At 38.0% G+C, this 131530-nt stretch overlaps 5 protein-coding genes across 7 annotated transcripts; 1 reads left to right on the forward strand and 4 right to left on the reverse strand.

Moving 5' to 3' along the window:
• Positions 1–2074: 2074 nt before the first annotated feature.
• LOC136250620 (1-phosphatidylinositol 4,5-bisphosphate phosphodiesterase delta-4-like) lies at positions 2075–32189 on the reverse strand. Its single transcript, XM_066042848.1, has 29 exons — positions 31549–32189; positions 29517–29679; positions 29319–29456; positions 29098–29273; positions 28400–28439; positions 28225–28346; positions 28123–28174; positions 27952–28074; positions 26261–26358; positions 26139–26209; positions 25546–25669; positions 20088–20204; positions 19939–20031; positions 18850–19001; positions 18738–18795; positions 18462–18612; positions 12160–12242; positions 12038–12109; positions 11512–11664; positions 10434–10499; positions 10214–10381; positions 10019–10157; positions 9781–9915; positions 9584–9679; positions 9443–9504; positions 9273–9389; positions 2859–2933; positions 2698–2803; positions 2075–2611 (listed from the first exon to the last, which is right to left on the reverse strand). Exons 1-29 carry the CDS (start codon positions 32002–32004, stop codon positions 2241–2243), a joined length of 3777 nt encoding a protein of 1258 aa, XP_065898920.1. The 5' UTR covers positions 32005–32189; the 3' UTR covers positions 2075–2240.
• An 11612-nt stretch (positions 32190–43801) lies between these two features.
• On the reverse strand, positions 43802–53834 carry LOC136250622 (elongator complex protein 3). The gene is made up of 21 exons (XM_066042850.1): positions 53691–53834; positions 53521–53623; positions 53211–53301; positions 53111–53158; positions 52918–52988; positions 51121–51184; positions 51004–51072; positions 50796–50950; positions 49788–49868; positions 49653–49733; positions 49491–49551; positions 49374–49439; positions 49251–49323; positions 48227–48347; positions 46176–46266; positions 46055–46120; positions 45928–46003; positions 45626–45722; positions 44376–44430; positions 44208–44289; positions 43802–43984 (listed from the first exon to the last, which is right to left on the reverse strand). Exons 1-21 carry the CDS (start codon positions 53719–53721, stop codon positions 43902–43904), a joined length of 1665 nt encoding a protein of 554 aa, XP_065898922.1. The 5' UTR covers positions 53722–53834; the 3' UTR covers positions 43802–43901.
• Positions 53751–87882, forward strand: LOC136250621 (ubiquitin conjugation factor E4 A-like). The gene is made up of 9 exons (XM_066042849.1): positions 53751–53935; positions 59729–59835; positions 64047–64874; positions 65928–66183; positions 75498–76429; positions 77363–77641; positions 83629–83792; positions 84865–85083; positions 87635–87882. The coding sequence occupies exons 1-9, from the start codon at positions 53785–53787 to the stop codon at positions 87741–87743; spliced, it is 3045 nt and encodes a 1014-aa protein (XP_065898921.1). The 5' UTR covers positions 53751–53784; the 3' UTR covers positions 87744–87882.
• A 3465-nt stretch (positions 87883–91347) lies between these two features.
• On the reverse strand, positions 91348–110449 carry LOC136251890 (uncharacterized). 3 transcript variants are annotated; one of them, XM_066044289.1, is made up of 7 exons: positions 110192–110449; positions 96749–96819; positions 96587–96703; positions 96396–96540; positions 96267–96349; positions 95855–95935; positions 91348–91853 (listed from the first exon to the last, which is right to left on the reverse strand). In XM_066044289.1, the coding sequence occupies exons 1-7, from the start codon at positions 110376–110378 to the stop codon at positions 91482–91484; spliced, it is 1056 nt and encodes a 351-aa protein (XP_065900361.1). In that variant the 5' UTR covers positions 110379–110449; the 3' UTR covers positions 91348–91481. The 3 variants fall into 3 exon arrangements, with proteins under 3 accessions (XP_065900361.1, XP_065900362.1, XP_065900363.1); XM_066044290.1 differs by lacking the exon at positions 110192–110449 and adding an exon at positions 100263–100599; XM_066044291.1 differs by lacking the exon at positions 110192–110449 and adding an exon at positions 100307–100344.
• Positions 110450–110801: 352 nt separating this feature from the next.
• LOC136250623 (tripartite motif-containing protein 2-like) lies at positions 110802–120233 on the reverse strand. The gene is made up of 2 exons (XM_066042851.1): positions 120088–120233; positions 110802–113638 (listed from the first exon to the last, which is right to left on the reverse strand). Exon 2 carries the CDS (start codon positions 113628–113630, stop codon positions 111441–111443), a length of 2190 nt encoding a protein of 729 aa, XP_065898923.1. The 5' UTR covers positions 113631–113638; positions 120088–120233; the 3' UTR covers positions 110802–111440.
• Positions 120234–131530: the final 11297 nt, after the last annotated feature.

The following is a 131530-nucleotide window of genomic DNA, read 5'->3' on the forward strand; positions in this document are numbered from 1 at the left end:
AATAAGCAGTAAAACAAAAACTCAAGTTTGTTTTATTTCCGTACACTAAGAACACGTCAGGGCTTGCTTGTGATATGGTAGAAATAAGTTTACCTTTGCTACTTTATTCAATTTTTCGAATTTTGTGTCCGAATGCATAAAAAAGATTTCTCAATTTGTGGTGAACACATAGCCAAGTGACACACTGCACAAGCTACATCTGAACACTGTGAGCAAATAGTGCCATCATGTTCAGCTCTAAAAATTGACAAGTTAAGTCAAGTCGTAAACATCTAGCACCTCCGTTATTTAAGCCATTTGTTCTGCCGGCATATACTAATTGAGCTCCAGTGTCTGGGAAAGTTTCATTACCACACTATACTCCATTAGGGCCAGGAGGTCCTGTATCTCAACTTTACTAAACACACTATGGCCAGCAAGCTAAAAATAAGACCCACTGTTAGTTGTAGCAGTCGCTTCTATTTACTAAAACAAAGTACCAACAACCCCCACTCCCATGTAGACTGAGTGGGCATACAGCACAACATTTTATAATTATGTCGTGTGTGCTACCTCTGTGATGTAATTAAACAAGCTACTATACAATCAAACTTTAAACAAGTGTTTGGGTCAGTTTATTCATCACATATGGTGCATATGAAATATGCATTAGAGCAAAGATATAAGTCTTCAGTTCAATGGTATGCATGGTAGTATAGTACAGGTTCAACAACTCACAAGTTATAGTATGATGAGTCGATGACAAAAATTGATACACACACACCTGTGCTTGAAATTTTGATGTTTAGTGGTTATTGTTTAAATTTATTATAATTATGTTCTTTTTGCATGTTGCTTCGATGTGCAAGTGCTGCAAGGAAAGCACGATGGTACCAGCATCCCTATCCTAAACCTGGTATATATAATATATGATTTCTTGTACAATTTACAAATATAACACTATACTATCCCCTATTGTATCTACTGAACTACATGGATGTGAGTAATGTGTAAACTATATGTGTAGATCTGATTGATGGCAGTGCATATGCAATTACAGCATCTATGTAAAGGAGGTATAAATTATTGCTGCAATACAGATTATCTTGTAACAATAAATGTTAGTTTTTGAACTCCTGGAGGCTATGCATATTGTTCCAGCCAGTTGGACTTGCTGGCTGCATAGTATATAATTATGAAAACAGTGTTTCTTGTAGGCTGTAGTCTACAGCTGGGCTTACAGCACATACAATGATTACTGTTCTCCACATTTGAATTTTGCTCCTAATATATTCAGTCACTGTTCTTCAAGACAAGTGGTGGATCACTGTATAGCATGCACCTCTTCATTGAACAAAGTGTGGTCTATTTGATGATACTGTGTTGTGATAGTTATACTAATGGTGCTCCAACGTTTTATTGCTCCAAAGTGCATACTTGTAGGAGGTTTTTGTAAGTATGGATTTTAGTGCATCAATCACTGGATTTTGGAAAAACATTCCAAATTGCACATTAGAAGTTTCGAGATAAATGGTTTTAAAGAATTCAAGTCAGCATAATTCACCAAGGATAGTAAACACGCTTAGTGGCTAGATATGTAGCAAAATCCACAGAATAAAACATCTGGTCAACATTACCAGGCCATCCACCAGTAAACCACTGATTCTTGCAAAGCCAGACCCTTCACAAGGCCAGATAGATACTGCCATTCGAGCTACGGAGGGTCAAAACTAGTAGTACAATAGTGTAGCTATCTACTGGTGGTGTTAGTTTGATTATGTCTGATGTATGTGCAATATGGATCGGTTGTGTAAAATCTGGTGTACATTCTGCACTGTATTCTGGTATGTAGAACATTGTGGCTACCAGATTGTAGCCAATTAAGTTGATTCCCTCATAGCACCTGGAATGGACATAAACTTTATTAGTTTGTCATCCTCATAACTATTTTCACTGCTGCATCAATAAATTTTGGGGCCATTGGTGGATGAATGCAGCTATTAAGCAATAACAATGTACGCAGTTGGTATAAAGAAAAAAATTACAGTAAATATTTACTACAATTTATGTCTGCCATTACTTTTATAAACAAGAATTATAAGTTATTTTTGTAGCTGACTATATTTCAATATATGTACATTTTCCTCTTACATAGAGGTTATGCATTAATAAAATACAATATAATCCATACAATTAGCTTTTAACATGCATGCCTTTAATGTATGTACAATAATTATAAGCATGTAACAAATCTACTATGACTACATTTCAGTGTTTTCACCAACATCATCATCAACAGCAGGGTCAACATGTATTTCAACTACAGCAGTCTGATGCATCAATCTTCTACCATGTGGGGTATGCTCTGTATTAGTAGGATTTGGTTGACTTGTTGTGTTTTCTTCAGCACACTGTGGCAACTCATCACCGTCACTAAATGCATCTTCAAATGGACAGATTTCAGGAATAGCTGGAGCACTGAGTTTCCTTGGGGTTGAGTCAAAATCCTGTGGACATATTCCACTAGAAGAAGCAATTCTGTGGCTAAGTCTCTTCATGTCAATCTTGACATATATTCCAATGTGAGACATTGATTTTCCACCAGGAGTACGTAAAGGAATAAATCTTACACCTACATGGTCATCATATGTATAAAACCAACAACATTCTCCGCAGCTAAATACTATCCTATACATCACTACCTGGAATGTTGCTCACCTGGTTTAATACTGGTTATTGGAAACGCATTTTGTCCTAACAATACTGTTTTACTTCCCATAAACTTACGACGGACATTGATGTTCACAGTAAACAGCACCAAACACTAAATGTGCGTTGATACAAACACAATGCAATGTTGAAGCAATTGAGTTACTCACTAATTCTGGCATCAAAATAGTCTTCTCAATTTGTGCGGCGTTTTTAAATTGTGGCCATAGTGGATTTGTCTTATTCTGTAAAAAAAATCGGACAACAAATTTTACCTGGTGAATGACAGCATTACAAGTGTATATCTATACAAAACAGCTAGCCAAGTGTGCATGCAACATTAAATAAGCCAGGATGGAAACATTGTGGAACCAATGGTGGTTGGCCAATAAATGGCTGCAATGGTGTTAATGTTCAATAATGACACTAAATGGTGTTATTGAATTTAACATCTTTGCAGCCATTTCTTAACTACCATTTCCAACCCCTGTATCTTTCAGTGTAGCTTCTTTATGGGCTTACTCTTGTTCACCTTCTCTGATATCAGTTCTTTTGTAATTGCAAGCAATAAAACCAGCCTAGAGCTTGTTGTTAAACGAGCACTGTAGTAAGCTGTTATCAGATGAACAAAGTCAACCTAGAAGTTTGAGATTGTGAACAAAGTGGCATAGATATTCATAGTGAAAAATTTTCCATTTTAGAAGAGATAGAATACTGCCCAACAAAGATATCGGTTTTATTCATGCTTAAGGAATAATCATACAGTACGGTGGGATGTGGGCTTTTCTGGCCAAACATACCACCCAAAAACCAGCTTCAGAATACCTTCATGGCACCTTGACAGCATTGGTTAGAAGTCCAAAAGTGTTTCAGTACCATCCTAATTGCCTCCATTAGATTGTCATGATTTTTTTAATGGAATTTTTTACTGCCTACCTGCCTGCCTGTGTTCCTGCCTAACAATGTTGAACAGTGAAAAGATCACCAAGCTCATAGCCTTAGCTGTTATCGAGTTACGCTTGCCTGAAGACATCTGTCCAGAGACGTGTCTTTTGGCATACCGCAGAACGTACAATGCACACATCATGGACTTACCTCTGTCCTCCTTTGTGTTCCATTTCTTTTTGCTGGCCAAAGGTGTCGATTCACAGTAGTGCGACAAGAGGTGGTCACTACCGATAGTCCCGCAGAACCATCTGTGATCAGGATCAGATTTTTGATCAATGAAAATATACCTTGATTACTCAATTTCGCCTTAAAAACAGCCTTGATTGCTTAATACTTTAGCACATATTTTTGTAAATTCTTGTTTAGTTTGCGAGCTAGCTTAATCACCACTTTCTATCGCTTGATTCAGTGCTAATTTACCTCTTGATTGCTTGATTTGATTTTTATCCCAGTCACAGATGGTTCTACAGGACTATTGGTAGTGACTACCTCTTGTGCGATGCATGGCTTCCCCGGATTGATTGCAGAGGTGCTTCTTCATTCATAACAATAGGCTAAAAAATAGATGAAAGCGAAGCATATTGACCATTTTACGTGTGAGGCAATAATTGATAGTTGGGGTGCACAAGTCATCCGTATCATTCGTGGTGATTGGATTGATTGCAGTGGCTGTATTATGCTGTTACGCTATTACGCTATTACGCTGTATTTACGGGCTGTACATAGCTGTAAGTGAAGTGTAATGGACACTCCACTTTCGAAGCCAGTAATTGATAACTGGGGCGCATGTTTAGATGAAAACTCTATCTCTGGCACCATACTTTCTTTTGAAGCAGCATATGCGGGTGCACCAGTTATAATAAGTTCGATTAAGGATCTAGAAAAAAAAGTTGGGAAAAAAAGGGAGGTCACCTACACCTGCAGATATACTAGTGAACATTTAATCCCTATTCGGTCATGGGTATAGACTGAGGAGTAAAGTTCACTAGTATATCTGCAGGTGTAGATGACCTCTCTTGTTTCCCAGCTTTTTTTTTTCAATGATCCCTAATCAAACTTAATTTTTCCTTATACGTACTTGTCAAATAATTGGTCATTTGTTCACAACTATTCGAATAGTAAAAATTGCTATTTGTTTCAGCGCGAATACACACCCACATGAGCAAATCCATAAAAGCAGCCAGTATATGTAACTGAAGCCTGTATCAAATGTAAGCTTTGCACTATGGTGGTTTCTTTTCACCAGTTTAAAATTATGGGTGTAGTGACTCACAAACTTAGTGAACAGCCAAACATTGGGCTCTTCAGGTATTTAGCAACCAAAAAACACCATGGCAGGCCCTGTAGACCACCAGAAAAAGCATATTTCTTCAACTTGAAAGGTCATACACGAAAGGAAATGAAGGGCAGCCTTGAGGATTTGTAGAGAAAATTTGTAAGACATAATTAGAGAATCTCCATTTGTACAAAATTGCAATACTCATTAATTTGATAATTCTGTATGCATATTACAAACAAAAACTTATTAGTAATATAGGATATAATATTTATTAGAAAATGGTATGCATAATATGCTTTGATCTTTGGAGGATAATGAGGTCTTTAAAATCTACTAAGAGACCTACTAGCAGGTTCTTTAAATGGTTAAAAACCTGCTAGCAGAAAAGACCTCAAGCATCACAAATCTCATTTTCGATCATTGATTAGCAATGCTCTCTCCAAGCATAATCAGGCTGATAGCCTGCAGTGGGTGACCAGTCACCTAGGCCAACATGTGTTTAACCACTCTATTCATTTTATAGGGGAACCTGTATTCCGCGGAATACGGAATAGCGGAATTACGGAATAAGCGAAAATCACATTCTAAACTTTTTGTTATTGTAATTATAGCCTCTATAATGTCTATACATTCCTCACCTCATAGAGAACGTAATCACGATGGCACTGATCCTTGGGGCAATCTTTAAATAGGATTCGCACAAAGCTATTCACTCCGGAACAATCTAATCTATACTGTTAAATAACCTTCACTACATAATCGCTAGAAAAGTAGAAATTATATACTTGCTCATACCAGCTGTCACACACGAGCAGCTAGTTATCTGACTGGCCGAATAGCTTAGGACAAAACAATCCACCCCCTAGGTAGCTACCCTGCAAGAATGGAATAATCTGACCTTTCTTATAACTCTGTTACCATTGCCTAAAGTGTTTGAAATAAATTCGGAAGATAAATACTACTTTCAGCTCCAACCTTGGCCCTAACACTTTGTATATAACTCTAATAAATTTGGGCAGTTACTCGTGTGTGACAGCTGGTATGAGCAAGTATAGCATAAAGAACTTCTAGTTTTCTAGCGATTGTGTAGTGAAGTGTATTTGATGGTAGTTTAGCTTAGTTAGATTGTTCTAGAGTGAATAGCTTTGTACATATCATATTTAAAGATCGCCCTGAGGATCGGTGCCATCGTGATTGTGTTCTCTACGAGGTGAGGAATGTATATTAAAACATTATAGAGGTTATAAACAATAGCAAAAAGTTTAGAATGTGATTTTCGCTTATTCCGTAATTCCGCTATTTCGTATTCCGCGGAATACAGGTTCCCATTTTATAGGCATACCTAAAAGAATTCGATTATGGGAGGTATAACCTAACGTTGTACATACATTTGTCATGATAAATGGAGAAGTCCAAATATATCACGGAAAATTCTGTTTAGCGCCCATCTGTTTCTAGAGTGTTTTATGGCTGTTTTCATCGTTTATTAAACTATGGATGAACTTTGCCAAGACCTAACTAGGTAAGCTTCCTTGTAGAACGTTACTTTTTGCTACGTGTAATGTGAGTGTGGTTCATATTAGAAACCGTGCCTGTTCTTCATGCTACTGTGGCACCACTGAAGGCACAACTTGTGACAACTCGTTCCCATCATATAAATCTACACAAGCTGCTTCTTCGACACACATGTTCTTTACACTGCTGTGATGCCATAGGCACTGGCTACCGCTAACCCGGCTTGACATTATCAATCACTGCTGTTTCCCAGCTGTGCCAGATCCAATTAGTCTAACTTGCAAAAGGAAGTGGTGTGAGCTTCGATTTTTTCAACACTTCAATAAAAACATGTTCAGTCTTCCGTAATTATTTTAACATTGCACGACGATTTCAGTACGACATATAACCCAATTCCACAATGACTCCACCTATATGCCCATATAAAATGTATACATTTTCTAAGTCGGTTAGGGACCATGCCCTCAGATCTTTGTGTATTTTAAAAACCTCGCTTCACTCAGTTTTTGAAATCCACGAAGACCCTTGTGCTAGGTCTCTAACCTATACTACATTCAATGGCGGATCCAGGATGGGACATTTGGGGCAAATGCCCCCCCCCCCCCCCCCCCCCACCCACTTCCACCTCAGGGGCGGATTCAGAGTTTGGAAAGAGGGGGGGGGGGCACCTTGCTGAAAAAAGTTGAAGAGCAAAAAAAAAAAAAAGGTCACAACAATGATAGCTAGTTATCCTTTACCAAACATATTCTATCACGTATATTTATAGCTTCATAGGTAAGCTACACTGCCTCATGACCATTGTGACTGCTTTATTAGAGTAATTGACTGCTATATTAGAGTATCTCGATCTTGTATGCAATTTCTTGAGGGGGGGGGGGGCGTTTGCCCCAAATGCCCCATCCTGGATCCGCCATTGCACCTTGTGGAGGAGCCAGCCATACTTCTGATTAAAATACTAAACTTTGTCAGGCCAAGATCAGTTTATAAAACTCATGAAAATATGCACATTTTAGTAGCATTTATTACAAATTCACCTGAAAACAAAGCGATTCAAAGTCAAACTAGCTGCGAAATTGTCACCCAGCACCTTCATGCGTACTAAGCACCTCTAAAAATAATTATCCTGTTGCTATTGTTTAAGACATTCAGAGCCTTTACACAGCTTTTAAGACTTCACAACCATCTACAAAGGCCAAAATGGCAAAAATCAACAGTGTGACACTGCTAAGAGGTGGTTATTTGCTGCTTCAAAAATGCAGCAACTAACAAGAGAATCTGGCTCTCCCAAACCACCTACAACTTAGCCTGTTTGTACCCCTCCCCTTGCCAGCTCCTGGATCCGCCCCTGACATTGCCAATAATTAGCTGCATGGCACCTGGTTTTACAACTTCAACTTGTTACCTGTACTATATCTTTTTCTTTTCTAAAGGTACAACATAGATGCATTTTTTTTGTACATTGTACAGTACAAATTAATCCATTGTCTTGATGCTAAATTCTTTTCTACCAATCAAAAGCTGCATTAGAAAGTGGCTACTCTATCAATATCCAGATAGCACATTTTCACACATGTTTGGTTTTCGCACTAATTCATTCCCAACTACAATGGTTTGAGTTAACACAGGTAGAATAGCTACAGTAGGTTTCTACTAGAAATACAACAATATACCGATATATCACATATTATTCATACGTTGAGGCCATGATACGTATCAATACAAAATTAGGTTATATAGAGTGCATCATGATATATCAGTGTATCAAGGTGTATGGACAAAAATGGCTGACATTCTCATGAATCAAATTATTGGATGCCGGTTTTTACACTTAAATGATCATCTCCAAAAAGGATATCTAGTTACAGGGTAGATGTGTTTTTGTTAGATTGGTTAGATGCATATACGTTAGATACTCTTATAAACACCTCGGCATTGGCTTCGTCTCGGCCTCAGGTTGATAACTATGATATTCTACTCACAGTGGCAGAGGAAGTAGTTGATATGAGGGGGGGCTGACCGGAGTATAGGCTTCCCAGAAGCTGTAGCCATTTTAGCTTTCACAATGTCTCAAATTTCACCAAAATTATTTCATAGCAATTTTATAGGTACAATTTCAAGCATTTTAACTAAAACACCAATTTTTAGTCAAAATTATCTAGCTATTTGAACTTTTTGGCAAAGCTTTTACTGTTGACTACAGGATTAATGAATATATAGCATTAATAAACAGTACAAAACAGCCTATAGCCACCTGGAAACACTTGATACAGTGGTAAGATGCCAACTGTTAAAGTAAGAGCTACCTGGTTTGATCCCTGCTGTAGGCAACTTTCTTCATTTTTTTGTAAAGCTACTTTTAGGAACACGTTTTTATGAGGCCTTGACTGCTCTATTAGGGTATTTGAGCGTATTAGAGTATATTGATCTTTATCACGGTTTTCAGCCCCACTCCAAGAAGGATAATTTTGGCGTGATATCATGGGGGGGGGGGGGGACTTCAGCCCCTTGCCCCCCCCCCCCCCCCCTCCCCTTCCACCGTCTATGCCTACTCATGGTGGGGTTTAACTATAACATATAAATCTTGATTAAACACTTGCTTACACAAGTCATTACTCTAAGTTCCCAAAAGTTTGAGCTATGATAATCACAGATTAATTTTCCACCTAGCAGTTTACCTTGCAGGTGTGACAACAATCAACAATTAATAATTTTTAGTAACTCTGCCCACAAGTGTTGATATTGAGATCAGCCTTTGGGCACTCTTCAAGCATGCCAAATTTCAAGGTAATTAGATAATGTGTTTGTATTAAATTTCAACCCCCAGTGAATACATCACACTCACCTTAGTAATGGTAAAACTTTTCTTCTCACAGTCATGTGGAATACCACAGGTCTCATATCTTATTACCATAGTGGTAGTCTTCTTGTAAGGAACTACCAAGTGTTGGCCAGACAATAACTATCAATTATTCAATGATATATCTGCCAAAGTTATGTTGTATTGTAACTAACAGTGATCTCCAAATTGATAGGTGTGACTGTGGCAAGTGGTTCCTCAGTACAAGGAGTATAACCTGTGACAATTTTGAAAAGTTAATACAATGAGTCTTGAAAATGTCTGAGTTTCAAAGCATTATACTGTAACATACATACCACTCTTAGTAGGATTTCTCATAACTTCAGGTTTCAAGATATAACCACATCCTCCATTTTGTCGGAATTTTCCCTGGTTTAGAAACATGTGATCATCTAAAAGAACAAGTGAAGGATATTTTTCATGTGTATGTAAATGCATGCTAACAGTCACATATTTATGTAATTGTGTAAGAAATTTTGCTATAAAAACTTACCAGGTGTTTGTATGTTAAGAGCTACCATTTGAATACCAGCATTCCACAATGGAACAGGATCATAGTTAGATGAATCTATTTTCATACCACTTGGGTATGTTCTAACAAACTGCCTCTTGGTACAAGCTAGTAATTCTGTTACAAATACAAAAGATGAAACTGGTGATCCAAACATGTAAAATAAGAACAATGCTCTAACATTGATGCTAACTATGTAGTCATTACACAATTAATTTACCAGTGGGACATTCACATCGTTTAAGAGCAGTCGAGTCATTGAAAGAAAACATCTGACAAACACTAGTGTTCTGTTGCTCCTCCCATTTCCATGGGCTAATACGTTTGCTACGACAGTATACTATCAACCTATTCAAGTCCTATGTGAAGATTCAACTAATACAACATTAAATGTGTATGTGAAGTTATGACTTACCTCATTCACAACTTCTTCCCCAACCTCTTCCTCTTTATCATAATTGTTCAAACTTTCCAAGTAATCTTGTGCAATTCTCCATCTATTACTTGAAAGAACTAAATGTCTGTCTTGAAATGTCAGAGGAAATATGAACTGGTTATCTGTGCAAGCTGCCAGCTCTGAACTCTGTTAAAGAAATCATTGACACAGTAGCTAAGTGTATATAATACATACGTACTCGTCTTGGCTGTTGTTCATTTTCAACTGATCCTTTACTTCTAGTTGATTGTGCTGAAGATGATCCCTACAGTATTACATGCATTATTCAGTTCACTTCAACATCTCCATACATGCACTTTTACATACTGCAAGTATCTCTACCAACAATGCTATGTATGTGTTTAAATTCAATTCCATACACACAGGATATCTTCTATAGTAGTAGTAGTAAGTATTCTATGGCTATGATACAATGTAGTCTTTGATTATTAATAGTAGTTGTGTAGTATTGTTACTGTTATGACTGTTCTATTAGAGTATATTGATTATTCCCTACTTGATAATGAAGGGGTAGTTTGCCTCCTAGCCCTATTTGTTCCACTTTCATTGCACATATATTTTAAATAAGAGGTGTTGATGGCCAAACAAAGTCTGCACCACATGAAACATGCACAGCCTTAGTGAATAACAAAATTGACACTTAGATATGAAATAAGTAATAATCCTGACAGACCAGGTTAATGAATTTGTCAGTTCATGCATGTGGTGAACAAGTCCTGACTCCATAGACTGTTGTATTCATGACTTATGGTTGGTTAACAAGCACCGGTAGGAACTATAACACCCAGACCAGACAACAAAGTCATAAAAAAACAAACGCAATCTAGTCAGGGGTTTCGCTTAGGTATAATTTTTGCCTTATAATTATCCTCTCCATGCTCATAAGCAAGAAGGCTGTTTAAATGAGCATATGTACGTCAATTGATGACTATTTCTATGATTAGGACCACAACTGTACATACACACATGGTATAGTACACATCATCTCTATTTGTAACTTGCTGAGCAAAAAGCTCAACTATTTTGCATAATTTTGTATTTGCAATAAGCGTATTGAAATGCATTTAGTAAGTTACGCATGCTACAGAAGTTACACCTATTTTAATTGTTGTAGTAAAACAATATTCAAATTATATACCATCGTATTTGCCTACTCGTGGAGAGTAAAAATATGTTGTTTTCTTTCTGAACCATTAAGAACATGTGAGTTACATGTGTTTATACTGTAATAGAATATGTCATCATTTCTAGCTCACCCTACTATCAGATGATTTCACTTTTCCTTTGAGAATAATTTTTCCTTGTAGCTCATGTGGTGATGGCAGTTCACCCAGTTGTTCTCCCTCAGTCAATGTCTCTTTTACAAGCTTTTCACCAAATACTTCATTGAAAATTTGTGCCATTCTCCTCTATCATCAATAGGCAAATACAAAAGTATATATACAGCAATTATGATCATTTAGATAAAAGCACTTTATAGACCAAGGGCATGACTTCTACCATCATGATCAAGGTGGAGTGTAGTTAAAATACTTTGATTCTGTCAAATTCACCAAAAACCCAATAATGGAAATCCTATATATCAATAGCTTGTTTAGATACCATATAAGTGGGAGTCAACCTGTGTACCATTTCATGATGCATCACAACTTGTATTATTAGTTTGTTAATATAAACCATGGTTTGCAATATAGCAAAACTGACCTACCTCACTAGACAATACAGAGTTAGAACAGTTTACTACTTAATAACAATATATGCTGTGATCTATCAGTATTGTACCTGTTGTTCTTTAGAACAATGATTCTCCAATGATAGAATAAGAGGATAAATTGACATGTTGAAGGCATATTTCTGTAACGAACACACATAAATGTCGTTCTTTCTATGTAATCAAATCTCACATCAATAGTTTTGGCCACTTCTCTAAGTGATAGATCAGACACTAGTGTGTGACCATGAGTGATCTTTGGTTCTCCATTAGGACCTATTGACAATGATATTGTAAGCCTTATGAAAGAATGTGGCCCACATAGGCTAGTTTGAAAAAGACATAACATTGAAGAGTGGCAGCCAATAATGATTGCAGCAGACAAATTTATATCAATAACATTAATATTACTGCAGCCATTTTTAACTGACATGCTTTGATATTTTTTACGTTTTTTTTGGGTTTTTTTTGTAAACCTCAAAGCTGACCACAGGCCAGCTTTAGGTTGTTTATCTTATTTGTGACCGTTTCAGCAAAAACCCATCTAGTTCGCACAAGCATGCGTATTGAGAAATCGTAATTTAAAAATAATTAAAGAAAAAATATGCAAATTTTTACTGGCCAGTACTCAAAGAAGGAAGACTCAAATCGATTAAAACTATATACCACCTTATTCACCTGCTCATGGAGAGTTCGAAAATCTTTTTTGTTTTTGTAGCTTCACTGGTATAGGTGTCATGTGCATTTTTTTATGATGCGGTAAACATAAACAAGATCATCATCATTTCTTCTACCAAACCACCTTCATACGCCTATGCGCAAGTGACTGCAAGGATAAAACTATACCTTGGTTGATCTGCCAATCCATGGTGAACATTGCAAGCCAAATTCCCACTTTGTAGACTAATCCAAATGGAAGTTATGGCTGCGAATGCAAGTGCCTGTAGTTTATTTTTAGTATAGTCACTGTACAAATCGATTTCCTTGTTCTTCCTACTTTCTAGCACTGTAATTTCAAAACTACACACCACAGAAGGCTGAAACTTTGGTGATCCATTCCTTGGACACTGCAGATAATGGTGAGTGAATAATTTTTTTTTTTTAATTGTGCAAACTAGCCGGATTTTTGCTGAGCCGGTCACATCTTATGATAGATAGGTAAAGCTATCAAGTGTTTATGTATTGTGATTTGGCAATTTCATAAATATAGCAATCAGTACCAAAACAGCTAAGCTGTGAAAGCCTTCCAAAAAAGGCCAGGGTGAAAAAAGTTGTCAAATCAAAGGTGGTGGCCAAGAAATGGCTGCAATGATGCCAATGCCAATCACTTTTAATGATGACATTAAAATGATTAATATCACAACCATTTCTTTTCTTGGCCACTACCTTTTGATTTCACAACTTTTCACCCTGGCCTTGTTTGGAGGGCTGCACTATCTTTTCACAGCTTGGTTATTTTGGTACAGATATCACTTCTTTCTGTATTCACAAGTTCCAAAGCCAGCCTATAGTTGGCTTTGAGGCTTCCTCTTATATAACCTTTTCTACAGAAATCATCAAAGACTGCATGGTTATTTATGTAAATCTATGTATTTATGAAGAAAATAAGATGAACTTTGAAGGCATGTACCCCAATGATGCCTAAGCAGATCAGACTCAAATTTGGAATGAGCATATTTCCACAGCAACAAGTTGATGTTGTGCTACTTCTAAAAATTAGACACCCAAGCAGCAAACTAACTCATATGGAGTATTTTATTATTTTAGCCAATAGGTTTTTGGTTTTACAATAATGTATAATGATTAATTTATTGTAATTTCGAATTTCATAATTCGTGAAATTTTTGTAATTCTTCAATTATGTTGCTATGCACTGCTAATTATAAGGAAGCGCTTGTTAAACAAGCCAGTTTAAACACACAGAAGTATCTTCTAAATTGTTTTATAGTTTGACTATTGTGTTTTCTTTCCAACAAATTCTCTTGACAAAGCCTCAAAGCTGCTCTTAATTTTTATTCACGTATGTAAGAGCCACCCCCCTTCCAACTCGAAGGAATAGGCTATTTCTGGTAGTCTACGAGGCCTGCACTGTTGTTTTTCCGTTGTTAAACGTCTGTAGAACCCAAAGGGAAGGTAATTTACAAAGTCTAAGGAGAGTCGCCACACTGGTATTTCAGACTGCCAGAAAGAAACCACAAAATTCACCTGTTCAGAAATTTAATACAGATTTCATTTCGCTTTTACTTTTACATGCGAGCTGCTTATACCATTAATGATTTTGTTCACGTGGGTGTGTATGGACGAACATAGATAGGTAGATAGGCACATAAGTAGATAGGTAGGTACACACACACACACACGCACATGCACACACACTTTTACGACAACAATTTCAGTAAACCAGGTGCACGCCCACAGCCAGCCTTTGGCCAGCTGTGGGCACATGCCTGGTTTTAAATGGTTAATTACCGTTCAAGCACTCTCTAGCTATGGATAAATGAAAATTCGGTTCTGTAAAATGAGTCTGTTGTGTGCATGCACCGACTGTACTTGGCTGCACAACACACTACTGTGTGTCTTTGATATAGGCTATTTTAATATTTTTATAGTACTCTAATAGAGCACACATTTTTTTTCTGAACACTTCTAATACAACACACATAGAATCAGCTAATACTCTCTGTACAATGGTTACTTCATGTACAGAGTCATTCCATCAAGCTGATTACCCTGTAGGCATGACAACAAATCGATTTTGTAATTTTCAAAATTGTAGATAATTCCTAATTCGATCTGAACAGAAATTGGACTGTAAATGTGCTCTTACTGGCCTCCAAATTTGAAGTCAATCATCTAAAGTATGTGCAAGTTATTACACTGTTAAAAGAAAAAGAATACATAAAAAGAAGAAAATATGAAAAAAAAAAGAAAATCTATATCTCAGTGATGGTTAAGCAGATTTGCCTCAAATTTTGGAATAGGAGATGCCCTACCCCGAGGGAGTTTCCACAGCAAAACTGGTCAATTTCCGTTCAGGCACTATCAAGCTATGGATGCATGAAAAACAGCATTTTCTTGGTACCTGTAAAATACATACCTGTCTGTCGTATGTCTGCACTAGCTGCACTTGGCCGCACAGTGTAGGCATACACTATCGTATGTCGTGATGACAAACCTGATAGAGTACACGTGTGCATTACATATAGTCAGTTTTTACATCATACAGTGAAACCTCACTTAGCGGCCACCTGATTACAAGTTGCAAGTGTATATGTATGTATTTCCACACTGTCTTAATTGATTTGTATAGCTACCTTGGTCAGTGGTCACATTCCACAGGACCAACCCAATAATACTACTGCAACATTCCCTCAATAAAGTAACCAGTTGTTGAGTAGGCAGTAATTTACTGTGTAGTATGTGTGACGAGGGATATAAAAAAAAATCAAACATGTGAAATGTGATCGAGATACTCTAATAGGACAGTCACTGAGAAGTAAAAACCTGTGCAAAAATGGGTGGAAAAATATTCCAGGGTTCGATACTGCTGTCAGTTGCTCAAATCACTTACTTTTACCTTATAAATGAAATTTCTGGTTTAGTATTCTAAAATGATAAAGTTTTATAATCTCGTAGATCAATCAGTGGAAATTCTAGGTCTTTCTAGACCAGAAAACTACAAAGAAAGTAAGAAAATTTAAATGGCTCATATCTTGATGGCCATACTGGGTAATTCAGTAATGGAAGTTTCCCCAGCAGGGATACTAGCAAAAGTGGTCTGTTTTCCTCTAGACATTGACTGAGCTATAGACCAACAAATGTCACATTATCTTATATAAAATGAGTAGTCAAGCACAAGTAAAAATTAGGAATCCCTATAGCTACTACCCATGACTGAATTAGGGATTACATGTCCACTAGTATATATATATATATATATATATATATATATATATATGTAATATATAAACCATGGCTACGAGGTGTATTGCACTTATATACACCCCTCCTCCTCAGTCATCGGAAGTTTACTGTTGATAAACTCCTCAGTCATCGGAAGTTTACTGTTGATAAACTCCTCAGTCATCGGAAGTTTACTGTTGATAAACTCCTCAGTCATCGGAAGTTTACTGTTGATAAACTCCTCAGTCATCGGAAGTTTACTGTTGATAAACTCCTCAGTCATCGGAAGTTTACTGTTGATAAACTTCCGATGACTGAGGTGTATATAAGTGCAATACACCAAAGTGAGCCATGGTTCATATGATATATACCATGTTTCTAAATTAATCAGGACTACATTACTTACTAACAAGCCATACGCACACAAACCAACTTAAAGTATACTTACACTTAATTTGCCATAGTTTGGCATGGTAGACACGCTGGAAACGTCCCTCTCACAATTCAGCTCTCACAATGAAGAATCAAATTGATTGTGGGACTTAGTAAACATATCTCCATATATCGCCAGGACTTGTCCGTTCATATCAACAAACGTAGGAGCAACGTTACTTGCTGCCACCCATCATTGAAGTCACTAGGTATGGGTATAAAATGAGTCCAGTGGGTGGACTCGTACTGGCTGGGGTGACTGATCACCTAGCGTGACAAAGGCTATTAGCCCGAGTCATCTGGGTGATTAGTCATGCTAGTGTGGGCGTAATTCGCCCGCCCAAATTGGGCTATCAGCCCGTAATCGTGACACAGTAATGTGTCATGTGACATCCCAGGTGAGTATATATATACTCACCTCAGATATACTCACCTCAGGTAGGTATATATATACTCACCTGTGTGTTGGGATGCATATACCCTATATGCAACCAGCGGCGCCTTTGAAGTTTCACGTGATCATGGTATATTTTATAGTTATAACACACTTACGAGGGATATGACTAAAATATACGCACGATTCACGAGAGCGTGCAGCGCTCGAGTGAGAGTGCGTATATTTAGTCATATCCCGAGTAATCATGTTATAACTGTTATATTCTACACCCTAGTAGATGAAAACGATTATAGATAGTAAGTTATAGTGAAACAGCACCTCCTGGAGATGGAAATCAATAGAAATTCTTGATGGATCAGACGTTTTACACTTTTAACGGTGCCACGCCCACATAGTCATGATTAGTGAGTTATCCACGAAGGAGACAAGAGTTCATCGAAACTTGTTCCAGTTCCTGAGGTGAATAATTGTTGGTTGATTTAGGCGCTTGTTATTAGAGACTTGTTTACCGTTTAGATAAGGATTTCGCGAAATGTGTGAAGTTACACCATATATGGTAAGCATAGCCACAAAGCGTGGTATATCAGTTATATACCACAGTTTGCCGTGATATATCAGTTATATACCACAGTTTGCCGTGGTATATCAGTTATATACCACAGCGCGGCGCTTTTGATCTCAACTACAGGTGTGGTATATATATCTTTGGGTGTAGGCGACCTCCTTTGTTTCACTACTTCACTACTTTTTATTTCTTTGATGCATAAACGAACTTAAGTTCCTAATTCTACTTGTATTTGTTTACTTTTTGTAAAATTATTATGACTGGTGAACCCACACATACTACATGAAAAGAAAGAATGGTGCCAGGCTTATTGTTATCGTTTGAGCACACATCCCAACTATCAATTACTGAAACAGCAAAGTGGACATTATGCTTTGTTTTCAGCTACATATGATCAGCCCGTTACAGACCAAGAACACTATGAGAAGAACGTCTGCAATCAATTCAGTCACAATTGAAAACTCCGACAATTCCCATTAAAAATGTATAGGGAAGCCATCACATGGTGTTACCACAAATCAACATCATGCGCTGTCAGCAAAGATAAATGGGACACAAAGGAGGACACAGGTAAGTCCATGAAGCATACATTGTACGTACTGCAGGATGCCAAAAAGTACCTGTTGGACTGAAACAATGTTGAACAGTGAAAATAATCAAGCCCATAGCCTTAGCCATTATCGAGTTCTGCTTGTCTGAAGGCATCAGTCAGTCAGGCAGTCAATCAGTAGAAAATTCCACTGAATAAATCTTTTTAAAATTAAATTTGTAGCGACCTATTGGAAGCGTTTCAGGTCGTACTGAAACACTTTTGGACTTGGTTATACCTAACCAATACTGCCAAGGTGCCATGAAGGTATTGTGAGGCTGGTATTGGGGTGATATTTTTGGCCAGGAAAGTCCAAACTTTCACGATTCCTAATATACAATACTATTGTACTGTGTGATACACTTCAGTATCTATCGAGTGCCTACTTCACTTGGCCACGCAACACACTACTGTGTGTCTTACTCATACACTACATTGTGCATATATATCTAATGCAGCAATACCTGCATATAATCACAAACATGTACATTGTATCGCACATACACACTATACAACTCCAAACATGAAAAATGTAAACAGATGTGTTGTAAATTTATAAGAGTTTAATATAAGCAGATACAATCCATCAAAGACATGATACATACATACCATCCCAGCAGTCCAACTCCAAACATCGATATCCTTGTAGTAATGCTCTAACATAAGCATCAGTAGTGGACTTTCCTACAATTTGATGTCCCTCCAGGTAAGTGTTGTGAGAGGAATTGATGAAATAGTGACTGAGTGGATGATCCATGTCCTTAAGGTAGAAACAAGTGAACATAAACTCCTAATAACTATATAATGGCAATGTAGTAAAAGCCATAGATTTTAAATATTGGCAGGTCACATATGTATGTAACAATGTAATGTACAACATCACACCTGGTAAACTCCCTCGTGCTCTTTATTGATGACTGAATTTTCAGGACTTCGCAAGAAACTATAATGACAGTAGCAATTTTAATAACTAAAATATGCAGGACTAATCTAGTACCTTATAAAACCACTGAAAGACAGAAGATGACGACTCATGTGATATTCAAACGGTTTTGCTTTAGCTTGATACTTCTTAAATGCCTTGTGGTCATAGTCATAATGTGCTATGATCTGAACACACCTTTCATTAGTTGTAGTTTCAGGAGACCACTACAACAACAAAATTATGCACTAAATCTACATTACATAAATATCAAATTCAGACTCCTTTGACCAAAGATTTTCAGCAGCTATGTACACTCACTGTATAATGCATTATATATGCAATCCAAAATGTGTAAAAAGAGCATAGCCGTAAAAAGACAAGTTTGAAAATATCAAATAGTGGTAGTCAAAAATGGCTGTAAGGATGTTAACATTAATGCATTTGTTTTTTGATATCAATAGAATGTATGACTACTAAATAAGTGTATCTAGGTTTATCTATACAGACATGAGTTGTACAGTGAAAGTACATGTTGTATCATGTTCTAAAATGTATACTACAGAAAAAAATATTCTAATCACTTCACAATGAAAGAAAGCTCAAATCAATAAATCTAGCATCAGATTTGCCTACTCATGAAGATAAGGAATACGTTAGTATCAATTCTGAATACAAAACAGCTAGCTTGTGAGTTATGGTTGCTTGTTAACAATGCAGTACTACAAGTAATAAGCTTAACAGCTAAATTGTCTATTTGTTTGTATAAATGGGTGGATATATGAAGACTTGATGGATTTGCCAGAGCCAAGTTCCAACTATTTAGTCTGGTATATTCATGATATATACAATTTACTTCCTACAGTACCCATGGTTGCTATACAAACCAATATTTTCTGCTGTTCCAACTTTGTAGAGCTATAAGCCCAAGATAATTACACATGATTGTCAGATCTTTTCTTGCTGCTCTAAAAACAAAATCAACAATTTTTTTTTGCAAAATTGGTAGTTTCTTTTGCTCATGATCAGCCAGTAAGAATGTTTGTGCTTTATAGACATGTACTATATAATATAATATATACAATTGACTTTATATGACTCTTACAGACAAACAATATGAGAACAATTAAACTGTATTGGAAACACAACATACGTACTAGGTACCTGTTGCTGTTCAATTAAAAATTTTCTGAATTCTTCCACTGTCATTCCCAACAAAGGATACTGTTTGGTATATTCTCTAAATATTTTCAGTAGCTACACAATTATAAAGTATAAAGGCACTAGTAGTATGTACCTGGCTTAACCCTAACCTGACAATCTGAATGGTCAACTTCACATAGCAAATTGAAGAAGAGTACAAAGCCATCCCAGCAGAGTGAATTAGCATGTTGTTGTTCTGTTTCTTCAATCTGATACTGATATGCTTTCTAATCAACAATAACAGAAACATGCTACTGTGTTTATATAGTAACTATGTACATAGAATAATAGCATTAAGCAAAGCCTTTATTTCAAAAATAGGATAACTTAAAATTATACAATATTAATCAAAAGTCAATCTTAGTCATTTGATTAGAAAAAAATTATCTAACTGGTGAATTCATTCAGGGACTGTGCTGTGAAAAAGAGTGCAGTCTTTCAAAACTAGGCTAGTGTGAAAAAGATGTGATATCAAAGGTGGTGGCCAAGAAATGGCTGGTAATGATGTGACATCTTTTTTAAGTTTCAAAAGGATACACCCTTTTTATAGCATTTATAAGGTAGAAAGTAAGTCAGATGAGCGACCAATTGTAGTGGTGGAGTGCTAAAGTGTTTGAGCATGTAGTGTGAAAGTTCCTAGCTCAAGACCTGGACAAAATTTTCCAATGTTTTTACTCCTTGGTGACTGTTCTATTAGAGCATCTTGATTGTGCTTTTTCATATCTTTGGTTTCTTGCTTTATATCTAGAACTTTGTGTGGGCAAGATAAAAGGAAACAGTGTACTTTAAATTTCATAAGTACACTTTAGGGCAAATAGTGCTTTACTGCCCAAAGAGTGCTTATTGTACGATTTAAGCACTCTTTGCGGTGCAATAAAGCACAGTTTCCCACATGTTCTAGTGCAGGCTAATAGCTTACAGCACTCACAACAGTATGACTAATCACACAGGCCAGTGAAGGCTGATAGCCCGTGCCACGCTGAGTGGTCAATCACCCCAGCCAACACGAATGTTATCACTGGATTGCTTTTATAGACATACCTAAATGCTTCGATGATGAGAGGGAGAAGGTAACGTCGCTGTTACATTTGTTAATGTAAATGGACAAGTCCTGAAGATATCATGGAAATACTTCACCATGTGTCACAATAGAATCGAATGTGGGTTGTGACAACATCTACCATGCCAAACTATGGTGAACTACGCATGAGTTACTTTGTACCAGTTTGCATGCATTCAGGCTGCTAATAATTCGTGCAACATGTGTTAATTATGAGTCCTAGTGTATGGTGAAGCTACATGACTAGAAAGTTCCATAAATCATTTACATTGCCTTGTTCATGCTATATGAAAAATAAAGCACTCAGCACTTGGCTTCGATGCTAATAAAGCACTCAGCTTTGCCTCGTGCTTTATTAACATCTCAGCCGCATGCCTCATGCCTTATTTTTCATATGTACCACTCTGCGTGGGCAGTTCAAAGGCACCGCCAGTGCCATAATTTGTATATTGCACTGCTGCACTGCGAGTGCATTATAACTTATAATGCACTGGTTGCGGTTTTGTAGACTGCAACAAGTGCATTATAAGTTATAATGCACCGACCGCAGTGCAATATACAGATATTGCACTGGCTGCAGTTTTGCGCAGCATAGCACAAGTGCCGGTGGCCAAGACCACTACGACACCTCACCTAATAGGTGGAAAGACACTTCACAGATCACTCAAATTCTTTTATAGCCTGACATGTAAAGGTCGATTGTGGGCCATAACGTCACTAATACGTATACTGTTTACCAAGCAGCCAATGGCAATCGAAAAAGCCAACGCGGTGGCCACAACTCTAGTCTACATATATATAAATGTACTTATACACCTTACTAGTCTGGTGCCATCCTAGCCCAGATTAAACTGTAGTCCACTTCGACAATGACTCAATAAAACTAATATATTCTAAATAATACTCACCTTTACGTTCGATTGTGGTAACCAGTTTTGTCATGCCACCAGATTCGAGTTTAGCCAGTGTGAATAGTAAGAATTAGACTAGTATCGTTTAGTAGTTAGGTTTTGTTTACTTAAACCGTCTATTTAGCTGCTTTTTTTTGCTCGAGAGAATCACTATGGCGATTAATCTGGCGCTTAGTCTATATGGTGATTGGGTGATCACGCTGGCATGCTGAGCATTACATGATGAGAGTTGAACAGCGAATGCAGGTTAGTGATATAACCCATAGCGTACTAGCTTTCAATATCTCAGGTGGCTGCAGAAGGAACGTCATCACAACGTTCGGCTTGGTTACCCACAATCGATGTTAGAAACCTGGCCTTTATAAGTGTTACAACTGTCTTATGAGATTCTCCCACCTATTAGACTACAACAAGTTTGATACTGAAATTTGATTGGCTGAAAATGTGGTCTCTAAATCTCGTAGAGCCACGGTCATGTCCAATAGAGACCACGCTCTGAGGCGATACGAAACACGATAATTACGCGCCTGTAACATTGGCAACGCATGGGCATTTAAATGGCTAGTAACAGCCGTACTGAATTAGAGGGAGGTGTAATGGGCTTGTTTGTACTAATCAACACTACATTACTTGCTTACAAGCAGCTGTCGAGGCACAACAACAGCAACAATGAGTTGTAGTCCAGTCGCTGAGTCCAGTACTTCGATACATAGCACGCGCCTGTAACATTGGCAACGCATGGGCGTTTAAACGGGTAGCAACAGCCACGCTGAGGTCCCGCCATGTCGGGAGGTGTAGAGGGCTTGTTTCTAGTAATTAGCCATACATTTCCTATTTACAAGCAGCTGTCAACTCAAGGTACAATAACGAGTTGTAGTCTAAATAAGTTAGACGTCAAGAACCACTGGGTTCTACGGGATTTAGAAAACCCTCAGGCCCTTAGTAGCGCCCTCGCTGCGCTCAGGCGCTACAGCCCAGGGCCTTCGAGTTTTCTAAATCCCGTAGAACCCTGGTTCTTGACGTCTAACTATTATTTAGGTGAGTGGTACATAACAGTTATACAACGTGCACTCGTGCTCTGCCTGACTTGCCTTCGGGCCTGACGGCCCTCAGGCTCGTGCGTTTATATCAGGCAGAGCACTCGTGGCCGTTGTATAACTATATAATACGTAGCACTCGCGGCAATCCTTTAACATAAACTTAGACTACAACAAGTTTGATACTGAAATTTGATTGGCTGAAAACGTGGTCTCTAAATCTCGTAGAGCCACGGTCATGTCCAATAGAGACCACGCTCTGAGGCGATACGAAACACGATAATTACGCGCCTGTAACATTGGCAACGCATGGGCGTTTAAATGGCTAGTAACAGCCGTACTGAATTAAAGGGAGGTGTAATGGGCTTGTTTGTACTAATCAACACTACATTACTTGCTTACAAGCAGCTGTCGGGGCACAACAACAGCAACAATGAGTTGTAGTCCAGTCGCTGAGTCCAGTACTTCGATACATAGCACGCGCCTGTAACATTGGCAACGCATGGGCGTTTAAACGGGTAGCAACAGCCACGCTGAGGTTCCGCCATGTAGGGAGGTGTAGAGGGCTTGTTTCTAGTAATTACCCATACATTTCCCATTTACAAGCAGCTGTCAACTCAAGGTACAATAACGAGTTGTAGTCTAAATAAGTTAGACGTCAAGAACCACCGGGTTCTACGGGATTTAGAAAACCCTCAGGCCCTTAGTAGCGCCCTCGCTGCACTCGGGCGCTACAGCCCAGGGCCTTCGAGTTTTCTAAATCCCGTAGAACCCTGGTTCTTGACGTCTAACTATTATTTAGTTAATACCTTCAAACCAGAAAAGGTTTACACTGCAACAGTTACTACAGTACATGTACAGACCAATTTTCAAGTTAATCCATCAAACTGATTACCCTGTAAGCATGTCAACAAATTGCTTTAGAATTTTCTAAATTGTGTATAACTCCACTCTCATATGCACAAAAATTGGACTGTAAATGTGCTGCATTATGCTCTTACTGTGCCCCAAATTTGAAGTAAATTGACTAAAACATGTGTGAGGTATTGTGATTTTTCTAAAGTGTGTGAAAAGAAAAATACGTAAGAAGATTAAAAAGAAAAATACACAGAAAATAAGATGAACTTTGAAGATACATATCTCAATGATGGCTACGTGTATTCAACTCAAATTTGAAATAGGAGGTGTCCTACCCCAGTTTCCACAGCAAAAATGGTTAATTTATATTCAGGCACTATTGAGCTAAGGATGCGTGAAAATGGCATTTTCTCAGTTCCTGTAAAATACACACTTGTCTGTGGTGTGCTTGCAGTTGATCACATGACAAACTATCATGTGTCTTGATAGTCTAGTAAACTGTTCCAACAATACACAGCGAAAAATTAACATCTTGATCTGATGACAGCATGCATGTATTGAATAGTTTGTACATGTAGCAATGAAATTAAAACGACATTAATGAATTATAGTATCTACTTTTCACAGGTTTAAAGTATTGACACAGATGTATTACTCTCACCAGCTCAATACAAGTATACAAGACAGACATTAATGGGTACTAGAAATCAAGCAACCATACAAAGCAATGAAAAAGTTCAAAACATATTTAGCTAAAACACAAACCAAATAAAATGTACTAGTATTTTAAAAATTGTTAATTTAAAAATGAAGTAGGGATCTATGCAATAAAAGTAGTAAAACAAAAGATGAATGATGGTATTATAGCATAGCTCAGTGGGAAGTCCCTACTTTGGCATTGAACAAAATAATAGTTATAGGTAATGAGCCAAAGTAGGGACTTTCCCACAGAGCTATGCTATAATACCATCATTCATCTCTTGTTTCACTACTTTTTATTGCATAGATCCCTACTTTATTTTAAATTAACATACTAGTTTGGTTAGTTTTTGTTGTTGTAGCACAGCTAGCTACAGTGTAACTTGTGACTGTTCCAATTGTGAAGTTGCAGATATCTAGCTAGTATATATCTTATAGTAGCGCCAGGACTGAAGTGCTTCTGAAATCCAGCTCTGAAATAATCCTGTGGCATCTAAATATGCTGCTGAAAGAAAGTGTTGATACGGAGAACTGACGTCTTGATATGTTGGATGAAGAAGACAAGCAGTCTGACTGAAGATAAAACAAAAGACAAGGCGCAGAGGGCCTACACTCGTTGGAACCTCAAAAGGCACATCCCACTGGTGAGCTTGTTATTGTGGTGCAAAATGGTGGCTGTGTGCTGCTTCATTTGGAGTGAGGCAGGCAGTGAGGGAGTGAGGCAGGCAGTGAGGCAGTGAGACTAAAATTCAAGTTTTGGCAATTTTTAAAAATTCTATATATGGTCACCTGTAAGTGTTTTGTGATATTTAATGTATTATATGGACTAGTACTATACCGTAAAGGTGATTTTCGTCACGTAAAATGTCTCTAGGATGATTTTTAAAGGCGGAATTTTTGGCAGTGCATGGAATTTCCGGGGCAATCCTTACTTAAACAGTACTACTGTACCATTTGATAATCGAATACAAACATCATTTATTAAGAGTTTAACATTACTCACCCTAAGACAGTCCAGAATTTTGGGGTAGAACATTTGTGGCACTATGCTGCGAGCAAATGACAGTGATGAACTCTCCTTGACAACATCATCATCATTCAGTATTGTCCACCAAGTCATCAACCATCCAACAATTGTTAAGAAATGTTCTTAGTAACTAACAACTATGAATTAAATTGACTTAAAATGAAGTTGGTGTTTAATATTTGGAGCATCAAGAACAAAGTAAAACTATAAGCTGATGTCCAGCTTGTTAATTCCTTTGAAGTTAAACATTGTGACTGATAGTTTTAATCTGAAACAATGTATCTAACCAATTTCCCTGTTGGATGGCACACCATGTTAACTTTATTTTTGTCATGTGTTTCTCTGTAGAGATTAGTGCTACATATATGCTACGTATAGTACTAATCAAGTGGTTTTCAGTAATTTTTCCAGGATATTCAGATGTTAATACAGTAATGTATACCAATGCCATCAACCTAGAATGCTGAGGTGTGTCTCACTAAGAGACCTTTGGTGTTTATGGTTGTTGGTCCGAGGTACCAACAGACTTTTGGTATACACCAAAAATAACAACACAGACTTCAGGATACAATATTGTTGGATCAGTAGACTTGTAGCGACTACAGAACAACTGACTGTTGGGTGTAATGAATGTTGACAACTATCAAAAGGTAAAGAACATACGTATACCACCGTAGAATGAATTTCATACTTTGTCAAGCCAAAGTTTCTGCTCTTCTTCACTTTCACAAATAAGATCAAGAGATTGCAACATTGCATAAGTCTTTTTTTGTCCTGGTAGAGTGGACACTAGATTGTTAAAAATATGTACAAGATTTACACTGACCATTATAGAAATTGTACATACCTACTTATAAACTACAATACTATATACACTGTATAATAATTTCAAGAACTTTGGAGTGAAAGATCTAAGTGTAAAATAGTGCTATACAGGGGCATATAGGGGGGTTTCCTGGGGTTCCAGAAACTCCTTTGAAATTTGAACTTCTGGGCTTGCAGTAAGAACACTGAAGTGAAACCATCATAGTTTGGCTGCACAAATATACAGAAAGATGAGAATAGAGAAGGCTACAATGCATGGTATATAGGAAACTTGCTTAAAAGGTTTTAGAGAAAACAATGAAGAGTATGAATTTTAACTATACAAGGAAAAACACTAATAAAGATTGAGATACGGCAGTCAGATGTCAAAAATACTCTAATAGAACACTCATAACTGATTGCAGGTATAGTTTTATTAATAACGCAAGACTAGTATAGCTTGAGACATTATATTTCAAGTTTTTAACTGCAGGATACTACTGTAACATACTCCTGACCAGCCATACTAGGGAGCTAAGCAACTAATTAAGCATAATTACATTGAAGATAGCTATTGATAGAGCATGAACTAGTAAAATTTGAAATATTTGCTGTTGTTCAAAATCTGTTAGTGGTGCCCCAGATCCCTCACCACCAACTCTGGAAACCGCCTTGGAAAATCCTGAATACGCCCCTGCTATATTTGCCATACAGAACAGTTACACGGCCAGTGTTGTATGCGCAACCACAATGCTATCTACGCAACCACAGTGCTATATTGGCGACCGCCATGCTATTAGTCTTGTACCCAGGGTCCCAGATCACTTTTGTATTTGGGTGGGGTGCCCCCCCCCCCACCTAAACACAAAAGGGAAAAAGCAGTCTGGCTCTTTCTCCAACCCAAATACAACAGGGAAAAAGCAGTCTGGGTATGAGACTACCATAGTAGTTATAGCACTGTGCGTGGGCAGAAGACAATTAGTTATGCAGCACCCAACCCTAAAATTTAGAAGACAAGGATGATTAGCTGGAGAAGAAGGCAGAGGAAAAGCACTCCAGAGGGTCTTCAAGGTATATTCATATCCAGAGCAAAGTCGATTGTTTCACTGAAGTCTTGCTTGGTGAGTCTTGAATGGTTTTGCACATGCAAAACTTGGAAGTTCTTTAAATCAGTTAAAGCTCGTGCTATATGAAAAATATAGCCCTCAAAGAGTTGTCTCGAGACAAAATATAGCACTCAGCTTTGCCTCGTACTATGTTTGTCTCTCACACACTCTTTTTCGTGGTATATTTTTCGTATAGCACTTGTAGCAATGCTTTAACTAATACATATAATAGAAACATGTAATGATAAACATAAACAAACTTCAATTCAACAGTTTCTATTCCAAACAATGTTTAATAGAGAACTTAATTACTGCCTCATGTCATGCCATTGACCGGCATTTTGCGGCAACTAATATATAATTATACACTCACAGAAGATCTTTATTGGATGCATGCTTACATAATAACTCACCACTGCTCATGAGTACACACACATGTTGACATATACAAAATTAATGTATAATAACTTACTTTGCTTCTCCTCCTCAACAAATATTGAAAATGATTGATCTTTCTTATCAGTATTAAAAGAGTACCTATGAAACCCATTGGATTGCTGTCCTTCTCTCACATCAACAATATGCTCTGTAAGCACTAAAACTTATCTAATAATTTTGTACTATATAAAACAGTATCTCTCACAAGCTTGTGATTGATCAAGTTTGGAAGTTTCTGTTTTTTGCCATGTGATCATCTACATTCATAAACACACATATATTCAGTAAACCATCACTTAAGTTTTACCAAGTCTTGACTGTCTATCTTGAATATTCTCTGGTGTGGCCGTGATCGTCCATTTCGTGTATACTTCATCATAACATAGTTGTTCTTGTGTAGCAGTGTAAAGTCATATTTACCATCAGCAACTACGTATATAAGATGATGATTATATTTCCTTAAGTTATGTATAGCCACTGACCATGCTTCTGTGATGACCTTTGATGTCTTCGGGCAAGTCCCTACAAAGACAATACACACTGATTACTGGTGAATAGGTTAGTAGAGAACGGTGGCGGAGGAAGTAGTTGATGTGAGGGGGGCTGACCAGAGTATAGAATCTCTGGCAGCAGGGGTTGTGTGTAGCTTTCACGATGTCTCAAAGTTCACCAAAATTAATTTATAGCAATTTTATATTTGAAGCATTTAACTAAAACACCAACTTTTAATCAAAACAGGTAATATAAACCTCTTTTGAGCAACTACAGGGTTAATGAACATATAGCATTATGTACAGAACAGCCTTTAGCCACCTGGTATAAAGTGGTAAGACACCAACTTTCAAAGTAAGAGGTAGATGGTTCGATTTCTGCTGTAGACAACATTTTTCTCCTTTTATTATTATTTTTTTACTACTTTCAGGAACATATTTTTATGAAGCCCTTCACTGCTCTATTAGGGTATTTGAGTGTTCTATTAGAGTACATCAATTTTTATCACGGTTTTCAGTCCCACTCCAAGAAAGATAATTTCGGGAAGATATTATTCTGAGGGGGCTAAGCCCCCCCCAGCAGACGAAGGGGTCCCCTTCCTGCCACCTATGGCAGATAACATGTCATATTCTACAAACTATTTTGTGCAAATATTTCTGGAGAGGAAACCCATGCATGTTGTGCTTACATTTCTTCCATGAAGTCTTCGTAAAATATTGTGTGTTCTTTGCTTTACAGAGCTACCCACTTCAGAGCTTGGACGTCTAAATGATTGATACTGATTCTCATTATAATGCTCTTCAGAAGACTTTGCTGGAGCAAATGCCATTGACTCTTCTAAATTTCTGGCTCTCCTGAACTGATCTACAAACATAAATTATATCATATACCAACAACAATAACACGTACCTTGATTCTCCTTCAGATATGTCAAGCATGTGTCAACATCTCCAACTGGTGTAGTAACATCATCCAAAATCTTTGATAAGTTTAGAGTGAAGTGTTTTCGGGGTACTGTGAAGTTTAAGTCCTGCCATTTCTGCCATTCTATAAGAAGTTACCAACCAAATACATACCTTACCACATATTCAATATAGATACACATACCTTCTGTAATTTTGTCTACCCATCGTTTGCAGCTTTCTTGATGAGGAGCTTCCAACAACATTTCAGATTTCTTAAATACTAGTTTGAATCCAATAAGGTTTGTATTTTCATCATAATCTATTCTCTGTATGCTTGTCAGTGGAATTTGTTTGTGTACATTCACCTATATCAAAATGGTATATTATAATACATTTTTTTCAAATATTTGTATAGCTAAATCATACAGTATAGTAGTACTGTATATTAGGGATCATGTTGTTATGGGCTTTCTTGCCCAAAAATATCACCTTAAAACCAGCCTCAAATTTCCTTCATAACAGCTTGGCAGTATTGGTTAGGCATAGCCAAGCCCAAAAATGCCTTCAGAGTGACCCCAAACCCTTCCAACAAGTTTCTATGGAATTTAAAAAATTTCCTATTTAACCTAACTGACTAACTAACTAACTGATGCCTTCACCAAAGTATAACTCAACAATGGATAAGGCTACGGGCTTGATTTTTTCAGTGTTCGATGTCGCTTCAACCCGAAATGTGCCTTTTCACCAACCGCAGTACATACAATGCACATATCATGGATTTACCTGTTTCCTCCTTTGTGTTCCAGTTCTTTTCGCTGACAATGCAAGGTGTCAATTTGCAATAGCACAATACGGCTTCCCTCTAGAGAGCTCTGTCATGCTTTTCACCCGCATTTTCCATAGTGACTGGATTCATTGCAGAGAAGTTTCTTGTACTGCTCTTCGTTTGTAACGCTGTGCAATGAGCGGAGTATAGCTACAAACGAAGCATAATGGCCACCTCACTTTTCAGTGCGTAATTGATTAATGGGGTGCACGTTCAGGCGCAAAATTATTTTATGGAATGCCTGGCATCATTCTTTCTTTTAATGTGGTACACGTGGATTCAGTAGTCATAATTGTGGTATTAAAAAAGTAAATAAACAAGTAGAAGGAAATTTTGGAATTTCAGCTGGATTAGGGATCAAAAAACAAAAAAGCAGGGAAACAAGGGAACAGCTAAAAAGCTGTGAAACAAGGGAGTTGCCTATACCTGCAGATATACAGGGGTGTACTAGTGGACATCTAATCCCTAATTCAGTCATGGTTATAGACTAAAGAGTAGGGATTAGATGTCCACTAGTATATCTACAGGTATAGGCAACCTCCCTTGTTTCACAACTTTTTAGCTGTTCCCTTGTTTCCTTGCTTTTTTGTTCCTTGATCCCTAATCCAGCTGAAAATTCCAATTTTTTCTTTCTACTTGTAGAATTTAAAGGCCATGCATGGTCTCATTCAAGTGTCTGTTATACTATTCAGCCTCCACAAAACATTTTGTTGTGACATTACAAATACAGAGCTGATATTTAGCCTTCTCACAGGTCTCTATAGTGGGATAGCATTCACAGATAATACCATTGCTGGCAAGAAGTCGGTGTTTAAGTACAGGTTGAATGCAGAAAAAATCACAGATCCCAGTTGTTGTGGCTCCTTTGGTGCATGCCTAGACTGCATGTTGCTGAGGATGAAATCACCACTGGGTCTGGGATTTTTTTTCTGCGTTCTTCACGTTTTAGTCACATGTTTATGACTCCCTATATTCACAGGCTTTAGCCTTCTCACAGGTCCCAAGTGGGGTAGCATTCACAGATATTTGAAAGGGACTTTGTGGTAATGATGTGCCATATTTGAAACTAGACACTTCCTGTAATTATATCCCCAAGCAAATGGGACTGGCTTGTGGTGTAAAGGTAGTTTCCCTGATCTACCTTAACTGCGATGGTGCCATGAAGGCATTGTGAGGTTGATTTCTGTGTTAGAAAGTGCATACCTCTATGAACCCTAATATAGAGGGATCATAGAGGTATGCACTATGATCCCTCTATGCCTGGTATGCTCAATACTTTATATGACAATTTCTACTATCATACAAATTTGACCCACCAAAAGTTGAGCTAGAATACCAAAGCAACAATGATGATATATTACATTATTCTTCTATTGCTACAAATGTACAGTGACATAGACTATCATACCCTTTGCAGCAAATGATTATACTCCAGGGAGTGTTCTGTTAACTTGAACTTTCGATGTTGTCTGTGTTCATGTGGCATTCTTGTGAATACTTTAGTCTGCTTTCGAATGGTTTTGTACAACCATCCACTTAACATTACACCAGCATTCTTTTGTGCTGCTGGTGACTGTCGGTCTGCAATACCATCAACTGATTCATAATCTGACATTGGATGTAAGGAAGCATATGGAGTATAACTCGTCAGAGAACTGGAACTTTGACTTTGCGCGGTCTTAGACTTTCTCTTTTTTAAAAGACTCGAGGTATCTATGGTATGTCTTCGCCAACTTGCAGTACTACTTTGTGACCCTCTCATGATATTACAGCTAGCATCATCTAGTTCATCCTGTTGGCTACTAAGCTGGCGGCAAGTTTTGATCTGTTCAAGAACAGCGTTGTGTACTGTTAACTCCGACATCCTGCGTGTTTACTGTTTAGTTTTAACACATCCTTTACAGTTCGCTCAATTTATCTTTCATCTGAGGGAAACCCCTGGAGACTCCCTTAGAAGATAAGGAAACGGAAACGTTACTCTGGTCGCGCCGATGTGGTCTTACAAGGGGTAGTCACCTCCATACCAGCAATTGATCCGCTCGCGACCGGGATCAAGATTTAATCAAGTGATCAAGGGGTATTTTCGCAGTGAATCAAGCGATCAAGGCGTCCGCAAAAGTGGCGATCAAGCACCCTTGGAAAGCTAAGCTTTTACGGTGGACGATCAAGAATAAAGACTCTTGGAAAGATGAAATCAAGTGATCAAGGCAATATTTTGGCGATCAAACTTTTTGATCCCGGTCGCGAGCGCATCAATTGGCGGTATGGAAGTGACTATATACATATATGTTCGCGTTGAGCTGAATCCTCAAAAACATTTAATAACTCATGGATGCAATTACACACGATCTTGAAATTTGGCTCATTTGTAGTACTGCTTGACCCGCTAAAATATTTCAAAATCTTGTTCAAATGTTTGACATAATATTTACGGCCAATCAAAATTTTCACAATATATTTCCTATGGAGAAGCCATATAAGTACAGTGTCCATTAGAGCCCTTTCCCGAACTAATTCTTGTAATGGAGCCAAACCGTACATGTCTGTTGTTGACACCTTTGCTGTTACTAATAATCATCTGGTTGGCAGAAATGTTAACTCTGTTGAGAAAAAATCCACTTTTAATTTTTAGCTGTTTTTCAGGATTCAGCTCAACGTGAACATACTTATACCCCTTGTCTTAGACGAGTTTCGTTATGTACAGACATCCTACGGATCACGTGATCAACACTTTAAGCACAAAATGACGTTATACCGGAAACTACTTTATGCGTACTTGCGCTATGTGCACGAAACCATAGATAATATATACCTTACCCACGAAACTATTCATGCTCGATGGAGTCAGCGGTGTTAGTTAGTAGGATTGTTGTAGCTACTTAGCCTGTCCAGTTCAGACATAAACACGTGGCTGTAATTGGTGATTAATAACCAAAGTCATCAAGGTGAGATTTCACACACACAAACAGTACCTGAATCAATGCACCAGTCTAGACACCTGAGCCCTGACAATACACTATAATCATACTGGTAGGCTGCTGTATAGATTTATAGCAGCACACCTATACAAAGGGGTGTTACTCAGGTACTTGCTGTAGGATCACGGTCAAAGTATTGCTTAATTGACCAGACAAAATCTTGCAAAATTTCACCTTCAGACCTGTGACTTGAAGACTTTTTCAGTGTTTGACCTGTGACTTTGAAATATTTCTTAAGTTTCAACTGCCCCAGCCCTATTTTCCAATGTACGTCTGTGCTTATAACATAGTATGAAAAATAATAATTTCTCAGTGTGTGCTACCAGCAGCTGTGAAAGAAGCACAATTATAATAATGGTGAAATGTCTACTGGAGCTTTGTTAGAGATCCCTTGTGAGTTACGTATATTTCCATAAACTTTAATGAATAATTGTAAGTTTCAACCCTTTGTCTCATCTTCACCCTTGACCTACTGTAGGACAATTTTGTGAGTTTATAATTAGCTGCATCAAAATTTGACCTACAGTAACTTTCTGTAAACACCTTATACTACCTCTAGCATTGTTTTAAGAGTCCGATGTAATAGTCACTGGTGCACTGTAAATTTGGAAATATATAGAGCAGTTGCAATTGCATGTGACATCACAGCTGTGGTGTTCAATTGAAACATGTGGCAAAAACTTGTGGCATTTGTACAGCCAGATGTTGGAAAAATTACATGTTTCAATTACCTGCAGTTGTGGAGTGACCTACTAGAATAGTGAAACCATACTTTCTGGTGAAAATGTCATCTATTCGTTCACAAATTTTTGAAACAGGTCCTCTTGTGAGTTGGTATAGCGAGGGACTTAACTGCTTGAATTTTAGTAGGTATGAAAATTTTACAAATGCTAGTATATATACTTCACATAATTTTTGTAGCCTGGTGGCCCCTTCTGTAGTCTACTTGAACCACTGCCTTGTTCACCTCACCATTTAGTACCATGGCTTTGTTATGGCTGGGAATTGCTACTAGTTTGATGGTACCGTACGTCCATTAGATGGCCCATTTTTCACATGTGTTGTATTGTCACTTGTGTGTTATTACTTCAGGTGTTATTGCTTGTCCCTAAAATTCTTTTAAATATACTGTACAGCACTAGCAAAAGAGTGCTTGTTTGATTTATACTAGGGACAGTAGCATGTGATCATGTAGTATTGCACAAGTACTAAAAATATTTCACATGAGCTGACTAGTGTCTGTACAAAAGGAAGGGGCCCGACACATTTTAGTTCTACACGTACTTCGTGTGTTGTTTGTAGTGGTGTGAATCATGATTGGAAAAATGATAAAGTAATCAGACTTACTATGTGTGGCAGTCACGACTTTCACATAAACAGTAACAGTGATCATCAGTGATTACAATACAATCATTGTTGTATGATCTATTACTTCAACAGGTATTACTACTACATTAATTTTAATTTAAAAAAAAATTTTGTTAGCACTTCATAGTGCATGTGGTCTTGTCCTACTCTCCTGGACTTATACATTCAACCTATCCCTGATTTATTAAGAAAGCAAGTATGTCACCGTTTACCAGCTGGCACAGTGACGATGTATTGAATACAGTAAAACCTGTTCTATTTCGGTTGCTATTGGGCCAAAAAGTTTCCTGACCTTATTAAGCAGGTGGTTGCATTAACAGGTCACTTAGTATACTGACGCATTTGGGGATTATTACAATGGTCAGTTTAGACAGGTGATCCAGTGACCTTACTAAACAAGTGGCTGCATTAGGGTTCACAGCAGGCTTAATTATTTGATGGCCAGTTTAGACAGGTGCATGACCTTAACATACAGTGACCTTATTAAGCAGGTTTCACTGTATTGCAATGCCCATTACAAATTCTTGAACATACAAATTGCTTAAATAGTGCAGATAAATTAATGCCAAACTTTGCCATGGCCTCATTTTACCTTGTAAACATTTTGTACAACTTGACTTACAAATGTAAGTACTCATATTAGTATTGAAACTATAGGGCTGATGGTTTTTCAGTGTCCGAGTACTCTCTAGAGTTAACGATCGAGTACTCACGAATACTACGTAGCTATTTGTAGTCATACCCATTTGACATGTTTTGTACCAACCTTAAACAGTTTACAGCTTTTCAAGTAACAACAATAATACTGTATTAAAGTACTGATATTAGTGTCCCTGACAAAAAAAAAGTATGCTAATCAAAACTCTACAGCCTTGATTGTGTCACTCCCTGATGACAAATACATCATGTGAGCTGGGTCATGTGATCTTAACGAGTACTTGAGTACCAATTTTATTATCCGAGTACCAAATCCTTAGCGAGTACTCTCCGAGTATTAGTATTTGTTTCAGCCCTAATTGAAACACATCAATACCAAGGCACAAGTTATATTGTTAGGTATTACCCACTCCTAAGAGATACACACACAACTTTTGTCAGCAGTAGATAAGCTAAATTGGGAGAGTATAATAAATGTGTGATGTAATCAAAAATTTCCTTGTACTTGATTTAGTGTTGCAGTAATGGTTAGATATTAGTGTACAGGTGAAATGGAGAGATCGTGACTTGTCACACATGAACCTGTATAAAATGAATGGCTAACAGCAACTACAGAAGAACACTATGAAGTATTAACTTAACACAAATTAAAATGCTTTAAATTATTATTACTTTGTGTCATATTAAAAGGGTTTATGAGATTATGACAATTCTGTGTGGTACAGTGTTTATACAACCAAGAGGTTATGGCATAAAAATGAGAGTGTCAAACTGCAAAATCGCACAGAGACCCCTCCAGTTTAGGTAATGAAGGGTGAAATGGTATCTCAAAACTTCATGGTGGTGGCGTCTTGTCTTCTGAGCTGGGAACTTTCTATAATTGTGTACATAAACCTACTGTTACAATGAGTAGTGGAAGAAACCACATTTGGGACCAAACCTCCACAATAAAATGTGACCAGATGAGCAAAAAAATCTATCAATCCTCAAATTCCATTTTCTTGCTTCTCTATTATTGATAGTAAAAAGGAGTGGACAGCCTAAGTTTTAGCCATAGTCTTGGAGTTAGTTGGAACAGCAAGAAGGTATATACAGGCGCTTAATTAATAGATCATAACTCACGACTGAAACAAGCTATAAGATGGAACTTGGCTCAATCTGTTCACCGTTAACTGGCAAATCCATCAAGGTATAGTGCCTTTTCTATATTTTTGTATGCACAAAGAATAAGGCCATTCTAACAAAAGACAATGGTAATTGTATTCTAAATAATTGCCTATTATCACGTACCTTTAACTGAATGAACATGACACAAAGATTTTCTTACACTTCCTGAACAGGCAAGTCCAATGGTATACAGACTTTATTGATTTCAGCTACATATCAATGCAATTAAATCATGCACAAAATTTTTATGAGACACGCATACTTTTTACCCAATAGTAATAAATAACATTTGCCAATCCCCCCCTCCTGGTTTTGTTCAGCTGGTCACAAATTATCTTTAAGATAGCTGTTCACAACTACATACATTGCACATGTGCAGCAATAGCCAATAAAGTTGACTCTTTGTAGAATTCAAGTTTGCTGCTCAAATTCCATTGGCAACGTAGTCACAAACAATCAAACCTCTGTATGTTGACATGATCAGCGCAACGAGGTGGTCTTATTAATGAGGTCATGAAGTATATGTTTAGTTATGTGTAGGCGTGCATGGCCATATAATGAGGTGGTTTCATTAAAAAGCACCCATTAATTATAAAGATAGCATACCTTGGCAGTGACATGCCTAGGTGGTTCCATTTCTGAACCTCGTCACACATTCTCATCTAGTGTTGCATGATACTTCAATTACAATGAATTCCTTTAGCACTAGGAAGAGTTCTCATAAGTAAAAGGTACGTAAGACAAAGTATAGTGCACTCATGGTTTACAACAATTCTGACAGTGTATAAGTGAAAAAACCTCCTTAAATTACAATGTGCTGACAAGGACATGACAGCACTACAGTGGAACTGAAATAATATACATGCCTTGAGATTAAACAATAGTATTGTCAAAGTGTCCGTGTTCTGATTTCACAGGTCTATATACACTTATATATACAAATAGAACCATGGACAAGTTTCCTGATTATCAAGGTGGATCCATGTGTGCTACCTAGTTCATAAACTCCTTAGATGCCTATATCAAAATTATACAACTAAGTAGCTTGATGGTCACTTCTCTCATATAGACTTTAATTAGCTTCCACTAAATCTTTACACAGAAATATACATTGAAATACACAAAAAAAAATTGAACACTCAGTTCATACACACACACAAACACATACCCACACATGCATGCACGCACGCACACACACACACACACGTACCAATTAATGGAAAAGAGAATTAGCAGAAACAGTGAATTGGTAAATTAAAGTTCAATTCGCGTTAGTCTAAGAGTACAGTATGGAACAGTGATTTGACCAACCTGTGTTTAGAAGGAAATTAAATTAGTTTTTCAAATATTGCATAGTCTCCACATTTTTGTAGGGAAGTATAATATCTATGACACGCTACAAAGCATTCAATTTCCTTGTGACACCACTGCACTCCGTAATCCAACACAAAATTTAATCCCTAGACTTAAAACTTTAATGTGAAGGAATGGTACTGAAAGCAGAGATTATAGAGGAGAGCGCCCCTCTATATGCATATGGTTGTTTATTATCTCTGCTGAAAGATAGAGTATTGTTACTATGAAATATTACTAAGTTACTAGGTAAAAGTATAATGCACAACAAATGGCGAGGTATTCTGCTTAAGGACAGCTTTTGTATTAGAATACTCGTCGATCAATACTTTAGCCCGTTGCCTTCATTTTTTTCTTGTAAAACAGCATTAAATCTGAAGGCGTAGCAACTTTTCACTAGACTACATTCAACATCACACATGGTCTATATGAAAACACCTTCAAATTTGGCAAACACTAAGTTCAAGAAATTTTAAAAAGCAACAAGGAATTATATATATATATATATAGTAGATGTCTGTGGATGATGGTGCATGTCAGTGCAATGGAAATAGAACAAGTAGCATTATAGTGCACCATTTACTATTTTGGTGTCCTTCATTAGTTGGACTCTTACACAAAAGGGGTGGCATTAGTTTAAACCTTGCACTACAACTGAGCATGCCAAAATATAGCAGCCTACCAGCAACAGAGATCATGATAGTGTGTTGTCAATGTTTCCAGGGGCTCAGGTGTCTAGACTGGTGCATTGATTCAGGTATTATGTGTGTGTGTGAAATCTCACCTTGATGATTTTGGTCATTAACCACCAGTTACAGCCACGTGTTTACGTCTGAGGTGGACAGGCTAAGTAGCTACTGTAGTACAGCAGTCCTAGTGACACCGCTGACTCCATAGAACATGAATGGTTTCATGCGCACGCATAAAGTAGTTTCCGGTATAACGTCATTTTGTGGTTAAATACTGATCACGTGATCCGTAGGATGTCTGTACATAACGAAACCCGTAAATAACTGCCATATTTACGTCGGTATTGGATAGAGAAATTCAAGGGCTTTCTATGGTGTGCTGTAGAGATTTTGTGAGTTAAAGGTTGTAAATTAGTGTTTTGTATGTAGTGTAAAATACATGTATTTTGCATTGGACAACAAATGACAAGGAACGATGAGATTTTATGATCAACCTGTTTTACCAAGCTGAGGTTTCAAAAAAGATATTAAACAGATGTTAGATTTATTTAATGCATAATTATATTTCAGGGGGCTCAGTCTCACATATCAATGGTGTATGGCCAGTTTTCATTCTCAACAGCTATGTTCACAGCTTTGTGCACCTCCGGTGCAAGGTAAGAAACCCACAATCGAACCCCAAATCGGTCTTTTTCATAGCTCGAACACGTGTCACAGCTCCAAAAATGGCAAATTTGGTAAACCTCGCTCAGGAGATGTCTCAGAAGTTTGATAAACTAGAGAAGGAAGTTTGTGCCCTGAGAAAACAGGCTGACAAATCCCACGCCCATTCTTGCAGAATAGCTCACCGTTGTTCTCAGAGTAGAACAACCCACCATCGTTCTCAGGACAGAACAACTCACCACCATCATTCCCAGAGCGGAAGCACTCACCGTCCCCCTAGCAGGATGACCCATCATCGTTCTCGGAGTAGAACAACTCATCATCATTCTTGGAGTAGAACAACAATTCAATGGTCGCAGAATATTTACTGTCACCATGCTTACCACAAGAGAAGGATCCACTTATGTTTTGGAAACTAAATGTTCCCTATTGGCTAAACTAGCAACCCAAATTTTGTGTGTGCCAGCTTTGTAGGCTGGGTGTCCCACTTTTCAGTATTGCACAGAAAATATTTTAATCCGAGAGATGCAGGCTAACAGATAAAAGATTGATGTTTATTAGATGCAATTAATAGCTCACAATACACATACACCCCCTGTACATACGTAGAGCTAGCATGTTGCCTTACAGTTTAATAACAGCAGTTATAGTAACAACAATATTATGTGTATGGATTAGAAGATAACATGTGTACAGTTTAGATAGACAATTAAGTGATTGAGTCACTAAGTATTTGAAATTGTAATTAAATACTTTATTGTATTTGTATTTAAATACTGTCCTGACAAAAATATTTGCAATCGTTTTTGTATTTGAAAATTTTCTAGTATTTGTATTTGTAATTAAATACTATGCACTGTATTTGACCCCAAGTCTGGTGAACTTGTAGCAGGAACACCAGATTATCTTAATTTGGCAGCATGGAGAATCAATGGAAACAGTGAAGGGTAGTATACTGCTGAAATAGCTACGGTGTGATTACATTGATTCCTCAAAAGTGAATTATAAGTGTGAGAACAATCAGTATGCCTTGATGAAGATCAAAATACTCTAAAAGAGCAGTCAAAGTATTTTAGTAGAGCGGTAAAGACTACTCTAATAAAACATTCATAATGCATAATGGGGAATGTAATGTATATGACTAACTTGAAATTTGGTTATCAACTAAATCTTGACAAGTTTGTCATCTCAACTGAAGAATTTGGACATAATTTAGATCACTATATTGCCCCTGTCTGACCAGCCATAAATTATGATTTATACTTTCCGTGGATCTAATGAATTTTGTATGTTCAAAATCCGTCAGTGGCTGGGAGCTACATTCCAGACTGCTGTACTAGTAACACACAATCAAATCTGGAAACTAGCTCTGGATATGCCCCTAGTTATGACCAGCATTTATTGGCTCATTTACCCAAGTATATAAATATGTAGCTTATTTACACTTGTGGTTGATACAATGAGTGCTTCACTAGATGTGAATCATCTGCTGCTGCAAAGCAACTTTGTGACATACATTTTATGTGATGACACTTACTAACTATCACTTCAATCAGAGTGAAATAATATGAACATACAAGATAACTAAACAGCAGAGCTGTGTCTCACATGGCCAGACTGCTTTTTCTCCCATGGCACTTATCGATTAAAGATAATTTCTAATCAATAAGTGCCACCTTTTCTCCCAAGGCGCTTATCAATTAGAAATAAGCTTAGAGTTCTAATTATTGATAAGAACTGTGGGAGAAAAAGCAGTCTGGAATCAATAAACGCCATAGGAGAAAAGCAACCTGGCCACGTGTGATTAGTGCAAACTACATGGTACTACCTGTCCTTTTACATGCATGGCTTCAGTTTCTGGTACCAAAAAGAAATGAAATTGTGCATTAAGCACTTAAGGACAGCACTATTCACAGTAGCTAGCAAGTAAAGGTTTGAGCAAAGCTAACTTGACACGCAGGTACATGCTTTCTTGTACCCAGGTGTTACAATGTAGGCAAGTAGTTGACATCAAGAAGATAATAAGCACTCTAAAAAATTCCCAGCATGTACACCTGTACAAACAAACATGCATCCAATTGGACTTACCAATTCCTACCCTATGTCTATCAAATTTGTTATATACTTTCCCAAAAGTCCCATATGCTGTGAAGCAATACCAGAATACTATGAACTTACTATGAGCAAAAAAATAAATTCAAAAGTATATATCAAAAAAGTGTGCTAAAGCAAAAAAAAAAGGTATTCGAACCAGTGACTTACGTAAAACTACCAATGTCACTATGCAGGCTTTAGGACATGAATGGTGCTGATGTTTATAATGTTAGCTTCCCAATGTATCAGTTTATACTGTTGTGGTTAGGTGGAATCTAACTCCATGTGTAGGATACATGGTCAACAATATATGTAGCCAATTTATGAATACTGTAATTATGTAATGATATTTAAACTTCCTTACTAATACATAATCATCCTCATATTTGTTTACACAATATAGTTTATTCTTTGGAGATGAACTTTGATCAAAGGACCATGCATATAAAATAATGGTGCATGCTAACTGAGAGAAGGCCGGCGTTTGCACAAAAGCCTTATTCATACACTTGCATTGCTTTGAAGATAATATGTTGACTATAGTTGGAATGTTATAGTTTAAGCAGCTAGACATGTAGCAATATTTCCTTACATAATAAACCATTAAGTACAATATACTATGTAAGGTTATAAACCGCTCCCATGTTTTACTCCCTTCTTCTTTTAAATTGATATATGCTCACTAGTAATGATCCATTTTAGAGAATTTACACTTCCATTGTTACTGTCAAACAAGATAATCAAAGCACATGATATAGTACAATACACAATCCAGGTCAGATCCGGATATTTATAATCCAGGTTGGAGAAGGTTGACCTGTGACTCGGGTGACATGACCCAGTTTCAACTCTGTTTCACATCCAATGAAGTCAACATAAGCACAAATAAGCTCCTTTTTTCATTCTCAAACATTACCAGTAGAGTACAAATCAAAGAAAATGCTGTTGTTAATACCAATATCATGCACCTTTATGGAATAGTCTTAGTGCACCTAGCATTAAAGGGGCAATGTGCTGTTTACATTATTAAATTTTTGGGGCCCAATAAAATCATGTGATGCTTGTACTTTACCACCTGCAACATGAACTTGACAAGACACACAATGCAACCAGCTGGTCTTGGACAAGAATTGAGTGGCTTCCATATATCAAAACATAATACAGCAATGCATGTAATATATACAGCGCATTGTCCCTTTAAATCTAACATTGAAAACAAGAAAATGCTTATAGAATATGGATGGTATAAAATTGCCAGAACCTAACTTTTGGGGTTGAACAGAGCAAAGCAGCTCACAGCTACTATTTCACAACACAACAACAAACTCACATGTGGGATGTGCTTTTTCTGGTTTTGATGAGTGTCTGCCTTCTGCATTTTGTCTTTCCTTTTATCAATTGTATGGTTCTCCTTCATGCATGGAAACCATACCAAGACATTAATTTTCCATACTGACACTTTCCTGAGAGAAGCATATTCAGATGACACAACTGAAACTATTTGAAGTGTTTGCATGCTACTATTACAGGTAGTGGATACCTGTAGCCAAATTTATAAAGCAATCGGATCACTACTGAAAAAAGAACATCACACAATCAAACATAAACAATCAGAATACAGTGACCATGCTTCTTAGTGATCCAACTGTAGTTGTAGAAAACAAGACATAACAGCTACACCCTTTAATCTATTGTGTAGCTTACAAAGAGGTTAGAGGATTTAGTGGCTAACAGTGCTGCCATGAGCTGAGGTAAAAATATGTCATATATACACAAAATTATTTTGCCACAGATACTTCCAGTCAAATGTGTTGTAGTTTCATACAAAGTTCATAAAATATGTTCATAGCTGCAACTAGTGCAATTAATTTGTTAACATTTTATAGACTATGACACACATAGTATGCTTTGAAATTTAGTTGTTAATGAGGTATTTAAAAGCGGGTAGGTATCTATAGTGCAATTAAAAATAATTGAAGTAGGGTTTCAACAATAAAAGGTACGTATAGTGAAATGAGATATGAATGACAGCACTACAACATAGCTGTATGTGGGAAAACCCCTACATTGGTATGTACAGTACAAACATCTGTTCAATGCCAAATTAGGGATTTTCCCACATAGCTATGTTGTAATAGCTACCATCATTCATATTTCACGGTTCACTACTTTTTATCACTGGAACCTACTTCACTTTATATAATTACACTAGTTTGTTAGTTATGATATACACGTGTGGCTGTGAATGCTTTATTAGACTATCTCGATCTCACTGCTTATCTCATTACAAGTGAGCTTTGCAATTCTTAAGAGATGCAGTTACCATATCTTTGTTTTCTGTGTGGTAGCAATGCAATCATTATACAAGTGTAGCTACAGGTATCTACTTCATTGTACAGTAAAGCACTAATAGTTTTGCGGCATCTCTAAGGAAAGTGTTAATGTGGTTTCCAGAAGACAACCATGTATAGAAGGAAAGGCAATCGTTGGAACCACAAAAGGAATGTGCCATGCGTGAGTTTGTTACTGTGATGTGAAATGGTGGCTGTTCACCACAGGCAGGCAGGCTGATGCTAGATGCACTACGACTATTCCTTTTTGTCGTGTGTGATATTTCTATGATGCTTTGCAGCATTTATGGCGGGCATCATTCATTTTAGGAGGAACCCTACTAAATAGTACCACTGAACTGTTTGATAATACATGGTATATGAAAGATATTGTATGGTATATTAAATAGTAAACCACATGATCATGTGTACATAGCTTATATATGGTGCTATCAAAAGGTATCACTTGTTGTATAGTAACTTTGACATGTACGGACCATCCAATTCATAACCAATTTTCCTGTAGTAATTTCTTGTTCCTACACCTGCACAGATAAAATAGGAAAACGTTACTCTAGCTCCACATGTATATGTGTGTACACAGTAAAAGTTAATTAATAATGACAGCATTGCCATTTCATGATTAGAAACGCTGGAATTTTGCAGTGAAGGCGGAGAGCATTTCATAAAAACTGTTACAAGGAGCACTGAGTCATATAACACACTACTAGTGTGTCTTGATGTACACTGACTGATCACATGATTAACCTGATATTACAGAGATTTTAGAAGATCCATGTTCTTCTTTGGCAATTCTTTCAGCTTCTTCCATCAATAACATACCAAAACCCTGAAAATGTACAAACATAACCAGACACGAGAATGTAACACTGTATATGTAGTAGAGTTATAAAAATAAGATAAAGATGTACAAACCTGATGTTGAAATTTAGAGGGGTCCCTTCCACTTACAGGAACCACACTACCATAGCTAGTAATCAGTTAAGTGAAAACTTATACTTGCAGAACACTCTCTTCATGTACCATGTTAATAGTCCACATGTTACAAATGCACCAAACACATTTGTGAATGGGCCTGGGAAAACCGATTTTATCGCCTATGAAAGCAGATTTGATTTTTCGCCAAGAGCACAAGGCTACACAAATGTATTATCACATTTCAAAATCAAAATCCATTAGTTCCACATGGGGTACTTAGAGAAAATAAGTCACTCTCTAGAGTTCCTATGATGAAATCGACAAGGAGAAAACATCCTGACCACCTGGCAGACTCCTGTAAGCATTCGAGTGTTAATCGGATGGCTGCAGGTTCGAGGCTGCCTCGGTCAAGTCATGGATTTTTCTCTCCTTTCTCCACCTTTTCAAACACACTTTCTATAACAACTCTAAAACAGGCTGTAGGACCAGGTATCCTACACCTTCAGCACTTGTGCTGTAAAGCCTTAATAAATAAATAAAACCAGTTAGATTTGAATGGTCTACTTTTCCCAAGCACAGTGGTGATTTGTAGGAGCGGTATGGTGCCCTAAAGGGACTCTGGCCAGCCTGGGGATGGCTGTATATGGCTGTTCAGCTCCATGGTGCAGAATAAAGAGTTGTGCTATAAACATTCTTTCATTTTAGCCAGTTTAGAGACCTGAATTGCACTCGTCCCTATGCTTTTAATTTTGTAAACAGCTTCTTGCTCTCCTTCCAGCCCCTGCCACCCACCCCTTTTGGAGCATGCCTGATACAGTCAAAAACTATCTAAAACCGAGGGAAACTCGGCTGTTGGCTACTTGACAGTGGATGCTCTGGAAGGTATAGAATTGATGCAAAACATGTGAAAATATGGTACATGTAGCTTTGAGCTACAACACACTGAATACTTAAAACCGGCATTTCTCAATACTTTAAAATACATGATAAGACCGTTTTCCCAGACTAGGTCACACTTTATATATGCATGTACATGTGTATCATATCTTATCCACTAGGAGTGTTGTACTGTACATACATGGTGAAGGGGTAATGATTAACAATCAAGCAACTGCCTCTATGGTTTCTTGCAGTACACTTACAATGAAAGTAGGTGATTCAGTTCCTGTTCGTTCAGTGTACATATTTGTTGATATTTATATAACTATCCATGCAAGCACAACACTTAACAATGAATTGAAGGATACACATGTAATTCACGAACAACAGATACTCCTCCCTTAAGTTCAGATCGATATGTTTCTGGTGAGCATTTTCTCAGCCGTAATAATCCAACAAGAATATCTGTCCACAGAGCAATACACACAACAGATGCTATTATACTAGCATCTACAGTATGTGCATTATGTAGCTACCCAAATATCTTTTGTTATGTGTATATTGTGTACAGTATGCTAGACAAATTACAGGACAGGAATGAACGTTCTGTACAACACAGATCATAATATATTTCATAGTTATATGCATACATGCAACTCATCAGTACTACCTTGCTCTGGGTCTTCATAGGATAGAAACGTTTCCCACCCTCCATTAGCAACATAATCTCTTCTGATCAATTCAACCTAGTGTACACCACTAATAGTACATCGTACCAATGTACAATTTACACAAACCTCATAAGGTCTAACTTTATGATGAATTTCTTGAATACCAACTTCTCTTGTACGTACATCTCGGCACTGTTGGGAACAAATTTTACGAATTACATGTAACAATAGAATAAAAAGTGAGTACTTTTGTTCCAAGATCATTCATCCGGGCTAGAGCTAGTTCTCGTAGGTTTCCATGCTCAACACCAGATGTAACCAGCGGCATAGGAATGTCTCTAATTGAATCCACCAACACATGAAATATTGTACTTGGTACATACCCGTACATACATCACACTTGTCAACACTAGACTTGTGGGAATTATGCCAAAATGTTTTAATTATTATATTTCAAATAAGCATTATGCTGCCCAAAATGTTATACATTATTATCAATTATAATTTTCTCTTCACTATTTTCAACAACTAACTAGCCAAGAATGCTATTTTAGCTGGCAAAGTGCTTAACGTGACTAATGATAGAATAATAAATCATTCCGCCAATTATTCTATTAGAGTACAGTTGTATGTGACTGCTCTATTAGAGTATTGTGACCTCAAGATGTTTTCATATTGCCCTAAGTGTCAACTATTTAATCCAATCATTATCCCCAACATTATTCAAACATAATTCCCACATCCCTAATCAACACACATGAACACACAAGCACATGTCAGGACCAGAAATTATGTTTGGAAAATGATCTGAAAAGTCCTGTTGTGTGGGGAACCTGTATTCCGCAGAATACGGAATAGCGGAATACGGAATAGCAGAATTACGGAATAAGCGAAAATTACATTCTAAATATTTTGTTATTGTTTATAGCCTCTATAACATTTTAATATACATTCCTCATCTCGTAGAGAACACAATCACGATGGCACCGATCCTCGGGGCGATCTTTAAATAGGATATGTACAAAGATATTCACTCTAGAACAATCTAACTAAGCTAAACTACTGTTAAATACACTTCACTACATAATCGCTAGAAAACTAGAAGCTATTTGTGCTATACTTGCTCATACCAGCTGTCACACATGAGCAGCTAGCTAGCTAACTGGCCGAATAGTTTAGGACAAAACAATCCACCCCCTGGGTAGCTACCCTGCATGCATGGAATATATAACTCTGTTACCATTTCCTAAAGTGTTTCAAATAAATTTGGGGGATGATACTGTTTTCAGCTCCCAACATCAGAGCTCCAACCTCGGTTCTAACACTTCGTATATAACTCTAATAAATTCGGGCAGCTACTCGTGTGTGACAGCTGGTATGAGCAAGTATAGTACAAAGAACTTCTAGTTTTCTAGCGATTGTGTAGTGAAGTGTATTTGATGGTAGTTTAGCTTAGTTAGATTGTTCTAGAGTAAATATCTTTGTGCATATCCTATTTAAAGATCGCCCCGAGGATCGATGCCATCGTGATTGTGTTCTCTATGAGGTGAGGAATGTATATTAAAATGTTATAGAGGCTATAGACAATAACAAAATATTTAGAATGTGATTTTCGCTTGTTCCGTTATTCTGCTATTCCGTTATTCCACTATTCCACATAGAATACAGGCTCCCTGTTGTGTGGTCAGACATAGTGTTGCACCAATAATCAGTTCAATAATTAGTATCAGGCCAATTTTGGCTAATTGGTTTTGCTAAGCCAATGTTGAGTGTGTCTACAAGCCATGCCCATAATAAACAGTCAGGTTTTAGGCCATGCCCTAAGTAAACTAAGGTTTAAGGTTTCTGCATAGTACTAGCCAGGCAGCCATTTGTCTCAACTGTATAGCAGTAGCAAATGAACTTAAAACCTGTTTACCATGAGTAACTTTTACTTGTGGAATACACTTTACAGTTTAGCCTAGAATGAGCTGTATATCAATGCTTATGTCACTAATATGAGTCATTTAAAAATGAGGATGAGTATTAGCATATATCAGATCGGTTATCAGCATCAGCTAATTCTGTTGCTCAATATTGGTTAACGGAATGATCGGCTAATTTGGATATTGGTGCAACACTAGTCAGACATACTCAATAGTTCTATACAAAAACCTTCTGAATGTGTTCAGACAATAGTCAGAAAAAGGCAAATGTCTGACCATAATTTCAGGCTCTGCATGTGTATATGCACAGTATACCATAGCACTTTCACACATACGTAACACATGCTTACACATTGTTAATATATCCTCTTACCTCTGTACACGATAGACCCTCGTCCATGGAGGGACTAATGCAAGAATACGAGCAATCAAATCTACTAATGTTGTGGGTGGATAACTCTTGTATCTACCAGTCTTCCATAGTTCATACAACCCTAACAGTAGCATATACATAGATGAATGTACATACTGGATGTGGACATATACACATTTAAATGAATACAGTGGTTTGTCTCACAGCAGTAAAGTTACAGGCAAAGCTTTAGTGCTGCACAAAAACAAAACTGCAAGAATTCCATAAGTACTACAAGGTGCTCGAGGTACTAGGGATGGCTGGAAGTGCAGTGAGAAGGTTAAAGCCTGTACATCATGTAGTCAGAATCTTGACACTAAAACAACAGAAACAGAACTCCTGACTCAGTGGTGACTTGGTCCTCTAACAAGGCAAAACCTATAAACACACTGACTTCTAGCCAGCTAAAGGCTAGAAGTCATATGTCAATTATGTCACAATCTATCATTTGTCATGACAACATGTGTTAACAAAATCCTAGTGAAACATGATTACCTCAACAAAAGTTTGCAGCATAACATGTGCAATGAAATGAGCACATGTTTCTTTAGACATATGTGACCGGGCCTGCGAAAACAGGGCATGTGGGCACAAACTACACCCCATCACTCTACAGATCATATCTCAGTTCTGGAATAGTATATTTGCATTCTGTAACTTTCATCATGATACCAAGTAAATGCTTACTAAGAGCTGAAAAGTGTAATGCCATAGCAGAATGGTACAAAAAGGTATGAGTGATGAAAGTGTGAAAAAGTAGGCAAAAATCATGTGCCCACATGCCCTATTATCGCAGGCCCAGTCACATATTTGTTCCCAATATTTCAATTTGTAAATAATCTCTATGGCATGACATAGACTGGGCTGTCACATTGTATCATGTCACAGTATATCGTATGTCATGACTATCAGGGCATGTTGAATAAATACTGGCTAGGATACCTACTAGTAAGTGCTTTGAAACAGTAATTAGTACTTTTCTTACCCGTTCCTCTAATAACCAAGGTTGGATATATTTTCAGTCCATCAGCTCTAAACATTGGATTTTCAAAAAACTCCTAAGTATTCACAACTATCATATTACATAATAATTCAATCAGTTACTCACAATAAACTGTTCAATATCTCTCTCTAGCCCAACATTAGGAAGATCAGGCATCATGTGAGCAACAACCTGGAAGTTGTGGAGACATACATATACATACATGCCATTCTGTCTCTTCACCTTAAAACCAGCATCTTTAGCACCTTGAAATGACTCACATACAGCATTTACAGTATGTCCCCTGATGAAGTACGTATGAAAATGAAATATGTACATGTTTAATTGGTAAATCATAGAGACATTTACACATGTACGTACAGTATGTCGCATGTTCATACGTACCTGTTAGTGTCTCTAGCCACATCTTCATATACACTCTGTACGCCAATCTCAAGTCTGGTACATCCATAATTGAGCATGTTACTGTAAAAGGAATTATTGCAGTTACATACGTAGTGAGTGCTTTTCTCAAATAACCTTAGGTGTTTCTTCAAGCAGTAATCTGGTCTAGTCTCTATTGTAATTCCAATACATTTTATTTTGCCCCTCTCAGAATACCTAACACATGTCAACAACAAATGTATGAATGTAAATTAGGAAATAAACTACATACTGTTATATTGCAATACATTATGGTGATTATACAGTATGAATCTGCACAAAATGAACAGATAGTTTAGAGTCACCGGATTTCTAAACAAAGTATATGGTTTCCTCCTTTGCCTGATACTCCATGTCAGGTACAATTATTGCATCCATAACAATCAACAGATGGGACCAATAAATGCATATGCCTTATAGCGTATGAAGACTCAGAGATACATAGCAAATGCTGCCAAATCTGGCAATGTGAAAAAAGGCCACCTGTTCAACTAGCCTGTAAATTTCTACTATTTCATTGCACAGAACATAAGTGTGACCATCACTCTATTATAGCAATATATACTAGTTAAACGAGAGTGCAATATAGGAAAATAGCATGAGGGCGTGGGCGAGAGACTAATACAGCACGAGGCGAAGCCGGTGCTGTATTCGGCTTGAGGAAGGCAGAGCTATTATTCCTATATTGCATGAACGTTGAGGAAGGCAGAGTGCTATTATTCCTATATTGCATGAGCGTGGCAGTGCTTTAACTGGTTTAAAGTACTTTCCGTTTGTCTTTGTTTGAAGTGTTCATTTTGTGAGAGTCGAACTGCGTCAGTTGTCAGCCATCAGACATTGGTAAGTGTCTATATAGTACAACTCTGGTCATAAAAAAACAAATAGCATCGCTTTGGGTACTTCTGGCGATTTAAGATGTTACATATGTGATCAACAGTGCTGTATTTTCCATATGCAGTGCTGCATTTTTCTTTCAGTGCTGTATGGAAATAATAGCACTGTTGTTCGTTTAATCTTTGCCCACACAAGTGCTTTAACCATAAATAAGGCTTCATTGCAGTAATTTGAAGACTGACATTATACTTATGTATATACACTTCTCACTTGACTGCTTCCTCCACAGAACTGCTGGTATGGCCTGAGAGGGCATCATGAAGGTTACGTATGAAGTAGTCTCTGTAGCTCTCATCTAATGCCATAAATGTTCCACCCATTACAATGTACTCCACTTTATCCACTGAATGGCCTAACTGCTTCAACTGGACATAGCTCAATCATGTGACTATCTAGTTTAAATAAACCAATTTCTTACTTGTTCAATTCTATGTTTGGCTTGGAGATATGGATTGTATCTTGCTCTAATAGCTCTCATTGAAGTAGGCTAAATCAACATCATATTGAATACCTCACATGTGTAATTTTAATGTACCTCATATCCAGTGTATGACTGAGTTGAATATTCAAAATCAGAGTCTGGTCCACCAGGACAGTAGCTGTATGTAAAGTGTGATCAGTTATACACCATACAATTAAACTGATACAATACATATAGCAATACCACATGGTCAAATGGCAAAAAAAAACAACAACAAAAAAACATATGCACGTACTAGACAAGAGTATTGTGTAAAGGAAGATACAGGAAAATTTTGGTATAGAAAATTTTCATACATTAAAATTTCATATTGGCATATAATTGGCAAAACTTTTTGACAGAATAATTATTTGTATGCGCAAATTATTCGTGTAGTTAAAGATAATTAGTTGTTTTAATTTTCGTCAATACAGCCAGTGACAGAAAACCACTCATATGGAGAGTGTTTTGTTATCCTCGCCATCCTACGAGTTGAAAAATGTTGGGCTAAGGTGAAAACTAGTGCTACAACTTATTCATCGATCGTTTCCACACGTTTTCGAATATGGACATGCCCCCATCATGAAGCTACCACTCTGCACGGAGTAACCACTCTACAAGCAAGCTTACCTGTCTAGGCCTTTAGTGAACTGCATAGTTTTTCCCTAAACGACTCAATAGCACTGATTAAAACATTAAACTTGCATAACTGAAATTCTCCGTGATATCTCTAGGATATGTCCGTTTATCATAACTGAACGTAACCAGAACGTACTAGTTGCTGACCCATAATCAAAAAAATTTAGGTATGCATATATAATGCATCCAGTGGCTGCACTCATATTGGCTTGGGTGATTGATCACCCTATCAGCCTAATAAGTGTTACATATTAGCTGTAATACGGGGCATTCGGACTTTGCCTGATATGTATGCCCTCTGCCCATCGGGTATACATATCAGGCAAAGCCCTCATGCCCGTGTTACAACTATTACATGTACCATAGTGAAGTCTATACGTAATATAAAGAATGTTGGTCTCATAGTCTCCTAATATGAGCTACAATTTACATTACTGGTGCTTTTAATAGCTGTCAAATTCAGTGCAAGGATTGTTGTTATACACTTGAGTGTGGTATTAGAGTATTTACATGACTGCTCTATTAGAGTATTTAATCTGGATAACCCGCCCATGTACAATAATCATGGAGCAAAAAAAACACCTTTAGCACAGATTAAGCTTCCTGGCCTATACTGAGTTTAAGACTCTATTAGCCACAAGCAGAGTACACTTAAAAACCTAACTATGAGTGCAATATTGTATGGCCTCTCGTGCGTAATGGCATTTGGGCAAGAAACGTCCTGGTTTGGGCTGTTTCCATCCGAAAACGAAATCAAAAATAGGTCATGTACATGCGGAAGAACTCAGTAAGCATGGCAATATAGTTTTTAGCACGAAAAAGTGGATAACTTTTGCTGTACATGAGCGAAAACAATATGAATAATAATAATAATAATATGAAGATGAACAAAACGGCAAATTTCAGTTTTGTCCCAAATACACATACTGTTTCCTTTTCACTTGATACTTACTAGTGGACCAATACTCATTGCAAATAACCACCAGAGGGTGGTTTTGAGTTGGAGGATGCTTTCCAAGGTGGTTTTTAGGCATGTGTTCTATTATAGTTTTTGCAAAAAACATATGTGATCCCTACTATGAACCCACTATCATGGTTCATGATATGCAGCAAGCTTTGAACCACATTTTTGTTCTTACTACCTAGAGGTTTCCTACAACTGCAATTGTGTAGCACACATGAATGTACCTATGATCAATGCATGTTTACAGTATATGTAGCACACATACTTACACACAAATGTTTCCGGTAAAAGTGATATGAGGACATCTGTGAGGTTTACACATCACTGCCACTACTGCAATCTACATATAAGAAACATAAAACATCTATAGAGACTATATACTCTTACATGTACTGATAATGTGTGGATAATACACTTGTGCTATATCATATATGCATGTGCACACATGTATCATGTTCTTACCCCTGAAGCTGTTCTTATTGGCTTTGCCTTTAATTTTGGAAGGAGAACCTGTGTGTACCATTTAGCATAATTATATAGATGAGTTAACAATATGAAGCACCTTTTTGTATTCCTGAGGTACAGCAGCTATAATATCCACCAGTCTTGGCTGACTAGAGATGCTATATTTACTAGCTACCTGGCTCTTCAACCTTGAATAAGATGTATATGTGACGTGTGTACATACATTCATTTACAAGTTAAAGCACCATATGATCTAAAGATAGAACTCATATACGTAGATTGCTTAAGATATGTGAGTGGGAGCAAGCACAGACAGACATCAAGGTGATAACAACATTGATCATGATACACATAACTAATGTACACACCATGTTAAATGGATTACAGCATATTTATTGTCACTTTACTTGTTTAAATTGACATCTCTCTTTTCCTTGTGTGCTACAATGAGTTGTTTCACTATCTCAGATACGGTCATCATCACTAACTCCGCATTAGAAGCATCTTGTGCTACAGTCAAACAAGCAGTTAACACTATACCATATGACCGAGCTAAAAGTTTTAAGTATAATCCTACCTTTCTTGCTTTTCTTTTTCTTCGTCTCCATTATATCGAAATCCCACAATCGAAACGCGTATTATTTCAAGAGAAAGTACCGGTATCCGGTAAAATGGCGTCGGAGGAAAACGCTGATAGTAACCCGTTTGAAGGACTTCTTAAATCTGAGGAGGCGAGAAAACAGCTAAGAGATATTTATGAACGCGAGCATGCCTTTTCAAGTGGCCTCCTTCAACGAGTATTTTTAACATCCATTGTTTCTGGTAAGTGTGTACATTTGATAAATGACAGAGCAGCTGCCTTCAGAATTGCACTGTACAATATTATGTGTTTGTCAAGCTTTTTTTCTTGGCTCTTACATACTGTTGCAAAATCTACCAGAACTAGAAGCTAGAAGTCTCATTCTCAGGGGTATTCCCCAATTTGGTTTTGGAAGCCTACATATGTGCACAACAATGCAGTGTACAGCGGTAGAAAGTGTGTAGTCTGACATTATCATGTAGATAAGTTGTATGCACACACAGTTGGTTGACAACACACTTGCACCCCCGTTCACACCATCCCAGGTTAGCCAGAGTGTTCAACTCAAGTTATTGAACTCGGGTTGGCACTTGTTCACACTACTGCATCTGACATGAGCTCAACAGTGTGAGCACCGAATAATAATTAGCTCAACAAACGCACAAGCTTTTGATTATTTAGTTGTTTAATAAAAGGGTACTATATATCTAATCAAAAACAGCCAAGCTGTAAAAAAGGTGCGGCCCCCAAAAAGGCCATGGTGAAAAAAGATGTGAAATCCAAGGTGGCGGCCAAGAAATGGCTGTGATGGTAGGTTAATGGTTACATTTTAATAACAACAATTCAGGTGAATTTGTTGCCAAGACCAAGCGGCACAAAATTCACCTGAATTGTCGTTATTAAAATGTAACCATTAACCTACCATCACAGCCATTTCTTGGCCGCCACCTTGGATTTCACATCTTTTTTCACCATGGCCTTTTTGGGGGCCACACCTTTTTTACAGCTTGGCTGTTTTTGATTAGATATCACTTCTTTTTGTATTTGTATACTGCAAAGCCGGCCTATGGCTGGCTTTGGGGCTTTTTTAACCCATGTGTTTTTTTCTTTACTACAGGAAGAAGACAAAGAACTTAAAGAAGAATTTTAGTACTTCAATTATTTTTAGTAATTATACAAATTATATACATATATTTATTACATGCCCATTATGCCCACAGGATATTTTTTTGCAGCTGATCTCTCTACTGAGTGACTTGAAATGTAGCTGAACTATATACAGGATGGTTTCTTTGTAGCTGAACTCTCTACAAGGTAACCTCTTCTAGCTGGTCTCTCTACAGGGTATTTTGTTTCTAGCTGAACTCTCTACAGGTGATTTGTTTGCAGCTAAACTCTCTACATGGTGGTGTCTTTGTAGCCGAACTCTCTACATGATGGTTTCTTTGTAGCTGAACTCTCTATAAGGTGACTTCGTCTAGCTGAACTCTCTACAGGGTGATTTTTTTGTAGCTGAACTCTCTGCAGGGTGATTTGTTTGCAGCTGAACTGTCTACATGATGGTTTCTTTGTAGCTGAACTCCTTACATTGTGTCTAGTTTCTAGCTGATCTCTCTACAGGGTGATTTGTTTGTAGCTGATCTCTCTACAAGTTGATTTGTGTGTAGCTGATCATTCTACAGGTTGATTTGTTTGTAGCCGATCTCTCTACTGGGTAATTTGTTTGTAGCTGAACTCTGTACAAGGTGCTTTTTTGTAGGTGATCTCACTGCAAGTTGATTTGTTTGTAGCTGAACTCACTAAAGGGTGATTTGCTTGTAGCTGAACTCCTTAGATTGTGTCTAGTTTCTAGCTGATCTTTCTACAGGGTGATTTGTTTGTAGCTGAACTCTCTATAAGGTGATTTGTTTGCAGCTGAACTCTCTACATGGTGGTTTCTTTGTTGCTGAACTCTCTACAGGGTGTTTTGCTTGTAGCTGAACTCTCTACAGGGTGATTTGTTTCTAGTTTATCTCTCTACAGGTTGATTTGTGTGTAACTGATCTCTTTACAAGCTGATTTGTTTGTAGCTGAATTCTCTGCAAAGTGTTTTGTTTGTAGCTGACCTCTCTTCAGGGTGATTTGTTTCTAGCTGATCTCTCTACAGAGTGATTTTTTTGTAGCTGACCTCTCTTCAGGGTGATTTGTTTCTAGCTGATCTCTCTACAGGGTGATGTTTTGTAGCTGACCTCTCTTCAGGGTGATTTGTTTCTAGCTGATTGCTCTGTAGGTTGATTTGCTTGTAGATGAACTCTCTACAGGGTAACTTGCTTGTAGCTGAACTCCTTACTTTGTGTCTAGTTTGTAGCTGATCTCTCTACAGGGTGATTTGTTTGTAGCTGAACTCCTTACATTGTGTGTAGTTTCCAGCTGATCTCTCTACAGGGTGATTTGTTTGTAGCTGATCTCTATACAAGTTGATTTGTGTGTAGCTGATCTCTCTGCAGGGTGATTTGTTTGTAGCTGATCTCTCTACAAGGTAATTTGTTTGTAGCTGAACTATCTATAAGATGATTTGTATGTAGCTAATCTCTCTGCAGATTGATTTGTTTTAGCTGAACTCTGATTTGTTTTTAGCTTATCTCTGTACAGGTTGATTTGTGTGTAACTGATCTCTCTACAAGCTGATTTGTTTGTAGCTGATAACTCTGCAGGTTGATTTGTTTCTCTACAGGTTGATTTGTTTGTTGCTGATCGCTCTAAAGGTTGATTTGTTTGTAGCTGAACTCTCTGCAGAATGTTTTGTTTGTAGTTGATCTCTCTACAAGGTGATTTTTTGTAGCTGACCTCTCTTCAGGGTGATTTGTTTCTAGCTGATATCTCTACAGGGTGATTTTTTGTAGCTGACCTCTCTTCAGGGTGATTTGTTTCTAGCTGATCGCTCTACAGGTTGGTTTGTTTGTAGCTGAACTCTCTACACGGTGATTTGCTTGTAGCTGAACTCCTTACATTGTGTCTAGTTTCTAGCTGATCTCTCTACAGGGTGATTTGTATGTAGCTGATCTCTCTACAAGTTGAATTGTGTGTAGCTGATCTCTCTGCAGGTTGATTTGTTTGTGGCCGATCTCTCTACAAGGTAATTTGTTTGTAGCTGAACTATCTATAAGGTGATTTGTTTGTAGCTGATCTCTCTGCAGGTTGATTTGTTTTAGCTGAACTCTCTACAGGGTGATTTGTTTTTAGCTGAACTCCTTACATTGTGTGTAGTTTCTAGCTGATCTCCCTACAGGGTGATTTGTTTGTAGCTGATCTCTCTACAAGTTGATTTGTGTGTAGCTGATCTCTCTGCAGGTTGATATGTTTGTAGCCGATCTCTCTACATGTAATCTGTTTGTAGCGGAACTCTCTATAAGGTGATTTGTCTGTAGCTGATCTCTCTATAGGGTAATTTGTTTGTAGCTGATCTCTCTGCAGATTGATTTGTTTTAGCTGAACTCTCTACAGGGTGATTTGTTTCTAGCTTATCTCTCTACAGGTTGATTTGTTTGTTGCTGATCGCTCTAAAGGTTGATTTGTTTGTAGCTGAACTCTCTGCAAAATGTTTTTTTTTGTAGTTGATTTCTCTACAAGGTTTTATTTTATAGCTGACCTCTCTTCAGGGTGATTTGTTTCTAGCTGATATCTCTACAGGGTGATTTTTTGTAGCTGACCTCTCTTCAGGGTGATTTGTTTTTAGCTGAACTCCTTACATTGTGTGTAGTTTCTAGCTGATCTCCCTACAGGGTGATTTGTTTGTAGCTGATCTCTCTACAAGTTGATTTGTGTGTAGCTGATCTCTCTGCAGGTTGATTTGTTTGTAGCCGATCTCTCTACATGTAATCTGTTTGTAGCGGAACTGTCTATAAGGTGATTTGTCTGTAGCTGATTTCTCTGCAGGTTGATTTGTTTTAGCTGAACTCTCTACAGGGTGATTGCTTGTAGCTGAACTCCTTACATTGTGTCTAGTTTCTAGCTGATGTCTCTACAGGGTGATTTTTTGTAGCTGAACTCTCAACAGGGTGATTTGTTTCTAGCTTATCTCTCTACAGGTAGATTTGTGTTGATTTGTTCATTGCTGATCGCTCTAAAGGTTGATTTGTTGCAGCTGAACACCCTGCAAAGTGTTTTGTTTGTAGCTGATCACTCTAAAGGGTAATTTGTTTGTAGCTGAACTCTCTCCACAGTGACTTGTGTGTAGCTGAATTCTGTGTAACTGAATTCTCTAGAGAGTGACTTAATTGTAGCTGAATTCTCTACACAGTGCATGACTTGTTTATAGCTGAACTTTCTTCAGTATGACTTGTAATGTTCTGAATCTCTATAGTGATATATTTGCTTAACTCTCCACATGGTGACTGTCTTCTTGCTGAACTGTCTATAAGATTAACTGTTTGCAGCTGAACTCCCTACAGAATAACTTGTGATGTAATAAAATTCTATAATGGAATAAATAAATTATCCTAATGCTCTATTAGGGTGACTGTTCTATTAGAGTATCTCGATCTCGCATTTGCTACACGGAGTTGGCTTTCGAATCATAACTCAGTGGTTTGTAATCCGATTCTTCTGTACTACTGCAAGGACTTTCAATGAAGATTATTCCAGCTATACACCGATTTTCAGCTCATTGCTGTAAGCGGTTTGCCTAGTAGGCGTGAAAACTAATACTTTTTTATTCATAAAAATCGATCGCGTAATTGTGACACAGGTTGGGTTTTGTGTCATATCTCCGTGGTCTTTATCTCGATTCCTTTCAAACCACCAAAAGGCACTCCTACGATGGTTACTCCATCTACATAGCAATTTTCAACTGATTCCATGAAGCGGTTTACCCTGTAGGCGTGACAACAAATCGATCTTGTTTTACGTGAATAATCGGTCATAACTCCTGAACCATTCATCGGATTTGTACCAAATTTGATGCTAGGATTCGCCTTTGGACTCCCTTTCTGTGTGCCAAATTTCAAGGCGATCGGAGTACGCGTTTGCTTGTTACAACAATTTTTGCAAGTGTGCGAAAAGACGAAGAAGAAAAAAAAAAACGAAGAAAAAAAAAACGAAACTTTGGCAGCTCGTATCTCGGAAATGGCTGGAGCGATTTCCTTCAAATTTGGAATGTAGACTCCCTTGGCTGGCGGGCAACTGTGTAGCAAATTTGGTTCCAATCAGATAAGTGATCACCGAGATACAAAGGTGTGAAAATGACGTTTTCGTTCTTCCTGTCAATATACTCACGGTGTGGCGCACCGGCTTCTTGGGCCGCACGACACACTACCGTGTGTCTTGATATATATATATATATATTTTAAAAATATTTAACCGGCCCTAATGGCACTCCCTTCCACCCACACGTCTCTGAGCTAGAAGAAAAACATTAAAAGGAAAAAAGCAAGAATTGTTACGAGGAAGCATAGAACCAGCTGAAATATGTCGTACAATGTTATAGCTACCATGTTTAAGCTAGTGGGTGCTCCTTTTGCCAGTAATATTAATGCGTCATTCGAGCGTAACTGTTGCAAAATCTACAGTACGTTGTAGCCATTTTTGAAGAAAAGTTTTAGACCTTGGTTTTAGGGGAGTATACTCTCTATGTGGCCAACAGAAGCAAGTCATGTTGTTGGCCAGCTTAGAATGCATTCACACTGTATCCAATCCCATGCCAGCCCTCCTCTCCTTGTCGTGCTGTGCTCTACCCTGGTTAGAAGGTAGTGTGTGAACGGGGTGTTGGACCCAAGTTTCGTGATGGACGTACGAAAATAATTGGTTATATACTAAAAGTCTTTTTACTGTAGCTAGTGCTATGGTAAACAACTTTAATAGCATGTAACCAAAGACTACCGTGAAAGACACATACAATTTTTGATAACAATGTGCTCAACATGGTGTATACGTCAACCATGTGACCTAGCTGCTATGCCCTGCTTTTACTAAAATACTAAACTTGAATCTGTTTTAGGAAATTTTGTAATAATTACATGTACATTAAAAAATGTGCTTGTATTCTAATGTATTCACAGATGATATGGTACCTGCTACCAACCATCTTGTTCAACTACCACAACTGACAGTTGACATGCAGTCAAGTAGAAAGTTTAAGTGTTTGTCAGTTGAAAACATGGAACAAGTAAGTAGCTTGTTATGATTTACAAGTGATAGTTGTATCATGTACCAAGTGTATCATGTACCAAGTGATTTTCCTGAAATCTGTATACCCAAGCTTGAGGGTCATAGGCCCGAGGGTGTGGTTGTATAGCCTTTGTTAGGTGACAATCACCCAGCCAGTGTCACCCAGTCACTGGATTTATTACAATGTGGGGTCAGCAGCCATTTGTTGAGTAACTTTGCAAGTGTTTTAAAATTGTTGTTACATGGTCTGGATTTGAATGAATGCAACAAAATGCTTGTAAATTAGCTAATTTATAGCACTAGTACTGTATATTGGGAATCATTCATGGAAGAAAAGTTTGCAAATTTCTCAGTTTCAGATGCATTTGCTAATATTTTCTTTCATATTTTCTTATATATCTACTGTACTTGCTTAGAATCTCCAACCTGTAGTTCTGCGCTCATATGGTTAAAATTTTAAGTGGGAATAATTTTACTCAGGTTTATAGTTAGTCTCACGTAGCCAGACCCTATTTCTCCGCACGGCGCTTATCGATTGGAAATTATAAGCGCCTGCTCCGAAGACTCTACAATAGAAAAGTTCTGCCAGCAAATCACCTGGATGGGTGAGCGTTGATTGGCCCTAGACCACTTTCAATAGAGGTGTGGATGACCACAGTTGGCTTCATCCTCAGCTAAAGGCAAGGCTTCAGCCTGTTCAGACTCTACAACCAAGGAATAAGAGCTATTAAATTTGTTGTAACGAGCGTGATCGTATCTGAGATGCGAGGTGAAATATACAGTTTTGCCTCCAGACTGGCATGCAACTCGCAGAGAAAACAACAGATGTAGTCGGTAAGCCGGAAAGGTAAAAGTTATTATAGCTATGCATACTGCCATTTTCTTTGCTCAAGCTGTCTGCATGGAGGTGAGATTGTGCATATCAGACACTCGTCAGCTCTTTTACCTTTGTTGTAGAGTCTGAACAGGCTGAAGCCTTGCCTTTAGCTGATGATGAAGCCAACTGTGGTCATCCACACCTCTTTTGAAAGTGGTTTAGGGCCAATCAACGCTCACCCATCCAGAGGTGATTTGCTGGCAGAACTTTTCTATTGTAGAGTCCCCAGACCCTTTCGGAGCAGGCGCTTATAATTTCCAATCGATAAGCGCCGTGCGGAGAAATAGGGTCTGGCTACGCGAGACTAGTTTATAGTAGTGTTATATCACAATTATCATGTAAGGCATGAGTGTATGATCATACTAGCACTGGCTTTGATCATTACCACGTGCACAAGATGCTAAGTTTTTGCATCATGCTAAATGTACACAATACTATACAGTTACGCATGACACGCAATTTGAAAAGAGATGCAAATATCAGTATTTACGTGACAGTGAAAGTAAACCAGTATTACTCAAGAGAAGTAGGGCAAATACTTTAGTAGCTGATTCACTATGGTGTGTCTATTCACTGCTTAGTATCGTGAACATTACCTGCTAATTCCTTGCCACAAATCAGCCATCCATGCGACACATCACAGTCATTTACAATCAATACAATTTAATGATCAATTGTATGCTCAGGACTGACATACAATTGATCACATGCATACATTAATGATCAATTGTATGCATGTGCCTAATTCCTAAAACAATAAATTGCAAACATTTTCTCATGAATGAGAAAAGGATAGACCATTCATGAATATTTTCTGCCATGAATTATTCCCAATGTATGGCACTTACTAACCTTTTAGCAACTGCAGTAAGCAAATAAACTCCTGGAATATGAGATACCCTACACTGGAGAGATTAGGGCTTTTGCATGTCTTGTTCTTCATGTTGACAAATTATGAAATGGTAGTCGTACTTGACTATGTCATTGTTGTACATGAAGTATGAGAAAGTAAAGCACTTTAAACACAAGTTGAAATTATGGTTCTAATTATTTTGAACTAGTAAATTTAGAAAAAAAAATTGCTACTTAATCTATATAATAATTCTCCAACTGTTTTCGGGCGCTGTTCCTTTGTATTCGTTTCGGATTGGTACCATTCTAATCTTCAACAGGAGGCGAATCTTTTGAACTGGGTTTGATGGCGATTCGTTTGACTACGGAAATTCACCTAAAAACTGCCATTGCTACCAGAAGAATATATGAATTCATCCAAAACTCTCTGGGGAGTTCTACTGTGTAGCCCTTTCCCCACCTTGTCCCAGTGTTAGGTGTTACTCTGCCCTGTCATTGCCAGATGGGAAAATGAAGAAATTGAGGTTCTTCCAAAGGTTTTTTTAAAGCTCCTCCCAGTTTTTTCCTCCGATTTGCTTCAAACTCACTAGACCAACTACCCGCCCAAATCAGTGTGTCATAAGGTGGTTTTCATGTCTATCATTACGTGCTAACCTTGGTTTTGAGATACTTATCACTGTTAATGGCCATTACAAGTTTACGATACGTGTATACAGCGTTCCAGTATACACGCGTTGCTAATAGAAATCATATGACGTCATGGTTTAACTATCTAAAAGCTTACAATAAGATAGGATCAATTACACTGTACTTTTTCATGATTTAACCAATCACATTGAAGAATACATCATGTGATCTGGTGTGTATGGTGTCATCTGGCAAACACACCCACAAGTATAAAAGGAGAGTTCCATAGTGATGTGGCAAGTCTACAAGCAATGATCACTCCCAACAGGCAGCGATAGAGACTACACAAGAAAGACTTGCCGGCAATATACACTCTGCACCCTGCTGCGCTGTCCAGCCCACTACAAGGATAGATATTCATGTCCTTAGCCCTACACTGCTGTGCGCGGCTAGACGAAGTAGCTACTGTGACATGAAGACAAGCAGGTCAGGGATTTAATATAGACAGACCGAAAATGGAAGATTACCAGTCTCTGTCTACACTAGTGCAAGGGAGACGGAAACAGTCCAGATCACACGTATTTGCTTGAGCAATACACCCACACTTTCACAATCACATTTTGCTGAGAGGAAGATTACTCTAATAGAACACACATCAATCTTGCCAGGTGACCAAATACTCTAATTGAACAACCACTCTACATAATTATGAAGGATACTCTTGGGCTATGCTGATACCCTTTCAACTCAAAGCAAGACACATCTTACTTGAGGAGCATTGTGTCACTTGAACACCCTATCAGTGCTGATAAGTATACCTTCTTGCTTACAGCCAATTAAGTTGAATACAACATTATATACACACTTTGCTATGCAATAAATAAACAGCAAAGAATTTAAGTAGTACACACAAATAAGAATTACAATTCCAGTTCCAAAGTGTGGGAAAAGGCCAAGTCAATGGCAGAATCTTGCAAATTGCATCGGTAATGGCTTAATCTTCATTCTCTTATACACATCACCGCAGAACAAAAGTAATGAATACAACACAACAACACAGCAGTCCCATACACACAGTACCTTGACTAGGATGAAGAAATGGAACTCAATTCAGTTGCTCTAATAGAACACACACTGACAACACCATCCCAATTGTGACTTTTGTTTGTCACTCAAAAAGAGCAACACACCACTGTAGAATCATGCATGCACATCAAATATTGTATACTGAATCATGTCTTTGTCGATATGTGATGATGGTGATTACTAATTAGTATATTCACACAATAGTAGGTCTTAGCAACAAGCGTATTTTGTGCGGGTACAACTAGTTGCTAAATAATATCTGTTTATTTAAATAATTACATGTTAAACACACAACTACCTCTAGTTCTTTAGCCGATGCTTGGAACTACATTTTCAGTATGGAACAGTTCATAACCAACTGTGTTGAAGTGCTTCATTGTACATACATGATAGCACATGCACTAAAATGATTTTTCACTTATAAAACACTGTATGACATTTTGGAAACTTTCATGTACAATAGTGTATTCAGAGACATGTTGCAAGTGGACATGATAAATGCATTGAAAGAAAACTTACATTGTTATTCCGTTATATCCTTCATTTAGCCTGAAATTTTATTGTCCATACACAGACACATGATTTTCCCAATTCGATTTCAGGAAGCATTCACAGTAGGCTTGAGGCTATGTTACTGTGGGTGATGCATGCCTGGTTTATAAAGATGGTGACACACAAATCTGAGGTGAAGGTTGGAGGGGGGTGGCCATGAACATTTGTGTGCACGTGTGCATTTTTACTTTGTGACTCGCTATTGTTTGCTGTAGGCATTGCTGGAGAGATTACAAATAGCAGACCCAAGACAATGTTTACACAGTAGTTCAAAGAAGGATTTACATCCATTATATAGTGTACAGCAAGCCACTGAGAAATCTGTTATCAGGTACTTGGCTTTCTGCTATGCCAGGTCCATGTTAGAACAAGGAGATCCAAAGAAAGTTGCTCTAGCTGACTGGAGTAGAAAATTGATCATCAACTATGCTGTTATTTGTCTGAGCACATCAGAGATGTTCTCCATAGCTAACCCATTGTCAGATTTTATGATGGCCTTCCACAGTGCATTCACTAATGATAAAACCCAAGTGCCAACTGAATTCTTCTCACAAATTATACTTCAGTTAGATGAGGCCGTTTTACAGGGTTTGTTTGTTCCAGTATTTCAACAGCTGTATCAGGCAATGAGTGACCCGAACTTTTCACTGTCAGGAAATCAAACCTTCACTATCATCAAAACTGTTGAGTTTCTTGCTGGCGAGCCTCGTGTAGCCTCAATATTAGTGAACATGCCATTTTGGTTTCCACCACATCCAGTGTCTGGAAAATCATTTGAGTCAGCTTCATTTATTGGAAGAATGTTCTCAATTTCTTGTTGCCCATCTAATCCACTCAAGCAGCCAATGACATTTGATAATCCTGTCCTGTTGTCCAAAGAGTCAATAGGCATTATAGTGTCAAGTCTACAAGACAAGATGAGAGTGTACATTGACAGTCTTGTAAAGATAGTACGTGGGATGTTCAAGGCTGGACAAATGACAAAGTTGAAAATGATTGAATGGATCGTTGAGTGCTGTAGCCATAATGTTGATCGAACAAAGGTACGTACACTAGTATTTTATAAACTTTGTATACATACCATTTAGATAGCCATGTAGGCTGTGATACCATGTACTGGCTATTGGTTAACTGTGATACCATGGTACCATGGCTACCATGTAGATTGCTGTAATGGTACTGTAGCCTTGTAATACTGTAGGATAACCATCTAGTTAATTTCATGTCATTTTCTGATCCAAAGACAGCACAAAGTACTACTTAGCCATGAAAACCCTTTGGCTTTTGCTATATTCAAAGTTTAAGCGCTCTACCTCAAGTATATAATCTATTCATGATTGCTCTCACACGCACACACACACGCACGCACGCACACACGCACACACACACACACACACACACACACACACACACACACATGCACATGCACACAAAGCTTATGTCAGTCATGCAAAACACAGCCATTGCCGCCCAGGGAACTAGCACTGGGATTCCTGTGCATCACTCAGGCACTTGAGCCTTGTGTAGGCAAATCGTCATGGGGTAGGGCTAGTAACCTGTAGGAGGACTGTCCAGATCTCACAAAGAGAGGTCGTGGAGCCTAAAGTCCACAATGACCCCAACACTGCGAAGTGAGATAAGGACAGTTGGGTATTTGCTTTCCCAGTAAGCACTAGGTACCCATTGATGTTACAACTGGGTAGGCTGCTTTCTCAGATGACACCAGGTCCCCAATTATGAATATACAGCTGGGTAGACTGGAGCAGTGTAAGTAAAGTTTCTTGCTCAAGAAAACAACAGCAGCATCAAATTGGCATAATCGGGCATCAAACCTGGAACCTTTCAATTACCAGGCCATTACTCTAGCCACTTGGCTATGCTGCCTCATGCACCTTGGAACCTCATGCACGTACGCACACACACACACACACACACACACACACACACACACACACACACACACACACACACACACACACACACACACACACACACACACACACACACACACACATCGCATGTCTGTATCTTTATACTAGCATGTGCATATTGTTATTGTTATCATCCAAGTTTTTGGTGCATGTGATTTACTGTAGATGGCAGAATTTGTAGATCCTGTGACTTCAATTGTAACAAATTTTGGTAATTTGGCTAGCGATGGTTTCTTTCTCAACTTGACCTGGGTGATATCACGACTCGCAGCTCCATTTTGTGGTAGTGATAGTCCTCAACTAAGTGGTGTAGACCTGAAGTATTGTCTGCCTTCACAGTCACACAGTGATGAGGAGTGTGGAGGAAAAGTGATCAAATTTATTGGACATGTCAAAATGAGCAGACCACCAGACTGTGCAGGTAATAACTAATAGTATACTCTGTGCCTGTTTGAAATAGTACTTACAAGGTTTGTCCAAATGAGAGGGAACCATGATGCATAAAATTGCATGTACATCTAGTTGGTTGGGGGTACTTTTCTTTGCATACCATCTATAGATGAGCTATGCAGTACACTTTGAAATTTTTGGATTATTGGGGCGAGCCTGAGCGAGCCCCACACTAGGGAGTCAGCGGTGTAATGGACACGTTTACAATAAATTACGATATAAAGCGGATACCTTACGCGTGCTTCCAGACCATTCTCCTTATACGGTGTGCGTAGTCCATACAAATGCGTGTAATCGTCCATTCCACGGAGGATTTAACGCGTAGATTACTGCTTAGCCATATTTGTTAAGGTAAATGCGGGTATTTCCAGACAGCGCACAATTCCGGACACTTCGTGTATAGCACCCAAGAATGAATCAACTAGAACACACTTTTCGATTTTTATAATCCCTATAAGAATAGCTATTCACAGCAGAAATTTCAAGGCAATCCGTTGTTTCGTTCCTCGGCTAGCTTGATAAAGGTACCAAAGTGTCCGGAATTGTACGCTGTCCGGAAATACCCGCATTTACCTTATGTGTAATGATTCATTTCACGGAGAAGTTAACGGGATTTAATGCGTAGATTTCTGGTTAGCCATATTTGGTATGTGTAATGGTTCATTTCACGGAGGAGTTAACGTCGTAGATTACTGCTTAGCCATATTTGGTATGTGTAATGGTTCATTTCACGGAAGTTAACGGCGTAGACCACTGCTTAGCCATATTTGGTATGTGTAATGGTTCATATCACGAGAGTTATCGGTGTAGATTACTGTTATGCCATGTGAGTGGTGTCTGGCCACGTGTAACTATTGAATGGATACAGAGGAATGTCTTAGATGTAGGAGGGAGCAGTACAGGCTCAGAAGGGATGCAGAAACTCCTGAAGAGAGAAAGGAGAAGGCATAGAAACCGTGAATAGCTATATGCAATGACATGAAAAGAAGTGGTTAAAGTAGCAGATCAAAGACTTGACCTTATCAACACCTATCATACCATCAATAAAAGCTTTGCAGATGTATACCTAGTGATTTTGCACATGCTATATTGATTCTTAGATACTCTCCTCCATAATGTTTCAGTAGTTTTCATTGCCATCAATACTTCAAAAATATACACTCAGGCTCACCCCACGATGCTGTTAGCATCTGTCTAGTATAAGTTGTTAAGAGTGACTGTAATATAGACTACAGCTACTCAATGCCTAGTTTTCAGCCCACAATGACTATAGCTTAGCGTGCATGACTACACTGCTGCTCCTATCTGCTCAATGGTTTACCTTATTAGCAATGTATAACAGCATTTGAGTGCCCCTGAAGAGAAGAGGCATTTATTACCATCCATGCTACATGTACTTAATGAACTTTATAGACTTGTGGCTGAGCATAAGCCAAATAATAGTATTTTTTGTATCAATTCTAGTACTGTCAATTAACATTCCATGGCTTCTAGTATTCCTTTGGCCACAAAGTTAATTAAATAAAGTGTTTTGTTAAACACGAATGCCACTATAGTGGCTCTTACAACATGCATGTATTCAAATGCATATATCTCGTAAACGGAATATCCAATGAATAAAAGGCTTGGACTGCATTACTCTGTGGTGAACAGCCATTTTCTTTATCCAAACGTTGTAGCATGATCAATTGTGATTTAAGGCAAATCTCCATTGGAAAGAAATTTTGGTTGTTCCAAAGATGGTAATTACAATGATACTACCTGTCACAGTAGATAGAAGAAATAAAAGTCATATAATATTGTGGATCTATTCATTGTGAGTAGTTTAGTGCTATCCATAGACGAATAGGTGGTCCGTACACGGATTAACAGGAGTCCAAGTGTTATATGTCAGATTGGTATTTTATGTAAAATGTTTTGTTTTTAAGAACAAAGCCACTATAGCGGCATTCAGGGCCAAAGATTAAGTGTTCTGTTATCAACTGTTACATTTAGTTCTGGATATTTGATATTTTAATTATCCATCTAGTACAATTAATTTAAAGATGAAATAGGGTTCCAGTGACAAAATGTAATGAAACAAGGTACCTGAATGATGGTAGCTATCACAAGGTAACTATAATTATGGGAAAATCCCTACATTGACCATCTGTTCAATGCCTATAACTGCTCTATTAGATTATTGTCGTGAGTGAGTATGCAGTATATAAAGGGGTGTGGCTAGCCATTTCTAATTTTTTACACCAAAATTACAGTTTGTTGCAACTAGATAATTAAGAGGTATGGTCATGACTTGGTCTCTGATTGTTAAGAGCATGGCAGCGTGTTCTGATTGTTTAGGGGTTGTGGTCGGTCAATGCGATTGTGCGGCTACATTTATCTGCTCCACCAGCAGCCTGGGTGAGACACCTACTAAACAGTACCATTGTACTGTTTTATATGGTCACAGCTACGACCCCCTCACTGCCAAATTTGTAGGGGCTCCATTCTATTGCTTTTAAACTGTTGTAACTTACACACCATACCTATTTCAGCAAGTGCGCATGCGTATTCAGGCATGAGGTCATTGTTTCAAGGTGTACAAAGTAACAATATGCCACTCCAACCTATCTAATCCCTGTCCTTACTGTTTCTCTTCATTGGTAATGTCATTATCACTTCTAAGAATCATCTACAACGCTTGTTATCAACATTCCAAAAGTAGGTGATTGCATCATCTAACCGTGTGAGAGACCAGTTATCCCTGTTCCCATTCACTTAAGGATGTGTCCGCTACAAGATAAGTGCAGGGGCTACTAAAACACTTGACTGAAGTTACAGAGTATATAGAATGTGATGCTATGGGTTTGAAACTGCCGTATGGCGGTTGTGGCAGTGAGAGGGTTAACACTGGAAGGATGATAATTATCCACGTTTGTACTGTACATATACAATAGACTTTCTTATGATATAATTACATTGTATAATTTGGGCAAGTTTGAGCAAGCCCCATATTTGGTGTAAATGTTCATTACACTGGTTAGTTCATGATTAAACATGAGAAACAAACCTTACAAGTCTTTATTGTCACACAACAACATGATAATGTCCTGAAATTAACTATAATTGTCAATTCCACGGGAGCCTGTATTCCGCGGAATAGCAGAATTACGGAATAAGCGAAAATCACACTCTAAATATTTTGTTATTGTTTATAGCCTCTATAACGTTTTAATATACATTCCTCACCTCGTAGAGAACACAATCACGATGGCACCGATCCTCGGGGCGATCTTTAAATAGGATATGTACAAATATATTCACTCTAGAACAATGTAACTACCATCAAATACACTTCACTACACAATCGCTAGAAAACTAGAAGTTCTTTGTGCTATACTTACTCATACCAGCTGTCACACACGAGTAACTGCCCGAATTTATTAGAGCTATATACGAAGTGTTGGAGCTCTGATGTTAGTCTCGTGTGGCCAGACCGCTTTTTTCTGTGTATTGGGTGGGGAAAAAAAGGGTCTGGTGCAACTCCAATAGCTGTTTACTTCTGAGCCGTCCCCAGACGCTGGTGACGCTAATTGAATAACATTGGTCACAAAGGAGGTGCCATGACGTCAGTAAAACAGTGAAGTATTCCTACACTCCTGCTCCGGTTGTGAGTCTTGTTATACGATGAGGATGAACTTTCAAGACGCTACAAAAGAGACATCGGAGCAAATTAAGATTCGTTTAAAGGATAAACAGATCCCGAGTTTACTTACTGACGTCATCGGCTCCTCCTATGCGGCCAATGTTATTCAATTAGCGTCCCCAGTGTCTGGGGACGGCTCAGAAGTAAACAGCTATTGGAGTTGCACCAGACCCTTTTTTCCCCACCCAATACACGGAAAAAAGCGGTCTGGCCACGCAAGACTACTCTGATGTTGGGAGCTGAAAGCAGTATTATTCTCCAAATTTATATTTGAAACACTTTAGGAAACGGTAACAGAGTTATAAGAAAGGTCAGATTATTCCATGCATGCAGGGTAGCTACCCAGGGGGTGGATTGTTTTGTCCTAAATTATCCGGCCAGTTAGCTAGCTAGCTGCTCGTGTGTGACAGCTGGTATGAGCAAGTATAGCACAAAGAACTTCTAGTTTTCTAGCGATTATGTAGTGAAGTGTATTTAACAATAGTTTAGCTTAGTTAGATTGTTCTACTGTAGAGTGAATATCTTTGTACATATCCTATTTAAAGATCACCCCAAGGATCGGTGCCATCGTGATTGTACTCTCTACGAGGTGAGGAATGTATATTAAAACGTTATAGAGGCTATAAACAATAACAAAATATTTAGAATGTGATTTTCGCTTATTCCATAATTCCGTTATTCCATATTCCGCGCTCCCCAATTCCACAGATGAAGTTAACGGCGTAGATTACTGGACTTCCTTATTTGTACTTGTCATCATCAATGCCACCAAGAGTTCATAATAATATAAAGGGAGGGAGAGCATCCAACACTCAATTGCCCCTATTGCGGTTAAAGATGTGACACAATTAATTTTATTCAGTACATTAGAAAAGATGTGGAGGACTTTGGAAGATGCTGCTATTCTCTTGATGAAGAACAGGACAGTGAAGACAGTTTTAGCACAGACACCAGCAAGAAAGTGAAGAATTCTACCAATGACCCAGTCTGTGAAGGAGACACCAACATTTCCCACCAGGACTCATAAGATATCACGATCCACAAGTTCATCCGCAGTTAAAGTTAACAGCGTAGATTACTGTACTTCCTTATTTGTACTAGTCATCGTCAATGCCGTAGATTACTGGACTCCCTTATTTGCACTTTTCATCGTCAATGTCACGGATGAAGTTAACAGCGTAGATCACTGCTCTGCACGTGCTATGTTGCATGTGCGTTCACTGAATTAGTCTCGACTTGAATGATCATGGATGATAGTAAAGCTAGAGAACATAGGCTTGTGCGAAGGAGGGAACTGTATTGAATACATAGGGAAGCTGAAACACCAGATCAGATGAAAGAAAGAAGACACAGACACTGTGAGTATATGAGAAGGAGACGTACTGAACAACGCCAACATATGTTTCAACAAGCAAGGGAGACTGAAAGCACTCCTCATTCAACTCCAGCAAGTGAAACCAATTGTTATTGTTATTATTGTTAGCTGTGAAAACACTTCTCATCATTCATGTAATGAACCACTGCCACCTGCTTTTGAAATTCATGATCATTCCCTACGTCAAAGACACATTCACTACAATGCAAATCAATAATGATCTTTACACCATTCATATTAATTTATTACATAATTCACAAACTCAGGCTTGCCCCATGATGTTGATAACATTTGTCTAGTAATAACGAAGTAGATAAATATTTACACTGTGTTATGTATAAATATGCTTCTGTAAATACAAGTGTATGTATGCATGTGTTGTACAGTAGCAACTTTGTAAAGCACACTCATGTTTTATGGATTACATATTCTGCCTTTGTGGATTTAAGACAACCACTTGGCTGTATCGATTAAAGGTATAAGTTGAAATCACACATCTTCTTGCGAATGGAAGTCATTTAGAACTCATAGACTAGTGGGTGAGATATCAACTGACACCATTGAAGTGGTATTATCACGAATTCCACCAGGTACATTCTTGCGATGGAGTCATTTCCCAGGATGATACGTGACAGTACGTACATGAGTGGAAATAGAAGATTGAATGCACCATCTAATCCACCGAGGAGCAAAACAGATACTGTTCGTTTGATCTGTTCTCTTAGCCTCTTCCTTAATTCTGTTAGTTTACTGGTGGTTCTTGTGTTGCCATGTAGCTGCAGGTTCTGTCTTTGTGTCTTGTTCACCTGTAGTATCTTGTAGTACAGGTAAGCATTGATGGCTATGACTAGCACTACTAAGCATAGCAATGAAAATGTCCTCATCACGTAGGCAATTGCAACTTTATTGGTTGCCTCACATTGCGCAAAGTATGGAATATATCTAAAGGACGTTGCTGAGATGAGAATTTCATACATGACCACTGTAATCATTCAGACTGCAATGACAAGACCAGAAGCCAGCTTAGTTGTCATCATCTTCCGATGCCGAAATGGATACTTTATGGCTATGTAACGGTCGATGGCTAATACAGCAAACATCAATTGGCTAGCTAAGCTTGGTGCTTCCAGTATCTTCAGTGCTGTACAGCTGATTGGGATGTTTATATCAGCCACGTGTATGTATAGTGCAATAAACAGCGCTGAGTTTTCGAGGGTAACTCCCATCACATCATTCACCAATAGGAAGAAAAGAAAGAAATAGTATTTGGTATGTAGTTGGTTCTCTTTAACTATCACACGAATGACTGCAAACAGTGCTATCAACAATAACACCATTTTAAGGTAGATGGCAGACAATGGTACCTGTAAAGTCTCACTGATTGTTCCATTCTTGGTGTAATCCTCCATTGTTTAGTACTTGGTGCTGTTTGGTAATGCTACTCAATGCAAAGTACTTATTCCACTAAATACACGAACACCGCTCTTCTCTCTCTGTTTACTATCTACACTTTTGTAATATTGCAATAATGTCATCAAATTGTGGAATTTGCTTGATCAGTTGATAAGTGTCAATGCAGTGACGTAGTTAGCACAATGTACAGTGCATGGTTTCAGATGGAGCAAATAGCACTACAGTAAAAGTGCTATGAAACACTATGCATCATCATTGTACAAGATAGTCAAACCAGTACTTTAATACAGTTCTGGTAATAAGTTTAATAAACTAATTGTACAAAACTGGTAAAGATGAATACATGTAAAAACAAATTCCTATATCTGTGGGTGGGTGTTTGTCTGCGCTGACTCATACAATAATGCCTGAATAGCACACAGTGCTGGTCCACTGGGTAGGCATGTCTGTGTTAGCAAGACTCTGTGTGTGTGTGTGTGTGTGTGTGTGTGTGTGTGTGTGTGTGTGTGTGTGTGTGTGTGTGTGTGTGTGTTGGGTGCTCACAATAGAGGTTTGGGTTTTTCTGGCTAAAAATATCACCCAGAAACCTGCTTCATGATACCATCCTGGTGCCTTGGCAGTATTAGTTAGGTATTCCTAAGCCCAAAAATGCCTTGAGTACGACCCAAAATGCTTCCAATAGGTAGCTACAATTTTTTTAAAACTTTGTTCAATGCAATTTTCTAATGACTGACTGACTAACTGCCTGATTCCTTCAGACAAGGATATGGGCTTGATTTTTTAACTGTTCAACGTTGTTTCGTCCCTTGATGTGCCACAGTACATACAATGCATGTTACCTTTGTCCTCCTTTGTGTCCTGTTTCTTTTTGCTAACAGTCCAAGGTATCGATTTGATGCATGGCTTCCCATTTGTAGACTATATCTGTCCGTATTTTCATGGTGACTGGATTGATTGCAGAGGCATCTATGTTTGTAATGCTGTGTAACGGGCTGAAAATAGGTGAAAACGAAGTGTAATGGTCAGTTCACTTTCAAGCCAGTAATTGATAATTTTGGCACATGAATCATCTGTATTTTTCATGGTGGCTGGATTGATTGCAGAGGCACTTCTACTGTTCTTCATTTGTAGCACTGTGTAACAGGCTGAACATAGCTGAAAGTAAACCATAATGGCTAGGGCTGGAACAAAGCTTCAAATGTTTTGTGGGTTCGAGGGTTAAACAAACTTCGCATTTCCTTTGAAGCTTCGTAATGTACTCAAAGTCTGTAAAAGAATTACAAATAAACATTGTTACCTTTATTATTCATCTCGCACGATTGATGTTCATCTCTTCGTGTTCCATGCCCACTTTTAAACCATCGAAGTTTAGCATGCTACGGTAGTTTTAGCCTTAAAACACCTTATAAAGTGATAGATAATGTATGGAAGGCATCCTTTTAGCCATTAGTTGATGTTTGCCTATGGATGATTGCAATATAGTGGACAAGCCCATTTGTAATTGATTGATTGCATCATTCAGTACTGCTGCTATGCGCTTTCCAAATGCTTACAAACTTATTAAATAGGATTAGAAAGATAAAACTTAATTTGAAAGCTAACACTTAATTTGAAAGCTAATTTGAAAGCATTTGCTTTAAAAGTTTGAACATTTTATAAGCAAATGTTCATAGGTGAAGTTCAATATTCATCCCAGCCCTAGTAATGGCCATTTAACCGTCAAGTCAATAACTGATAGCTGGGGTGCGTGTTCAGACAAATGTATTAACTCTGGCGCCACCCTTTCTTTTAGAGCAGTATGCGTGAATTCACCAGTCATAATAATGTAAAAGTATACAAACAAGGTATTTTAGGGATCATAGAAAAAATAAATGTAGAGAAACAAGGGAGGTCTGCTGATATACTAGTGAACGTTTGTATAGGGATTAAATGTTCACTAGTATATCTGAAGGTATAGGTGACCTCCCTTGTTTCCCTACTTTTTCTTCTATCATCCCTAAAATTCCTAAGTTTTCCTTATACTTGTTAAAATAGGGATTCACAACAATGACGTCATTCCCATAGGAACTAATAGCTTTATATGTGGGAAATCATTGTTGCAGATCCAGATTTTTAGTAGCCTTATCTCACCAAGTCTACATTGTTTCTTCATGGATTAATCTTGACAGTTCTCTTTTTTCATTATTACATTGGGTGAATGTTATCAAATCACCAGAGCTAGTTTGTCTCAAACTTCATCGCTATGGTTGCCGAGGTGTCGCACCAATAATTTTTGTGACACTATATTGCTAAAGATCAATGCAAGATACAAGATTTGTTTCAAAATTAACTAACTCCACAATGATTGAAGAAATTAGGCTGAAACTGTCCTCTACTGGACTCATAACTAAGACAAGTTGTACCCATAACGAGCATAGTGACATCACCATTGTGAATCCATATTTATACTACATTATCTTATGGTAGTATATGTCACTTTACAGACATGATTATTGGGGGGGGGGGGGGGGGGGGGGTGTACAGACCCCTGGGTTAGCTATTGCCCATCCTAGGTTTATACTGTACCTATTGTCTTGAGAAATGGAAAAGTTTAATTGATCCCAAAGTTGTATAATCGAATGGTCAATATTCAATGGCATCACAATAAAATTGAGTATATTTACACCTAAATTTTTTTAATTTTCCTGGGGGAGCATGCTCCCAAACTCCCCTAGAATCTGAAGCAGCTTACTTTCCCCCCCATAGCTGGTTGAGCCCTGATTATGTGTTGTACATATGTGTATTACTTCTGTGTATACATTGTGTTCTGCAGAAGTGGAGATGGAGGAAGATGTTTCACTTCCGTTTCACTTTACCACTCATTGTTTCTACATGGCACATCACTGCCTGTCAGTAGGACTAGTTCCAGTGTTACGACGTTATGAAAGACTTGCCAATGCAAGTCGCAGGGTTCAAATACTTGTCCAACGCATACAAATGAGCAATGATCCAAGTTTACTTAGAGCATTGGAGGGAGCGAATGTCCATCTCAATTTAGTATACACTCTTAAAGCTCATTTGCTACATCCACAACTGATTGAAGCAATTTTAACTGTGTATGGAGGTACAGCTGATTGGCTTAGTCAGCAAGTTTTAAAATTCTCTGACCCCGATTGTATCACAACTGGTAAAGCATTCCCTGTAACTGATGCTGTACTCTGTAAGACTCAACATATACCAGAGGCACTTGTTAGTTGTTTAGCCAACTTTGCTATGTTCATCAAGAAGTTTTATCTTGACAGTTGTCACATTAGTGATAAAGATTGTGCACGTCAGTTTGTAACATTCATTAGTATCTTCCTAGGTAATAACAGGCTTGTTAAAAATCCTCACTTGAGAGCAGAACTTGTAGAATTGTTATCATTGATAATACCTCAAGATGATTCTGATAGTAAGAAGCAAACTGCAACGTCTGCTCTGTTCCATTCACACAAATTAGCTTCAGATTTGCTGATAAAAGTTCTTCTACAGCTGTTCGTTGATATAGAGAACTCTGGGGATAATGAAATTAATATTGCATTCAAGTTTGGGTATCGACTACCAATATATGATGTGCTGAAATATCTGTGGCAATTCCCTGAATACCAAGACAGTATTAATGTGTTGTGTGAAGAGTCTGATACTGAAACAGAGCCACCGGTGTTCCTCAAGTTCCTGAATTTGATGGTCAATGACTCGACACTGTTGTTAGACTTGGCTTTTGAGGTGTGTACAGTAATTGTGATATTGTATAGAAAAATATCACTTGTCAGCTCCCTTGTTAATATGTAGAGGTGTACCGATGTGAGTTTTTGGCATGTACCGATATCCGATATTGATGCAACCAAAGAAGCTGATAACCGATAGTCGATCCGATATTTGCATTAATATTTTAAGTGTACATTTACCTACCCTACAACAACATGTGCATGTATTCATAGCTGCCTGTGGTGGTACACTGCTTGGGTTTCTATTGTGCAATCCAGACAATTAGGCACCCACAAACGTTTTTATGTACACTCCCATGAAGCCTAAAACGGATATTTCTGCATTACTGCGAATTCTAATGGCTTGTACAGCAAGTTTCCTTGGTTACTCTGACCCTTCTTTTATTACAAAGGTACTCTATAACTGCTTCATTTGTAAAGACTGTGATAGGCTTTGCAGCAACAAACACTAGAATCATGTGTATTTATATGGCTTCTCGTAGCGTAGCGCTTGTTGCAGAGTGAACAATAAGCCACTGGCACTAATGAGCCACATGAATAACGTAGAAAACTAATGCATAATCCGTTTATGTACAAACTATTGCTACTGTATAAATATCGGTAGCGATATCGGTCCTCCTGCTGTTCTGTACCGATACCGATATTGGTAAAAAATGCCATATCGGTGGCCGATATTGTAGCCGATCCGATTATCGGTACACCTCTATTAATATGTAGGACTACTTCATATTAGTGACCATGCCAAGCTGTGCTAAGGTATTACTTGAATTAGAAATCTCAATTTTGGTCTTAAAGGACACAAATCTAGGTGGCCTTATCATATTGAGATTTACAACTTAAAATGTGTGAGACTTGTTTTGCATATATACATGTCTTCGTTGGATGTAGTTGTATTTTATTTGACTGTTACCACGATCATATTTTGTTTCAGAACTTGGCTAAGGTCCGAACAATTGAACTAGAAAAGAAGGCTGGAAACTGGAATAACTTGTCTGCTCAAGAGAAACAAGAAAAAGAAGAACAGCTAGCAGAGGCATCTCACATTGCCAGAATAACTAATCTGCTTGCTAGAAAAACTGTCCACACATTCACGTTTCTGACAGCTAGTACTCCAGGTCCCTTCATCACAGAAACTATGGTTGATAAAATAGCGTCTACTCTTAACTACTATCTTTATCAGTTGGTGGGACCTAAGCAGAAAGAACTTAAGGTAGACTACAACTGTTGCCACCACCTCTGTAACTAAATGATTAAAATGAAACATCTTTGATTTTGGTCAGGTACTACATGTGTACATGGCTAAATGTGGGAGTTGCATCTCAGCAAAAGCCTGCCTAACTTCCAAATTTTTTTTTTTCTTAACATTATTTCTAGTGGTGGAATTGTAGTGCTAGACAGTAGGAAGAGCAAGAAAATTGATTTGTATGGCTATTATTAATACTGCAGGTGCTTACATTTGCAGCCATAACTTTTATTTGCATTGGTTTATAGAGTTGGGATTTGGCTTAAAATGATAATCAATTATAATTTAAGTCACTTGTGGATATACACATGAAGGCAGTTTTATTGAAGAAGTGACAATCATCTATTTTATGTTTACCACATGATAAACAAATGCATGTGACATACATATTGTTTGGGCTACAGAATTGAAATAAACCTTTTCAGACTCTCCATGAGCAGGCGAATAAGATGGTATATAGTTTTAATCAATTTGAATTTTTAATGGCTTAATTAAAACTTGTGTATTTTTCTTAGCATTCATAATTTTATGATTTTTTTTCTTGATCTTCTTTTTCTCAAATGCATGCTTGTGCAAACTAGGCTGGTTTCTGCTGACAGTAACTTAAACTTTTACCTTCTGGCTTCCGCAAGAGACCAAGAATAGTTAACCTTTTCTACCTACAAACTTTATTTACATTGTTGTAGGTACAGTATATCTAATCCAAAACAGCCAAGCTGTAAAAAAAGTGTGCGGCCCTCAGAAAGGCTATGGTGAAAAAAGATGTGAAATCCAAGGTGGCGGCCAAGAAATGGCTGTGATGGTAGGTTAGTGGTAAAAATTTTAATAATGACAATTCAGGTGAATTTTTGTGCCGCTTCACAAAAATTCACCTGAATTGTCGTTATTAAAATTTTTACCACTAACCTACCATCACAGCCATTTCTTGGCCGCCACCTTGGATTTCACATCTTTTTTCACCATAGCCTTTCTGAGGGCCGCACACTTTTTTTACAGCTTGGCTGTTTTGGATTAGATTTCATTTCTTTTTGTATTTGTATACCCCAAAGCCGGCCTATGGCCAGCTTTGGGACTTTTTTAACCTATGTTTTTTTCTTTACTACAGGAAGAAGAAAAGATGAAGTAGATGTACTTTAAATATTTTATCAGTAAATGTACAAATTATATATACTGTATAATACATATGTGACCGGATTTGCGAAAAGGGGTCCAATTTGCCAACTTTGACAATTGATAACTTCAGATTGGAAAGAGCTATTGCCTTGATATTTGGGCAGTGGTGAGCACCACTATAGCTGAATACATGGTGAAATGTTCAGGTTAATATGTTACTTGAACACTGAGTTATGGTCTCCAACATTTACGGAATTGGATGTGTGTGGAAGACCCCTTTTCGCAAATCCGGTCACATATATTGATTACAGAAATCTCCATGGTGGTTTCTTTGTAACTGAACACTCTACAAGGTGACTTCTTCTAATTGCTCTCTCTACAGGGTGAATTGTTTGTAGCTGAACGATCTACAAGGTAACTTCTTCTAGCTGATCTCTCTACAGGGTGATGTGTTTGTAGCTGAATTTTGTATAGGTGATTTGTTTGCAGCTGAGCTCTTTACAGAATGGTTTCTTTGTAGCTGAACTCTCTAAAAGGTAACTTCTTCTAACTGATCTTTCTACAGGGCAATTTGTTTCTGGCAGAATTTTCTACAGGGTGATTTCTTTGCAGCTGAACTCTCTACATGGTGGTGTCTTTGTAGCTGAACTCTCTACAAGGTAATTTCTTCTAGCTGATCTCTCTACAGGGAGATTTGTTTGTAGCTGAACTATCTACAAGGTAACTTCTTATAGCTGATCTCTACAGGGTGATTTGTTCGTAGTTGAATTCTGTACAGGTGATTTGTTTGCAGCTGAGCTCTTTACAAAATGGTTTCTTTGTAGCTGAACTTTCTCCAAGGTAACTTCTTCTAACTGATCTTTCTACAGGGTGATTTGTTTGTAGCTGAACTATCTACAAGGTAATTTCTTCTAGCTGATCTCTCTACAGGGCGATTTGTTTGTAGCTGAATTCTGTACAAGTGATTTGTTTGCAGCTGAGCTCTTTACAGAATAGTTTCTTTGTAGCTGAACTCTCTACAGGGTGATTTGTTTGTAGCTGAAATCCCTACAAGGTAACTTCTTCTAGCTGATCTCTCTACAGGGTGATTTGTTTGTAGCTGAACTCTCTACAGGTGATTTGTTTGTAGCTGAACTCTACAAGGCGATACTTCTAGGTGATCTCTCTACAGGATTCCTTGTTTCTAACTGAACTCTCAACAGGGTGATCTGTTCATAGCTGAACTTTCTACTGGGTGATTTGTTTGCAGCTGAACTCTCTAAATGGTGGTTTCTTTGTAGCTGAACTCTCTACAATGTGACTTCTTCTAGCTGAACTCTCTACAAGGTGACTTGTTTCTAGCTGATCTCTCTACAGGGTGACTTGTTTCTAGCTGAACTCTCTACAGGTGATTTGTTTGTAGCTGAACTCTCTACATGGTGGTTTCGTTGTAGCTGAACTCTCTACAAGGTAACTTCTTCTAGCTGATCTTTTTCACTGCATATTTGTTTGTAGCTGAGTTCTCTACAGGGTGATTTGTTTGCAGCTGAACTCTCTACATGGGAGTTTCATTGTAGCTGAACTCTCTACAATGTGACTTCTTCTAGCTGAACTCTCTACAGGGTGACTTGTTTCTAGCTGAACTCTCTACAGGTGATTTGTTTGCAGCTGAACTCTCTACATGGTGGTTTCTTTGTAGCTGAACTCTCTACAAGGTAACTTCTTCTAGCCGATCTTTCTACAAGGTGATTGAGTTTTTTGCAGCTGAACTCTTTACATGGTGGTTGCTTTGTAGCTGAACTCTCTAAAAGGTGACTTCTTCTAGCTGAACTCTCTACAGGATGATTTGTTTGCAGCTGGATTCTCTACGTGGTAGTTTCTTTGTAGCTGAACTCTCTACAATGTGACTTCTTCTAGCTGAACTCTCTACAGGGTGACTTGTTTTTAGCTGATCTCTCTACAGGGTGACTTGTTTCTAGCTGAACTCTCTACAGGTGATTTGTTTGCAGCTGAACTCTCTACATGGTGGTTTCTTTGTAGCTGAACTCTCTACAAGGTAACTTCTTCTAGCTGATCTTTCTACAGGGTGATTTGTTTGTAGCTGAATTCTCTACAGGGTGATTTATTTGCAGCTTAACTCTCTACAAGGTGACTTCTTCTAGCTGAACTCTCTACAGAGTGATTGATTTTTTTTGCAGCTGAACTCTCTACATGGTGGTTTCTTTGTAACTTAACTCTCTACAGGGTGATTTGTTTGTAGCTGAACTCTCTACAGGGTGATCTGTTCATAGCTGAACTCCCTATAAGGTAACTTCTTCTAGCTAATCTTTCTACAGGGCGATTTGTTTGTAGCTGAGTTCTCTACAGGGTGATTTGTTTGCAGCTGAACTCTACATGGTAGCTTCTTTGTAGCTCTACAATGTTACTTCTTCTAGCTGAACTCTCTACAAGGTGACTTGTTTCTAGCTGATCTCTCTACAGGGTGACTTGTTTCTAGCTGAACTCTCTACAGGTGATTTGTTTGCAGCTGAACTCTCTACATGATTGTTTCTTTGTAGCTGAACTCTCTACAAGGTAATTTCTTCTAGCTGATCTCTCTACAGGCCGATTTGTTTGTAGCTGAACTCTCTACATGATGGTTTCTTTGTAGCTGAACTCTCTACAAGGTGATTTCTTCTATAGCTGATCTTTCTACAGGGTGATTTGTTTGTAGTTAAACTCTCTACACGATAGATTCTTTGTAGCTGAACTCTCTACAAGGTGATTTCTTCTATAGCTGATCTTTCTACAGGGTGATTTGTTTGTACCTGAACTATCTACATGATGGTTTCTTTGTAGCTGAACTCTCTACAAGGTAACTTCTTCTAGCTGATCTCTCTACAGGACAATTTGTTTGTACCTGAACTCTCACATGATTGTTTCTTTGAAGCTGAACTCTCTACGAGGTGATTTTTTCTAGCTGATCTTTCTACAGGGTGATTTGTTTGTAGCAGAACTCTCTACAAGGAAACTTCTTCTAGCTGATCTCTCTACAGGGAGATTTGTTTGTAGCTGAACTCTCTATACATGATTTGTTTGCGGCTGAATTCTCTACATGATGGTTTCTTTGTAGCTGAACTCTCTACAAGGTAACTTCTTCTAGCTGATCTCTTTACAGGGTGAATTGTTTGTAGCAGAACGATCTACAAGGTAACTTCTTCTTACTTATCTCTCTACAGGGTGATTTGTTTGTAGCTGAACTTTCTACAAGGAAACCTCTTTTAACTGAGCTCTGTACAGGGTGAATTGTTTGTAGCTGAACTATCTACAAGGTAACTTCTTCTAGCTGATCTCTCTACAGGATGATTTGTTTGTAGCTGAACTATCTACAAGGTAACTTCTTCTAGCTGATCTCTCTACAGGGTGATTTGTTTGTAGCTGAATTCTGTATAGGTGATTTGTTTGCAGCTGAGCTCTTTACAGAATGGTTTCTTTGTAGCTGAACTCTCTACAAGGTAACTTCTTCTAGCTGATGTATCTACAGGGTCACTAGTTTGTAGCTGAATTCTCTACATGGTGGTTTCTTTGTAACTGAAGTATCTACAAGGTGACATCTTCCAGCTGATCTTTCAACAGGGTGATTTGTTTGTATCTGAACTCTCTACAAGAAATCTTCTTCTAACTGATGTTTTAACAGGGTGAATTGTTTGTAGCTGAACTCTCTACAGGGTGATTTGTTTGTAGCTGATCTCTATACAGGTTACTTATTTCTAACTGATCTCTTGAATTCTGTTCAGGATGACTGCTCTATTAGGATGACTGCTCTATTAGAGTATCTCGATCTCGCACTTGCTACACCAAGTTGGATTTCGTGTTATAACTCCGTGGCTTTAAGTCTGATTCTTCTACACCATTGAAGAGCCTTTCTAAGATGATAACTCCATCTGTACAGCGATTTTGAAAGCATTACCCCGAGCGGTTTACCTGGTAGGCGTGGCAAGCATAATAATAATAATAATAATAAAATAAAAATATTAAAAATTAGCTAATCTCGATTGCGTAATTGTTACACACTGTTGATTTTTTCGCTGTATCTTCCTGGTTTTTAGCTCGATTTCTTTCAAACCACAAAAGGTTTGAGGTTCAATAGTTAACCTATTCACCCACCGATTTTCAGCTTCTTCCCATACGCGGTTTACCCTGTAGGCGTGACAACATATTGGTGTTATTTTTCGTGCATAATCGCTCATAACTCTTTGTCTGTTTATGGTATTCCAGCCAAAGTTGGTACCGAGATGCGCCTTTATACCCCCCTTCTGTGTGCCAAATTTCAAGGCAATCGGATAACGCGTTCGAGTTTTATAGCAGTTTTTGTAAGTGTGCGACAAGAAAAAGAAAAATAAGAAGAAGAAGAAGAAGAAGAAAAAAAAAACGAAGAAACTTAGCCAATTTTTGAAGTCGCATATCTCGGGAACGCGCGAAGCGATTTCGCTCAAATTTGGAATGTAGAGTGCTGCAGTTGGGGGGCATATCCACAGCAAAAATCGTCTTGTTTCATCAAGGAAGCACAGAGCTACGGAGGTGCGAAAATTGCGTTTTCTTTCTTCCTGTCAATATACTCACGGGTGTTACGCGCCGGCTTCTTGGGCCGCACGACACACTACCGTGTGTCTTGATTATTATCATCCTATACTTTTCCATTGCAATATCATGTGCATTTAATGAATGGTAATTTGGTATGCACTTTATTGTAAAGGCTTTTTTATTGTATGTAGCTTATATTGCACACTTGAAATTATAATATCTACCATACATATTATGTTTGTGTACTTATATGCATCGATGTTTATGTCATCAGTAAGTGACATTTTGCCTTTTAATAGGTTGAGGATTTTGAGAGGTACAGCTTCAGGCCAGATCTGCTAGTATCTGATATTGTTACAGTGTATATCAATTTGAGTTTTAATCAGTCATTCTGTGAAGCTATCCCACGTGATGGTAGATCATACTCTCCAGAACTATTCTCACAAGCTGAGCGTATCTTAAAGTAAGTGTTTGTCCTAACAAGCCCTCTTTATCCGTTGTAATTTATTAGCAGCTGCAGGGCTTCATATTTGTTACTATATTTGTTGGTTACTTTTATTAATAGGTCAGACTGTAATTTACATACACTAACATACATACATCCATACATATCAATGGATACATACTTACATACATGGCTGTGTACTTCATAACACGCAGTAAGAAATATAATTAATATAAACGGCCATTTTAAAAGTGTGTTAAAGGTGTTAATATATAATAATGACCATTGTCAATACGTTGTCAGTAAAGCTACCAAGTGTCTGAATCGTATACATCGTGCTATGTTTGGTTGTACACAAGCTGCTAAAATTGGTGCCTACAAAGCTCTAGTTAGACCTCATTTAGAGTACGCTTGTACCGTATGGTCTCCATACGCGGCTCAAAATATTAGTTTACTGGAGTCTGTACAACATAGGGCTGCACGCTGGATCAAAAGTTTTTGGGATTCATCTACTAATAAATGGTCCAAATCTTCAATTATTTGTGTCAATGAACTGGGATGGCCCTCACTCAAAGCACGTCGTGACTATATATCTATTTGGACTCTATTCCATCTTCCATAAGAGAACAGCCATTGATTTCTCTAAATATTTTCAATTTAACACACTATCTACTAGATCTCATTCCTTAACTTTAAACCTTGTGTGTTCTACGATCAACGCATTTAGGCACTCATTCTTTGTGGCTGTGCCATTTCTATGGAACTTCTTACCTCCAACAATTTTGTCACAGCCAACTGCAGGCAGTTTTAAGCATAAGCTTAAACATTTTCTGTTTTGTAAATAGCTATATCATTTCTTATTTGTAATTTGTTTTGATGGTGTATGTGTATGTATGTTCTGTGTATGTATGTATGCTCTGTATGTGTATATGTATGTATGTTCTGTGTTGGGGACCACCTAGTACAGGCTAACTAGCCTTTTGTGGAACCCTTCTTTGGAAAAATTGATAATAAATAAATAAAATAAAATAAATAATGTATTACTTGTCATAGTCCTCAAAGTAATACAATTTGTGTCTCATGACATTAGAGTACTGAGAAAGCCACCAGTGATGATAATGCAGTTAAACCAGTTTGCCATGAAGGTCAAGGAAGCTGCCAGTGCACTAGAGAATATGGAGACCAATATGGGTGATGTTCCTGAGGAATTCTTAGACCCAGTGCTGGGAACTGTCATGAATGATCCGGTAATACTTCCCAACTCAAAAGTTACATTGGACAGAACTACCATTGTCAGGCACTTATTAAGGTACACAAAAATGACAACGTGATATTGTACTGTACACTGTTAATTGGAGTATATACCATACTGTATGTTAAATTTATTTGCTTTGTGTTATAAAAGGAGTGCTCATTTATAGTTGACCTGTATCTCAAGCATACACACACTATAGTTGGATTTGAAAGTGTACTTGACTATGTACAGCCACTGTATGTATTTTGATTAGGGATCAAAGAGATAAGAAGTGGTGAAACAAAGGAGGTTGCCTACACCTGAAGATAGACTGTTTCACTACTTTTTATTTCTTTGATCACTAATCGAAATTGCTATTTTTTTTAAAACCAGGTGCATGCCCACAGCCGGCCAAAGGCAGGCTGTGGGCTTGTGCCTGGTTTACTGAAATTGTTTTCCGAAAGTGTATGTATATGTATGTTTGTTTGCTTGTTTGTATATTTGTTTGTCTTTCCGCATCCACATGAGCAAAATGAATAAAGGCCATAAAGAACCTGTATTAAACTTCTGGGCAGGTAAGCTTTGGTTTAAGACGGTTAATACGTGCCAGTTTGAAATACAGGTGAAACAAGTTTATAAGGACGCAGTGAAGGCCTTTCCCAATGGACTCTACAGACGTCAAACAGCCCAAAAAACAACACAGCTGGACTCCTAGGCTACCGGGTATAACAAATTACTTCGAATTGAAAAGTGGGCGTGCCCATACGTATGAAAACGAAAATGAAGAGCAGCTTTGAGGCTTTGCCTGGAGAATTTGCGTAAGAAAATGTTATAGACAAACTATAAAACAGTTAAGAAGATACTTCTATTAGAGTTGTACTGATCAGATCTGATAATTAGCTGTTTTTACCATAATTGGAAATCAGTTGTAATGGGCTGTGGCCAGCAGATTATTAGTTTATTCAGCTTCAGCAGCTGTACCACTGGAGGGCTGGTGTCAAAGGCTCTGGTATGTACTTAGATAATGCGTTTATGTTTTGTGGTAACCACAAAGATAAACAGTGATGGTTTAGGCTCTAGCCCACTAGTCTGACCAGCAACTTTGATTGAGATAAGTGTACAATTTCAGAGAATTGGCTTTACTAGCTCTACTTTTGGTGGAGTGTACACAAGTATAATTGTAGAGACCTACAATCAGGTATCGGTTAACTATCGGTAAAACAGGGTAAAAATATATCGGATATCGGTTTTTCCTAAAAAGTAGGAATCGGTACAACTCTAACTTCTATGCATTGTTAGTGGGTTAAAACATTTTTGTTCAAGGTACGCCTCCTTAGCAACGTAATTACAAAATACTTCATCAATTACAAAATACAAATTATGGTTCAATTGTGTGTATGTTTTTAGTTTAGTACACTGTTAATTAATTCCAGTTAGGTTTGTTTGGTGCCTGGTTTTTAGAAGTAGCACAATATCAACTTGTTCTTGTGCTTTTTTGGTTTTTTTTATAACATTATTATGACTACTGGTGAACCCATGCATACCGCATTAGAAGAAAGAATGGCACTAGGCTTTTTTTTTGTTTCTATTACTGAAATAGTGAAGTAGCTATTATGCTTTGTTTTCAGCTTGCTTGCAGTTATTACACAGTGTTACAAATGAAGAATACTATGAAAAGGACCGCTGCAATCAATCCAGTCACAACAGATGATTCCCATTACAAACATCATACAGCACTACCACAAATCAACACCTTGTGTTAAATATGAATGAGACACAAAGGAGGACATAGGTAAGTCCATGATGCATACTACATACGTACTGCAGTATGCCAAAAGGTACCTGTCGGGCTGAAGCAATGTCGAACATTGAAGAAAATCAGCTAGTAGTCTTAACCATTATCAAATTGTGCTTGTCTGAAGGAATCGGTCAGTCAGCAGTCAGTAGAAATTTAAATTTTAAATTTTGTAACAACCTGTTGGAGGCATAACCTGTTGGAAGCATTTCAGGTCGTACTGAAGGAACTTTTGGGCTTGGTTATACCTAACCAATACACACCATGAAGGTATTGTGCAGCTTCAATATTTTTTTGTGATAGAGTACGAACTTCCATGATCCCTTAATAATATACAGTATGGTACTAACAGTAGTACTGTATTGTTCATATGTGTAGAGTTGCATGGATAATAAGGATAGATTTCTATATTTGGTTATTTTGCCATAATGATCAGTGTAGTAATGGGCTGTAGCTATTAGCTCCAGTACTTCTGAAGGATAACTCTAGCATAAACTTAGATAATTTGTTGACAGTTGGTGGTGATTGTTGGTGTCTTAGTTTGTCTTGAATGATAAAACACATTAGTAGCTTTGTCTTAATTGTGGTGTACATCTTCGTAGCATTTTAAACTTTACTTTAGTGGATTATGCGCCAGTGCATACATTATTAGGATAGTACTATTAGGTATTGGTACAACTCTATACACTTCTGGGGATTGAATAATAAAAAGTTGGACAGAGTTTACAACCATGGTATGTATGTATGTAGGTGTACATATGAGTATTTTCACTGCAGTGGATTTATTACACATAATGAGTTTACTTATGTTTTAACTTGTCATTGTATTAGTGATGCTACTGATCCATTTACACGTGCCCCACTGACCATGGACCAAGTCATTCCAAACACTGAACTAAAGCAACAAATAGAGACCTGGAAGAATAACCTTCACACGTAGTAAATGTTGAACTTGCTGTGTATTTAATAATTTTATTTTCATGGCTAACCTGCATAATTTCATTACTACTTAATGTGCATATTTAATGTGTGTCAGTTGTAAAACTATGTGCAATGTCACATTACAAGTAGCACCGTTAGTGTTATGAAGATGGTATAGTTTCTTTGTATTTACAGAATCTAATTATGTAATTAATTACCTATAGTGGAAATCACTACTTTGGTTTGTGTTTATACCTTCATCTGTGAGGCATGGTACAGCCCCCTGCGGGGTTACTAGTTCTGCCCCAGGGGGATTTGTCAGCGCTGACTCCTTGTACCTGAGTGGTGCACAGGTTCCTCAGTGCTGGTTCACTGGGTAGGTATGACTGGTTAGCGGCAGCTAAAGGCTTTGCTTTGTGTGTGTGAGTCAGACCTCTCAACCTGGAAGCAGATCTGGTTGTGAGAAAGCCAGCCGCTCCTCCCTTTGAAGCCTACCATCTTTGTGATGGGGCTCATACACATACATTTCTTTCAACAAAAATTGTGAAAGTAGGGACTATTAGAATACACTGGTATGTACAGAGAGGCTATGTCATTTTGACTCCATGTGATCATCATGTAACAAATGTAATTGAATCTGTGAAGGGGTCTTCAACACACATCCAATTTACCAACTTTGACGATTCATAACTTCAGCAGTAGTGAACGCCAAGCATAGCTCAGTGGATGTAAAAGTTTCATAATATGTTTTTTGAGCACTGAGGCATGGTCTTCTGACTTGGATGTGTGTGAAAGACCCCTTTTCACAAATCTGGCCACGAAAGAAAAAAACATTACAGCATTAATTGAATAATAGTGGGCTCCAAAACAAAGACTTTACAGCACAAGTGCTGAAGGTCTGTACGACTCCTGCTGGTATTTAAGACATTAATATAGCCTTTCACAAGTGCTGAAGGTCTGTACAACTCCTGCTGGTATTTAAGACATTAATATAGCCTTTTAAACAGCTTTTAAGACTTAACAATTTGCAATGGCCAAATGGCAAATTTCAGCAGTGAGACACTACTAAGAGGTGATTAGTTGTTGCTTCAAAACCAACAAGAGAATGTACTCTCCCTACCCACCTACAACATAGTGTGTTTGTTACCCTCCCCTTGCCAGCTCCTGAAAGGTACACTTTGAACACAAAGGAGGTGTTGATTATTTGGTAAATCCTATAGATGACTTTGAATTGTACTGATTCTTTAACTATTGGCTGTAATATTTTGTGCCTTAGTCAACTGTAATGGAGTTGTTACGATGGGTTATGGTCATAGCTATATTCCTCCAAATTCAATCAGTGTAGGAAGACCATGTATACGCTTATAGTTTTTCCTAACATTTTCTTATCACCGAGAAGGGCCCCCAAACTGGAAGTGGCATATTTTATAATTGGAAGAACCATAACTTGTGCTAAAGAGTCAATGTCATATGATCCTTTATAATGGATTTTAACAGGTTACCAGTAACAACAGAAGTCAGAGTTACTGGAAGGTAGTTGTCTACAAGCTTTGAATCACTTATTTTATGAACAGATATCACATACATCAGGTAGTGTAGAATAAGACGTTTTAGAGGATAAGAGTAACCATATGCTTATGTGAAATTGCTTAATATAAATTAAACCCCAACAAATTTGCTGGCCCTGATAATTGGCCTACTGGGATTGTTAAGGAAATGACAGAAATATTGCTAACAATATCAGAGACATCACTACTATCCACCTGAATGTCAAGCAAGGAGTGATAGTGATAAACACTAACAAAGTAACTATTAAATACATCAGCCTTCTAAGAACCAGCCTATTATGCTAGCATAATTACTAGCCAGGGGCGGATCTAGGGGGGTTTATGAGGTTTCCAGAAACTGGTCAAGTGTATTCAGGTAATCAAAATTATATTTTACAGTGATTTGCAATGGTACAAAAGTTCAGATCGAAATACTCTAATAGAGCAGTCAAACACTCTAATAGAACAGTCACATTTTGTATTGCTCTTAAGAACTGTAAGTAGCTAGCTAGCTACTTTATTTACCTGTGCCAACACAATAAAAATAGTCCAAAATCTTATAACAGAGAGTTAAAATCTGAAAATCTTCCTGGGGGTATGCCCCAAGACCCTCAGAACAACATCCATGTCTGTTGTATGCGTCAAATGTCAAATTTGCTCTGTCCTTTAACTCTTTAGTCCACACCTGATACTATACCAGATTAACCAGAAGCAAGTACAATTAAGCAGCCTACATTATACCTAACATAATTCTATTTTAAAACTGTCAATATTGCTACCAGATTCAATTTTAAATTACATAATTTTCTGGAAAATCTTGCCCCCATAGATTTAAATTTGCGTGTAGCAAAAGTTTGGAAACCAGTCACCAAAATTCCTGGGGCTGCCCTTACTAGCCTATTATATATGCTAGCATAATTTTGAGCATAAAAGGTACCAGAAAGCATCAAGCATAATGCTAAGTCTTTCAAGTAACTTATAATTTGTGGACATGTAATTGATTGTAATATACTCTAATAGAATAGTCGATTCATTCTAATAAACCAATCAAATGCCTTCTGCAGACTTGTTACATAACATAAACCACTTTTTGCATATTCTTAACCTTGTAGCAACTGTAATTGACATCATTGCGCCCTATATACCACATAGAAATTTTGAGCATAATAATATGTATTGAGCATATTAATGAGCACTGCAGCATAGCATTATAAGCATAATAGGCTGGTTCCTATATCCTTGTCAGACTACCATAATATCACCAGATGTACAAAACCTACTTTCCAAACAACACATACTTCCAAAAGGACTTTGGATTGACATTTTCTACAAGTTATTTCTCAGTTGTCTAGTCAGTGTTCTAAATGCATTTCTGTACTGTGAAAAAGCAGAGATCAAATGGTAGTTTTGACAATAGTTTTCCTGATTTTCAACTTCCTTTATTCATTGGTTATGTGGTTGTACACAGGGGCACAGGTCTTCAAAAAGTTTTCGTTCAGTTTTCCATGTCATTTCCTCAATTGATTGTACTTAAATCAGCATGGTAGACATTGTGAATCTATACTTTGAAAATGCAAGTCGAAATGAAATACACAAGTGATCACTGCTCCAAACCAGGAAGGTACTTGAGATTGTTAACAAAGTCCAATAAGTGAGAGGTGGAATCACAAAGCTGGTTGACTCCATTACATGCTGGCATATAAACAGGTCTTGTACTGTGTCAATAAATGATTGGGTATGAAGACTGTATGCTAGCAGTAAACACACGTCATCCCAAGCTATACATATTTGTGTTCAGTTATTCTATTGGCATAATTATTGCCTTGTGAACAGAACCAAAGATACACACAGCTTAAACTTTTAAATTATAAATTGTAGAATAACAATAGTACGAGTGCAAGCATAAAAAGAATAAAATTGAACATGATGAAATTCTCTGTGAGAGTTGGAATGTAGGAAATTTGAAGCAGAATTTCCACAGGTTTATATGTTAAATATTACAAATCACGGCAAAGAGCAGTGCTTTAGTTAAGACCCAGTTTTAGACAGAATGTGTGAGTGTAGAGTATACACATATCAGTTGAGAGAATAATAATTACCATTTTTGGTCATCACACATCTATATTGGCAAATATTAACATTGTGGATAATTACAATAACACAATACAATCAACAAAAAGAGAATACAGGTCTGTCAGATACAAATTCTGTCAATCTTTCTTGATGCATACACGTTGATCCAAATGTCTCTGTACTGCATTGGTAATAGCTTTAAGTTTACATGATCGTCGACTACCTAATGTCTCATCCCAATACACAGCCGTGCCAATATAAACGGCTACAGATTCTGCGTTATAATATAAAAGCAATTGGTTCGAAATTTCTTGTTTGAATGACAGAGGGTGCTCGAGGTTCCATAATACTCGATTTCGATCAGCCCGAAATTTAAGTTTCTTCATCATGATAGTAGTAAAACGTTTGTAGAGATTTTCACTGTACTGATCTCTATAAAACCTATTGCTTAATAATCCTGGTTGTACATCACTGAGATCTTTGTACCAAGCGGGTTTACCTGCAGAAGGCTATAAAAAATAAATAACACACATAACATACATATGTAAGGTAAACTGAAACTGAAAATTGTACAATCTAATAAGCTGGCACCGGGAAATAACATGCAAATTTAATCCCTACTACAGCTCAGGCATAGTTCTAAGGACAGTTTCTGGAAACCAGTCAGATCAAAAAGATTAGTATAACACAAAACACAAAGTACTCTGAAGCTAAAGTCAGTTCTGAAGATACTTATTAGATTATAGTTAGTTTCTTGTGTTTGTATTGTTTGTGTATTTGTTTGGCTGTTTTTGTTTTTGTACTCTTGTTATATGTATGTGTGCTCCAGTAGGGAAGAACAGCTCTGCCGACTACTGTGAGGATAAACAATAAATCAATCAAGAACCTCCCACATGTTAACACATTTTTCAAATTTTACATTTTCTTTATCTCTGTTAAAGTTTGCTGTTGGAATTACAGTAGATACCAGAAAGAGCAAAGCAACTGATTTGTACAATGACTAGCTATGTCTCATTAAATGGATCACAAGTCATGAGTGCAATAAGCTACTGAGGTGGGACTGAATCATTTAACTGGGGAATTTGTCAAGATGTAGTTTTGGTCTGCACATGCCTGCTCATACTTTCAAGCAAGAAGACTGTTCAGGTTTATAACAAAGTTATTATAAGTTTCTTAAATGATATGATCTCTAATCAAACTTAAAATTCCTTATTGTTGTTTGTGTACTTTTTGCTAACATTATTTGACTGGTGAACCCACACATGCTGTATCAAAGGAAAGGACGGAGCCAGAGTTAACGTTTTCATCTGAATGCTCACCCCAATTATGATTCGAAAGTGAAGTGGCCATTACACTTTACTTTCAGCTATGTTCAGCCCACACAGCACTACAAATGAAGAACAGTAGGAGAAGCAACTCTGCAATCAATCCAGTCGCTACAAAAAATTCGGACAATTAGCACGCTCCAACTATTAATTACTGAAGTAGCCTAGAAAGTGGTCATTATGCTTCACTTTCAGCCTGTTGAGGAGAAGCACCTCTGCAATCAATCCAGTCACCATGGAAAATACAGACGATTCCCATCTACAAACGTAGGGAAGCACTGTGAACTGATGCCTCAGTTGGGCTATCAGCAAAAAGAAGTGGAAGGACAAAGGTAAGTCCATGATGCATTGTATGTACTAAGGTATGCCAAAAGCCATATCTTAGGACAAAGTGATATCAAACAGTGAAAATTTTAAGCTCATATAGCCTTAGCTGTTATTGAGTTACCGCTTCAGGCAGGCAGTTAGGCAGTAGAAAATTTCATACAATATTTTTAAAACATCGTTGCAATCTATTGGGTGCATTTAGAGTCATATGAAGACACTTTTGGGCTTGGTTATACTTACAATACTACCAGCATTCCATGATGGTATGAAACTGCCGGTTTTGGGTGATATTTTCAACCAGAAAAACCCCAAACCTCCATGATCCTTAATATACAGTATGGTAGTATTGTCTGTTAAAGAGGCGTATCTGGTGGTATATGTTATAGTTGTATATTAGAATAACAAATGACTGCTGCAATATTAATGGCTCCTGCAATATTAATGGCTCATGTCCAATTAAAATACTTTGACGTATATGGCTTCATATGCAGTTTTGCATAAATATGTTATGTTGGCACTGCATTTTGATGGTGCATTGGACAATATGCAATAATCCAAGTATATAGATTCTTTGAAGTATGGCTTCACAGGGAAATATTTGATATTTCAATTGAAGTCTTGCTTCACTATTTACTGAAGCAATCAAAATGTATATTTTTGTAGCATGCATTTTTTATCCAATGCATTTTATTTCAAAACAGAATTTTGCAAACTAGTTATGTTTTTGCTCAGCAGGTCACAAATAACAATCAATTAGTGGGTGTGGTCCCGCATAGGCTCAATGTACATGAATCCTCTGCATACCTACATACTGCAATACACCTACTGATAAATGTACATACGCATTCAGACAGTAACTTGTATCTTGATAAGTGGGCATGACCCACAAAAGAAACTTGGCTGCAGTTGGACTAGATTATACAATGAATTACTAATCAGTTCATTTCACAGATGATCCAATCTGGAGCAGACCACGATATTCTATAAGTGTGTCAGATGGATGGACAAAGTGCAACCTGACCCTGTTCTTATGTTATAAAGGTAAACAATCACTTCAGCATAGCTTGCTCACTTGAATATGTGTTGCAGTATACCTGTATACCTGTAGTACAGACTCATGTATTACTAACAGCATTTTCATTCCCCAGATGGTGCTTGATAAAATTTGAAGAAACAGTAGCTGTCAGCCAATGAATTAAATCTCCATCAACGGTATCTTCATTAATAGCCTGGACATATTCGAGACCAGGTGCTATTTCCCTATGTGCTATGGAAGCTCCTGGCTTACAAACAAGACTGGCGTTTATTCAAAAGCAGCTTTTATACAAGAAATTAATGGTGTTCTTGTCTGAAAACATCAGTCAGTCAGTCAGTAGAAGATACCACCACATAAAAATACTTTTAAAACGTTTATAGTGGCTTATAAGCATTTCAGGTTGAACTGAAGGCATATATATATATTTGAGTTTGATTATACTTAACTAGTACTGCCAAGATGCTTAGAAGGTACTGTGAGACTTGACATTTTTTACAGGAAATGCAAACCTTCATGATCTCCTATACAAGTATAAGGAAAAATAGGAATTTTCCTTACCCTTAATGGTTTGTTTACTTTTCTTGCAACATTATTATGACTGGTGAGCCCACACATACCACATCAAAAGAAAGGATGGCGCTAGAGTTAATGTTTTCATCTGAACACGCACCCAAGTAAATGGCCATTACGCTTTGCTTTCAGCTATGTTCAGCCTGTTAATATACAGCACTACAATGAAGAACAGTAGGAGAAATGCCTCTGCAATCAATCCAATCACCACAAAAAATATGGAGAATTCACGATCCACAACTACTCTAAAGCGAAGTGACCATTACGCTTCTTCTTCACCTATGTTCAGCCTATTACACAGCATTACGAATAAAGAACAGTGAGAGAAGCATCTCTTCAATCAATCTAGTTGCTACAGAAAATATGGGAAATAAGCCACAAGGAAACTGCATCGCACCATTACAAATTGACACTCATGAAAAGAACTGGAACACATAGGAGCAAGAGTTTATAATATACAATATTATGAACTCTTGATAGGAGGACAAAGGCAAGTCCATGATGCATGTACTATGGTTGGCGAAAAGGCACATTTCAACATCAAACAGTGAAGAAATCAAGCCCATAGCCTTATCCATTGTTGATTTATGCTTGGCTGGAGGCATCAGGTAGTTAGTTTGTCAGCATAAATAGAAAATATTTTTAGAACTCCATAGAAACTTTTTGAAGGGTTAGGGGTTGGTCTGAAGATGTTTTTGGGCTTGGGTGTGCCTAACCAATGCTTCCAAGCTGTCATGAAGGGAAATTGAGGCTGGTTTTAGGGTTATATTTTGTAGTGATGTACCAATACCACTTTTTTACTACTGATCCGATACCGATCCGATACTGATACTTTGCCCCACAGGCATTTCTCACAAGAAACAGCTAGTGATTTGAATACTAGTTAATAAATCAGCATACTAAAATATTTGCTAATCTCATCAACTGCAGTTTGCTGGTTTTGTGGCTATCAATTATGCAAAGATAGTTTATGACTTCAATGAATCTTATATTGTAGCTTACTGCAGTTTCCACTGTACTAATAATGCTAGTTATGGCTTCTTTCGAAGAATTCATGGCTTATATTAGCGTGGTGGGTGTATCAGGCATTTATAACCTTAACAATACAAGTCCGATACCGGTACATCACTAATATTTTTGGCTGGAAATGCCCAGTTCTTCATGATCCCTAATATACAGTACTACCATACTGTATAATTATCTATGATACATATAGGCACTCACAAACTATACATGTGCGTCACCCACATACTTTAGTTCCACAACTCCATAGGTCCAAAAGATTAATGATATTTCTACATGTCCCTTTAGGCAAATGGAAATCAGCTGATTCCTATAATAAATTTAACAATAATCAAAAGGAACCATGTCAATGCATAACACTAAAATTACAATATTTACACACAATTAAGATTTGAAGTCATCATTGAAAAAATATAAGTTGAATAGTGTTATATAGCTAATCAGCTGATTCCTATAATAAATTTAACAATAATCAAAAGGAACCATGTCAATGCATAACACTAAAATTACAATATTTACACACAATTAAGATTTGAAGTCATCATTGAAAAAATATAAGTTGAATAGTGTTATATAGCTACACATGACACTATGCAAATTTCATATATAAAATTAATTAAAACAGAGATGCATTAAATCACCTTTTGTAATTTCTCTCTCAATTCTTTAAAGTGAGTAATTGTAAGTTCCTTAAATGGATTTGTTTGCAAATGGCTTGCTTTGTCTAAAATTAAAAGAGTTAACCAATTGGAAAGTGGTTTAAGACATACCTTTCTGTTGTTTAATCTCATCCCTCATTTTCAGTTCTACAAACTCACATACAATCTCCCGTATGTTGGTGTACACATCAATAATGATGTGTTTCAGGAGTTTTTTATCATGTACAGCCAGCACAAAATAATATGAAGTGAGGTCCTAAGCGTACATCACTATACATAGTTATTTGTTATTCAGTGCTTACCTCTGTGGACTGTTTGGCACCTTTTGCCATTTTAGCATGGTTGTCCAACCATACATCCATGAATGGTACACCATCAACACAAATACTATCGCTTGTCCACAAGAAAAGTTCTCCAATCTACATAATTAGATAACAAACAACTACTTTGCCAAGCGTACGTACTAATTTACGATAAGCGCTCATCACTCGTCCCATCACAGTATCATTCTTAAGCAAATCAGTTATTGGTTTTTCTACATGTATGGAATTATAAATACATGTATATGATTAGCACTATATAGACATAACAACATCTTTCACAGAATTATTATATCACAGTGATAGTTATTTACATTTAGGACTTTCTTTGCTCCATCTTTATATATATATAGTAGTTCTAACATGGGCACCAGTCCCCGGATTTTCCTGAAATATACACACAAGCACGAGGGAGTGAGTGCGTATATTTCAGGCAAATCACAAGTTCCCATGTTACAACTAATATATTCCACTTGGGTAACTCACCTGCAAGTGTGAGGACACTGCATGAATGCTTTGCGAGTGTATTTATATGGGACCATGTGAATTCCGATTGTGGATAACGTCGTAAGAGCAATGACAAGGCACTGCTGAGAGGCCCAACATAAGTGTATCAACACAAGCATGCAAATGGGTACGCAATTAAACACAGGAAACCCAAGCAGTGACTAGTCATGAATAATCTAAAGCAGTGAATATGTTTACAGCACTATAATGGCCTAGTCAATAAAGCGCCACGCCCAGTTACTACGTGTATGTGACATCGCACCAGGTGTCAAAACAGCAATATAAAGATGCACTAAAGTACTTACTTTATTAGCCATGAGTAGTGCATAATATTATGTTAGCTAACACTAATAATGGCCAAATCAATTAAGCACTACGCCTAGTGTCTAGCCTCGTGCCCAGACCGCTATTTTCCCTTTTGTATTTGGGTAGGGAAAATGATTTTCCCCCACCCAAATACAAAAAGGAAAATAGCGGTCTGGGCACGAGACTACCTAGTGTCTGGACATCACCACATGACTATACAATCAAAACACCAATATACTGTAAGCTAACCTGTGACCTTCTTCATTCAGTAAAACAATGAACTATTTTCTTCCCCAAGTCCATGATCTATGCTTTGGCTCACTTTAAAAAACTAAAACCCACTATCGATCCTGTGAAGTGTCACTATATTACAGCAGAGGAGATCACAGTTTCCTCAAAGAAATCAGATGATTTCTGAGAATGCTTGGAATGCATTAATGAGAATAGGAGGTAGTATATACAAGTTATATATACTACCTCCATTTCTCGTTAATGCATTCCTGAGTACTGATAGCAGTGCTATTATACTACTTACTAGATGAATAAAAAATTGGAAATTTTAAAATGGGAATAGGGATCGCTGAAAAAAGCCACAAAACAAGAAGGGATCGCTGGGGTGGTAATGTAAATCACAAATCCCTATTTTAACTCTCTGTCATAAATTTTTAGTTACATGCTCTGTCATTTTGAAGTGAGTCAAAATAGGGATTTGTGGTTTACATTACCACCCCAGCGATCCCTTCTTGTTTCGTGGCTTTTTTCAGCGATCCCTATTCCCATTTTAAAATTTCCAATCTTTTATTCATCTAGTTTGTGTACTTTTTATTAATCCAGTAATGGATTATGAAGAAGACTGTTGTGAATAGTGTAATTTTGCATTCTGCATAGTAACAGCGTCAACATTTCAGTACACACATGATCAAATTGCAATGTGCATACAGACTGAGAGTCTCCTAATATGAGCTACAATTCACATTACTGGTACATTTAATAGCTGTCAAATTCAGTGCAAGGATTGTTGTTATAAACTTACACTTGACTGCTCTATTAGAGTATTTAATCTGGATAACCCGCCCACGTACAATAATCATGGGGCGGAAAAAACCACCTTGCAACAAAGTCATCAGCCCAGATTAAGCTTCCTGGCCTATGCTGAGTTTGATAAAGACAGATTCTATTAGCCACAAGCAGCGCACACCAAAAAAACTAAACTTTGAGCGTGCTTTTGTATGGCTTCTTGAGCATAATAGCATTTTGGCAAGAAGAAATGGCCCGGTTTGGGCTGTTTCCATCTGAAAACAAAATCAAAAATAGGTCATGGACATGAAGAAGGACTCGGTAAGCACGGCTATATAGTTTTTAGCACGAAAAAGTGGATAACTTTTGCTGTACATGAGTGAAACAAAATAATATTATGAATAAGGCCAGGCCAAGTTGATTCACAGTTTATCGTCCGGGAGTTTTGAAAAAGCCGTGCGGACGGGAGGTCATTTTTCATATTTTATGCTTTTTTAACATGGAAAAACATTTTAAAAGTAGTTTCACACAGTTGCTAGCTACATACTGATTGCAAGCCTATTTGATTACATCACTATTTATGCCTACTTGTTTATGCAATCTCTCTTTAGAAATCAATTTATTGAAAGTTCTAACGAGTCCAGGCCGGGGATAATCATTAAGTTTGTTGCACACACCATGTTTTAATATACAAAAACAAGTTCGGGAGCGTAAGCAATGATTATCATGTGAGAAATAATGAATTATGAAATTGTTGCTCTATTCCTAAAAACCCATGCGGGCGGTGACGATAAACTGTGAATCAACTTGGCCTGGCCTAATAATATGAACAAAACGGCAAATTTCAGTTTTGTCCCAAATACACATACTGTTTTCTTTTCACTTGATACTTACTAGTGGACCAATACTCATTGCAAATAACCACCAGAGGGTGGTTTTGAGTTGGAGGATACTTTCCAAGGTAGCGTGCGTTCTATTAGAGTTTTTGCAAAAAACATGGGTGATCTCTATTATGAACCCACTATTGTGGTTCATGATATGAACAAACGGGCATATTTCAGTTTTGTCTGAAATACACATACTGTTTCCTTTTCACTTGATACTTACTAGTGGACCTACACTCATTGCAAAGAGCCACCAGAGGGTGGTTTTGAGTTGAAGGATGCTTTTCAAAGTGGTTTTTAGGTGTGCGTTCTATTAGGATTTTTGCAAAAAACATGGGCGATCCCTATTATGAACCCATTATCGTGGTTCATGATACACCTTCTCTTCCCTTTGAAGTGAGGTGTGAAAGTGGTATATATATATATACCACACCTGTGGTTGAGATCAAAAGCGCCGCGCTGTGGGGCAAACTGTGGCATATAATTGATATACCACGCTTTGTGGCTGCACTTACCATATATGGTTTAACTTCACACATTCCGCAAAATCCTTATCTAAACGGTAAACAAGTCTCTAATAACAAGCGCCTAAATCATCCAACAATTATTCACCTCAGGAACTGGAACAAGTTTTGATGAACTCTTGTCTCCTTCGTGGATAACTTACTAATCCAGGGCTGTCAAGTTGAGCAATCCGGAATGAGTTACCAAGCCATGACCATGATGGAGCCGCATCATGCAACCTACTATCAAAATTTATAACCAGCAGCCTAAGATTCCATGTCATTATATCAGCATGGTTTCCCTGTGCTGGTTATAGCAAAATTGTTAACCAATACATTTATACTGTACTGTGGCTAGCTATTCTTCAGCTACGTGTGGGTATATTACAGAATAATATACTATGGGTGTGGTATCTGAACTAGTAAACTAGCAAATCCTACCTAGATATATACTGTACTTTCTGGCTGGTCTCACGTGCACTAACATAATCCCATCACTGAGAACTGCACACAATCCTTGTACAATCATCCATAGACATCTCTGTTGTTTCAATGCAGATTCATTTCTGTCTGCAATCATTTCACCATCCCAATTCCGCCGGATCACGTGCAACTAATCTCGACTTCACAGACAACTATCAGAAAACTGCTGGTAGCTATAAAATAATGACATTTTGAGGTCACCCAAAACTATGAAGTCTCCTGTCTGATAACTTTTGATTCTATTCCTGCACATTGCTCCGTGCTACATGGCGGTAACATCCGCATTTGAATCAGCTGATCATGTGACATCAGTACCCATTACTCTAAATAATGCTCACCTTGAAGGTTTCGTTGCTATTACCAAGAAGCACCTGCTGCTGAGGAGACTTTTGAATTGCATAAGATTGACGACTGTGTGCGTGTGAAAAAGGTTGAATGCGTGTGTCACACGCGCAATGCATGTGAGTTGACAGGCCTGCTAATCAGGACTATGTGGGCGTGGCACCGTTAAAAGTGTAAAACGTCTGATCCACAGGGGCGTAGCTAGCCGGTGGTGGGGGGGGCAGGCATCCCCCACAAAACGCTCGACATTGTTCATAAGTGCACAAAAGGCTAATGACCCAATGATGGGCTAGCCAACATACGGTGTGTATTATTACAGCTTATGTAACTAGCTACATAACTACTTCATTACTGATTGCTTCCAGTTATCACTTATCAATGGAAGCATTTTCATCGAGCATCATCGCACGTGCCACAACTGTACTCCAACAAATTCGCCCACAATCCAGTAGAACTATATTGTGAATATTTTAGTACAAATACAATGTGTCACAGTTACTTACATTAGCCACAGTCTGTGCTGCAGTCCTAGCACACTGGCATAGTATGATGAGCTCACTCACTTCAGCCAGCGAAATTCAAATGCCATGTATTGGCACGAAATCCCAACTCTACACCTTTCCTGTTAACAGAATTTGTAAGCTTGTGACGGATCATCTGACTGACTGACTGACAAAGTGAAAAAGGCATGCCACTACATGACTGTACGAAGATTAACTCGGGAAAATAAAGTTGGTCCATTTAACACTTTATCAACTCGTAGGTTTGTAGCTAGCATCATTGCATATCACTTGTCACTTCTGAGTTGCGACTTTTTGAGCGGGTCATCTGTCTAGGTTCGAAAAATGCACTATCACGTGAGTAGTGTAGGCTAAATATAGCATTGTGTCTAATATTTTCGTTCTGTGAAGGCATAGTGTCTATACGGGGGAAACCCCTGGGGATTCAAGCATACCTTATTTCTAGTGCATCGTTTTACTAATTGCTTGTAACTCGCAAGAAATCATCGTATTATTATCACCATTCACAAACGAGTTGAATGTTGTGTGCACTCGCGTAGTAGCGCACAAACAGTTAATTTAGGATGCGTGTCAGTTACTGGAAAGCTTGTGACGGAAGTTAAAAAAAAACACTTAGTGACAAGGGCGTAGCAGTGGCGTAGGCAAGGGCAAATGCCTCCCCTTGCCTACGCCACTGCTGATCCATCAAGAATTTCTATTGATTTCCATCTCCAGGAGGTGCTGTTTCACTATACCTTACTAACTATAATTGTTTTCATCTACTGGGGTGTAGAATATAACAGTTATAACACAATTACTAGGGATATGACTAAATATACGTACTCTCACTCGAGCGCTGTGCACTCTTGTGAATCGTGCATATATTTTAGTCATATCCCTTGTAAGTGTGTTATAACTATAAAATATATTCATGTAACCAGGCCTGCAAAAATGGCATAAACTACATCCCATCACCTAACAGATCTCAGTACTGCTATCCCTATTTGCATTCTTTAACTTGTATTATAAAGCCAATTAAATGTTAATAAGGGCTGAAAATTGCATGGTTATAGTGTAATGTCATAAAATGTTAAGAAGGATGAAAGCCTGAAAAAGTAGGCAAATTTTTGTGTGCCTATATCATGAGAACAGGCCCAGTCACACTATGATACATGAAATTATCTGCTGCTTTTATTTTTATATGAAGACATCATATCATGCTAGTGCACATTTAAATCCCATGTACATACTGTCAATGGTATAGCCATGACTGAAGTAGGGAATGTCCACTAGTATAACTGCAGTTGTAGATGACCGCCCTTGTTTTATTGCTTTATATCTATGTTGATCACCTACTCAAATTTGTTACACTTGTTTGTTTACTATTTTTATAATAACATAAACCATTGTTGGACCAACACACACACACCACATCAAAGGAAACCACAAAGCTATTTTTGGAAGGCTGCATATCACTTTCTTTTGTTATTGTAAACTCCAAAGCCAGCTTTGACTTTTGATGCAGCTAAACTCTATACAAGGTGATTTCCTCGCAGCTGAACACTCTGAGTGCCCATAGAGAGTTTAGCTACATTAGAAGTCACCCAGTAGAAAGTTCAGCTACATTACAACTGATCATGAATGCTCTACTGAGCTACTGCAGCAGCTACAATGCATGCTAAGCCTGTGCCTAATATGCCAACAAAAATTATTTGTGAGAATAATTTTGGAATTATATATATGATGCTCACAGAAAAGTTTTAGAATTATCAGATACCCACAGGAATAATCAGTGGAATTAGCTAATGTCACCTTTAAAACTCATCTTACATGATGAAATTCATTTTTATGGAATAGTATTGTCCATCTAACATCAAAATTAATAAAGTATTAAAAATAAGAAAAGCAGCCAGATATAAAATTTAAAAAAAAATTGCTTTGGCTGCCTGCCTGACCACAGGCGCAAGGCTGAAGACCAAACGAACCATTTTATGCCACAATAACAAACTCACCAGTGGAATGTGCCTTTTGAGGTTCTGATGAGTGTGTGACCTTTGTGCCTTGTCTTTTCAATCAGGCTGGTCTTTGCCTTCTTCATGCTATGAATTTAGTATGAAACCATATTAGTGAGGCATCAATTTTCACTTTCGTTGACTTAGAAGCTGCAAACTTATTTTAGTGTTTACGCTAGGTAAATAGTACTAAATACCTGTAACTTCATGATAGGTGACCACACATATTAATGCAATCTTGGACGATTAATAATGATCGAACACTGAGACCACATCTCTTAACAATCTATTTACTCAATCACGATGACACACTCCGTTATTATTGGTCTAGCTGTATTCCCAGAGTGCCAAACCACTTTTCAGCTATTCAAATTTGTAAAAAAATCGAGATACTCTAATAGAGCAGTCATCGCAGTACTCTAATAGAGCATTCAGTATGGAATATAGCCAATTGATTTTTCTGATTGCACTGCTTGAATCTGTTAATTGTCTACAAACTGCTCAAAAGTTCCAGTGAGTAAATGATCATTCATGTCATGCGATAGCAAGTACAATCCCAATGGCTTCTGCATCTCAATGAACTAAACTTTCACAGAATTTTTGTATCACAAAAGTAACATTAGCTACTAGCTAGATTAATTGGTACTGTAGCACAAAATTGCCAGGATATATTAACAAAATGACCTAACCTTACATTTCATCATTGTCCAAACATGGATGCGATAACCATAATAAGGTTAATAATAAAACAACTGACAGACCCACACACTTGACACTTTAGAATTTATATCATTGAATGCGACAAGCCAGGCTTACTTGTTGATCATCGCTATTCTGGGCTCTTATTAGAAAATATTTCAACAAATTACGATTGGAATTAATCGAAATAAGAATAATAGTAGCTCAATGGATGGCCTTATTAAGATACTGTAAGTAGAATAATAGAAGCCTTAATGATAGAGAGAAAACCACTGTCTGTATTCATGCATCATTAAAGTGGCACCTTCGTACGTACTAAGCGCCTCTAAAATAATTATCGTGTTGCTGTTGTTTAAGACATTCAGAGCCTTTTAAACAGCTTTTAAGACTTCACAACCATCTGAAAAGACCAAAATAGCTAAAATCAACAGTGATACACTACTAAGAGGTTGTAGCAGCTGGCTTTAGCTACAGAGAAGCCATCACCAGTTATGTGAAGAAGCCATGCTACAAGTGACAATAGACTATTAATTACACACACCTTTTCATGTCATAGGTAAACAACATCTGTTCATTGTTTCCGCTGTTGTATAAATGATTTATATGTTCACACTGTTATCAGTGGTTGTCAAAGTCATCATAAGAACACGTGGTACGCTACCTTCACCTGCAGCTGATCCTTCAAGACCTCAACACACATTACCTACATTGATTTATACATGTTCACATTGTTATCAGTGGTTGTCAAAGTCATCATAACAACACGCGGTACGCTACCTTCACCTGCAGCCGATCCTTCAAGACCTCAACACACGTTACCTACAAGGTGATAATTTGCTGCTTCAAAAATGCAGAGACTATGGCTCTCCCCAACCACCTACAACTTACCCTGTTTGTGCCCCTCCCCTTGCCAGGTCCTGGATCCACCCCTGCTATGTACACAGATAACCTCGGAGAGCGGTTGCATGTTGCATTTCTGAACAGTTATGTTCAAAACAAGGATTCTACATGGGTGGGTGAGATGGAGAATCTTTCTGAAATTGCTATCACCCAACCACAAGCAGCATATACGGTCTTTACACATGTGTTTCTGCACCGTTGGTCATATATTGCTCGGACAGTGCCTTTCACTCCTGAACTTTTCCATCCACTTGATGATGTCCTGAGCCTTCATTTTCTTCCTGCAATTTTAAAAAAAATTTTATTTTCCTCCGGCCCTAATTGCACTCCCTTCCACCCACACGTCTCTATGGAAAAAAAGCTAGAAGAACAACATAAAAAGGGAAAAGAAAGAATTTACCTACAGAAAAGACACCTAAAAGAACCTACAGAAGCTCAGGGAATGTTAGTGAACTGGTAGATGCCCCTCTGCGACGGCAACGGAGATCTACTGCAGGGGGCACACCAGGACGCTTAGAGCGTGATCGAGAACCACGGATGCACATGATGGATGAGCGAAGCAAGGAGAACCCCAAACTGCAACGGAGCCAGCCCATCACCACCGAATATGGGGAACTCCACTTCTCACTGAGTAATTGAGCCAAATGCTTATAGGTGGTAGTGGCTAGCTTTCCCCATTCCACCGGAGGAGGAAAAAACTAATGGGGTAAAGCTGCCATGCTCTACTTCGCGTATACGCTCCTCATAAGCACGAAGCTTCTTGGCCTCATGCCTACGAAAAGTAGCAGCCAAGGTGGTAGACCGACTGGAGGCTTCGAAAGAATTAAAAATGCGAACATCAAAAAGGTGCGATGATGTAAGCACCACCAAAAACCAGATGCTCTGATATCCGCTCTGGCATTATCATCAAGCACAGCTGAATTGTGATGCATAACCTCACCAGACAGGGCATGCAAGTGAGGCTCCACCTAGACATCATGCCACACTTCCGTCATCAAACTAGCAGCCGGATAATTGGAAAGGCACCATGTGGGCAGCTAAGGGCGTGAGACAAGGTAAAATCCTTACCACACACACAGTGCGATGGTAACAATGATGGTGTAAAGCCAGAACGTAAACAGACGGCATCAATGAATTCACTTTTATGAAGGGTGAAACCATACTGCTCCAATGGAAGTGCAGATAGCCAGGAAGAGGCCCCCCTCTCCATGCAGCACTCAACAGCCCAGCACAAAGGTGGGGGACAATTAGAGATGGCTGATTGCAGCTGGGCAGACAAAGACTGTTGTCTAAGGGCAGAAAGATGGCGAAAGAGGTCATTCTGATGATGGATCACCTCCGGACACAAGGCTGATTTTTGGGATAAGACTAAAACAACAAAGCCCGCAAAAGTGCTCTGAAAAAACCATACTGTTCCTCAGAAGTTGACACAGGGTTACCGTCGCTAACAGCATGGGGAACCAACTTTGGAAGTAGATGATTACGCACAGCTGATTCAAGTGGAGAAAGCAAGGCTGAGATACCTGAATTGGTGCTAAAATAGTAGTTCCACTTAGAAACATATCCATGAGTGAATGCAGAATATGAAGCATGAGGCTGGGTGTTAGCAAAAGATGACAGATGTGATACCCCAGCAATCCACTCACTGACACGTTGTTGAGTATAGTCATTGATAAAGGAGATGGAACCTAAAGCTGCTCCCAAATAAGGACGACCTACTGAAGTGATCTGAACACCAGTCCCTGCAAAAACACGCCAAGCTGACTGCAAAGATCCTTCCTTAACAACCAGCCAGCTCTTTGTAGCATTAACATTGTAACCAAAGGGACGGCCAACAGAGCAAAGCTTATCCCACCAGTTTTTAAGCTGACAAATACGACCCCCTGCAGCAGCATCGTCCGCATACCACACCTGCTTGGCCATACCTCTCAAGTGTTGAATTACAGGAATTAAACTTATGGCATACATTGGCATTGCCAGGGGATCGCCCTGGGTGGTCCCTTCACGTGACAACAAGGAAGTTCCATCAATAAACAAGTTGGATGCCATACGATATATATTGGTCAAAATGGTAGCAAAAGACAGACGCAACTCAAACATGTTCAGAAGGGCAGAGCGACGATTCAGCGAATTGAATGCATTAGATGCATTGACTAGCAAAGTCCCTCAGACTCAGCATCATCAAATAACTCTTTCATAGCAAGAACGGCAACCTCACAGCCACCATGCTGGCCAGCACACAGTTGAAGACAGCCAGAAGTGTTCAGAATGTCCTGTCTCAACACAGCAAGAATGGCTTTAGCTATTAAGCGTCTAGAAGTCTCCCCAATGCCAATGACTGGCCAACCATCATTTGGTTCCATCAAATGAGAACTTCTTTCACTGCCTTCCCGCCTTGGAGGGCTTGGTGTCACTATTCCAACCATTCACTTTTCCTCATCATTTTTGTCTTCTAGCCGTGTTGTGGCTCCTCTAGTTGACCATCTTTTAAGAAAATGTACCTCTTGTTCCTTAGATGTTTATCAGCAAATGTACCAGTGCAAGTTTGATTTACGGGTCTCACGCCGAAATGATCTATCTGCTCAAGCAGACTTGCTTTGTGATCAACTGTCTCCACAATTGCGATGTGCCTTTGAAGCTGCATCAGAGCGAGATGGGCCTGTTAAAGTAATTAATATAAATCTGAATTTCCACACTTATACTTAAAGTAGTTTTCTTTTAGTAGAGAATTTCATTTTAATTTAGTTATTGTAAAAACCATTAGTTTAGCTTTAGTAAACTTTAGATGAAGCATTTAATTTTGTTTTACAAGTTTTCCCAAACTTGTAATGGAGCGAAACTGTACATGTCTGTTGTTGACACCTTTGCTATCACCGTTAATCATCTGGTTGGCTGAAATATTTACTCTCTTAAGAAATATCTACTTTTAATTTTTAGCAGTTTTTCAGGATCCAGCTCATAGTCAAGTGTAATCAAGCCCAAAATACCTTCAGTGCAATCTGAAATGATTTCATTAGGTTGCTACAAAATTGTACACATGTTAATTTAGTCGGCTAACTGACTGACTGACTGACTGGCTAGCTTGCTTATGTACTTGCTAATGCCTTTAGACAAGCATAATGCAATAATGGCTAAGGCTATGGATTTGAATTTTTCACTGTTACATATCACTACAGCCTGATAGGTGCTTTTTGGCATACCACAGTATATACACAGATAATGGACTTACTTTCGTGTTCTGTTTCTTTTCAATGATAGCACAAGGTATTGGTTCATGGTAGCATGCTATGGCTTTCCTGCAACTCTGTAACTGCTGACTATCACATTAATCATCAGAATTTTCTGTATAGTGATTGAATTTATTGTAGAGATGCTTCTTATGCTGTTCTTCATTTGAAACAATCTGAATATACGTGTGTTCAAACACAAAATTTATTAATGATCATTTCTGGCAGCATTCTTTCTTTTGACGCAGTATGTGTGAGTTCACCAGTCATAATTATGTTACAAAGTAAGTACCATAGAGTCAGGTTGTTAAGCGCATGCATGCACTTATAATTTCAGAGAAAACGTGTAAAAATAATACTATCTGTTAGGAACATGTGCCTAATACATAATTATGCATGGTGTTTAACATGGAATAGTTAGTAGTTCATGCCGGTCACCATGCCAGTGTATATGGATATTTGACTCTATTTCTGGGTAAAATCTTCCTGATGAAAAAGAATATCACAATCCAGAAGGCTTATTTGTTGTATACATAGTGAAGGGAGACATAAGCACTCAAGGAGACATCAATTTTCAGTGTACTTCCAGCATTTCTTCCAGAGTGCAGCTTTGTCACGTGTTGAGCCACACATATGGCCATGTGCACTAGCCTTATCAGCCATGGCTAATCACAAGAAATGTGCATGTGCTTAACAAATAATATGTGCTTAATAGACACATGAGCTTTACAACCCGACTCTACGGTAAACAAACAAGAGCGAGGAATTATAAGTTTGATTGCAGAAATGAAAGTAGTGAAACAAGGGAGGTCACCTAGACCTGAAGATACTTTTAATCCCTAGAGTGAATTAGGAAATAAATGTAGCATACAAGTCAGCATACAATAAGTCAGAGTTGGCATTCAACTCTGAGGTACAGCAATAGAAAACCAGAAGCTATTTATAGGTTGCACAGACAATAATTGAAGTTATGTTCTAGAACTTTCATTGTTTATTGTTTCTGAAAAGGTGAAATGCTGAAATTAATCACTGTTTATTGTTTCACACTCAGTTTCTGTTCTAAGTCATCTGTTCAACATACAATGTAATAACACTTATACTACTACAGTGCTCCTTTATAGACTATATGCACTGCTGAAAATATTCCAATAACAAAATTAATAACATGAATGAATGGAACGTGGTATAAAATCATAGTGACTTGCAGGAAATAGACCAGTTGCAAGTACTTCTTCCTGAGCAACATATTCCCCTAAAATTATGTATTCTAAGATTGACAATTTTCACCAAAATTTAAAGCTGACATTTTAAACACATGTTAGGAATTGACTGAAATACGCTGCTTATGCTCACTTCTGCTGGCATATAATATTAGGAGTGGTCTAAAGAGTTATAACGGTGGAACTATGTGAAGTTTGAAGCATACAGAAGACATGGATGCCATTCTGAGGCAAAAAAAATCAGTAGCTACTGTGAGATATTATTTTAGATTATTTTTACTGAGTTAACAGGTAAACTAAGTAACTTTTAAAATTCCAAAAAATCGCTTGTACTATTAGGGTAATTGACTGCTCTATTAGAGTATTTTGATCTGAACCTTTGATACCTTAAACAATTTTAATTGCCTTGACCAGTGTCTGGAAAACTCTAGATCCACCCCTGTACAGTAACTGGAAAGCCAGGGAGCCCTGCTCATAGTGCTAGTGGCAAGCTATAGCCCAACTGAGCCACTTATTGCATTTTCAGGGACAGCCTTCTTTGACTTTTAAACTGGTGGTTTTAGCATCATAAGGCCAGGCAAAGTTGATTGTTAGTTTCCTGTTTCCGCCCGCATGGTTTAATAGAAATGCCATAAAATTTTCATTGTATGGCTATTTACACTGCATGGATTTTCAAATATTCACAATAATTTCATTATTGTACTAGTGGGTTTATTTTAGTGTTTTCTTCAAGGTTTTAGCCATAATGAATAATGACCTTCCACCCACATGATATTTTGAAAATCTTGAAACAAGGAAACTAACAATCAACTTTGCCTGGCCTAATGACATTTGGTTTCAGTGTCATAATGACACGATTAAGCGTTACTACAATGGTGCCATCTAGGCGGTTTGGGGGATTCCTTCTTAACCCTAGGGTCACAGTGATTCCTGCACATACCACAGCTATATTACCGCATTTAAAACACTAAAAGCAAGTGGACTAACTTTTTTCCTTAACTGAGACACGAAACAGTACTGTAAATAGGTTCAGAATGACGTAAAAAAACAATGAAGACTTTAACTGCTGCTCAAGTTGGGAGAAAAGCTGCTTGTCCCTCACTGTCATCTCCTTGTGGACCGGCTGGTCACTGACACTGGGCTGTCGTCGAGGCTGTTGTCCTCCCTCTGCCATAAATCGTCGTACTTGCTCGCCAAGTTGCAAACTGTGACCCGTAAGTGAACACGTGAGTTTAGCAACCCACGTGATCTCAGCCTATCTAATATGGTGGAATCTTTAAAAATGAGCTTTCATAGTCTCGCGTGCAGACGTAAACAACAACAAAAAATATATATATATAAATTTCCACAGCCACAACCTACAGGCTGTTGACACATATTATATTACTGTGTCCACAGCTAGCCTTTAATAAGCTGTCACGTGTGCAAATATACCTCCTTATCACTTGACATGGTTGCATTGCTGGACAATGTGTTGTAATTATAAGAAACTGGTGAACAAGCTTCATTCAATAATAAGAGCTTCGTTACTTCGTTGTAGCTACTTGTAGTAATAAAATTACTTAATATTAAATTAAATCACATTCACACACACATACAATTACTCAATAATATTACATAACACATATAAAGCTACAAACAAATAAATTTATCATTGCAACAAATTAAAGAATTTAGCTATAGATAGTCCAGATAATTGTAGTCTATATTGCTGCACCACCTTCAAAACCCAAACATCTCTTAATATTAAATTCGTTACAGTTCATTAGTTAGATAAGGTGTTACATCTGGATTTTATATCATAATTTCATTATATTACTTAGTTACCACAAAAGTAATAATTATTATGTTAACGCATTACCCTACTAACACCGAGTCCTAACAAAATGGTGTGCACAGGAAAATGCTGGCACAAGATTAGCTGAGAGACTCTCTAATTATTACTCACTGTAATGTGTTTCACACATTAATAGCTGATCACAACTGTGTTGTACATGTAACTGCCTGCATTGGCAGTTACAGGTATAAGTATGAAACATACATATTAGTACATGTTCAGTTGTGATTCTTTAGCGATTGCATGGATTGCAAAGATATGAAATAGTGCATACTTAACAAACCAGTATACATTTGTCTCAAAATAATAGCTACAGCTGCTGTACATTGTGGTACCATACAAAAAACAGGAGGTATCATTGTAACTGGAATAAAGTATAATATTTCATTTATTATAGAGTTAGTTAGTAAAGATTTGGACCCTGTTGTTCCAAGAGTCACAGATGTAGATATTATTATTATTAGAAGACAGAGCTATGCCATAAGGATGATCAAACTGGCTCTTGGAAGCTCCACAGGATCCAAAGCAATAAATAAACTTGCCAGCATGGTCAAAAACATTAACACGATGATTACCATCAGTTACCAGGATAAAGCCATTGACATCACTGCAAAGACTATATGGCTTATTCAACTGACCCTTCTTAGATCCTTGTGCACCAAACTTGCCTACATAACTACCATCAAGAGTATGTGTGACTATGCAGTGATGGCTGCCATCAGCAACAAGCAACCGATTATCAGCATTAATAGTTACATCCCAAGGGTCTCCTAGATGATTTGAACCGAAAGAAAAACAAAACTGGCCATCATCCTGGTATACTGAGATACGATGGTTATCCTTGTCAGCAACATACACCCTACCATTGTGTGCTACAACTCCAAACGGATGGTTAAGCTGACCATTGCCTGAGCCATAACCTCCAAACTGTAACAGGTAGTAACCATTGACATCAAACTTCTGTACCCTGTGATTAGCAGTATCAGCTACATACAAGTGATTGTCATCATCAAATGCAACACCACGAGGACTATTCAACGGACCGCTACCACTGCAGGTGCCAAATGTTTTAATTAATTGATCCTGGTCATCAAATATATGTACACAGTGTTTGGTGAAATCAGCTACTGCCCATATTCCATTCCTTCCAAAAGCAATACCCCATGGCTGACCCATGCTATGAATATTATGTACCGTCTTGTTGGCCAGGTGAAGCAGTTGGTAATTTTTACACACGATAATACTATAGGGACTTCCCTTGATATGTTGACCATTTAAGGACACAGACAAGTTCGCTTGTCCAACTTGCTCAGGTATGAAAGAAGCCACATAGCTACCATCCTTGTAATCCCGCACTACAGCAACAGCCACAGTCCCTGACGATGACTGCAACTCCACCAACACCCGGTTATCTCCTTTGGAACATTGATCTCCATTGCTGTCATTAGTGATTACGGTTGCTTCTACTTCTTCACCTACAATGATGGATTGTGGAAGGTCACAGACCATAGTAGTATGTGGGTCTGGAGGTGCAGTTGAACACAGTTTACCAAACTGTGGGAAGTCTTCATCAGTAGGTACAAACTCCATTGTGGCTGACTGCACAGGATTCTTACTCAGTTTCTGGAACTTTTCAGTTAACTGTTGCATACCATCAATCACTTGTTTTTTTGCAGACAATACTTCATGGTCTGAATTGCTCGCTAGAGCAGCACTTACTTCTTTTATGTTCAAAAGTTCAGCATGTGTTGAATCCACTTCATCCAATTGACTTTTCAGTGCCACTTCTTTGTGTGACACAATGTCATAAACTTGTTGTTTCAGTTGGTCTTTCTGCTGTAAGAGATCATCAATGAGCTGGCCATAATGTTGATCAATTATCTTGTTCACTTCCTCTCCTTGTGTTCTTATCTTATTTCGCATCTTGTCGATCTTATTATGAGCAATAGATAGATCTTGGACCATTTCTTCTATTGGAGCAGTCACCTTCTTTAGCTTACCAGCTACAGCTTTTGTGGAGTCATGATTGTGACCACTGTGTTCCTTCATTGTACAATACATGCATACCAGAACATCACATGTCTCACAATAGTGCTTCAGCTCATAATCATGCTCTTTACAAAGTGGAATCTCTACTTTAGCTTGGACAGCTGGTACATTTTTGTTTGGCTTCAATTCCATCAATGGTACAAGATTATGATCTTGACATTTTTCGTTATGCTGGTGTTGGTCACTGCATGCTTGACACAGAAACATATTACAATCAGGACAAAATGACACGACAGAATGATCATCACCACAATTATCACATTTGACCTTCTCTTTTCCAGGCACTTTTTTCTTCAAGATCAGATCATCCACAAGTCGATTGATAAAGAAATTGGTTGCAAATTTTTTCACTCCTCCAGCAGGAACTCTTGCTTCCTTTTTGCAGTCTGGACATATGATCTTGGATCGGATCTGCATTTTCTCCAAACATCTTTCACAATAGGAATGGTAACACGGTAGATATTTGGGGTTCTTGTACAACTGATAGCATACTGGACATGTCAAACTGGTTTGAGCTCTCTTCACTTCTTCTACTGACATTGTGAAACCTAAGTAGATAATACAAAGGTGGAATATACAAACACCCACAATATTGATTTAAGTCTTATTATAACCAGGCTTGGGGTTAAATACATGAGTATCTAATCCAAAACAGCCAAGCTGTAAAAAAAACAGTGCGGCCCTCAAAAAGGCTATGGTGAAAAAAGATGTGAAATCCAAGGTGGCGGCCAAGAAATGGCTGTGATGGTAGGTTAATGGTAAAAATTTTAATAATAACAATTCAGGTGAATTTTGGTGTCGCTTGGTCTTGGCACAAAATTCACCTGAATTGCTGTTATTAAAATTTTACCATTAACCTACCATCACAGCCATTTCTTGGCCGCCACCTTGGATTTCACATCTTTTTTCACCATAGCCTTTTTGAGGGCCGCACTGTTTTTTTACAGCTTGGCTGTTTTGGATTAGATTTCATTTCTTTTTGTATTTGTATACCACAAAGCCGGCCATTTTGGGGCTTTTTTAACCTGTCTTTTTTTTTCTTTACCACAGGAAGAAGAAAAGATGAAGCAGATGTACTTTAAATATTTCTGATTTTATCAGTAAATGTACAAATTATATATATATATAATACATAATTATATTTATTACAGAACTCTCCATGGTGGTTTCTTTGTAACTGAACACTCTACAAGGTGACTTCTTCTTACTGCTCTCTCTACAGGGTGAATTGTTTGTAGCTGAACAATCTACAAGGTAACTTCTTCTAGCTGATCTCTCTACAGGGTGATTTGTTTGTAGCTGAACTATCTACAAGGTAACTTCTTCTAGCTGATCTCTCTACAGGGTGATTTGTTTGTAGCTGAATTCTGTATAGGTGATTTGTTTGCATCTGAGCTCTTTACAGAATGGTTTTTTTGTAGCTGAACTCTCTACAAGGTAACTGATCTTTCTACAGGGCAATTTGTTTGTGGCTGAATTTTCTACAGGGTGATTTCTTTGAAGCTGAACGCTCTATATGGTGGTTTCTTTGTAACTGAACTCTCTACAAGGTAATTTCTTCTAGCTGATCTCTCTACAGGGTGATTTGTTTGTAGCTGAACTCTCTACAGGTGATTTCTTTGCAGCTGAACTCTCTACATGATGGTTTCTTTGTAGCTGAACTCTCCACAAGGTAACTTCTTTTAGCTGATCTCTCTACAGGGAGGTTTGTTTGTAGCTGAACTCTCTACAGGTGATTTGTTTACAGCTGATGAACTCTCTACATGATGGTTCTTTGTAGCTGAACTCTCTACAAGGTAACTTCTTCTAGCTGATCTCTCTACAGGGAGATTTGTTTGTAGCTGAACTCTCTACAGGTGATTTGTTTGCAGCTGAACTCTCTACATGATGGTTTCTTTGTAACCGAACTCTCTACAAGGTGACTTCTTCTATCTGATCTTTCTACAGGGAGATTTGTTAGTAGCTGAACTCTCTACAGGTGATTTGTTTGCAGCTTAACTCTCTACATGATGGTTTCTCTGTAGCAGAACTCTCTACAAGGTAACTGATGTCTCTACAAGGTCACTAGTTTGTAGCTGAACTCTCTATATGATGGTTTCTTTGTAACTGCACTCTCTACAAGGTGACTTCTTCTAGCTGATCTTTCTAGAGGGTGGTTTGTTTGTAGCTGAACTCTCTACAAGGAAACTTCTTCTAGCTGATCTCTCTACAGGGAGATTTGTTTGTAACTGAACTCTCTACAGGTGATTTGTTTGCAGCTGAACTCTCTACATGATGGTTTCTTTGAAGCTGAACTCTCCACAAGGTAACTTCTTTTAGCTGATCTCTCTACAGGGAGATTTGCTTGTAGCTGAACTCTCTACAGGTGATTTCTTTGCAGCTGAACTCTCTACATAATGGTTTCTTTGTAGCAGAACTCTCTACAAGGTAACTGATGTCTCTACAAGGTCACTAGTTTGTAGCTGAACTCTCTATATGGTGGTTTCTTTGTAACTGAACTCTCTACAAGGTGACCTCTTCTAGCTGATCTTTCTAGAGGATGATTTGTTTGTAGCTGAACTCTCTACAAGGAAACTTCTTCTAGCTGATCTCTCTACAGGGAGATTTGTTTGTAGCTGAACTCTCTACAGGTGTTTTCTTTGCAGCTGAACTCTCTACATGATGGTTTCTTTGTAGCTGAACTCTCTATAAGGTAATTTCTTCTAGCTGATCTTTCTACAGGGTGATTTGTTTGTAGCTGAACTCTCTACAAGGAAACTTCTTCTAGCTGATCTCTCTACAGGGAGATTTGTTTGTAACTGAACTCTCTACAGGTGATTTGTTTGCAGCTGAACTCTCTACATGATGGTTTCTTTGAAGCTGAACTCTCCACAAGGTAACTTCTTCTAGCTGATCTCTCTACAGGGAGATTTGTTTGTAGCTGAACTCTCTTCGGGTGATTTGTTTGCAGCTGAACTTTGTAGCTGAACTCTGTACAAGGTAATTTATTTTAGCTGATGTCTCTACAAGGTCACTAGTTCGTAGCTGAACTCTATACATAATGGTTTCTTTGTAACTGAACTCTCTACAAGGTGACTCCTTCTAGCTGATCTTTCTACAGGGTGATTTGTTTGTAGCTGAACTCTCTACAAGGAAACTTCTTCTAGCTGATCTCTCTACAGGGAGATTTGTTTGTAGCTGAACTCTCTACAGGTGTTTTCTTTGCAGCTGAACTCTCTACATGATGGTTTCTTTGTAGCTGAACTCTCTATAAGGTAATTTCTTCTAGCTGATCTTTCTACAGGGTGATTTGTTTGTAGCTGAACTCTCTACAGGTGATTTGTTTGCAGCTGAACTCTCTACATGATGGTTTCTTTGTAACTGAACTCTCTACAAGGTGACTTCTTCTAGCTGATCTTTCTACAGGGAGATTTGTTTGTAGCTGAACTCTCTACAGGTGATTTGTTTGCAGCTGAACTCTCTACATGATGGTTTCTTTGTAGCAGAACTCTCTACAAGGTAACTGATGTCTCTACAAGGTCACTAGTTTGTAGCTGAACTCTCTATATGGTGGTTTCTTTGTAACTGAACTCTCTACAAGGTGACTTCTTCTAGCTGATCTTTCTAGAGGGTGATTTGTTTGTAGCTGAACTCTCTACAAGGAAACTTCTTCTAGCTGATCTCTCTACAGGGAGATTTGTTTGTAACTGAACTCTCTACAGGTGATTTGTTTGCAGCTGAACTCTCTACATGATGGTTTCTTTGTAGCAGAACTCTCTACAAGGTAACTGATGTCTCTACAAGGTCACTAGTTTGTAGCTGAACTCTCTATATGGTGGTTTCTTTGTAACTGAACTCTCTACAAGGTGACTTCTTCTAGCTGATCTTTCTAGATTGTGATTTATTTGTAGCTGAACTCTCTACAAGGAAACTTCTTCTAGCTGATCTCTCTACAACAAAAGGTTTGAGGTTCAATAGTTAACCTATTCACCCACCGATTTTCAGCTTCTTCCCATACGCGGTTTACCCTGTAGGTGTGACAACATATTGATGTTATTTTTCGTGAATAATCGATCATAACTCTTTTCCGGTTTATCGTATCCTAGCCAAAGTTAGTACAGAGATGCGCCTTTATACCCCGCTTCTATGTGCCAAATTTCAAGGCAATCGGATATAACGTTCGCGTTTTATAGCAGTTTTTGTAAGTGTGCGAAAAGAGGAAGAAAAGTAAGAAAAAAAACCCAAGAAATTAAGCCAATTTTTGGAAGTCGCATATCTCGGGAACGCTTGAAGCGATTTCGCTCTAATTTGGAATGTGGAGTGCTGAAGGTGGAGGGAGTGTCCACAGCAAAAATCGTCTTGTTTCATCAAGGAAGCACAGAGCTACTAAGGTGCAAAAATTGCGTTTTCTTTCTTCCTGTCAATATACTCACGGGTGTTACGCGCCGGCTTCTTGGGCCGCACGATTGTATTTAGCTGTATTTAAATACTATTTTTGAGTATTTGTATTTGAAGTTTTGAAACAACATGTATTTGTACTTAAATACTTTGTGTAACAACTTAATACTTTCTGCAAATACTTCAAATACTTTGCTTGGAAGAGAATCTGTAAAATTTATAATTATATATAGAAGGTGATCTCTTTGACTTATTGACACCTTAATCTGTAAAAATATATCAAATACTAATTATTTCTTTCAATTTCTTTGAATGGGAAGAGTTATATGAAGAACTTACTTTTCTTTGAATATAAGTATGAACATTCAAACCCTGTAACATAGTTCCATAATGTCATCTAAGAAGAGCAAGAAGTCTACTCCAATTGTTTTCCGGCATTATAATGTTACAGTTGTTTTTACCATATACTTGAAATTTTATTGGGACAATATTAAAAAGAGGTGTGTATTATTGGGTGATTGTGTAACGTGTAGTTCAGATCAAAGTATCAAAGTACATAAAAGTATTTGTATTTGAAATTCATCCTGAATATAAGTATTTGTATTTTGTATTCCATACTTTCGGAGTATTTGTATTTGTATTTAAATACTTTTCAAAGTATTTGACCCTAAGCCTGATTATAACATAACCATATGTATACATACATAGCTGGTATACTTTGTATTGCTCCCCTACATCAAGACACATGGTAATTTATGAGTGTTTAGCCAGCACACCACAACTGTGTTATAGGCAGGAACAAAAAAATTGGACAATTTCACTCACATGTAGCTCCATGCTAACCCCTACAAAATGGACATTTCTAAAGGATCAGTGATTGTCTTTAACTGCTTTACTTCATTTCTTCACTTTGCACACTTCATAAACCACGTACATCAAAAGGTTAGAAGCTGTTACTTACACACCGACCACCCAGAATCATAAACATGCACTGTACCACTGCCATCAGCTATACTTCCTGTATTTTTTTTAAAATCATAGATGAATGTTATATTATACCCTATCAATAATGCTGAGAAAAGAAATATTTTGTAATAAAAATGTCTTTATGCAACAGTCTGCTTCAACTATAGATAGTGAGACTACTACGTGAGTAACATTTATAATGTAGAAAAGTAGGGAAAGTGGGTAGCTAGCAGTGGTAGCAGTGTTAAGCCCACTGCCTACAGTTCCAGTAGTCCAGGGTTCAAGTCCTGGCCAAGTTTTGCATTTTTGTCCAAGTTTTACTGTTGGTTCAATAGTGAGTCCGGCTTATTGAACCAAGGCAGGTAGTGGGGCATAACAAGAGGGTGACACACAGGCACTCACTGTAGGTAGATCTGCGACCGCGGTCAAAGTCTAAGTCAAAGGCCACCAAAATTGTGCCGTGTCAATGGTCAAGGGTAAAAATTTCCAACCTACAATCCAATAGTACTGAAATATCGTCGCTAAGTCACCGGTCAAAGATTGAAAAGGCTCTTGGTACAGGTCAAAGCGAAATTTCAGCCGGTCAAGACTTTGACCGCGGTCGCAGATCTACTTACAGTGCGTACCCACCTGACACCCCCTTGCATAACAATGTTATGCCCCACCACCTGATAAGGTAGGGGCGGGCGTTTCCGGACAAAGTTTGCACACGCATTAGAAATTTGTTCATTCCTCCTCGAAAGAAAAACAGATTTTAAAATGCTTAGTGCCAAATTGTAGCTAATGAACTAGGCTATCGGTGGTATAAATTTTGGGTGATGAAGCATAGAGTACTAGTAGAAAGAGCAGTTTAAATTTGCAGTTTGAGAAATTGTCAAAAACTTATGTGGCTGGGGTTTCCGGACACCACTAAAAAAAGACGTACCTGCCATTGTTATGGGAAATACTGCGCTCTATTGAGTGTCAAGGCCCAGCAGAGACTGACAGAATTCTGTTTGTGTGGTTACTTTGTTGGTGACAGCGATTTTTAAGAAGCAGAACTGCTGCCAGCCTTGCTCGGACCGTGCGTATGTCTTGCAGCACTTTCGAAGATGCGACATTTGATCTACTGTTTGGAAATCTGTAATAGTCCTTGCCTTAACACCGAAACAGCATAGTTAAGTAGTGTAGCCCCGCGGATCCTTGCTTGGGGCTTCTCTGGGCTGCTGGTTGTGTTGATTGTGCGTGCCAGTTAACACGTCGCAGGTGACGGGCTTGGATTCCAGTTGTACTATCTCTAAATCATATACCCGTTCACTGAATAGTGTGACTGATCATTTGTACTGCCTATGGTCGCTTAGAATTATGAACGGTGCCCTCGATCTCCTGTTAACGTGCGTAGTAAAAGTTTTTTACACAAAAATATTCTACACGCGCAAGCGAATTGTGATGTATCTCGGTAATCCTTAAAGCTATCGAAACAAAACTTTAGTATTTTATAGTACACAGGTAGGGTACTTAGGTACTTAAACCATAGCCTGATTGGTTTCTATTCCATCCTTCAGTAGCAGATTAAAACTAAGTGTCCGGAATACCCAGCTGTCCGGAAACCCCCTTACTTACCTTAACAATTAATACCGTTGACGTAATTTAAATAGTTTGACAATTCGCTTACCTGATGATGCTATTCACTGGTAATGTTTAACACCCTCTTTCCGAGCTCTTTTCGCCAGTCAATCACCACGAAACGGTCAATTCAGTCACGTGAGAGTATTGATTCTTCCAAATAAAGCGCAGGCTCGAGAGCAGGTGATAAACATCTACTGTCAGTGTGCAATGGCCTCCCTGGATAACGGTGTTTCACGTATGTGGAATAAGACCTCCCCTGATGTGTTTGTCTGCTGTAACAAACACAGCGAGGTGAGTGATGTAGGCCAGGAACCCTATGGTGTAAAGGATCTATGCTCTCACCATGTTTTGGACTTTCTAGTCAGTAAAGGCCGCTGCAATAAATTCTCTGTTTCCCGTCCTGGACTCAAACATATTTGCATGCGGGCGGGCGGTCCATTTCCATTATTTCATTATAAGGCCATACCTACTGGATCTTATGTTGCGCGGGCAAAACCTCAGAAAATTTGGGTAGGTAGGTCGATTTGATAATGATAATAATAATTAGTACATAATAGAAAATTATAGTATTATGAACCATACAAAAAGAGCAACAACTACAAAAAACGTTAATGAAACATATAGGGTGTTCTGCAGCACCATAATGTATTGCTGTACAATGAATCAAACCTCTTGAATATAAGATTTCGTTTGGAGTATCTTCACCATTAAAGCTCAACCTTTTCAAGAGTTTAATCCCTAGAGGAGCCTGGTTATCCCAATAGCTGATTTTCACTAGCATATACGAGATTGACCATCTTGGCACACGTGATCCTATATCACGTGATTATCATTATCATTTCAGGTCATGAAAAAAGACAGTCGGTCGGGCCCGTGCAACATAAAATCCAATAGGTATGGCCTAAGATTGGCAACTTCAAGCCATTATTTGCCTGGCACAACCGTAAAAAGCTGCGTAAGCTTGTTCCTTCCTTTTTAAGTTGCAAAAATGACACAAACGTGAAGTTTGTGCCGACTTGATAGTACTGCTGACACGTGAGCTGATACTGTTTCAAGATGGCTTTTACTGAGCCTGTCAGTGTGTACTGGAAAATAATGGAATATTTAGAGTTGACAGTAAACCAGATGCAGGCGGTGGATAGGAAACAGAAAATTTATTTGGACTGGCCTAACCAACCTCACTTCTGCTTCATAACAGCTTGCTAACCAATGCCATAAACATCTTCAGAGTGACTCTAAACCAAGTTTCTATAAAAGTTTTGGGCTTGATTTATTCACTGTTTGATGTAACTTCAGACATGTCTTTGCCAACCACAGCAGCTACAATGCATACATCATTGACTTACTTTTGTCCTCATTTGTGTCCGGTTGCTTTCTTCACTACCATGTAGGTATTGATCGGTGGTAACGTGTCATTACTTTAATTTTTGTGGATAGATTGCAGAGGTGCTTCTCATCATTTGTAATGCTGCATATATGTAATAGGTCTGAAACTACAGCAGAATGGCCACTTTTGCATTTCAGTAATTGATGGTCAGGATGTGTGTTCTGATGTAATTTCAGACTGACTAGATTGATTGCTGAGTTACATCTTGTAGTATTCTTTGTTTTTAATGCCATATGAACATAGCTGAAATTGAAGTGGACTGGCCACTTTAATTGATAATTGGAGTGTAATCAGCCTGGTGCCATTCTTTCCTCTGATATAGGTTTTCCAGTAATGAATTGTATTATTACACAAAAAAGACATAATACAAAAAATGTACTTCGATCACTAGCTACACAATGTTCTAATGCAACAGAATACAATCGTGGACAGCTATTAAAATGAGAGAAAAAAGTAAATAAACATCTGTTAGATCACTTCAACTTGATTAGTTGTTTCATGGGCAAGTATGGGGTCAGTAGATCAGCTATAAAATTAGAGTGTAAAATTAACAAAATGCAAGTAAGGGACATGGTCTTGACGAAACGGTAGCCATAGCATGTTTCTGAACTATTTGCAGGCAAACAGTGGTTAAATGCATTGGAAGAATACTCTAGTGATATTTCAGCTTTATTTTCCACTTATTAAATTTATTTATTTTAACGTACAGAAAGTTGGCCTATGAAGCAACTAATCAAAGGAAAAGTTAGATATTTTACATTTTAGTAGAGAATCTAATAAAAAGCAGTAAAACAAGGGAGGTCATCTACACCAGCAGCTGTACTAGTTGACATTTAATCCCTACTTCAGTTGTATCATACAGTACGATAGTACTGTGTAGTAGGGACAACAGGGATGGCCCAGGAAAAAACATCACCCAAAAATTTTTCCCATACAGTGATGAGGCAGTATTGGTTAGGCAAAACGAAGCCCAAACAATCCTTCAGATTGACCCAAAATGTTTCAACAAGTTGCTACAGAATTTTTTTTTAATTATTGGGGCGAGCCCATAAATGGCAGTAGTCACTCGTATGTCTGACCATTCCCGAGAGTTTACGTAATGAACATGCACACTGGTAGGGCTCAACTGTACGTATGACCGTACCTCCGACCATTTCCGAGAGTTTACGTAACGAACATGAACAGCCCCACACTGGTAGTGCTCAACAGTACATATAACCATACGTCTGACCATTCCCGAGAGTTTATGTAACAAACATGGACAGCCCCACACTGGTAGTGCTCAACTGTATGTACGACCATACGTCTGACCATTCCTGAGAGTTTACGTAACGAACACGGAAAAAAGTGCCACATGGCTTAGAATTTGTTGCTTGTCAATTGGCTCACAACTTATTCTTATCTACATTGACATGGACAAAGAAAACCGTCTTGGAAGAAAGCCAGGAGAGAATGAGACAGGGCGAGGAGGGAACACTGGCTGGTGAATGCCCAGGTGAATGGTACGTGCATGACGTTCACGAAAACTTCCTATACGAAAAAGGCCGTATATGCGCCACTTGGCTTAGAATTTGTCACGTGGGTTACAACGTCTACACAGACATCGACAAAGAAGACCGTCTTAGTAGGAGGCAACGAGACAGGGTGAGGATGGCAGCAGAAATGCCAGATGAAGCAGAAGCAAGTAGACACCTGATAGACGCCATGCACACTCGCAGAAGAGAGCAAGCAGTTGGCCAATGAAACTGCAGAAGACAGGGAGATAAGTCCTAGCTGACTATGCTTCCACACAGTTATGTAGCTATATCTGGCAGGCCACTGAGCCTCCCACTTTGAACTTTTTTTCACCTTCCTTCAGCTACCTCTAGAGTAGCCTGAGCATTTCTGTATGTATAGCTACAAACACATACGTAGCTACAAACACACACACACATTAAACGTTATTCATGGAAATACAGTTGATGCCGCATCACTTTTTACACAACTCAGGCTCGCCCCATCATGCTTTTAGCATCTGTCTAGGAATTTTCTACTGACTGACTGACTGACTGATGCCTTCTGACAAGCATAACTCGATATCGGCTAAGGCTATGGGCTTGATTTTTTTCACTGCTTTGGCCCGAGAGGTGCCTTTTGACATGTAACACTTCTTATTGCTTTACTGTAGTTTAATATCATGTACTACTCCAACTTGTTTCAGTACTTTTTATGGATGTGCTATGGTCCCTACTCTAGTTGAAAATTGTAAAAATTTTTGTGTACTTGTATAACTGAAGTAGGAATTATGTGTCAACTAGTATAGCTGCAGGTGTAGATGATCTCCCTTGTTACATTGCATTTTATCAGATCCATACTCAAGTGTAAAAATTTCTTGATTTTCCTTACAAATGTAAAGTAAGGGGGTATATACTATCTGATGTTTTAATACCCCCAGAGGTGGTAATCACAGTCAGTAATCATTATCATATTTTAATATTTCTTTATTACAGTAATCTTAATCATATTTTAACCATAGTTAGTCTATGAAGTATGCTATCACACATATACACACTAGAGATTACTTGGGAAAATAATTGTAATTTAATCAGATACATTTTGAAAAACACTTTAATCGTAATCGCAATTAAAATCATAGTAATTGCAATCACAATTGATTACTTTCCTTGTGTATTCCCCCATATCTGGAGATGTCATACTGTGACTCATCTCCATGGGAATGGGCATTTGTATAATGCATTTGCAAAGTCATGGCTATTAATTTCCACCTATTGTAAGATTGAGCAAGTAAAATGACCCACCAGGGATGGTGAATTTGCAATCTACTTTTTCAAATGTCCCAACCTGGGATCTAGTCTGGCATCCCACACCTATTTGCACCTTTGAGAGGAAGGGTCTGGTCACCCTAGCATTACATGTTGTCAAACCTGTTGCATGTTCCAATCAAATTGCAAGTTACTGGATATTTGGGGTGTTGTCTTTTTTTTCCCATAAAGGTCACGATGTCATTGATTAGCTGTAAATAGCGTATGAACAGCAAAAGGAGAAACTGAGGTGTAGGTGAACAGTTGTGTAGCCCAAGTAGCCAGTGCACCATGCTAATCTGTAATTTTCATGTATACTTTGCTCTGTGCTGCCTTTACTAAATGACATAGTGGTTACTATGGAATTGCTCTCCACCTTCAATAGACCACATACCAAATTTGATTATAATCACTCCCTGTGATACAAACCATAAAAAATCTGCTTAATTTTATTTTCCACCTCCCTCCCCCCCCTCCCCCCTTGCATGCTTACAAAAACTGTGCAAACACATTATGAGATTTCCTTGAAATTTAGCACACACAAGGAGGTTTAAAGGAAAATATGGATACTTAGTTTGATTTTATATGATTAGCAGGCTATCAATTATTCACCTAAAATAATACCAATATATTGTCATGCCTGCACCTTGAGGGAGATATTATTATCAACCCTGAGGTTGAGGTGAAGCAGAGGCAAATGTGTAAAGTGTTGATAATGGTTGCTGTAACATACAAATTTTCGAGGGACGTAATTTTCACGGAGCTTGGTTGTCCACAAAATTTTCATCCTCGAAAATTAACAATCATCAGGGTTAGCTCTATGTCGTCTAATAGATAACAGTGAAAACAAGTGATCCTCGATAATAAAGCTATGAAAATACTAAAATTTGTTGATCCGTGAAAGTTACGTACTTCAAAAATTTGAATGTGTACGGAAGCTTTTATCCCACGCTTTGAAGCACTTGACTTCATAAACCACATGACAATTGCTGGAATCAAGATGCTGATAACGTATAGTGACAGACTTCCATTCCCGGGGTTTATCTACTATATGTTCCAAATTTTTTTACTGTGATGCAGGATGGAAATTAGCTGAAAATTGGTTCATGGATAGGTGAACCACTGAACTTCAAACCTTTTTGTGATTTAGTAGAAATCGAAGTAACAGTGACAGAGTTATAGCAAAAAATGAAGCACAAGTAGCTAATACATGATCAAGATTCATACAATCAAGATCAATTGTTTGCAACTCCCAACAAATGTATGGTTGCAATGATAACAGCTAGGAAACAATATACTCTAATAAGGCAGTCACCCTAATATAATGTTCATGCATACATTGCATAATAAAAGTTTACTTGAACAATATTTAAATTTTTTGCTCTTTATCCATTAGTTTTAGCTATGTAGCAAATCACCATGTAGAGTGTACAGCAACATAACAAATATTTGTGTAGAATGTTCAACTACATAAAAGTAGAGCACTTAGTTACATAATAAATTATCGAGTAGAGCAGTCTTCTATGCAACAAGTCATCGTGTAGAAAGTTCAGCTATAGTCACTCTGTAGAGAGTTCAGCTACAAACAAGTTACCATGTAGAATGTTTAGCTATATCACAAGTCGCCCTGTAAATAGTTCAGTCACGTACTTAACAAGTCACCCAGAGAGGACTGAATTGTTAACTACCTGGCTGAACAACTGTCATTATTGGGGCGAGCCTGAGCGAGCTCCACAAATAGCAGTAGTCAGTCGTACGTCAGACCTGTACGTCTGACCATTCCCGAGAGTTTACGTAACAAACACGGAAAAATGCATCACATGGCTTAGAATTATTTCAGTTGTCACTTGGCTCACAACTCATTCTTATCTACATTGACATGGACAAAGAAGGCCGTCTTGGAAGATGGCTGTCTTGGAAAAAGGCCGGGAGAGAACGAGACAGGGCAAGCCGGAGGGAACACTGGCTGCATGGTGAATGCTGGGGTAAATGGTACATGCGTCACATTCACGAAAACTTCCTGTACGAAAAAGGCCGTATTTGTGCCATTTGGCTTAGAAATTGTCACGTGGGTTACAACTTCTTATCTACATAGACATGGACAAAGAAGACCGTCCTAGAAGAAGGCAGGGAGAGAACTGTGACGAGACAGGGTGAGGACAGCAGCAGAAATGCCTGATGAAGTAGTAGAAGTAAGTAGACACCTGGTAGACGCCATGCACACTCGCAGAAGAGAGCATGCAGTTGGCCAATGAAACTGCAGAAGACAGGGAGATAAGTCCTAGCTGACTATACTTCCACACAGTTATGTAGCTATAAGTTTTACTGGCAGGCCACTGAGCCTCTCAATTTGAACTTTTTTTGCCTTCCTCCAGCTACCTCTAGAGTAGCCTGAGCATTTCTGTACTGTGATGCATAGCTACAAACACACACACATTTTTTTTCACATAAAACGCTATTCATGCAGGGGCGGATCTAGATTTATAAAAGGGGAGGCTCGGTGTGCAAAGCACACTTCCCAGCATGCGAAGCAAGCTGGAACTAGGGGGGTCTGGGGGCATACCCCCAGGAAAATTTTGAAAAATAGATGCTAAAATACTGCAATTTGGAGACATTTCCACTTAAAATTCATAATATTTCTGCCTGTAGATATTTTATATACTGCCTTTAGATTATAGGTATGGCTCTCTGAAGCATTTTGCTAATGGAAAAGTTTGGGTAGGTACAGACAATCAAGTACATGATGCACCCTCTCACAATTGCACAACACTGAAGAGGTGCATGTTAGAATAATAATGTTGAAAGTGGAAAATTTTTTGAAATTTGGACAATACAGGATTGAATCTGAGAGCATTTTCAATGGAAATTGTGTACCTGAATAAAGTATTGCCATACATATTAATTACACAAGTAGATGAATGAAGCCCTTTAAACAGACCGATTCACTTCATTGTATGCATAGGTGCAGGCAGATTTGGAAAAATTCCATAACAGAACCAACTACATGTTTCCAGTGAATGTTCTATTAGAGTAGTTAGCTGACTGCTCTATTACAGTATCTCGATCTTGTATACCTCCAATGCTGATCCGGGTCCTTGTTGCATAAACTTTAGCATAAATCCACTGATAATACCTTGGAAAGATGCTTATAAGGTGGTTTTATGAGTATTTGTATTACTAGTGATCATATAATTATGCTAAGACAAAATTTCATTATAATACTCAGCATATTGATCAAGTGAAGCCTAAATATGAAGGAGGGGGCTTCGGCCCCCAAAGCCCCCCCTGGATCCGCCCCTGTGATGGAAATACAGTTGATGCTGCATCACTTTTTATACAACTCAGGCTCGCCCCATCATGCTTCTAGCATCTGTCTAGTTATTATTATTAATTACAGTGACCAGCACTGAAGGTCTGACAGCAACATGTGCTGCAACCTTAGGATTACCTAACCTAATTTCAAGGACTTAAGACTAAATTATGGCTCCTTTTGCTTCCTCTGTTTGCTGTTCACCTGAATTATTATCAAAATATTTGCCATTACCATCCAACCATTTTTTGGCCACCACCTTTGATTTCACATGATCACCTTTTTAAAACCTTTTTTGAGATAAGGGAGGGGGAGTTACACCTAGCTTGGCTTGTATAAATTATTTACCTAGTGAATTATTGGAAGTGACATTTTCATGCTTTGGTTTCCTCTGTTATGGTTTCACATTGGTGAATATGATATTACTAGTACATTATTCCATTGCTACAAATGTATAATGCTAGGGTGATCACCAGACCTTGCCAGTCTATCAAGGTTAGGTATTGTCCCACATATGGCCCCAGGTGTTCTGCAATACATATCAGGTGTATAATATACATTTTTCGTCCATGCATCACTTACCTTTTGTTACTTTCTTCCCCACCTAGTTGTTTAACAAAGTGTTTACAATCCGTACTGCAAATAAAAAAGACACAGAGTCTATCTACAAAGTGCACACAGACTCTATTCATGAATTATGCAGTAGTTGTTACAATGAAGAAGATATTGGACCTTGGATTGACAGGCAGCATCCGTCCAAGTATGAACCATTCATAGACAATAAAGCAATGCGTGTGGTTGTGTTAGAAGATCAAGTCATTGCATTTGGACATTTGGAACCATTCACTGAGACTACTGCTGAAATATGTGGCTTGTATGTATCCCCAGGCATATCACGGAAGGGTATAGGTACACTATTATTGTGTTTTTTAGAGGATGAAGCTAAGTCAAATGGATACCAAAGTATAAGGCTAAAATCATCTTTAAATGCTCAAAACTTCTATGCAGCTAATGACTATCAGGTAACCCAACAAGATGTCTGTCATTGTGCAGGAGATGATCACCCATTGTGTGCTATATTGATGACCAAATCACTATGAATACTTGAATGTATAATTTAATGCAAGGGACTGATCCATTTATGTCCAGAATTTGTATTGGTCGCAGAATATTGTAAGGGTTCAGGGGCGGATCCAGAGTCTGGAAAGAGGGGGGGGCACCTTGCTGAAAAAAAGTTGAAGAGCAAAAAAAAAAAAAAACGAAGTGTATATTTAGCCGGTACCGGTTTGCAAACACTAACGGCTATTGTGCCGGCACTAGTAGGTTGCCCCGAGCATTCAACTTTAGGGGATGCGAAAAGTAGTTCCTTAGCGTTAGGGGTAGGCTAGGGTTCAGCTTTGGCTTCTTCTTCACTCTTGTTATATATAGAAGTCACTTCAGTCGGATGTTTATAACGTAGAAACTAAATAATATGACTAGCTGCAGCACCGGTGGTATAATCGTTGCAAACATTGCTTATGAGTAAGGATGCCCGGGTTCGAACCCTCGCTTAGACAACTTTTTTTTTTCGCTTTCTTAGGTTTTTTGTACAAGTTTTTTTTTTAATGCACGTAACATTCTAAGTATTATACCCTCCACTGCCGGCAAAATAGCCGGCAAAACAGTGTAACCGGTACCGGCTCTATATAACCTGCCAAGAAAAAAGGTCACAACAATAATAGCTAGTTATCCTTTACCAAATATATTATATCACGTATATGTTATGTAAAAATAAAATCCTATTGATAGCTTCCTAAGTAAGCTACACTTCCCCATGAACACTGTGACTGCTTTATTAGAGTGATTGGTGATTGACTGCTCTATTAGAGTATCTCGACCTTATATACATCTTTGTAAGGGAGGGAGGGGGGGGGGGGGGCACGTGCCCCCCCCTGGATCCGCCCCTGGGGTTACTTGTGATACAGGAGCTTTAAATCACATTTATTCTGTATGTGTTGTTTTTCATTATAACTGGGAAACACGTTGCTGTAGCGTGTACAATGATGATGCATACATTTATGTTCGTAGTGTACCTAGATTTCTATCAGATTGTATGTGTAATGTAAATGAATGAGTCTGCCCAACAACAAAATGACAGTCGTAGTATGCACACGCCTGTGTGAGATGTTGCAAAGGGTGGTTCAAGGATAGCAAGAGCTACACAGCAGGCTTGTCTGTCACCCCATTACATATATATGATAGCAGGAAAGTATAGCATAGCATACAACATAGTCCATACATCAGCACATGCACATGCACGTAATTGTAAAGGTATAAGCTGTCAGTAAAAGTGCAACTATTGACTTGGTCTGAGTTAACATGTTACCTGGAACTAATTATAATGTGTCTTCAATGTACAGGCAACTCTAGTCCAATACACTCGTGTATCATGGATATCCTTCAAACTATATGAACGTAGTATCAAACACAGATCAGCACTTACAGTATGGTGAGAACATAGTTTCATCTCCAGTATGCATAAACGTGTTGATGCAGAATCACAGAGATTCTGAGAGGGAGAGGTTGTACCACAAGCACATACTTGTGATGAGCACATACAAGCACCACTATTAGCATTAGCACTAACGGTTCCTCTGATACCGTTTATGATGTAAACAAAGATTCATATAGCGATGGTGGAAAACTGGAAAGTCTTGTGCATGAATTCCATAAATTTGTCTAGATGTTTAGACAAGTATGGTCACTTTTTCACAAGTATTAGTATGTATATTGTATCCCAATTTCAAAATGATGTAATGTATCTTGTGATATCAGCTACAGCCAAACATGTACAGTCTTCGGTGAGCCGTATATAAATTAAAGACATCATACCATAGTTAACAATGCATGTGCACAAATCAGAATGTAATAGCTGTTGCTATACATGCATAATATATGAATGAATGGTCACTATTATAGTTACTCATGTTACAAGATCCCATGTTCTGGTATATATATTCCACACAATGCAATTAAGCCTCCAGCAGCCTGGATTGCAGCTCATATTAGTCATGTATATTTCTTGGTTGAAGCCAGTAAGTAAATGTTTCTAGATGTTCAGCATGTCAGCTGGCCTATCCAATTTTTTCAACCCTATAGCCAGCTTTATATATTTATAATTTGACTTGTAGGTGTGTAATAAAAGCTTTAACAGGATATGTGTTTATTTGCCACCATTAGGTATGTTACAAGTTCATTGATTAAATATTAAATTGGGATCTTGGTGCCATAAGAATTGCTTGCAATGAAAGCCATACACATAATGTACAATTTATACGCCAGTTATTAGTATTTGATGCGTACAACTCTAGCTTAGTTTAAAGGCTATATGCATGCTACTATCAGCCACGTTTGCTGAGAAACGTTTTCCATGCTTAAAGCCTTATATATATGCATTGATAGTTATGATTTTGTGAACTAACTATAGGGATCGGAGATTATGATCCTGAACTACCTCCATTTTGTATCCCCTTAAATATTTGTCATTAGAGAGACGCACCCAAGATGTGGGGGAGTCTTGAGTGCATAACCTTACATGCTACATATGTGAGCTTTGTTTAACTATATACCTCAAGAGAGGAGGGTACATATCCCCCATGCCCAACCCCTGATATATATCTCTCCACTTTTTGGTTGTATATGTTACCCATGGTTAGCTAAAATATATATACATACATATATACATATATATACAAGCAAAAAAACCCCAAAATTTAGTTTAATTTTCAAAACAACTAGCTATACATATGGACTTTGTTGATTTATCTCACGGGAGGAGTGTACATAACCCTATGCCACACCCCTGAACATCTCTCCACTTTTTGGTTATATATGCTACCTGCAGTGCTCATGGTTAGCTAAAAATATATAAAAATTGAATGGCAAACAAAGAATGCAGATTATAAGGGTGTGATTGCGTGGGTGATTGAATTTATATGAATCTGCTGCTAGT

This window comes from Dysidea avara, chromosome 3 (genome assembly GCF_963678975.1).
Source record: "Dysidea avara chromosome 3, odDysAvar1.4, whole genome shotgun sequence".
Lineage (NCBI taxonomy): Eukaryota > Metazoa > Porifera > Demospongiae > Dictyoceratida > Dysideidae > Dysidea > Dysidea avara.

Coding starts and splice junctions, on each gene's coding strand:
- LOC136250621 (XM_066042849.1), top strand. CDS start 53,785: ATGGCGTCGGAGGAAAACGCTGATAGTAACCCGTTTGAAGGACTTCTT. Junction 66,184..75,497: donor CAGACCACCAGACTGTGCAG/GTAATAACTAAT, acceptor TGTGTTCTGCAG/AAGTGGAGATGGAGGAAGAT. Junction 85,084..87,634: donor ATTGTCAGGCACTTATTAAG/GTACACAAAAAT, acceptor TCATTGTATTAG/TGATGCTACTGATCCATTTA.
- LOC136250623 (XM_066042851.1), bottom strand. CDS start 113,630: ATGTCAGTAGAAGAAGTGAAGAGAGCTCAAACCAGTTTGACATGTCCA.
- LOC136250622 (XM_066042850.1), bottom strand. CDS start 53,721: ATGGAGACGAAGAAAAAGAAAAGCAAGAAAG. Junction 51,073..51,120: donor AGTCATACACTGGATATGAG/GTACATTAAAAT, acceptor ATGTTGATTTAG/CCTACTTCAATGAGAGCTAT. Junction 50,951..51,003: donor CCAAACATAGAATTGAACAA/GTAAGAAATTGG, acceptor AGCTATGTCCAG/TTGAAGCAGTTAGGCCATTC.
- LOC136250620 (XM_066042848.1), bottom strand. CDS start 32,004: ATGTCGGAGTTAACAGTACACAACGCTGTTCTTGAACAGATCAAAACT. Junction 10,500..11,511: donor TGAAATCATCTGATAGTAGG/GTGAGCTAGAAA, acceptor GTAATACTGTAG/GGATCATCTTCAGCACAATC. Junction 9,916..10,018: donor ACGATGTGAATGTCCCACTG/GTAAATTAATTG, acceptor TATTTGTAACAG/AATTACTAGCTTGTACCAAG.
- LOC136251890 (XM_066044289.1), bottom strand. CDS start 110,378: ATGGCAGAGGGAGGACAACAGCCTCGACGACAGCCCAGTGTCAGTGAC. Junction 96,820..110,191: donor TGTCTCAGTTAAGGAAAAAA/GTTAGTCCACTT, acceptor CCATACATGTAG/AAAAACCAATAACTGATTTG. Junction 95,936..96,266: donor TGAGAGAGAAATTACAAAAG/GTGATTTAATGC, acceptor AATTTATTATAG/GAATCAGCTGATTTCCATTT.